The sequence below is a fragment of the Hippoglossus stenolepis genome, chromosome 7, assembly GCF_022539355.2.
Source record: "Hippoglossus stenolepis isolate QCI-W04-F060 chromosome 7, HSTE1.2, whole genome shotgun sequence".
Lineage (NCBI taxonomy): Eukaryota > Metazoa > Chordata > Actinopteri > Pleuronectiformes > Pleuronectidae > Hippoglossus > Hippoglossus stenolepis.
Window position 1 is genome coordinate 1372972 of NC_061489.1, and position 138605 is coordinate 1511576.

Sequence of the window (138605 nt, forward strand, 5' to 3'; positions counted from 1 at the left end):
AACATGTGATATTAAGTATTAATGTAAATAAATAAAGTAGTGAAGAATGAAAGAAAAACAGTAAGAAATAAAGAAAGACAGAGTTTTGAAATGCTGGTCCATGATCCAACATGCTGGCACCATAAGTTATGATTGTATTCAGGAAACTGTAGCAGTTCTTGTTGCCACTATGGGTTACTCAGCACACCTTTATTATGAGTACAAAATAAATCAATAATGACTTGCACTGCTTCTGCCCGGCTACTATCTTTGCAGGACTACTCACCTAAGCAGGTCTTGTGCAACAAAGTAGCGGAGCAGCGTGTCTATCTCCCTGGCTCTCGTCCAGCACACTTCTGCATTAAAAAGAGCTGTACTGATCAGCTCAAATGGTGCTGATCTCCTGGGCCACCTCCACACCTCTCTCCTGCAGCTAGACATCAACACGCCCCCTCTCACAAAAACTAACTACTTCTTTTTACTTGTTCTGACATGGGATTTGAGCCTTAGTTTTGAGAAAATCTATACAGGCCCCACCTTCAATTTCACCTTTCTAGATGGATGGATGGATGGATGGATGATGGATGATGGTAGCTAGGATTAACAAACTCCTATAATGTCAGGGGACTTCATTAAACACTAAATACCCAAATTAATCTATTTTAATTCATGAAAGGAGGCAAAAGAAGACCTCAGTTTTAGCCTGATATTGCTTCTAAAGGGGTTGTCTAAAATTTCACAACAAGGACCAATGTTTCTGCTGAGTAACTGTGATCTTTATCAGGCACAACAGTTCAGCAAAATTGCTCTTCATCTGTTGCCAAATTTATTGGCTTGCCACAATTCAAAGGCTTATCCATCCAAAGATCCTTTCTTTCACATCTGATGAAGATCAGATCAAATATATGTAAAATCATTTATTCTTGGCAAAATTTAGAATGCAGCTAAATTATTTGGCTAAAATGAATGATTCTGTGAGTCATCTTGATGCCACTTTTAAAAAAGAGCTTTGGTGATGTATGAGAACTGTCAAGAATTTTAGGAAAAGTTACAAATATTGTTTAAAACTGATAGTGGTGCTAGATAACTATTGTGTGAGTCATTACATCCAGTTTTACTCCTGTGTAAATGTCCAGAGTAAAGGTGAAGATTTGACCAAAAGCCAAAACGTGGCATAAACCTGAAACCTTTGAGCCTTTGACCAATGAAAACATTTCATCATCAACCAGTTCATCAACTTTCCAAGTATTCTTTCCATTTAAATATACTTTCTTGTGTCACTAAAAAAACAGTGACATGTTGTAATGTCTTCACTCTAAAATCCTTCCGTTATAACTTTTCAAATTATAGTCTGTAAATATACTGTTTGAAGGATATGATCTAAGAGGCCATCAAACAATTTCCAGGTGGGTTTTTCTCTTTAAAGCTATAAGGTCTCAAACTTAATATATCTCAACTTTGAACAATCTATGTTGTGATTTAGTGCTATGCAAATAAAACTGATCTGAATTAAATAAAAGATGTTCTTTCAAAGTCATCGCAAGGGTAGACAACATCTTTGGAGTCAAGGACCCATAATCTGTTCAAACAGATATTGGATAAAATACTCAACTGGTTCTGCAGAAGGAGCTGGAACTGACAAAGTAATTTAGCATCTAATCACACATTTTACTACATGAGCTGTAAAGAGTGAGTAGTTAGAGATGGCTGTTTTTAAATAAGTTTGACTACATTGTCAAACAGTGTCTGCTTGTAATCCAGTACATGCTTGCGCCATTGAAGAAAAAGACCTCCACTTTAGATTTCCAACACCTTTCGATCTCCATGCCAACGTCAGACCCTTTTGGTAGTGCAATTGAATTCAGGAGACCAGACAGAGCGGCATTTAAGTGAGTCGTACCTTTTTCAATAGGACGTGTTGCTGCAGTGAACAGATCGACATTGAAACTATGGTGATATATAATATAATTTCACTGCCCATTCTGCTGTGAACTGTGTGCAGTACACAGAGAAAATAGGCAAGACCTCAAATCTCGAGAAGAGCAGCACCGCTCACGCTGCTGAATAGCGCCTGAACCACGTTGCTCACACAGGCAGTGTGGACGCTCTGATCTGATAACATGGACGCAGAAATGAAAAGCCAGGCGTTCCGTGACCCACACACCAGTATGACCCGAGTGTAAGAGTTAGCACTCAGAAAAGTAAAAAAAATCACAACCCAAGTCAGGAATTTTGATGTAGTCATTAACTCAGGAAAAAACTTTTGCTTTTATTTTCAATTGACTTGACTACTGTAATGCTGTGTCAAGGTTACAGGTCTCTGAAAATCAGTCAGACAGCTGTAAGTGATTCAAAATGCTGCTGCCCGATTCCTTACTAACACCAAGAACATGGATTGTATCCCTACAGTTCACAAGCTTCATGTCTGTCAAATAATTGACATCAAAATACTGCTATTCTTTTATAAAGCACTGAACATTTTGAGGACCAGAATACATTTCTGATCTGCTGCTACTATATAAATCACCCAGGCCCCACAGGTCTCCTTTCTGTCCCCAGAGTCAGTGTTCAGCTTTTACGCACCACATATGTGAAACAAACTCCCACAATTCTTAACTCTTAACTATAAATTGATGCTGAAAACTGCTGTCGGCCACAGCATTTTACACACAATGATTCATTTCTTACACTGCACTGTTACCTTTACTCTTTTATTTCTTATTATATAATTTCTTTATTTCTTTTTCTAATTCTCCATTAGATTTTTTAAATGTCCTTTATGTTTGTTTTTGTACTCTCTTATGTTGCTTTCATTTGTCACATTACCTTTATATATCCTATGCAAAGCACTTTGAATTGCCTTGTAGTTGAAATGCACTATACAAATAAACTTGCCTTGCTTCACCAGTACATTGTGTTGAGTCGTTAATACTGGAATTTACCATTTTATAACAAAGTACATGGATTGCATGCTGATCTTCACAATATATTTGTCCTTCTGCATAGTGCAGTTGAGGCTTATCTTTATCAGACCACAACAGTATACAATATTAATACATTTTGTTGAGGTGGAGTATATTTGCCATGCAGCAGGCAGTCATCCAGGAGATGTTATTAAGCTTTCTGCATTGCCTCAGTTATCGTAAAACAATAATAAAGGATTGACTTTATAGATTATAGTCCAGATGCAGACCTCATATCCATATTATGTTTGCAGTTCAGTTCCTTGGTTGACTGGTTGGTTGAATGATTGGCTACTTGGCTGTTTGCCTGTAATACGCTGCAGATCAGCAGTATTGAGTTAGTTGAATCTGGTAGAATCTATTAGTTCTGGAGAATTTCAAGTGAATGTGCAAATAGAGCCGACACTATCAGCAAGATGCACACCTGGGCAGAGAGTAAGAGAGAGGGAGAGAGAGAAAGGGGAGAAAGGGGGAGAGAGAGTGGTGAGATGATGCCTAATGTGGTGTGTAATGCTGTTTTTCTGTCTGTGATTGGCTCCATTTAACCCTGAGTAACCCCCCTCCACTCTCACTCCACCTCTTCGCCAGCCAGCTGGATGACTGACTGAGCTGCTGTCAACCTATAGGAAGCACAGATTGTATATGTACTTCTGCTTTTATCTCTACCTGCTTTTGGAAGGAAATTCATCTTTATCTCCTCTGACAGTCGCTCTTACCTGGCCGTGCTGTCTCAGCCCCATCGACTATGAATCAGCAGAAACCAGACTCCATCACTGGTCACACAGAGGGAGATTTGGATAATAGAAATGGTGAAGGATGGAGAGGGAGAAATATGAATAACTTGTAGAAATTGGAAGAAAACCAGATCATCACACAGACCAATAATGTTGGGAAACTGACACATATTTTGATATGCCATATCTTCCAGCATCCACATCTGACATAATTATTTTGTAACCATCACGACCATCAAAAATTTAGACACTGGAGAAATATTGCTGTGTGGCACCATGAGCACAAAATAATACTGTGATAAGGTAGATTTCTCCCTCCCAAAGGAAGTGAAGCCGACACTGTCAGCTGTCACATTCGCAAAGGATTAATATCCCTGGGAATGTTGGTGATTAAACATTAGTCATGCTAAATTAATCATTCTTTACAAAATTGTTGAGAAAAAAAGGGATTTTATTTAATGTTGAGGATGGGCTTGCATCCAAAGGGCAGGAAACCTGGTACCATGTCTTGATAGCATTTACATTAAGTTCTACCTGCTGAAAAAAACAAATATACATAAATAAAAAAAATAGAAGTAGATTTGTGTCGGTGACTACATACCTTTACACTTCCCTTTTAAACCTGAGGTGTTCTCTACAGTTACGTAATGTGTGCCTTACCCACTGAATGCTTATTTCTAGAGTTTTATGACACACAGAATCAACGACTAGTGGCTGCTATGATGGACTCGATTCAGCCCTCGTGGTGGCTCAGGAGATAAAGGTGGGTCGTCCACTAACTGAATGGTTGGTGGTTAGATCCTCCAGTGCCTGATGACTTTGATCTGTGATAGAAATAGAAATGCTGTGTATAGAAACGCCCTATGTGTGAACAGGTAAATGTGACTCGTAGTGTAGAGGACTTTACATGGTTAAGACTAGAAAATTGCTTTAAAGGGCCCATATTGTGTAAAATACATTTTCTGGGCTTTTACTATTCGTAGTTACTTGAAGGGGGTCAGTAGGGACCCTCAAAGTATGAAAACAGTCACTCCGCGGACTTTTTCACGCAGTCCATTCTAAGAAGTATGTTATCGAAACGTCTCGTTTCGGACTTCCTCCCCCGTATGAGTCATATGGGTTCGCACTCTCCTCTCAGCCCCACCCAGCCGGTATCAGTCCAGCATCTGAATGAGCCCGGTGATAGAGAGGGAAGGCTAACTAGCCATTGCTTACACTTTTGCTTATAACTAGGGTTGGTAATCCTGGAAAAGGTAACAAGGGCCCACAAAACACATGAACATGCATTGCCTGACAACAGCTAAGAGCTTACTTTTCATGACTTGATCACTATCGTCTGGCCATCATTTCATTCAGTTCTAATGAAATGATTGAAAGTTGTTACAGTCCAATGAGGGCTACAGACACTGTCTGTTTTCTTATTTATTCAGACAGCTTTATTTATCGATGAATATTGGGACATGAAGAGGATGATGCAAATAAAGACAATCCATGATCCTTCCCCTGCTCTCCTCTGGTAAAGTGGAGGACTACTGGCTGAAATGACTACAAGACCTGTGTTGAACCTGTTGTGGAAACGCCAGAGAAGCCAGCCTCGTTGTGTGTGGGTCCACAAGACCATCCAGAGGTGCACACATGTAGCTTGGGAAATGTCACAGTCTTTTCCAGAAGTTGCATCTGGGTGACTGCTGCTTTCAGTGCTACCAGTGATCAGTTTGATCATCCCCTAGCTCGGGTCGGTGCCAGGGCCTGAGACTGCTGAATTTCATTCTTAGTGCTGATTGGCTTTGGCAACATCACGTCATATGTAATCTCATCACACACAAAAAATAGGGTCGCATTTGGAGTGAACGCACCCTCGAGGTGGATGTTCATCCTATAAATATGGTCACCCTGAATGAAATGCACTGACATGCAGAAGAGATCCATTCTCCAAAAGTGGTTTGGCAGATCCGATTGCATTTCAGTCTCAGTACCTTTGTGTGCATTTATACCTTGTTTTTTTTCTTATCCTGATAGGATCAATTAAACTACTCATGTTCTTTGAGTCAATAAGTTTCAATATTAACAATGGTGGGTCATGACTCATGAATAAGTATAATGGTATAAGATTTACCAAGGGGAACAGTCTAACTTAATTGGTATTTTAAAATCATAGCTTTTATGATCCCACCATTTTCAGTAGGGAAGGTAACGAGTCATGAATTTCAGAGAACAAACTGTAAAATGAATATATGATGTTTTGGAGGGGACCCCTCAGAGACAGATGACAGACAGATGTGTTTAGACAATGTGTAATATACATTCTTGTATATTCTCCCTGACAGCAACATGCTGCAGTTTATTTGCACATTGCCAGATTTTAAGAGCTAATATATTTTTTCTCTGTCTTCTTCCCTTTCTTTCTCTATTTCTATTACTGTCACTCTGTTTTCTCCCTTTAATTGCGAGCTTCTCCCCCACTCTCTCACTCTCTCACTCCTTCCACCCCACCCTCCCTCTTCCGAGTAGGGCCCTATAACCAGCAGTGATTTGATTACTGTGTGTAGCTACGGTCTTTCTTTGTTATCAGCCTTCATAAATGTTTAAGGAGCATTAAGGAGACGCAAACAGAGCAGACGGACAGAGGGGATATCTTAATGCTTAAATGACCATTACCCTTCTCCATTTACAGATTAAAAGCTTTACTTTGTTTCCTCTGCCTACTACTCATCCTTCCCCTGCTCACCACTGCCGCTCCCTCTGCATTTGCCCTTCGGGGCTCCGGCGAATCACTTTTGTTTAGGTAGATGATGGCAGTGAAGAAAAGATAAGAGAGGAGAGGAGTAGAAGAGGAGGGACAAAAGGGTGTAAGGGAGTGGAGGAAAAACATTAAAACTGGTCTTGGTAACAAGTGTGATTAAATCATCTTACTGAAGGTCATGATTTATACAATGGGTGTGATGCAGTATGGCTGAAAGATTTGACAGGTGTAAGCAGAGTCTAAAATGATTTGAACAAAGTACATATTAGGATAAATATATGTATAAGTGCTTGCCATTCATGAAACTGTTGGGTTTTGTTCTGCTAGTGAAGTGCCCGTTCTAAACATGTCTGTATCGGGCTGCCCTGTGCACATAGCGAGGACGGCGCAGGAGTCCCAGGGGTTTAATGATCGCAAGGCAGTTTGGATTGAAGTGGCAGACGAGATCTCAGCAGCGCAGAGAAGCAGCCATTGAGTGGGCTGCGGCAGGAAAATAAGTCCAAACAGGTCGGGGGAACTCAGATGTTGTGAGAGCCAAGGGTCCAGTCGGGGCACAGCCGGAACAGGAAGCAGCAACCAGCCACTGTTCGGCCATCAGGTCGCCAGGTCACCAGCAGCTGAGCCGGAGCAGGTGAAGCGGCTGCTAGCGCCAGCCACAAGGTGCCATGGCGACGGGACCAAGCGAGGTCAGGAACAGACCGGGCCACAACCAGGAGGGACAGTCCTGAGATTACGATGAGATGAGGGTCCAGTCGGGATAGGATCTGAGTGGAAAAATCCTCAGGTTGGTGTGTACACCAGCGATGAGGGAGGCTAACAGCTGATCGGCAGCTAACAGCCAACAGATGATCTTCAGAGATGGTGAGTTCGACGACTACACAGACAGCACAGAGTTACTAAAAGTTAAGCCAGGAGCGGATATGGAGCAAATCTCTGAGCAGTCAATTAGCAGTGGATCTAGTAGCAATGAGAAGGATAGTTTGCACAAAAAACATGAATAAGCTGTGGACTGCGAAGCGGCGACTTACACACCAGCTTCCTAGCCGCCATGACACTCACACTTTTTCTCTAGTTACCTCCAAGCAACATGTTGAAATCGGCCAACAAGGCCACTCACAGAGGCATAGCTCTGCCAAGGTCCAACAGTCCCTTTAGGAAACCAAATTTAAATTCATTGCAACTGGATTTTTTTACATACTCATATATTTTTAATATTCATATAGTTTTAATCAAGATCCATGAATTATTCTCTGAGAAATGAATGGAAATTTGGAAAAATTCCCAATCTCGCAAAGTTAAAGAGAGTGAAATAAAATTCCTCAATCCGATAATTGATCTGGATCCGGACCAAAGTTTATTGGATTCTTTGCGGACCACATCCTTCCACCAAGTTTGGTGATAATCCGATCAGTAGTTTTGATGTCATCTTGCTAACTAACAGACAGACTGTTAGTTTGCAAGATATATATAGCAAAAAAAAAATAGAGGCTTCTCGGCGGACTTAATAACTTTTTGGGTACAATACAATGACATTAGAATTTGAGTTGTCACCTTTATCACACCTGCTTAACTGTCAGCTAAAAGGTGATATGTGGCAAGTTGGACTGTAAGTTGCCAAAACCACCACCATACATTATTAGGATGGTGAATGGTGGATGTAATCAAATCAAAAGAATAGAGTTGGATTTGAGATAAATAGAATCCGAGGCCTGAATACAATCAGCATCACTGGTAAGAGATGAGCCGCAGAGGCTGAAAATACTCCTCAGCGGCTCAATGGCAGTGCTGGAGGAGATGCAGAACACACGCATACACACACACACACACACACTAACAACACACTGACATGTATTTTGCTTGTGTTCATGTGCGGGTGCCCTCTCTTTCTATAACACACACACACACACACACACACACACACACACACACACACACACACACACACACACACACACACACATCACAAACAAGCAGCAGTTTGTTGAGGAGCAGCCAATTGGTCCTGATTTTTGCCAGTGGGGAAGAAACTCGTCTGATTATTACACACTGTCTGTGTGTGACTCTCTATTTTCTCTCAGGTATTACTCTCTTTGTGAGGACTTTCCATGTTTTACAATGACAAATGATTAGCCTGACGTTCAAACGCTTGTTTGGACTTAATCTATGACATATAAATAAATGCTCACTTTTTACTTTTAATCACAATTTGCTGCAACACAGAAGGGATTGAACCAAAACTGTCTTTATGAAAGCTTTGTATTTGCTCTTCCAAACCCCTAGGGCTCTATTTCTGTGAATCAATGGTGCACAGCACGAGAGCACAGGGTGTGTCAAGTGATACGTGGTAATTTCTGTGGCCTGAGGTGCACAGTGTAACTGCAGCAGAGTAGCAAACAGCATGCAAGATTTATCAGAATATATTAACAGCTGGTATGACCAATCAACCCCTTTTCTTTCCAGTCAAGGCTGAACATTATCAGAGGAGAGTGGAGCCAACTGATGGAGCTGGAAACCAATGTCCTTGTGCAGAAGGATGTGCAGTGTTGCCATTTTAATTGAATTATTTTTTCATGAGACAGACCATTTAGTTACTGTGTTGCTGTAGACGTTAGAGAACCACGTCTAAATGTAGCAGATGGGAATTAATAGAGGATGAGGTCACTGTCTCTGGACTCCATGTATTGCGGAACATAATGACAGAGTTCAGTGGATGAACACAATTCACACCACAGACACATGACTTGCAGGGGTTGTCGAGCTGTGATTGCTCAGTGTGGGGGGTTTCTCTCTGGGAGTTCCAGCTTAAGCCATTACTAGAGCTGGAGCTGGTGACTTGAATTGTAAATGCTCAGGAACCACAATCGTCCTCCATAACACCAATGTCCGCTTCAGGGGATTGGAGGAAAAGACCTCCACCTAAAAAGAGCCCTGTCCAGCCCCTTTGCTTTTGTCTCTTCCATAATATACACTCACGGGTATACTTACTGGTATTTCACTTCATACATGAAGTGAAATACCCACAGCCACACATTTAAAAACAGACCACATCTCTAAAACAAAGGAACACATTAAAAGGAAGTGCTGATGCATTTATGAGTGCAACACGACTGAAGGTACTTCAGGGATAGGGTAGTGAGTGTGATTATTGGACGGCCCTTGCAAGTATAGCAATACTTCCACCCATCTCCAAGTGTTTGAGCGTGTGTGTGGTTGTTTTCTTTCGTGCCAACATCAAATGAGTTTTTGGATATCAGTGTGTTTTCATCAGTCTCACACTGACAGGCTCCATTAAAACACCCTTGGACTCATTCTCATCCCAGTTTGACAGGAGTAATTCTCATGGCAGGCAGAATGACAAGCAGACAGGAGTTAACACATAACCAGTTTAAATGTTTTAATTTTTTTATTGAATTTGATTTATTTACAGCATCAGGCCAATATGAACATGCAGGTAGAAGCTACAGGACAAATAATTTGCACCGTTAGACTAAACCTGCAAAAACAGCTCAGTTGTGTTTTCTTAGTTTCAGTAATGAAAGTATTGAGGCTTAGATCTTGCTGCATCACGCCATTTGTGTGGGCTGCAATCTGTCCTGTACTTAAAACTACTGCCTGAAGGAAAATCAATCTGTCTGTAAAGTCAATTCAAATTACAGCGATCCCTGTATGTAGTACGTGTGCATCATTATGTATGTGCATGCTTATTACCGTGGCCATATGTTCGAGCAAACACCCTCCCGAGCGAGTGTGAATATCACTCTGCCACTTGGAGACTTGATCAACGCAGACTTCTGCAGATGCACAGAAATGTTTACTTTTCGTCGTCCATCTGTATGCACAGCATGCAGCCGAACATGTTCAAAGCAACAGTGCGCGTTATAAATCTTATTACCCCACCAGTGTCATTGTTGTTCATTCACATCCCTGTATCTCAAAATCCTCTGCTTTTCAGGGTACAGCTGATGTTTTAACACAATGAAGGTTTATGAGAGTTCAGAGCAGCTTCTCCAACGACTGACTAATCATCTTTTACTTCAGCTCATGTCAACGCATTACAATCACGACAATTTGGAAATACAAGCTTTTGTTCAAACTGTCGAACACTTAATTAAGAAATAAAATAACAAGCAAGAAAATAATGGTTACATGGAAAATGTTTTTAACCTTTTTAATTGATGTTGCTTGCCAATATCATCTATCATAAAAAGCAAAAGTTACATTAAAATCTTGATAAAAAATTATCCCTATTTACTTAAGTATCTTGGCTACAAAATAGGCTACAGATACAAAACAGACTGATTATTACATTCAATTTGATTCAGTGAACCTCTCAGCAAAATGTTCACTTTACATATGTAGCAGACACAACAATGTTAGCATTTATTGTAAATGCTCCACTGTGTTAACCAGCTGCTCTGTTTGTCTGCTCCTTACTCCTGAGCAGGTCACGGACAGTGGCTTTATCAGAGCTTTCATTGAAATCAACACCGATGAGAGGGGACAACAACAGTAAAGCATAGAAAAAAACAAAATGAAATCAAACCAAATAGAATTTTGTTAAGTTAAAATAACAGACATCTGTTAGCTCTGAATTGAAACAATTGCTAATTGTTGAGTGCTCATTTTTAGCTTTATTATTGTGTTTACATTTAAATTAGATTAACAGACAAGTTTTAAATTGTAGCCCATATTAAAAATACACTGACTTTTTGGGAACCCTCAATAGGAACTCATGGAATGAAACTACTGCAGGGGTGCATCTGACCAGCAGTCCTGACAAGGACTAAAAGATAAGGGAACATCACATGAGGCCACAGACAGCTACATGTTACCTCACAATTATGATCCTCACTAATACAAGACTGAAATTCATTCCCTTTATTTTGTGATCAACCTCCAAAAAAGTTTAAGAGATACTGCACACATAAATGTGTTCAATTTATGGGTTGAGCGTGGTCAATGGCACAGCAGTGTGTGTGTGTGTGTGTGTGTGTGTGTGTGTGTGTGTGTGTGTGTGTGTGTGTGTGTGTGTGTGTGTGTGTGTGTGTGTGTGTGTCATAGAAAGAGAGGGCACCCGCACATGAACACGAGCAAAATACATGTCAGTGTGTTGTTAGTGTGTGTGTGTGTGTATGCGTGTGTTCTGCATCTCCTCCAGCACTGCCATTGAGCCGCTGAGGAGTATTTTCAGCCTCTGCGGCTCATCTCTTACCAGTGATGCTGATTGTATTCAGGCCTCGGATTCTATTTATCTCAAATCCACCTCTATTCTTTTGATTTGATTACATCCACCATTCACCATCCTAATAATGTATGGTGGTGGTTTTGGCAACTTACAGTCCAACTTGCCACATATCACATTTTAGTTGTGTTCGTGAGTGTCTCAGCCCTGCCTGCAAGGAGGAGTGAAGTTACACTTTAAAAGTGACACTTTCAACTCAAATTTATTGTGCTGGATTACAGACACAACACCACAATAAAACAACATGCAAATCTACAGAATTCTTTAAGGAATAATCAGAGAGGAACAGTCAAGGTAAGGAAATGTCGGCTTTACATGTATTTTATTCTTCACAACACAGCAGAGGCATGAAGTGTTTCATGTCCCCCCAAGGGCACATTCAGCAGGACAAAATGTCAACAAATGAACATAAATAGAGATACTTCATGCAGGGCCACATATTACCCCTTAGAGATACATAGTTGTTCACCACCACAGTTTAAAACCAATCAACCACCAATCTCTATTGGCTGGGGTTAATTTGCTTCTATCCGTTTTTTTATACAGTCCGACAGGCAGAAAGCACAGCACCAAAGGAGCATTGGATGGATCACATAGTAGCTCTGCGTTTACTGTATGTGCCTCCCTCACTCTTACTGTACACTGACATGCTTTAGACAGGAAGCAGGGAGAGGAAACTGGGGAGTGACAGGAGCGTTTCAGCCATAGTCAATGTTCTTTAAATGGAGTACATTTATCTCCACCTGCTCGTCCCCTAGGTTGAGGGTTTAGTTGGAATTACCAAAAGGAAAGGTTTACATTTGACAGAACGAAAGAGAAAGAGACACCCATCCATTTTCACACAGAGGGATGACAGAGTAGAGCACAGTTCCCTTCAAGTGACAGCTCAATCCGTGCGGCTGTCTTCCCTTTGGAGAGACAACTTTTCATCAGACTGTGCTGATCACGAAAGCCAGTCTCATTTCTGAGTCTGTGACTGTGTGTGTGTGTGACCGTGTGTGTGTGTGACCGTGTGTGTGTGTGTGTGTATGAGAATGTTTAATCATCTCAATCTCCATGACGATGATCTCCCAGTCAGCCAGGCACCTGCCAGGATAAGAGGTGGAGGAGGAGAGAGGAGGGGGCTCAGTCGGTTAGTCAGTCAAGTGTGGGGGTGGGGGGTGGGTATCAAAATGGCTTCCACATCCTCAAGGATGTATTGAAAAGAATTAGACTTCCAACGATCATTCAGCTCAATTTACCTTTGGAGCTCACACCAGGTGCAGCTGCCTAGGTGAGACCGGGGTAACCATGGCAATGCATGCCAACGGTGATGCGCTTGTGCATCTGTGTCAGCTGGAAAAAAACATTCAAAGACAAAAACCCACCGAAGAAACACATCTGAAACATCCATTCAGACCTAATGAGGGAACTTAGTCTTCAAAGACTCCAGGAAATCCCAGGAGTCCATTAAAGATACATAGGAATTGAGGAAATTCCAGGAAATCCCAAAAAGTTAATTCACTGCATATTTAATTGTACAATAACAATCTCAGTCAGTGTACAAGAATGAGACAGTTTTACAACTGAATACGAAATCAACAGAATTAATATTATCATATGGGTCTGGGAATTAAGCTAAATTAAACAAAACAATGCTAATAAACTCAAATTACAAAAGACTCTACACGAGTCCCCTGTTACACACATTTTAACAGCTTAACAAATAACAAAGTGCAGCAGTGATCGACAGACTGCTGCTTCAAACAGATCCCAGGAGTTTGAAGAGAAATAGGGGTTTTGTGCTTGTTGAGGGGTTTCTGACCATTGCTGGATGAAGTGATACATCATGTAGAGGTTCGTCAATCGTCAATGGAATCTTAATAGTTAAACTAGTGTTTGCTATTGACCTTATAACAATGTCTGATCTGAAACAATGATATTGATCTTTTAAAGGGTTGGTTCACCCTAGTTCCAAAAATAAACAACTAATAAATGAATTGCTTGCCTCTTCTGTGCGATAGAGTATTAGGACCAGTGCTAAGAAAATACAATATTTTCTGTAACATTAGAACCAAAAAGTTGTGATTTCATGAGGAATAACTGACATTCCAGTGAGGAATTAATCAGGAACAATCTAATAATTGATGAATCATTAATGATTAGTCTCTAAATTACTTAGGGTCACAATGATGACAAACAGAATGGGAGATATTATATTTGAGACTAATTTTGTCATTATGGTTAGTATAGAAAACAATGTGGATGTAAATAAGGTAAATGGTCTGTATTTATATGGCACTTTTCTTGTCTTGATGACAATATCTCTACTCGACAGTTTTCACCCATTCACACACACATTCTACATCTGTGTGCAGCACTTTCTCTATCACACATCACTCATACACTACTGACACAACCTTCAGTTGGTTTAGACTTTAAACTTCAGCATGCAGAATGGGGAAACGGGGATCAAACCGCTGACCTTCTGTTTAGTGGTTGACAGACAGAGAGTAACTGATGACATAGTAATGAGTGATGAAAGACTCGTCACTAGTTTGTACCGCTCAGCAGCTGATCCAAAGTTAATCATGAGCTTATCATGATGGTAGTCTTTACTTTGTTTCAGAGATAGTTTATTCATTAATATAGTACATCCCAATCTGTTCTCTATCAGCTTATCATTCAGGGACTGATTCTTTTGTGTGTATCTTATTGTAGAGTGCTACCAAGAAAAATCACATGAATATGAAACACATTGCTGTTGCTTATTCAAATGTCAGTTTTCACATCCACAATTAGAATTGTATTCTCCTCTATTGTATTGAGATGGAGACAATTATCTGCTGATAACCTTCGCATCACCTCTGGGCGTGTGTGTGTTTGCAGGTTTCCTCTCACTCTTCCGTCCATTGTTAGATGACAACCTGATAAATGAATGAAAATCTAAACGTACAATGTGTAAAAAACCTTTGTGAACAATTTTGGGTACTCACAGATGTGTCTTAGAGCCATTGATGAGATATGCTTGATCTGTGCATGACCTTGCCATGGTAACTGCAGTTTTTTGGAGCTGACTGATGGACTAAACATCTGGACCACACGTATTTGAATTCAATATTGGAATGAACTAAATTATTAATCTGGAGGCATTTGTGTGAGTCATGAATTTGTGTTTGATCACGTCACACACATTGATGCTGCAGAGTGTGGTCTTGTGAGGGTTATTGCTGGACTTTTTTGTTTGCTTGTTTGTCTGTTATTCTGCAGAAAAAAATGAAAACAATGTTAATTTATCATTTATACTGATTGAAAATGTCTAAAAAATACAGTTAAAGAAAAGATTTGTACTGTTGCAAAAATACAAATCAATTCACAGAATGCCCAGATGTCCCAGTTTTCCAGCATCTGGAGTCAATCTCACAACTCCACACGGAAATGTTACTTATCTGTGCTTATTGATTTTGATTGGTGCACATGTTTAACTTTAATCATCTGTGAATAATTATAAAATATTAATTCATTTAGAAATGAAGTTTTTTTAAATAAATATTTTCCGATCTGTGAAGTTAAACATTTTATATTTGAAATTATGATACTTATTTAGTTCGTGATGTGTCAATTTGTACAATTGTTGTAAATACGTTAAATTTTGGGGGGCATTTGTGTGGAGTTAAACATTCAATTTGGTTGCATATATTTGTGATTGGTATTATAATTTATTTATATACATGTCTTGGATATGTAGATTATGTAATACACATTGAGTCTATTTGTCTTTAATATTTCTTTATCCCATTGAATAGATTCAGCAGGGATCCGAGAAGCAGAGAGAAGTCAAGGGCAAAAGCTGCAGGAATTTCAGTTTGGTGACTGTGACTTTGTGCTTGTGCATCTTTGTTTATCTCCGTGGATGACTGAGAAATGGAACAAGTGTGTGCGTGTGAATTAGAAATTGAAAATGAGGGACAGAGCCTTTGCGTGAGTGTGTGAGTGTGTGTGTCTTTCAGCGCCGATGCGTCAGGACCTACAGAGTGTGAAATGGAGCAGGGAGGACTTCAGCCGCGACACACTGCAACACATCTCTCCGTCTCTATCTTTTGCTCTCTCACCCATCCCACCACCCTCTACCCCCTCTTCCCTCTGCCTTCATTTTTCTGTCCTTCCCTGCTTTTACCATTTCAATTTCCAATCCCTTCTTCCTCTTCTGGCGCTTTTGCTCCTTGCTCCCCCTTCTTTGACTCACTTTTCATCTTTTCCACTTCCTCAATATCTCTTTGTCGCTGCTTTATTCTGCCGCTTTATCTCTCAGGATAAAGCTCTCCCTACTGTGGAGTTTGTTTTTCCCCCTGCTCGCTCTTTATCTTACGTCTGGATGCCGTGTATGTGCAGAATCATAGAGAGAGAGACATAGAAAGAGAGAGAAAAGAGAGAGACAGCATCCCCATGTCAGGCCAATGATGGATTAGAATACTAAAATACCAGAGAGAGAGAAAGCAGACACACTTAGATGCTTAAATCTAACACGGAGTGTGTGAGTGTGTGTGCATGCATGACCTTCCGTGCATGTAAATCTACTGCATCGTAATAGAACAATAAAAAAAATACTTCTTTCAAAGCACACATACACAAACATTTTCTATTCCTCTCTCACCCTGAAGGCTCTCTCTCTCTCTCTCTCTCTCTCTCTCTCTCTGAGTTGATTTAACGCATGGCTTCTCTGCTTGTTTATTTCCGTACATATTAATGTAAATCACTACTGTCCACTCCCTCCTTTCTCTCTTGCTCCACTGTCTCCCTTTATGCCTTTGTCCATCCCTCTTGTCGTCCTGCCAGTATGTGCCGGCCCCGACAACAAACAGCTGAGACAACAATTAAGATGAACAATGGTGCCCGGTGAAGGGCCATCGCCTGCCCTCCCCTGCTGATCTCAATTAACCCCAACTATTGGGTGGTGGTTGAGTCTGAGAGAACTGCTCATTGCTTTTTGAAGTAATTTACTATACATGATATGCCTGCTTTTGTCATATTAAGATGATTATTTCCTTGTAACACAGAGCTCAGCAGGCGATGGTATAATTACAGATTCCTACTGTGTTTTCAGCAGGGCACTGTCCACTTCATACGTAGTTCACTCAGCCAGCCACTCCCCACAAGGACACATGGAGCTTAGCAGAGCAGGGAGTCGAGCGTGAACATAACATACCAACTAATACAACTTTCACGCCCCCCTTTCTGCTCAATCCTCCATTTCAAGTATTTGCTTCTTGTGGAAACTGTTGAGTTTCTCACTTTAATACTGAGATAATGGTATAAACCTCACCCTCAACCATGTAAAGTGTGGGAGAAGAACTCCAATGTCTTCAAGCTCTGCACATTGCAAATGTCTTATCTATATACTGTATATCAATATGTCAATCAATAGCACACTGGATAGTAATAGTCACTTATAACTGTTTTTCTAAATGTTTCTTCATCGGCCCTCAACTATTTATACACTGCTGCTTTTACGGTAACGTTAAGTTTCACCCTAAGTCACCTGTCACTGTTTTACAATATCAGCAACAGTCCTCATGAGCATCTCATACCAGATATCTCAAATCAATGTGGTTAATTGAGGTTGTTGGGAGTGACAGTCTGGGAGGTACAGCTGTGCTTTCAGTTTAGTGGTTCGTTACACGACTGGTTACATTTTAAATGAAGCCTTGAAAGGTAATTCAAACAATTCCTGCAGGTGTCCCAACTGACTGACAAACCCTCTGTGTGAACAAAGACAGTGTGAACAGACAGACGGACAGACGGACAGACAGACAGATGGAAGAGCGGCACAGACTCCAGAATTAAAACCCATGGAAATTACTCCAGTTAAAGTAGATGGTGAAAGCAAAGCAGCGTACAAGTGCAACACATTAGTCGGCTACAGGGATGGGAAAACGTTTTGAACAATATTTAATCTCTATCGGAGGAAGAACATCACAGATGTGTTCAGCTGCTGGGTCGGTCAAAAACTTCTAATAAAATTGAATTCAATAAAAATATTTCATGATAAAAATGTTTTATCTCTAACTGTTTATTCTATGCTATGATGCTGAAAAGCAATGTGATATCAAACTGTAAATTCAAACAAAACTGGAAAAATGGAGGTGGGAGTATATCTGCAGAGACATTGCCTTTTGATTATTAGTAAACCAAGTGTAAAGTCGAATTATGTCACAGAACTGGTAGAATTATTTCTTTCTAGTTTAAGGACACGGGCGATGTTCCATTACTTGTCTTCTTCTATTCGACACAACCCATCATAGACTACTCTCTCTGCCCACTAGTTCTCATATTGAAACAACACTTCATAAATATATATTTCATAATATATCATTTCATTTAAAGACAAACCAATAGGAGGAAACAGTGCAGTTGTTGGAGACGGCAACTGATCCACATTCGATGCTCTAGTATTTGTGGTAGCAGGATGGTGTGTGTGTGTGTGTGTGTGTGTGTGTGTGTGTGTGTGTGTGTGTGCATGTGTTTATGGGGGGGGGGGCACTGAGTAATATAATATATGACAGCATGTATGTTAATGAAAATAAAAGAACATGTGGCCCAGTTACCTTTGTGTTTTTTGAACAACACTGAAGGTTTGTGGTTTTGGATACATACAAAATACGTGTTAACAAGATAGTTTGAGTCTTTTCATGGGCTTTATTGACATTAAGATGAATATAGAATTTGTCTTTCAAACATTTCTTTGAGGCGGAATTTGACAACGAATGATTTAAGTCTGATGATCTGATGGTGGTAATTCTTTAACCTTTGTAAAACTGTCATGACCTGTGTCTCCCTGATGAATACCCGTGTCGCTGAATGCAAACACTTGATGTGTCAGAGTCATTACAATGAATGAATGTTTCATTCTAATCAGGATCCTCTGTCAGATCACAGTGCTTGATTGCTGTTTATGACACTTAACACTGAAGCAAACTGCTGCTCACAGAACATCAGTATTTACTGCAGAGTGTGAGAGAGCCCACAGAGCTTCACTCTGTCTCTTATCGCTGGTTCTCTGATCGACACAGGTTTTGTCTGAGGAGTGTGTTAAGACAGCAAGACCTTTGAGATGTGTGTTTCTCAGCAGAGTCTAAGAGAAACAGAGGTTAAGGTATACTGCAGACCTGTCACCTCTCTCTCTTTCTCTGTCCTCATCCTTTCATTTCTTTTGTAGTGTTTTTCCTCAGTGGCCTCCCAAAGCAGACCTCTTTTTCCTCTTCACTGTTCCTTCTCCTGACTGCGTCCTTTTTGTCTTTCTCCACATCTCTCCTACTTCAATTTCCTATGGTTTCTCCCCTCTTGGTTCCCACTACTCCTTGTATTTCTTCTGTCCTTTTCTTTTACCTTTCCTACATCCTCTTTCCACTCTTCCACCTCACCACTGCTTCCAAAGTCCTTTTTCTTATCTCATCTTCTGTTTTCTTTCTCTTTTCCTTCTATCTCATCTACATTTTCTCTGAATTCTTGCCTGCTTTTTATCATTTGTTCCATCCTCACATCTCTTTTCACTCTCCCTCTTTCTTATTCTTCTGTCTTGCTTCCGCATTTCATTTTTCTTCCCTCTCCCTCATATTAGTTTCCTCGTTATTCTTCTCTTCTTTCACCCCATTCCCTTTTCTTCAATTCCTCCTTTCCCTTTTCTCTATTTTCTCCTCACATCACAATTTCTTCTCTTTTGCTTTCAGTTCCCTGTCTCCAGTTTTCTCTTCCCTCTCTCCTCTTCCTTCCCTCTGTGTCCTTGCCCTCCACCACCATTGGCTCCCCTGCAGATGGGAGTTAATTGTACACGTTCCCCAGAAATGGGAAGGAATGAGGCAAAAATTAGTGTCAGCAAAAGATTTATAAGACACAGAAAATCAAGAGCTGGCGATTCCTTCTGCTGTGCTTTTGCTCCGGGGTCCCTTCTGTTCTCTCTATACTGCACTATTTCTATCATTGCCTGATACCCCCCAACCTACCCACTTCTACCAACCCGCCACCCCCCAACACACACACCCCTCCCCCCAAGGAGTCTGTCAGATGATAAAGAGATGTTGTCAGGGACTGATTATGAGCCCCCAACTATAAACAAGTAAAACATCAAACACACAAAGACCACACAGGGACTTGGCCTTGTTTTTTCCCCCTAATTTCTCCTCCATACATCTCTCTCCCACTCGTTCTCTCTAACTCGCTTCATTTTGTCTCTTTGTTGGCGTCAGAAGTAGCACGTGTCTTTTGCCTGCTGGGGAGCTATTTGATTTGTTCTGCCATTTTAGAGCTCATATAGTTTCTAGTGTGTTGTTTTTATTATGAAGGCTTTATTCATATTGGTGCCTGTGGCAGCTTGGGCCCTGGTCCTGAGTCACCAGGGAGGTAGAGAAGGACAGGGACAGAGCAATGAAGCAAGAAAGAGCTGCATCGGCTGAATATATGGCAGGCAGTATGTTTGCAAATGTGTGTGTGTGTGTGTGTGTGACCATCTATATGTCATGTGTGGCTGTGAGAATGATGACATGCAAGACTTAAATTAGAACAAAAAGCTTGAACCAATTTTCTTTGCAATCTCTCTGCCTGATCCCAGTACCAGTGTGCACAAACACACATCACACACTTGGCACTTGGTGTTCATTAAACAATAAGAGACAAGTGTGTAATTTGTCAGTCACCATGGCTGTAGAGTAGGGACAGCGGCAGGGAGAGAGTATCACTCCATTCATCACCATGATAAAGTTTGACTGATGCATCGTAAATCAGCCTCCGTTCCCTGTTCTATTGTTGTTACGATGACCCATATACAGGTAAGTCAAACCCAGGGGTACAAATCATCATCCATCAATAGGTCAAAATAAATAAATATATAAATCATTTCCTTGAAAAAAAACAAAAAAACAAGGTCTGACTGCAGCTGCGGGGCATTTCTACATTAGTGATCGATTCACATCCAAGCACAAAAACACCCGGTCTGCACCAGTCACATCATTTCTTTAGTGACTCTTCACTCATTATGCTCCATACTCTGCTGGACTGTAAAGAATGGATGTGGGTGTAGCTGACTGACAAGGTTAGTTAGCAAAGTTGGAAGAGTTTGGGGATGTGAAATTATTACCTCTGCAAATTACGCAAAAACGACTGAACAGATTTCCAAGAAATGTGGGGAGAGGGGCTAACAAGCAATTAAGGAATCGTTGTCATTTTTTGACCAGTTGCCCAGGGATTTTAATGACAGAAAAAAATCTGGCATTTTGTTCGAGAACAATTATGAGTGTGTGAAATGCCTTAAAATAACATTGTTAACATTCAATAGATAATGATAGCTGCATCTCAAGTCAACATATTTACAAAACACCTGTAACATAAAAAGTAGCAATTTAATAGATAAAAAGATAAAAACAGAATTTTCAATGAAAGTCTGCAGCATCATAGTAGTGTGTAGTAGTGGACAGGCAAATTATAGATTCAATACATTTAAGTGTATGAGTTTAAGATGTTCCCTTTTTGTAGATTCCCCATTACAACAAACATACTGGATCTATTGTTTTTGATTTTTTCTGGGTATTCAGCTATTTCACATTTGAATCTGCATCATGGGTAATATATTATGAGAAAGGAGTAATAATCACACTTTAGGCTACTTCTACTACTCTATTGTAATGTCTAGAAACTGTATGGTTTGATGTGACATATATTTACCTAACTTCCACTTTCCCCAAACATCTTGGCAAATCACATCTATAAATTACAGGACATTCAAATCATCAGTTTTTGGGACATCTGTTTGGAGTTGCTGTTTGTATGACAGAGCAAGAATGTAGCCTATGAGCCAGGATTCATCACACTGACACACCTTAGCTAACATTGCCAGTATTAACTTGCCAATAACTGAGCAAGCCTTTCGAGTTGAATCAATATTTCTGGACCTACGTGTGGAACAGCAGCGTGATGCTCATCGGTTGATGGCAGCTTGTGAAGGCCCTGCCACGGCAAGGTCTCCTGTGCTCTCAGGACATGAATACACCACAGCAGCTGCAGTCAGACCATGTCGACCAAAGTGCTATTGTCAAAGGAGGGAAGGAAGGAATGAGGGCAGGAGTGAAGAAGTGAGGGGATGCTACTGACAAAAGGTGAAGTCCATTTCTTCACTGTTTCTTATAATTTTACAGCAATTAGTCCAGGACTGTTGGAGGGTCCGTTACATGTGAGTGTGTGTGTGTGTGTGTGTGTGTGTGTGTGTGTGTGTGTGTGTGTGTGTGTGTGTGTGTGTTGTGTGTGTGTGTATTCTCGCTATCCCTCGCTCTACCCCCAGCTGAACGAGGAAGAGAGGAGCAGAAGGAGCAGTAGTATGGGTTTAGCAGGGCCGGTGTTGAGGGATGCAGCCACCCCAGTCCCAGAGGAGCCCAGGTTGGAGACAGTGGCCCTCTCTGAGTACAGCGGGATGACGTCGAACTGGTCGCCTTCATCACCTTCCTCCTCTATCTGTGTCAGATCCTCTTCTTCCTCGCTCTCCACCACCTGGCAAGGAGGAGACTGTAAGTCAAAACTGGTGGGGACGTCACATTTTACAGTGCTTAAAAAAATGCTATTACAATGTTCACCCAAACGCAAAATGGTAAAGATCTAGTTTGATTCCTCTAATATGTGTGGGTAGATATGTGTGTCAGGTACACACATTTAATTTGGTAAAACTGTATTTGTTTTCGATAATTTTAGATAAAATTTAAAGTTTTAAAATGTAATTTTATGATAATCCCGATGCCAGTGAATTAAAATGAAAATTAATATGAAACTTAAAGTGATCAGAAAGAATCCAAGCCGTCCCAGCTTCCCAACCACCCACCTCCCTAATGTCCATGATGGACAACATTTCTGTGGTCTTGCATGCTCCCCTGACTGGCCTCAATGCACTCTGGTACTGTTAATAGTCTTCCTGTAGGATCTAGCAGCTGAGGAGAGTGAGCTGAAGGAGAGGACAGCAGGCTCCGGCACTCCTGTGTTGGACCTGGATACTGCAACACCATGGGAGGGCATCCAAATGGCAACAGATGATCCAGGCATTTGCAGTGGAACCAGGCCCAAGGCTGAGGTGTATAGTTCCACACCAAACCAGCCATTGAATCTTCGTCTGAATTTGACTGTCTGTCTAATTTCAGCACTGACCATCTCCATTTGCATTTGATGTGTTGATCCGATAAGTTTCATGAGGCTACAGTAGCAAGCTGTGGTTGGCTGCATGTACGTCACTCAGAAAGTAGCTCTGACTGGCTAATTAACCTCTCTAGAGCTCCAGAGAGAAGCAAGTAAGAGATGTAAAACAATTTTGAGGTGGTTTTTGGTGAAAATAAATCTTCTTATGAATATCAAAACTTCAAATAAAACATAGCTAAAGTTTAAAATATGGGACCTTTAAATGTGTTGTGTGTTCATTTGTAAACACTTTGATCAACAGAAGTCTTTGTTTGAAACTTTTATAGCTATTGATGAATATGATACACTGCTAAGTTACGCCCAGCTGTTCATCCTCAATTTAGGCAGCAGCATCTGGAGGAGCCCAAGGCCCATGCTAGGATCTTGTGTGCAAATAGTTATTTTACTGATAATAATATTCTGTTCTATCATTCCATTGAAATACTGCCTCTGATACTTGCTTGCTTTATGCAGTTTATATTTTTTGACTGGCTTTAACTTTTCATCATCTAGTGTGACAGCTGCAGAAGCCGTAAACAAGGCAGTTATCCAGTTTTCCTTCAGGGTGCAGAAATTAATTATAGTTATGTTAGTCTCCCCTTTGTAAGGATTTGAAAATTATTTAGTTCATTAGTTGTGAAAAGGATTCCAGTCAGTATTATGTACAGTCTTTGACAATAATTTAAGATGGAATGTTAAAAATATTCAGCCTGACCAACAGAGTGAGCCTCCTCTGATTAACTTCAACTTTCATCCAGTTTGCACAGCTATTCTTAGTCACTATCTTTTATTAACAGTCTTGTGACTTTTTCTTTGATCTACTACTATTATAACTTATTGGTGGGGGACTTAAAAAGCCTGAAGACATTTTTAATTAATGTTAAAGATAACTTGGCTAAAGAGTATACAGAACATTTATAAATATGGTTACAGTTATGAAAAGTCCTTCACTCCACCTTCCTGCCAACTATTTCGCGACAGATCATATTATATGTAATTATTCAAATTCTGATAAGAGAGAGAGAGAACCAACAACGAGCTCAGTGCATAGCTTGTGATACCAGAAAAGAGAGCAGTCAAAAAAGCTGTGGAGACCAAGTTGAGCAAATAAAGGCTCTTATGCCTATTAGTAGCTGTAGCAGAGGCAATGGTATGGAGCTACAATCATGCCAAAACCTAACAAACAAACAAAACATGTTTTTACTAATTTCCTACCATTCAATTGGGAACACAGTGTCGTGCAAATACGTCACACACTAATGCATTTTATTTCGCAAACACAAAATGCACCTGTCAAACAAATATACTACATATTTCTAATAAATGAAACAAATAGCCTTCCGCATTTCATACAAGTATAAAATACATATCCCATTAAGACAAAAACAGATATTCTACAAGTATGACACAAAATATATTAAATGACTTTTGTCATGATTTTTCCGCCGTTGTGTCATGATGAGGATTTTCTCACAGATGTACTAAGTAATTCACCATCCAGGCAACAACAGCAGGTTGTGTCATACTTGTAGAATATCATTTTTTGTATTTGGAGTGAATACAGTTTTGTACATGTAAGATTCATTTTTTTATACATGTAGGACATGTTGTACTGATGAAAAGTAGATGATGAATCTTTTCTGAAAACTTTTATTATTTTGAACACAAAAAAATGAACAGGAAAAGAAAAAGAGAAAGTCTTGTGAAGAAAAAATACAGCCACTTTTATATACCACCTGGGCCATTTACAACCTGAAGTGGGTTAGATTGCCAGATCACTGGTTTTGGAAAACTACAAAAATTGTTGGATGCAGCCACCTCAGTTTGTCATGATGTGGGACATGAGTGTGCACTGTTATATGATTGACCTCTTCGAAAAATGCCTTGTTATTGGTAGAATTATGCTTCTCTAGGCTGAACCTTGGTGAATGCACAGAGGCATGTCAAATATGTTCACAGGGCTTTTTTTTTTATAATTGTAGTTGCTACGTTTATTTTCCTCTCACTTTTTGACCCCGCCTCCTGATGGGAATTGGTTGGAGGTGTGATTGCTTGTGTAACAAGAGGCCATTGTTATTTTAATACTCAAAATAATTTATTTTTGATGTCTTCTTTTTGTTGATGTGTTCAGCTACTTGCAATCTCTACTGCACTTGTGTCCGTCCTGGGAGAGGGATCCCTCTCATGTGGCTCTCTCTGAGGCTTCTATGTTTTTTACCCTGTTAAAATGTTTTTTTGGTAGTTTTTTCCGTACTCTTGTTGAGGGTTAAGGACGGAGGATGCCGCACCTTGTTAAAGCCCTAGAAAACTAATTGTGATTTGTGAATATGGGCTGTACGAATAAAATTTGATTGATTGATTAATTGATTTGATGCATACCTGACATTGTTTGAGTATGTCTGCAAATAAGAAAATTAAGGAACGCAAAATGACATCCCACCTTACTACACATTCTCTGCAGAAATGTAACGTTTAAAACAAAGTGTGCTCATCTCTGCCTCTGAATGTGACGGTTTTTTTCCCACTGCTGGAGAGGATGCTTAGCTTTTTGAAGTGAAACCTTTCAAATTCTGGAAAAATCACTTTAGAGAAACAAGCAAAAGCTCCTCGGAAGAAACAAGCAGCTGAGTGACAGACAGATCAGGAGATGTGGAGCAGGTGAGTAAAAGAAGAAAAGGTGGGATGGAGGGATTGAGGAAAGGACAAGAGGAACAAAGTAGGGAGAGTAGAGGGGGATTTTGGGTGGAGGAGAAAGAGGTGGGAGACATATGGGCATGAATAAATTCATACTAATGAAGCTTGACTGATGCACTGCTTCCAACCAGCACCTCATCTAATCCATTCAGTGGGAGAGAGACACAGACGGACACAGAGCGTGAGAGAGAGATAGAGAGAGCGAGAGGAGGAGGGCAACTGAGGAGGAGAGAGTTGGAATCCCCTCTTGTCTGGAGGCCAAGATTATCTCGGGCACTGAGGCATGCTGGGAGCCACGGAGCCACAGCCATACCAGTCTGGCCAAGGTTACAGTAGCCAGGTCCACAATTGGATTGGGCAATATTTAATGGTCAATGTTGGACAAGGGCAGCCTATGCAGCTAGCATATGTTGACAGCCCTTTTCTGCATCTCTGTGTGTCTGTCAGTGTCTGTACGTTACTGAGCTGGCAGACTCACATGATCTAACAGGACAGAATTCAAAACTCTTCAGGGCCAAGACGTGTTTGTGTGCTACAGACGTGTGAAGCCTGATTGGTCGGGAGAGACGAAATTAAAGACGCAGTCTGGACAGTTTGAACATTTATTTGATCACTGTTTAGTTCTGACCCTGATCCCCATATGAATGATACTGAAACAGACACACAAAAATAGATCAATCTGAGCACAAACACAAAACAAACCCTATCACTGCCAAGTAGGACGGACATACAATTCCTAAAACTTAGATGATAAAATATTGTTCTTGTCCATGGCCTTTAGAACAAAATGATAGCCCTTTTCAGGTGGGAATAACATTACAGTTGAGGAATTTAATGTTCAATGCGTTCCTTGTAAGGATGGATCATGATTTTCAAATTCTTGAATAGTCTTTGAATAATGAAAACCTAATAGTAATTATTTGGCTATCATATAACATATTGTCTCTATTACTAGTGCCTGTTAATAAGTAATATATTACTACCTCCATTAGGTGATGGTAATGTAAATAAAAGCGGTTTGCCAACTGCCAATAAACAGCAAAAGAAAAGAAGAACACAGAGATTTGTGGATGACTTGTTCATTGCTGTGAATCATTTGGATAATTCCAATGTTATGTGTCCATCAACTCCGAATTGTAATTTATCCAATACTTTGGTTTATGACCAAAAAATGTGTTTAGTGGTATTATATTTTACACCCATTACATTTATGACATCTGTGTTTAGCTTTGATCCTGTTGGATCACACACTCTCAGTAGAGTCTTTTGAAGGTTTGACAAAGTGCTTTGATAACAGCCACACAGCTGCTCATTTGATCTTTGAAACACACCATTGTGTTCAAATGTTGAGAGGTTTGACCTCCTCGGCATGACAACCAAAAGTGATAGCCTATGTGACCAATCAAAAGTATAACTGAATGCATAACGGAAAATAAATGCATTTAATTCCTTCAAACTTACAGCTTCCCTTAGTGCATGCTCCATATTCCAGTTTGCATACATAATAATGATGAGTCTTGTTTAAAATGCATGCATTGGTGCATTATCTCTTGAATTATACAGCAGTGGTTACCACAGCTCCATATCAATCTGCTATTACTATACAATATTCAAAGTGCTTCCTGTAGCTTCTTCACAGTAAAAGCCTTCCAGTTTCCTTGAAACTATGAATTGATATTACACACTCATTCCATATTAATATTTATATACTACAATCTTCATGTCAGTTATTTTATAGCAATATATCTAAGGCCTTTATAATAAATCCTTGAAAGTAAACTAACTCTAATATTGGGTTACAGCATGTTAATTAATTTATGTAATAAATAATAAATAAAAGTGTTCCTTAAAGCATTGAATAGAGGACATTTTATTTTTCTATTTGATCCCAATAGAGTCTGAACTTTACAAACCCGAATTGCATTGATTCTGTGTTGCTGAATTCCTTCTTTGAGACTTATTCTGTGTATCTTCATATTGTACGGTCTAATTGGCATCTTTTAGCCACAATCGCAACTTGGCTGTAGAGACTGCAATGTTGGACTGTCTGTAGGTCCACCACTGGGATCCAGACTGAACTATTCCACCATCTATTGGATAGATGTCAGATAGAGACATTCATGATCCCCAGAAAAAGACCGTTTTTAAAAAATGGTGAAAACGATTTATTTGAAAAATAATTAGCAATTGCAGCCCTTTTCTTATCGCAAAGGGTCTGATGGTGGTGCGTTCACTGATGTACTTGCAAAACCTTTGCAACTTTCACCAAGATATATAGGGGTGATGTTTGTGACTAAAGTGTACTCACGACATTGTTGTGTTCAGGCAGGTGGTTGTTGCTCAGCAGCTCGTCCTCCTGATCCAATGGGGAGGGCCTGGGAGCAGGAGGGGGGGTGACATCTGCGGGCAGGGAGCCAGGGCTCCCCATCCAACTGATAGAATTACCTGCATAGAGACACAGCATCGTCACTGCCAGTGTGTGTGTGTGTGTGTGTGTGTGTGTGTGTGTGTGTGTGTGTGTGTGTGTGTGTGTGTGTGTGTGTGTGTGTGCGTGCTCAGCTGGACTGCTGTGAAGCTGGGTGGGTGTGAACCTTCATATCTATTTGGCAGCTTTATTGTTCGAGCTGTCGGCAGTTTGATGAATCACAGAGCTTTATGGGAAGTGCATTGATGCATCGATCCAGACTTTAGTGTTTGGACATAACAGGCTCAGTGTGTATTGACAGCTTGATTGACAGCTGCTGTGACTGAGTGGCAGCCAGAGGTCTTTAGCCTCTAGCGTTTCACGTCACACCTCTTGAGCCCTGTAGAAGCCTCCTGCTACAGACACAGACTGTAAAACCCTGTTCATACAGTTTTAATACGCCACCTGGCATTGGAGTGCATCTCCAAATGTGTCTTGAGTGATTACTTTTGATCGGATCTCACTGGCTCTAAAGACGTCCTTCATTTTAGATTGCAAAGACCAAATGGAATTTAGTTTTTAAACACAAGGAAGTAGAAGAAATGGAAAAAACTGACTTTTTCTAAAATTTTCCAGGCAAATAGCCCCAACACCCTTGTACTGGAACTCTTTGGGCTTTCACCAATTTTTAAATGATGTTTAGGCAAAACAAGCATATTCAATTTGAGAATGCAAATGAGTAAGTGGTCTTTCAATGTGCTCCAGAGTACATTCATTGACATCCTGCTAGAAGAGTGTGGATATAGACAGACCAGACCTCCTGTGGTCTGTGTGATCAGATCTCAATGCATCCTCAATGCATTGTGGGCACATTCACACCTGAACTTAAGAGCTGTCCACTTGGGATCAGATGACCCAGGACACATGTTAATTCCAGTTATGAAAAAGGGTCTGAGACTCTTGTGAATGCTTATGCTGTATAGCCGATATATAAGAGGTAGAGATCAGTTCAAGCTGTGAACATCGCTGCAGGAGCCAACTACCCAGACAGATTCAGCAGACATCATGGCAAAGTCTTTCTTTTCTCAATTATTCCCTTTGAGCTGTTCTTCAAAGTATCATTAATGGTGACACATTCATTCTGATTTCATAATTCTGGTGCTGAGATACATTTTTAAAAACAGGCTTCATAAGAACAATAACTTAGAAAACAATAGTTTACTTGACTTCAAATGGGACTTTCTATATTTTCAACAATCCCCCAATTCTTAATCTAAATTGCTTTTTATGATTTAAGATATAAATGGCATGTGGAGGATCATGAGACAGTAATGCATACATCATTAAACTACAAGAACAATTTAGTGTTGTGGACACATCTGATCGACAGAATTCTCCAAAGACTGTTTAATGTGGTTTACTGTACACTGAGGTTTGCACTGTTACTCGCTCCTGTAAGGAGCTGTGGGGTTACCATGGCAACAACGGCAGTGGGAGGGGTTAAAAGCAGATGTTTTGATTAGACCAGGAAGTTCTCTGTAGCCGGTGAAAGTGATGTGAATTATCGCACATCGAGGGGTGCAGCAAACGAGAAAGTTCCCGACTATTAGTATATTTTTCATACAAAAAGCACAAAATAAAATGAGGGTTTATAGAAAACATGGGAAATGTTAAAGTATCGAACCAGAAGCTTAAAATTATATGATTTTGAGGAAAATGACCGGACGCGATCAGAGTAGGGATGGGACGCTCTATACCAACGTTTCGAAGCTGTGTCAAGATTCCGAAGCACAGTTGTTTTGAAACACTGCTCTGAAATGTGGTTCAAAATGGTCATGACAAGTGACCATAAGCGTTGCTTCGGTCACACCGTACTCACAAGCATTATTGGCTGAAAAGAAGTCACGTGAGAAGAGATGCGTAAATACAGACGTGATCCATATCTTACCTTGTCACAAAATGATCAAATTCTTGTAGATCATGGAAATTTGGGCATAATTAATCGTGCATCGTACAGAGGGCAAAATGATCATACATATATACGCTAATCATCGTACATCTGGTCTACAGGGCTGGAGTGAGGGTGTGGTTAGCAGGACATGGTCAGCCTCTTAGTGCAGGTTTTGGTTCAAGTGTCTGTACAGGCACAATGACACCAAATCTGAGAACCATACTATGATGACAACACTGCAGGGAGGCAGCACATTCACTTTACTGTAAGAAGTAGGCAGATTAAAGATCAATTACAACGCATTAATATTGAAATTTAGAGGCTTGGTGGAGCATTGTAGCACAGTGGTTAGCAGTGGTTAGCAGATTGTATTGTGGTTATAATATTCTGTTGTCTCTCACCTTACTATTTAAAGTGCCTTGAGGTAATGTATGGTAAGATATACAGAATATACGCCACTATACTTAATAAAATGTAATTCAATTAAATAGCACTGTTGCCTCCCAACACAAGGTTTGGGGTTTGATCTCCCAGTTCAGCCACAGGATCCCCCATTAAAGGACAATGTAAGACTAGTTTTCAGGGTCCCCCTACTGTGATTCTTATTTTTATCAATGTCGCATATAAAAGTCACAATGTGAGCCTCCCCTTCAACAGTAGCAGACATGAACATTTGATGACGAGCTGAAAGGAAAAAACGTCAGAAGCCAAAGAACCATGTCAACTGGAAGGTCTATGGATACCCAGGGAGAACTCAACTATAGTAGAGCAGTTCAGATCCATCTCACCTCTTAGCAAAGAGGGAAATATGCTTTTCAGTATAAAAAACGGTCCCTGGGGCTCAATTAAAATGTGTATCAATCAGCTCTGGTTATCTTTCTTCTCTGGAAAAATTAGGAAAATAGACTTCTTTTTTTTAAAGTGTTTTTATGAGCTTTTATGGCATTCATTTGATAGGACAGAGAGAGAGTTTAGTGGTGGGGGCAGAGAGAATGGGGGACGACACGCAGCAAAGGGCCGCAGGCTGGAATCGAACCTCATGGGGCGGCAGCTCTACCAGGGGGGCTTATTATTTCTACATTTAAGTTATATTGCAATTACATCTCTTCAACTCGGTGCAAGGGGCAGTGACAGCTCTCTCTCACCATACAGCACACAGATGTCCTTAGTGAGATTGGCGGGGGTAAAAAAACACTCAAAAGTGCAGTTACACTTTATTAAAGATGATGCTGACAACGTTCATTGCCTCAAGTGGAGTACAACTTTTGCAATCAAGAACAGAAACAAGAGCAGCCTCTAGTCCATCACATTCAGAGACAGTTTACAAATGCCTAGCTTCATTTGGTTCATCTGTCATTGCCCTACACGTTATGTTTGTTAGCAACTGGAGGCCATATACAGAGCAAAAAAATTAAGTTAAACTAAATTATACACATATGAGTTATATTCAGTGTAATCATTAGTTAACCGATTGTTGTGGGCTCCTTCACAATTGTAAACTGTCATTCTGAAATTCACAGTTTCGGATCACTGAGAGCAACGGCCCATTTTACTGATTTATGGGCACTTACCCCACAGTAAAAGTCTGTAATAGTGATTTGTCCAAAACCTTGCTTTTTTCTTTTCTTTTTTAAAGATTTTCAACAATCACATTTAAGTCTCTTTATTCAAATTTATATTATTGCACTTTCATACTCAAATGTAATTTTATATACAAGAAAATGAGGCTCTTAGCTCATTCCTGGGAAAGGATCAGTATCAAGCCTGATAACTCCAGGGCCATGGTATTGAAGAGACAGAAAGCAGTTTCTGTTATTTTAAGATGGGTCAGTCCATCACTGTGAAACCAGTCCAGAGTCTCTGCAAGATCTTTGATTGTAGCCTGAGGGGTGCAGCAGAAATCCAGGCAACCATCATAGAGCTTGAGATTGGCCTCATCACAATGGACTGGCCTACCAGGTAAGTTTAAGGCTTGGATTTACCAATCTGGTTTCTGCTGGTGTATGAGGTAATCGTGTCGACAGTGGAGACACTGCAGAGGAATAGCAGAAGATACCTCAGCAAATGATTGGATCTGCCGTGCAGCACTGTTTGGGAGCAACAAACTTCATCTCCATCTCCCACTCAGCAGTCTCTATGAAGGGTTCTGAGTTTCTCACACACTGGGACTCCGGGACCAGAACTTTCACATTTTGGTGCGAACAGGCATTATGGTGCAAACTGGCAAGAAAATGGAAATGCTGGACATAGCAGAGTACTCTCTGAGACACAGACCTTTGGTGGGCATGGTGGCTAGTGAACAAGCAGTGTTGGGAGCCTTCCCACAAGCTTGCATTGATAAAGTGGTAAGGACAGTAGCTATCTAACCCTGAATGAGATGTGGTAAAGTGTTGAGATCAGCAGTTAGCCTGCTCACGTCTGTGTGCAAGTGGGAGCCGCAAGTGGACTTGGAGAGGAGGGTAAGTTTATGACCAAATCATGACAACTTTGGTTTTGTAAGTCGTCTTCAACCTCTTCACAACAGGTGCCTCTTTTGGATCTTGTAGTTTCTTGGGAGGACTGTATGGAAGAGGCAAATGAAAGGAAGAAGTGGGGTGCAGAACTGCACACTATGTAAGGTCTACACTAACTGGAACTGCAAAGGAGAAAGTCATCAAGTCTATCTGTAGACAAGGCTCCAGATGTCTTTGGATTAGCTGCACTGAACCAAGGACCAATGTTCCTGGGACCATGGGCGTCGCCTGGCTTTGGCATTCAGGGCTGTAGCCCCGGACGCTTTTCCCTTAGCCCTGAATAATTTTCAGTCGCCACTTTCACTGGTACATCACTTTGCAACTGAACATAAACCAGTGGTGACTACACATGTGGGACGTGGAAGGTTTTGCTTTTAATTTCAGATTCCGTGTTATCAGATTAGAATGTCCACACTGTATGTGCGAGCAGCAAGTCTGTTGTTGTTGTTGTGAATGTGTCCGAGCAGAGAATCTCCAGCTGCGTTGTTTAAATGTGAAAAACAAACACCGGGCAGAGTTTAACTGATATCACCGGGACTGCAAAAGCAGAAAGCCATCAAGACCAACATGGAAGCAGATAGATGGGTCTTCAGATGGTTTTGGGTCAGTGGTGATTTGTGGGCCCAAGTTACTGGGCTACAAGCCAGGGTCTGATCAACTCTAGCTGGGTGTATGATATTGAAAGACCTAAGACATCCAATAACCTCGTGAATGAGGATTTGTCTCAATGCATTGTAGGATATATCTTTGATTCAATCAACCTACTACCCATTTTGGATTAAAGTGTACTTCAAGTACCACAGTAGACACCTCAAAGTAATTTAATTATAAATTGCCTTCAAACCCATGAGACCCATTACTACCCAGCTTCAGGTGTTTCATGTATCGGTTATTTTGTAATAATTTATTTATATGCATATTTATTTGGGAAAATACTTGCTTGGCGAGGCACTCCTAACAGTTCTGCAGCCACAAAGCCACACACAAAGTTTCAAACAGCAAACCTCCTTACAATTCGGAGCATATGGGATAGTCGGTCTTGCGGAGACCTGGCCATCTGGCCATAATGACTGGCCCTTTGTCAAAGTTACTCGGATCATAACACCTGCCCCTTTCTCCCAGTCAACCCATTGACCACAAGAACCAACCGTTCACTTAATGGCTAATATTTACCAGACCATAAAATGTCAATGTTATTTGCTCAATCTTTAGGGGTCATATTTTTGGCTTATTGTTGTAGTTAATGTTAAAAATGTTGGCAGAAATAACAAATGTCTTCACTTGAGTTTTACACAACATTTGCTAATCATTAAGAAGCCTGAGAAAAGGCAAGATTTGCCTTGTGTCCATTTCAGGTGATAAGGAAAATCCAGGTCCAGGGTCCTGAGGCAGTTGACTGCTTTTTTCAGTTGGTTAAACAAAAAATATTATTAACTGTCTGAAATTTGATCAAAATAATCTGATAAGAAATACTCTGCTGAGACAAGTATATGAAACATGTGTATAGACTTTAGACAGACTCACGCAGGCAGGTGTTTTGGGTGAACATACGCTGCAGTCTCAGACAGTCCTGCCACTGGTTACCACTGCCTTCACAGTTGCACCACAGTGACACGTCAGCAGAGCTGTTACTGATGTAGTTGGGTGTCATGATGGTACCTGTAGGTGATAAGGGGCAAAATTAGTCAAAGGAACTACTTTCATTTCAACAATTCTTTATCATAGTAAATCCAAAATAGAAATAAAGCAGCTGGAGACAAATGATGCCATGGCCAAAAAGGCTGCCAGCCTTAAACGGCTTCTCCACTGTTTTTAACTTTGAGCAATTTGGGCACAAATCAGAAAAGAAAAGGTTTCTGTAGTTTTGGTTTTACCTCCAGCAAAGCTTATCTGCAGAAAAAACATGATGTCGACTTCACTGAAGGGCCTGAAACAACATTTTCAAACTTAAACATGGGGTTTTCTGCTGATGCATTCTTGATGCAATTATAGAATCACACAGCCAAGATATTTGAAAATGAGCTTTTACCACTTAAACTTAAAAAACATTCCAACATTTTGAGAAATACACTGGTTTGCTTGGTTTCCAAGGTCAAATAAAAAATGGAAAGGCTTATTTCCTAGATTTTAGCATTACTTTAAATGTACCAGATTTTGTACCTGTAGTCCTTGAACTTAAAAATAATTTAAGATTGAAACTACACTGTTTTTACATAATTTATAAACATGCAGAACAATAATACCATGAAAGTTACATGTTTTTTAGACACAAGAGTACATTTTTCTACCTTAAAGGCCTGTCATCAGGAATACACATGTATTCATAAATCAACAAATTGTGGTTTTCAATAAATGTTCATTAATAAGTTTTGTGTCCTGATCATTTCCCTTCAGATGCTGTCTAGTTCAGGCACTTTCCCTAACCATAAGCCCAATTTTGAGTGCCTTAGTAAAAACATTTCTAAGGTTTAATAATGCTTTGGTTGCTACAAGTGCATGTTGTACTAAATACATATCAATTCACACTACTAATATGTTAGTGTAAAAGTTTTGCAAGTCGTTGGATAAAATTCTTTCAAATTTAGCAAAAATGTTAGCCAGTCAGCATTATGTTTCCTCCAACATTTTTTTCCAATTGCAAATCAGTAGAATAAACAATTTGTAGAAGAATTGGTTGAATGGTTTCAATTCATATTAGTATGGTATACAACTAGTCGAGTTGAATTCTGTAGTGGAAAATAGAAAACTTCTCCCGATGTGTATTTTTTCAGTGCACTGCTTACACATTGTTTGTTTATCTCTCGCAGGATACCCTGGTGTGAATGTGTGGATTGTGCAGGTTGTGCCTTTAAAAAGCTGTGAGTCTAATAGAAAAGTCATCCATCATTGTCAGTATCTACAAATCTTGTCGGCTGTCATGGGTCTTCATTTTCTATCTTGCTGCTTCTCCTCCACTTCTGCTCTGTCTGATCAGCCCTTTCGCACACTTGCAACCCATTACTCTTCCATTCTGTTCTATCTTTCCTCCTATCCACTCAGCCACTTTTATGTTGAGATTGCATATTATCAAATCTTTTTTTAGTTAAAGAGTCTATTCAACAGGGTTGGTTCAGTTATTCTGGGCCACGGGTCAAGGGACTTTTAAAGAATTTGCTTCAATGATTAATCAAAAATCTATATTTGTGAAAACTTAAAATGGTCTTTATAGGTCACTAAAAACCTTATCTGTTATATAATCAAACTTTTAAAATTGCTTGTTTGCTAACACAACAGTAGCTGTTGTAGATGCATCAATGATACAACCAAGAAGTTCATTGTTTAGCTACGTAGTGCAGTAGCTACTATCAGAGATGGATTTAATATTGATATTTGGTAGATTGATAAGTATGAGTATGTGATGAGTATGAAGAGAAACAAACTTTGGTGGCCATTATTTCAACAAGTTCTATATAGTGAAGATGTTCATTTTTTTTGATACAGTCAAATCACAAATGGCTCACACTGGAAGTACCCTGACTTAACTTTGGATCTTGCGTTACTTGTGGGTTTTTCTGAAATCGTGACTTTTAGTAAAATATTTTTTTTTCTTTTTGTATTTGAAAACATTTCCTATTTGAAAATCCATACATAAGCTTTGGATATGGTATGTTTTACAGTTTTTTCTATTATAATACATTGTTCAACTTCCCAAAGCACTTTCTGGGATATCACTGCACTCAGTGTGCCAAAACATTATCTCTTGGAAATGATTTGTCTTGAGGTAAAATGCAGCCCTCTACTTTATGTAATTCAACTACGAATCCCCCCCCCGCATTCCGTACCGATGAGTCCAGCATATGCTCGGAGGCAGAGGCCTGCTGAGTCTTTCAGACAGCCGCTGGCTGTCAGAGGAGATGGCTGGCAGTTATTAAGGAAATCAGCCAGTCTGGACCTGGCAACAACACAAACAGCAACTCAACATCAAACACAAGAAATGGGCAGGACATTTGAGTGTGAGTGTATGTTGGGGTGTGTTTGCGTTCATGTAAATTTAGGTACAGTGGTTTTCAGTCCCATGTTTTTAGGTACAGTGGAAGCATTAGCACATTTTCATGTCAATATCACTTTTTTGCTTTATATTTTTGCTTTGGCCCCTCTGTTCCCATGGCCTTGTTCCTTTACATAGGACTGTAGTGCACATTTCAGGATCAATACTATGTAGCCTTTTGTAGCGTGTTAAGTTTTCATGTATTTATATTGTGTAACATGGAGAAATGTTGGTTTCAGAGTAGTGCAATATCTTCAAATCTATTCGCAATTAAAAAATTCCCATTCACACAAGAGAGAAGTTAATGATAGAAATATATTTTTCAAAGAAATAACCTGAGAAAAAGCTCTTTTGAGACGGATACCAAAATAATAAATTCATATTTTGCTTATTTACATTCTTATTTATATGTATATTTATATATATACTATCGGTTGCTATGTTTTATGTGCTATTTATATATAGTATATATATATATATATGTGATCAGTTCTGCAGTACATTTGAGTTGTCATAAAGACCTTTCAAATATTATAAGTTACCGATAATATAAGCCCCAAGCATAACGTCTCACCTGCAGAGGTCATCCCGGCGACATAAACTCTGCTGACGGAGGCAGTTAGGTTGCAGTCCCTCCATGTCCTGGTAGGAGCAGGAGGGTACAATGGTTTTCCTCCTCCTCTCACCACACAGTGTGTTAGTGCAGGGGCAGAAAAGGACACCCAGGCTGTACTCCTCAGGCACCCTCTCCAGGAAGCGCCGAAGGGCCCGGTGGCACTTGTGCTGGTTGCACCAGTTGGACCCAGGTACCCGCTTGGTGCAGGCCAGGACATACTCTGATCGCAGGGAGCCACACTTCTCGTACAAACCACAGTCCTGTGCCGCCTTCAGGCACTGGTTCTCACCATCCAGTTGCATGAAAGATGAGGCTGAGCAAGTGAGGAAAAGTTAAATTAGCAAAAACAAAAAATATTACAAAACCCACAATAACTGTGCCTGCATAAGTGAAAAAGGTCAATTTAGATTTGCATTACAGCTGGAAACATACAACTAAACTGAAACCTCCTTCAGAAGGAGAATCTGTGAAGGAGCCATCAGATGGCTCATTAAAGAGAATCACAAATCACAGAATCACAAATCCAGCACAACAATTCGACCATAATGCAAATGAACAGCCTCAGAACAAAGTAGACCTTTAATGTAGTCCACAGTTCCCAACACCAGCAGACTGTGTGCGCAAGGAGAAACTCTGAGGCCATAAAGTGAGACAGAAGAAAAGGGAAACAAATGCAAAGAGCAGAGTTCCCTCAGTCATTAGTTTCTATCATTTATTGATTGATCCAAATTGATTAATAGAGCTGCTTTCTTGAGCTGGCATTATTTGTAAGCCGCGTAGAACGACTATAGAGCTGTCTGTCATTACACATACATGTATGACTGATGGAGGCTGATTCAAATCATGTAATTATACGACAGACCACATGAATGACTGTGTGTATGTGTGTGCAAATATCCCAGAGTGTGTTTTACCTGCCACTAAGGAGGCCATTTGTGTGTCATCGTAGGGAGATAGTTCCAGCTCATCCTCGCCTGGAGAAAAGGAACACATTGAAACAGTTATCAATTACAATGTGACCCACAGTTGCATGAGAGGAACAAATCTACGACAAACACAGAGGTAAAGACAGCAGAGGGAAACAAAAGAAACACCAATAAAGCTCCTCATGACCTCCATGCAAAGCACTGTAAGGAGGTCATCAGTGTAATTTGGAGTGAGACCAATAGATTAGAAATCATGAATAAAATCATAGCATTGAAACATTTTAACAGGAATGAAATGCTGTTATGTGATCATGCTTATCAAAGCCATGATGGTGCCATGAGCCATGAGGGTGGGATATTTGAAACTGTGGGTCACTCATGAAAATGTGTCCAGGTCAATCCCTCGGAGATTTGATAACCAAGGACAAACCAGCTCTGCACAATACAGATGAGAGTAAGAGATGGAAAGAAAACAGGTGTCAGCCACATAAAAAAGGGTAAAAGGCTGAATGGTTTCTTTACAGTATCTTAGGATGTGTGAACAGAAATTCACAAACATTCAACAGTTAAAAATAGAAGTTTGAAGATTACTCTCTTAGAGTAGTAGATTACTGTCATTTCCCTTTCAGTGTCGTCACACAATGAGTCAAGATTACATTTATCGTGAAATAATGACACAAAGCGGAGTAAAGTAATAGTGATACAGTAAATATACACTATGATGGTGGGAGAAACCATAAAGATGTGTGATGTGTGTAAACATGAGTCGTTTGTTCAGTATGTTCTAATCACCTAAATAATAAATAATTGACACGACATCAAACTGGCCTCCACCACCATGTTGTTGTGAGTATAAAGTACACTATTCTGTTATATTTGATTCCATCTTTAAATTCAGTAGTGCAGTGTATCTTCTGGAACTGTTGACTTCTCAAACGCTAATTAGGAGAACAAAGACCTCCCCCTGCATCCCCTGCAGTGCAGAGGGTCCCTGAAGTAAACGCTGTCTCTGCACATTTAGAAAATTAAACATCTTTGCATACATTCACAAGTCTTCCATTTTCTATTAGAAGCAAAGAGTAGGCACCAGTCCTGGACATCCTCTATATAGATACATATAAATCCACTGTGCATTATTTCATTTATTCAGTCAGACAATCCCTTTAAATGGCAACACAGCAACATGTACTGTTGATGATCAGGCTGTATTTTGCTTTAATTATACCCCCCCCCACAATAAGTGTGTTATTTCATATAGTGACACAAAATGACTATGGCAAAGTTCAGTTTGCGTCTTTGTTGAAGAACAGGCCTCGGCCATTCAATCAGTTTATGTGCATTCTGTCATTCACAGTCTGGACCAGCTCTAGACATTTTTGTTGCCTCGGTGAGATTAGGATTTGTTTCCCTCTCCCACAACCAACACAATCACATTACCCTCCCAGTAGTGCCTCATCAACACTGTTTCTTTCTACAAAGGTACAATGGCTGGATATAATCCCAACAGTAGTCAACAAAGTCTCATTCCTTACATTCTAGGAAGAAGCAAGTGCTCTACTGCTATTTGCTGTTACTTGTGTAATTATGTAGATTTACTCAAATATTGTTGAGTAAAATTGAAGGCAGTGGTACTTCACTTCAGTATATCTGTTTATACAGTTTAAGCCAGCTCTGCCTCCATGCAACTACAAAAGCATTATCTTTATTACTGCAATGTAACATAAGTCATACAGCACCTATTGTTTTTTCTTATTCTCTTCACTTGAGTCTTTGGACCTCTTTGTTGAAATATCTATGTAACATATACTTATAATAATTGAAGCATTCCAGCAACTGATCTAAGCTAAATTTGCCAACAGTCAGTTAGCCTCATGTGTGAAGCACATTGTGGCCATTATCCCCACAGCGGTGCACAGTGTCAACGACAGTTAAGGGGTGCAAAATTATTGTAATTAAAAGGCTGTTTTTGTTGCTAATGTTGTTACTACAATAATTATGTTAATGGTATTCTTTCAGCACCCTGACTTTCCGAGCCCTAGGCCAAATAGGTGTTCTATATCACCTATGGCCTGAGTCGGCCCTGCTCACTGCGATTGAGTGAGGTGACCGCAGCGAGCAGCAGCATTGCCGTGGCAATGGCTCTACAGATAACAAAGCCTTTCTTAACTTGCTTGATATTGTCTTCTCTCAACAAAACATCAGCTGTCATCATAAAAATGCTGGTAAGAAGGACCAAAGCTGATTCTTCGGTGAGTAGTTTAATGCATAGATATCTATGCATTATTTGCGTATGCCATCTTAATGCATGAGCTCTGTAGCTATGTTGTAAGTACTTAAGGTTCAACTGTAAATCCACCATGAGTCTATAGCAGGGGTGGGGAACCTTTTTTCTATCAAGGGCCATTTTAATTTATATAACATCCTTCGAGGGCCATACTAAATTATTGTTTATTATAAACACATATCACACCAGGGCTCAAGACTAACTTTTTACATTGGTTGCACTGGTACATATTTTTTTACTGCACGTTTTAGTACTGTTAAACCTTTTCATGACAGTTCCCATATACATTACATTGTTAATTTCTTAACTAGGGCTGGGTATCGCCACTGATTTTCGTTTCTGATCCACAAGGTCTCGATTTGATTCTTGATTAAGTTAGGGATATTTAATTGTACAATACCATAATTGCTTGGATATGTGTAACTGGGAAAGGAAACCTCTAACTTGGTGCATTATTAAAAATATTAAGGCAGGCTTTTCATGATAACAAATTTTGTTGGAAGATATATTGTCCTAGAAAATATTGTGATAAATGATATTATTGTGATCACTTTCAAACAATTTTATACCACTGATATACTGATAATGTAATAGCATAATCATACAAGTACAACCTGTTAAAGGGCAATGAACATTTGAATTAGAAGAAAAAATATTAAAATATCATAAACCTAAATAAAATAAACCACACACAACTTTAACAATGAATAAAATGGACTCTCAGGCCCTGTTAACACAAATTGCTCTTGATTAAATATCAAACATTGAGCATAGAATGATATGGTCATGATTTACATGAGCATTTAGCTCTGTATTGTATTAGGTTAATATTCCAGAGTTTCCTTAAGGTGTGTTTGTGTCTGGGTCTTTGTTTATACGTGTCCGTATACCTCTGATTGGTGTTGGTGCCTCTGCTCTGATCCTGAAGAAGCCACACTAATAATTTCGGTCCGTCATGGAAACCCTGTATTCACCCTTTTTTTGCCGCTCTTCTTAAACTAATTTGACAAACCGCCTCGTTCACATTACAGAGTTCTCCTCTCTCATCTCTGCTTCACTGACCACGTGTCTGTGTGTGGGGTTGGGGCCAGACCTTCCCCAACCCTGGTTTATAGTAATGTTAGATAAGTATGTTAGCATGCTAACAATTGTACACCTTGAGCTCATGAGACTGTTATCTTTGCAGGTGCTATATTTGGTCATAAACCAAAGTCCTGTAAATTTTAAGTTAAAGGATACAAACAATTATAAGAAGTAGGATGCAGTGCTCGTTTTAAACCTACCTGTTTGGAATGGGTTGTTTGCAAATTTCCCCATTGTGGGACTAATAAAGGATTATCTTATCTTGCTTGGCCTCCTCAAACAGTTCTATAATATACTGTCGCTTTTTTATTGTTTGTTTGCTGGACGTTGTGTGCAGAGCTTTTTATAAACAGTGCAGAGTGAAGTTTTAAACTTTGTGTTTATCATACCTGGTTTATCCACAGTGAAGATTTAATAGTCAATGTCTTTCATGTTATGAAACTGAATTTATATATTTGCTTGAATGATTTACTTATTTGCTATTATATTTACATACATCGCATGTTTGCTATTTCGGAGGTCTGTTAAGCAATTTTCAGAAGCAAGTTCACAACTTTTCAAAATAAAAGCTCTGTAATTTAGCTCGATCTAAAGTATTAGTAAACATGTTTTTACTTTGAAGACAAATTGCCAAACAGTAGGTGATTCTATGAATGTTGTAAATATATATATCAAAGCAATCTAGCAGACCAACCATTGCTATAGTTTATTAGAGGACTTCAAAACAGATTCAACTGGGTCAGCGGTCAGACTCTTAAAGGGATAGTTGCCCGAAAAGTGAAAATGATATGCTACTCACCACTATGCCGATGAGGGGGTGGGTGAAGTGTTTGAGTCTCAGGGGTAAATAATGTGTATAATATGAATGTCAGGGCTTGCTGACACTTGGATGACACCACATGAGCAGTACGGAGGCAGGTTGTGTTTTTTCAGTTTTTTTATCACGTCTGAAGAAGAGGTCACCATTGACTTCAATTGTATTAGATTCTGCTGCAACAAAGTTTACCCCTGAAACACCAAAAGTGTTTTGTGGACTCAAACACTTTCACCCACCTCTATCGGCATGGTGGTGGGTAGAGGATGAGTGAGTTTCCATTTTTCGGTGAACTAACCCTTTAAGGCACGTTGACCCCCCTACCCCACATGCACACACATTGACTGTTGCAGAGTGCTGGTCAATTCTTTATTAAATTTGTATTAATCTTAAACATTTTACGTCTCTCAATCACGTGTGAAGTCGGTTAGATGAACAGTGCGCGAGATACACTTTCCACCTAGAGTGAGACAAGTGGAATTAGTAGGTAGATTTATCCTCTTAGGTCCACTATGTCTGAACCAAATGTCATGTCAGTTGAGCCAATAGTTGTTTGAAAACGGAAAAAAAGTGTTAAGTAGCTTAAAAACAGCCCAGTTGTGCCTGGTTCAACCTTTCCTGACTGGACAAAGTGCGGGTGGACTCTACTATCACTGAGGTCAAATGAAGCACAGTGTGACTAAAGTGGGTGCAGATAAGACCATATGTTTCACTTCTATCATCTACCTATATCTGTCAGCATCTATGATATGACACCAAAAAACCTTTTAGTTGCTCAGGTAGGCTGTTTAGGCAAATACATCTTTTACTAATAAAAAAAATTACATTTAATAATGATCTTTCTTCTAATATCACTGCAAAATATTATTGCTGCTTGTATCAAAATATGAGGGATACAATTAGGAATAAGAAAGATGGGGGTAAGGCCAAAATCATCATCAGCTCATGTTGAGGGCGGCTTTTGTCCAATTGTGAAAACCATTAGCTGAGCCTTGATTGACCAGTGGACGAGCCGTTTTTCGTGCCAATTATTTAAACACATTCCAAAGTACAAACTCAATCAAGAATGTAATGGCATGTAAAGTGTTTATGTATGTAAATCCTATTCCAGGCGATATATATTTATGGTAATGACACGCTAGAGCAGCCTAGCAGCGTTAGGAACTGAAGAGTGTGTAATTACACTAATGCTCCGCTGACTAATAGGCCACAGGGGAGAAGGAGTCTGCTGGCTAGTGTTAGCTCACTTACTAATGCACACATCATACCAGCTCTCCAGATAGGCTTGTATTACTGTGTGTGTGTGTGTGTGTGTGTGTGTGTATGTGTGTGTGGAAGTCTACCATATGAGGCTTCTTTGGCAAGATGACATATTTATGGTTAAAGTTAATAATAGAAAATTGGGCAATTATGGATTTAGGGAGTTAATATATATCTATTGTTTATATTCATCTGTATTTTGGATTATTTGGAGTGTAGATGTAGCTGAATGAATGTAAGAAAAACAGATGAACATGCACCAACAGTATATGGTGTATGTTAAAACACCTGCTCCTGTTGTTTCTGTATAAGTCAGCAGTCATGGAAAGTTACAGGTATATACTCTGCATATTAGTACTGTAAGTAGTGATGTTGATGTACTTGTAGTGCTATACTTTACACTTCACTCCACTAAGTTTCAGTGTAACAACACTTACTCTACTTAAGTGACAGCTATGACTAATCTTACGGATACAAATTGTACATGCAAAGCAAAAGACTACCATATCCTAACCTAACTTCTGTGCATAGTGTGTTGAATGATGCGTAATAAACATTGCACCACAAAGTTGAAATATCCTAACAGGTTAGGGTTAGGGTTAGATTTATTTGCAATGAGACAAATAAGACCAGTTTTGTGTGTAGCCTGATATTTGCCATTGAGCTCCATTGTTGTCCAAAAACCTATTAGGAACACATCAGAAAGCCACACTGTTGCACGTGATGACATATTCCCTCCTTACCATTACCCCACACACTGCAACCAAACTTACCCAAACGCTGCTGTGTGTTAGCTGCATGTTCTTTACAGCTCACAGGATCTTAGGTCGAAACAAAATTAGTTTCCATCTCCAGCTTCCTCTACAGAACCAGCTGAGGATTAAAGTGAATCCAAGATAGTCTCTATTTGAACGTTAAGACTCAAATGATTGTCCAGGTTGGTGTTGGCTTAAAAACCTTCCAACTACCAGGACCCCTACACTGTTCAAAGATTTCAGGCCAGTTTAGGGACTTAACAATTGTGAATACTGTCAGTGTATCACTTTCAACTTCCAAACCTCTCAAATCTTTACAAAAAAAACACACATTCAGGAATGTAGTGTCTAATAGTAATCTATATGTGCCTTTTCAGTCTGCTTTCAGAGTGTCATTCCACTAGGTGCACTAATCAAAGTGGTGAAAGATCTGCTCACATTGGATTCCTGAAGTCGGTTCAAACCTAGATGCTGGTCATTGGCCCACCCTGACACTGGTTTGATAACTCAACGGTAGCTCTGGAAAACTGTGCTTATTTCTTTAAAGTCTGACAACCAAGTCGTGTTACATTTAATCTTATGCTCTTATTTGATCAACACCTTTATTAAATTACATAACTCAGTTAAAGTCTGGTCTTTACTTTCCATAGATGAAGATACCCTAAGTAATTCCTCTGTATCATCCAGACTTGCCATTATGTTTTCAGTTCGGCCACATGCTGGTGCTATAGTCATCAGGTGATTTTGAACGCCACAGGTAGAACTTCAGCTGAATCCAGAACAATTGACCACATTATAGACTAATTTCATTGGCTCCCTTCGCATGTCAGATCAGACTTGTGGGTCTAACCTCTTTCCTATCATGCCCCCTTCCCCTGGAACAAGCTAACTGCTGATATCAGTCTGTCTGACTGCATGTTCAAACTTTAAATCTTCATACAATAACAGGTATGCTTTAAATACTTTGAATACATGTACTGGGTCAGTTGTAATCACAATACATATGTCAAACCTCAAACAGAAAGAACAGTCCATGGGGTCCTTTTGGCAAGGCTAATGTACATTTTCTGATAACACCTGAATCTGTCTGGCCCTTTGTTCGTTTATTCCCTCAAACACATGAGCATCCAGGCTGTGAGCTCTTCTCTCTCAGCCTGTTTTCTTCTCCCTGTCCTCTCTTATCAGTCAGGCTCTCTGTGCTGGACCATCTGCCATCCTGGGACCTGTCTCGCTCCCCTGGCTGTCCGTGTTTTGGAGCTTTGTCCTCCATAAGTCCAAGCCTCTTCCTGTTTGTTTTCCCCTTCTATGTATTTTCTTCTCCTGTGTGCTAACTATGGCTTGCCTCATGTGGTTGTAAGGGCTGTCCTCATTTTAGGTCTTCACATATGTTTATAATATAGAATTCTTTCCTAATGATTGTTCATACTATGAATGTATGTGCTTTATCTTATAGACACAACATCTATTGCATGTGTACCTCATCTACTGCTCATTCTGAGGTTTTTTCAATTGTTCCCCCATTTTGGGGGTTGGAGGTTATTCTTAGGAGGTTTCTTAAGAAGGAACACCATAAACATTTCTCACATAAAGTTTGTTATTAAGTTGAGGGTGTCAAGTTGTGCTGCAAAGATTATAAAGCCCCTTAAGGCACATTTGTGTTTGGTAATAATTGTCTGAGTAATGTTTGACTTGACTTTAGTTTACTTGCACCCACTCCCACATACACCATCCTGCTGCTGCCCCAAGCAAATGAGGATTCATCTATTGTATTGGTGTGGTGCTGTCTGAGCACACTGGAATGACGCTCCACAAATTCATATATATATTTTTAAGCATCATCCACATCAGCGTTTGTCAAGCAAAATGCAATGGAATGGTCAGGGTTATCACATTAATATCTGAATTATACTGATAGATTCACAAGGTCAACTCATGAACTGAGTGACACTCAAAAAAAAAGAAAAAACCTTAACGTTACAAGTAGCTGCTAGTAGCCTTTGAGTGGCACAATGAATATCATCATTTTTTCCTTCCTGGCTAAGATCAACTACACATTATATGAAAACTCAATGGTAAATGGTCTGTATTTATATGACAGTTTCTAATCTTGATGACCACTCAAAGTTCTTTACAGTAGCCATTCAAACATCATTCATACACTGCCGGCACAGCTGTCAGGAGCAATTTGGAGTTCGGTATCTTGCCCAAGGACACTTCAGCATGCAGAATGGGGGACACCGAGATTGAAACCAGCGACCTTCTAATTTGAGGACGACGCACTCTACCTTCTGTGCCACAGCCATTAATTTAATTTATCATTCACTCTTCTGACAGTTTTTTTAATGAATTTACAAAGAAACAACAGAGGTTAGCTTAGCGACATTTTCATAACCTATCCTGTTAGATAAACTTCACCTGTGCTGCACTACAGCTCCTCAAAATCTTTTTTAGCACAACTAAATAATCAATGAATCATTCAAACTGTTCATTCATCATATGCTCAGCTATTGTTAATGTATGTTAAATTGACAGATAGAAACAGTGTTTGGATAACCTCTTGAAATAAGCTACAACATGATCATATACAGTAGGTGCACTGCAGTGCTTAAATAGCCATCTGTCTGTCGCTGAAAGTAGTGCCCTACAAATGCACTAGTTCCTCCAGTTTGAGTGACATTTGTTGAAAGTTAACAGCAGTTGCTGGTTTTGTGTTTTTTTTCAAAGATTTTTATCTTCAAGAAAAACCAGTGGGAGTTTGGAAGTATTGAAACAGACGTGTATGCTGGCTTTGGCATTTACATTAGATTTGTTGACAACAAGAAGAAAGAATAATACCTGCCTTACCCTTTAAAGGGAAGATATAATGCAAAATGCACTTATTCAACATTTATGTGTCTCTTGTGTGTGTACAGACCGTCTCTTCTCTTGATCCATCATTCAGTAAAACTGTGTGCAAACATGCCAGTCAGATTTTGCTCCCCTCTTGACATCAAGAGAGAAAAACAAGAGCATGTAAAATGCTTTCTTGTTGGATGCAAGGACCAACACAACAGCCTTTTTGTCCTCCCGTCAACTGTGGAAGTGAGGACCCAGTGGCTTAAGTTTATTTCAATGGCAAAATCCCCAAGACTGCAAAAATGTTGTATGTTTGTGCACATCACCGCACTTCTGACTGCTTTCTGAACAAGTGACAGTCAGGGATGCTTGGCTCAGGAGGTAGAGTATGTGTCTAGCTCCTCCTCCTCTGTGTTGTGTGTTGAAGTGTCCTTGAGCAAGATGCTGAACCTCTTACTGCCATGTCATCAGTGTGTGATTGTGTGTGTTAATGGGTGAATGAGACATACATTGTAAAACACTTGGAGTTGTTGTGTAAATGCAGTCCACGCTACTGTCTACCCATAAACTGACAAACTTCATTATTCTGTAAGCTTTGCAATGTTGCATATAATTGGCCAGTATATTTTTTACCCACAGATTGTAGCAATACTTTACTAATGTTAATGTTGTTTGAAGGACAGTCAGAAACTGTGTGACAACTACGGCTTGAACTATGTAACAATACGTAGGATGCTATTAATTGTTCTGAGCTTAGTTGTAACAGGAAATACCTCACTACTCTGTGATCCCCAGTATGTAAGTCGCCGGTGTAATGTTATATACATTTATTTAATAGACAGCCCGTGAGGTGAATTTGAAAAAACAATAAGAATTGGTCAAACTGCAATTCCTACAGCCACAAGCATGTTCAGACTATAAGCTATATTTGTTTTTTAACCACATATTTGTGTATACAACTAGCTGGACTGTAAACACAATCATTTACATTATTGTTCCATGTATGTTAACCTCTAGAGGGCAAATCAGCACATCGGTAAAATTTTAACATTTTATTTTGACTCTAACTACCCTACACTACAATGGGAATGTGTATTACCCACAATTTTCAACATCTGTAGGACACCCTTTCCTTTAAGAGCTGAGCGAAACAATCAAGTTCAATTGAAAGGATCAAAGACTCTAAATATCACATTCATTGTCAACTACTGTTCTTTTGTATCCTGCATTAAGAGCTGATAAATACTATTTGCCAATATTTGCTATTTTTATTTGAATCTGGTGAGTGATGGGTGCTTGTTTTGGACCCTGATCACATTGTGAAAAGTACAAACAGGCTTATCAAAAATAAATGGTAAATGGTCTGTGTTTATATAGTGCTTTTCTAGACTTGATGACCAGTCAAAGCAATTTACAGTACAGTTACGCCATTCTATCCACACACACACTCATACAGTTCATCTTTGTGCAGCACTTTCTCAATCACACATCACTCACTACTGGCAAAGCCGTCAGGGGCAATTTGTGATGCAGTATTTTTCCCATTGACAATTCCCGCACACAGAATGGGGGAAATGGGGGAAATGGGAATCAAACTGTCAACCCTCTGATTAGTGGGGAACCCACTCTACCTCCTGAGCTACAGCAGTCCAAGACAAATATTATATTCTGAGTTTGGGGCATCGTTCTGTAACTGAAAGCAAGACATTACATACGTTTTATAGTCAAACTTTAGTTCACTATCAAAAGATCACATTACAATTAAACAAGGAAAAAGTCATGGACATGTCATCTTAATTGCTGATGTTGTTTTTTTCAGATTTCCACTTAGATTCCTGCACAAATGTGCTGAGGGGAAGTTTTCATTTTTAAAAGCAGTTTTGAAAAGTACAGTGAAAGTCAGGTTAACAGTTTCTCTGTTATAGGAAGAGAAGCCTTAAAGAGGAAGGAGTTATAACTGAGTGTTCAAGGTCGGAGATGAAAATATGAAAACATGTACACTACCGTTCAAAAGTTTGGGGTCACTTAGAAATGTCCTTGTTTTTCAAAGAAAAACACTGTTTTTTTCAATGAAGATAACATTAAATTAATCAGAAATACACTCTATACATTGTTAATGTGGTAAATGACTATTCTAGGTGGAAACGTCTGGTTTTTAATGAAATATCTACATAGGTGTATAGAGGCCCATTTCCAGCAACTATCACTCCAGTGTTCTAATGGTACATTGTGTTTGCTAATCGCCTTAGAAGACTAATGGATGATTAGAAAACCCTTGTGCAATTATGTTAGCACAGCTGAAAACTGTTTTGCTGGTGAGAGAAGCTATAAAACTGGCCTTCCTTTGAGCTAGTTGAGTATCTGGAGCATCACATTTGTGGGTTCGATTATACTCTCAAAATGGCCAGAAAAAGAGAACTTTCATGTGAAACTCGCCAGTCTATTCTTGTTCTTAGAAATGAAGCCTATTCCATGCGAGAAATTGCGAAGAAACTGAAAATTTCCTACAACGGTGTGTACTACTCCCTTCAGAGAACAGCACAAACGGGCTCTAACCAGAGTAGAAAGAGAAGTGGGAGGCCCCGGTGCACAACTCAGCAAGAAGACAAGTATATTAGAGTCTCTAGTTTGAGAAATAGACGCCTCACAGGTCCTCAACTGGCAGCTTCTTTAAATGGTACCCGCAAAACGCCAGTGTCAACGTCTACAGTGAAGAGGCGACTCCGGGATGCTGGCCTTCTAGGCAGAGTGGCAAAGAAAAAGCCATATCTGAGACTGGCCAATAAAAAGAAAAGATTGATATGGGCAAAAGAACACAGACATTGGACAGAGGAAGATTGGAAAAAAGTGTTATGGACAGACGAATCAAAGTTTGAGGTGTTTGGATCACACAGAAGAACATTTGTGAGACGCAGAACAGGTGAAAAGATGCTGGAAGAGTGCCTGACGCCATCTGTCAAGCATGGTGGAGGTAATGTGATGGTCTGGGGCTGCTTTGGTGCTGGTAAAGTGGGAGATTTGTACAAGGTAAAGGGATTTTAAATAAGGAAGGCTATCACTCCATTTTGCAACGCCATGCCATACCCTGTGGACAGCGCTTGATTGGAGCCAATTTCCTCCTACAACAAGACAATGACCCAAAGCACACCTCCAAATTATGCAAGAACTATTTAGGAAGAAGCAGGCAGCTGGTATGCTGTCTGTAATGGAGTGGCCAGCGCAGTCACCAGATCTCAACCCCATTGAGCTGTTGTGGGAGCAGCTTGACCGTATGGTACGCAAGAAGTGCCCATCAAGCCAATCCAACTTGTGGGAGGTGCTTCAGGAAGCGTGGGGTGACATTTCTACAGATTACCTCAACAAATTAACAGCTAGAATGCCAAAGGTCTGCAATGCTGTAATTGCTGCAAATGGAGCATTCTTTGACGAAAGCAAAGTTTGAAGAACAAAATTAATATTTCAAATAAAAATCATTATTTCTAACCTTGTCAATGTCTTGACTATATTTTCTATTCATTTTGCAACTCATTTGATAAATAAAAGTGTGAGTTTTCATGGAAAACACGAAAGTGAATGGGTGACCCCAAACTTTTGAACGGTAGTGTATATCTATGAGAAGAGTAACTCTTTAACTTCTGCTAAACAGCAGCTTAACACAAATGGCAGTGAAAGTAAGTGTGTCTCGAAGGTGCTTTTTGTAAGTTTTGCTGCATACCCAATGTTAGCATTAATAACCATTTACTTACCAGTTTAGGAGAAGTTGCAAGTTCAGAATAAATCTGGCTTCCTTTACTTGCCAAGAGCTGCCTCCAGTGATGGGAAGCAACGACAATATTATAAGCTAATGTGGATGTGGCATCTACTGCACTTCTGTCCGTCCTGGGAGAGGGATCCCTCACATGTGGCTCTCTCTGAGGTTTCTACCTTCTTTTTACCCTGTTAAAAGGGTTTTTTTAGTAGTTTTTTCTTACTCTTGTTGAGGGTTAAGGGCAGAGGATGTCACACCTTGTTAAAGCCCTATGAGACTAATTGTGATTTTTGAATATGGGCTATACAATTAAAATTTGATTGATTGATTGATAATCACTTTCACCTAAATTACATTCTGCAAAGTAAATATTTTGTACAGTAATCTTAAACTGATTGAGATGAAGGATGATTTCATGATCCAGTTTTTCAAATACATTGTCTATCTCTTAAAAATGCTGGATGGGAACCCAGCTGCAGATATGAATCCACATACAGATTGTTATGAGTACCCGTTCCCACCCCAACAGCACCCGGACTGACCTGGCAGCAGGCGAACCCTCCAGTATATGTGCAGACACTGCTCCTCCTTGCGAAAACCACGCTGGCACTTGCAGGCCAACAGAGCGGGGTGTTTGGCCAGCAGAACATCCCGTCTCTCCAGGCACTCGGCTGCGGCCTGCTCCCGTAGTGAGGAAATGGCTGCGTCAGCCGCACACAGCTCCAAGCCCCGGTACAATGCCTCACACCGCAGATCAGCAGAGCACACCCGATGAGCTTCAACACAGTCAGTGTGGGTGGAGGGGTAGGGGAAAATTGGTGATGAGGATGACAAGGCATCTAAGAGAGGAAAAGAAGATGGAGAAAGACATAAATTGAGAAGAAATGTCAAAAACCTAACATCTTTGAGAAATTAACTCTTAGCACATTGATTGTAGTAAATGTAGCAAAGTGGTTCCAAAGTAGTAAACTTCATGCTATAAAGAAGAGTTCATTGCCTAGGCAACATGTTTAGACAACCAAAGTTTTGAGTGAATTCACCAAGTGAATGATGAACCTTTGGCCGCAAGACCAATTACACTTTCGACAATTTGATGCGGCCCATAACGGAATTTTTAAACAACATGAGCTGCCAGGGCTGCGGGGGCTCTCCTGGCCCTGTCAGGTTCATAGCACCTGTAAACATTATAGCTTCACTAATGTTAGCAGATGTCTTGAAGGTGTTATCCTATCAGAAGGAGGGGCGGGTCTTTTTTGGCCCAGTTGGGCAGTTTGACTTTGTCATATTGGCTCGTCAGATGACAATGTGCAAATGAGCTGTAAGTTTTGCTTGTAATTCATAGCCTATAACTTCAGTATGATGTGGACAGATAGTAAATGTCTGTGTTTGTTTTTCAGCACAAATTTTAATAACACATACACAAGGTAATTCTACAACTACAAAAACTCATGCAAATTATATTTTTGTCATTACATTATCAAAAGCTTGATTTTCCTTTACAAATTCACACATTCAGATACATGCCTGCATTTTATCAACCGTTCAGGCCTGATAGCAAAATCTGTCCTGAGAAATCCGATCTCAAGTAGACTCTATTTTTGTCTATTCATACCTGGCATTAAAGTGTGTCATGTTATGACCGCATCTCCTATTTTATAGGATATATATACCCTATACACACAGAGAGTTAGAGAATGGAGCAACTTGATGCATGTAGCAACTTGATGCATGTAGCCTTATAATTTTACAAACAAGATTTTATTTATCTAAAAAATATATAGAAAATCAATGTGTATTCATCACATTTTGGTGTGAAATTATTTGTGAATATCATTTCACAAGATCAAAATATTAGTGACTCTTATTAGACTTTTAACTTAACTTGACGATGGTGTGGACAAATAATTTCACACTCTGCCAAAGACATCCAAAAATCCAACCATTCACTGGACTGTTATGTGGTTGGAGAACCTCGGCACCAACTGCAGCCTTCTATTTTATATTTTAGTGCTTCATGTGAGTCAGGTGCTTACAGGTGTTTTTAAGAACTAAAAAAGAAGCATGGAAGCCACCTGCTACGCACCCTTAGCCCACCACCAGGAATCCGACCCTGTCCATGTTCCACAGGAGAATATTTCTCTGATGTGGAGAACTCCAGTGACAGAAATATACAGCCTCAGGGTGAGGTGGCAGCCTCAACTAGTCTGAGGTTTTGTTCTGATGGAAAGAATGTTTTGTAACCTGGCACTGTTTGTGCAGAATGTGCTTGCCATCCTAGCATCAAGCACAGCCAGCGAAAGAGACTTTTACTTGGCGGGATGTGTGGCTCCAGAGTGGAGAACTCAGCTTAAACCAAGAACTGTGGGCAATGTTCTTTTTGCAATCTAGAGAGCCATTGAAATATTTAATAAAGTAATTACAATTGAATTCATGTTTCTACATTTGATTAAAGCTGCCTCACAGAGCTTGATTCAGTTATCCCATTATTTATTGGTATTTTGTGTAATCTTGTTGTGGCCCTTTATGTCCACATCCTTAAATGTTTTATTAAACCTAATCATGAGCCACAGAGAGAAGTCCACATTGTTTTTGTATAGTTGAAGCAATGTCACTAGACATTTATTTAATCTAACCTGGTTAACCTGGTGACCTCATGTGCAAGCAAAATTAGAACTAGTTAAAGTGGTTGACTGGTTAGCTTATGCTTTTTAAAATGGGTTCAGGTAGCAGGACACACATCAGGTCAGAGAGATAATTGTGATCAACAGGTTGGTTCTGGTATCGAGCTTTGCAGGTTTGCGGAGGTTGCATAACGGTGTCTGACAGAGCTAATAAGCTATCTCCTAGCAACCTTTGTTTTGGACTCTGACTCTTACTGCTGTTTGTCAGCAGTATACACATACTTAACACCTGCATGTGAAGCCATTAACTGTGGCAATTCCTTTGAATTTGTTCATTGGACCTTTTTATCAGAAAGAGATTGTATGAATGGGCAGGATAATAGGTGTGGCCGGCTAGATTGTGAACTAACGAAGTGAAGACGTACCTGTGCACATGCAAAATGTGGGAAAAATGTGCACTGAAACTGTCCTGAGGCTTTATGAATCTTGGTGGGAAATAAGAAGCGGAGACACAGACACGCACGCATACGAATGCACACACACACACACAAAGAGAGAGAGAGTGAGACAGAGTCAGGTAACTAGCTTAACGCCTGTACAGTCTGCAGTTTAGAGTGAATAAACAATCCAGCAGTTAAATTCATGCAAATACGTCTGCACACATCTGCTTTGTGTTCTGTCTAAACACACCTTAACAATATTTAAAAAATGACAGTATTTAATCCAAGTAAGGCTGTAGCCCCAAAAGCCTGAAGTCCTCTTAACTGAGTAAGGCTGTGTTCATTTCTTAAAAATGTAAACACCTAAATGCTTTAACAAGGCCAAGAATAAAACATCAATTAACAGTCACTGTTAAACCAAATCTTACTTCAGTGTAGCTGGAGGATTCTATTCAATAACATTTGTGTTTGTTCGTGGAAATATTTGGATGCTATTGCATAATTCCAATATCCATGCTTTTTTGATACATGAGATATTTTATTTAGCAAAATTACATTATTTTTATTGAAGTTAGGACACAGAACAAATTGGTTTTAATGTCTGTGCAACTTCACTAAAAACTTTACGCAAAACATGCTTCTCACAGACACATAATCAATCCTCTTCATATGTCAAAGAGCTCATAATAATAATAGATGGCATACGTTCGTCATTCTCCAACCCACCTTCTGAAAGTACCTTTCCATCAACTTCATCTTCATCTTCATCCCCTTCTCTTTCCTCTTTCACCCCCCTGTCTCCCAATCAAGTTCTTACCCTGGTAACTTCCGCCTGCCCAACCACCTGCCCCCTTGACCCATCCCCTCTCATATTCTCCAGTCTATTGATCCTGACCTTCTTCCTTTTCTTACCCATCTTATTAACACTTCCCTGTCAACTGGCTGTTTCCCTAACTCTCTTAAAGAGGAAAGCGTGAACCCTCTCCTCAAGAAACCCACCCTCAACCTGTCTGAAGTAAACAACTACAGACCTGTCTCTGTTCTTCCCTTTTTCTTTCCCCTTTCCAAAGCACTTGAGCGAGCTATCTTTAATCAACTCTCCTCCTATCTTCACCAGGACAACCTTTTTGATCCTCACCCATCTGGTTTCAAGGCAGGCCACTCAACTGAGACGGCCCTTCTTGCTGTCTCTGAGCAACTTCACACTGCTAGAGCAGCCTCTCTCTCCTCTGTGGTCATCCTTCTTGACCTTTCTGCTGCGTTTGACACAGTGAACCACCAGATCCTTATTTCCTCCCTTCAGGATCTGGGTGTCTCAGGCTCTGCTCTCTCCCTGCTCTCATCCTACATCAAAGACCGCACTGACCGGGTAAAATTGGAGAGGATCTGTGTCAGAACCTTTTCCTCTCACTACTGGGTCCCTCAAGGTTTCGTCCTGGGTCCCCTCCTTTTCTCTCTGTACTCTCTCAGCTCTGTCATTCACTCACATGGCTTTCCTACCAAAGCCTTTCCTACCAAAGCCTTTCCTACCAAAGCCTTTCCTACCAAAGCCTTTCCTACCAATCTGAAACACAGGTAGCAGCACGAATCTCTGCCTGTCTGACTGACATCTCTCAGTGGATGTCCGCACACCAAATATAATTAAATTGGTTTGATTTGAATAAGCAGTAGCACAAGCTGAGTATTGTGACAGTAAACTATTTGGTAAATCTGCAGTTTCTCATATTTTGTAGTGACTTTAGCAAAATTTTAAGTCTGTTTATTGTTGTTTAACCAGTGTTTTTTATATAGCCTATATGTTCGTCTCAGTGAGATTCTGCTATTATCACAGACCTAACCTCCAGAATATCTGCTACAATAAGAGAGACATCTTTAATTCAAAGTGTGCACCAGATGATTTCTAGTCGAGGTGGAACGGGTTTTTCAATGGTTGATGCCAGTACCAACATATAGAGAGAGTGGAGCCGTTACTCCTGTACGTGTTGACACTCGTAAGTACTCAAGAAGTGTGTGACACCTTGTTACGTTTGACCAATTGTGCAGTGCTCAAGTCTATGCCAAGAGAAGAAAAGTTGGGTCAATTATTGCACCAGATTGCAGATTGCATTCAGCCTATAAAACAATGTTTCTAATCGGGGAAGATTGACAAATCTGTGATGTTATTTTAATAGACAGTAACTAGAATGGGCAAATCTAGAGCAACACTTTGATGGTGGAGGTGGAGAATTTTTTTGTGTATTCATGAAACTCTCTCTGATGTTCTTCACTAGACTTTAAAAACTATATCAACAACAACAGCAATAACAAAAATAATACATTTAAACAGTGTGCTTTTTGTTCCAGCAACAATCAATTTGCAGGACATGATTTCTTTAGAGGTTGGGAAGGATGTTTTCAAACAATGCTCCGGTTTTAGAATTATTTGTTAGATGCAACTTAGGTCTTAATTTGTCATCTCACAAATCATTTTCAAACTTGAGCATTGTTTGCAGACTTCCTGAAGAATCACCATAGTGCCACAGATTCTGTTCTGACTGGATAAGTGACAAAATACTGTACTTATGAACAGATGGCTATTTAGGGTGGGAGTGGTCAGGGATGGGGGTCTTTATGTCACTGATATTTGTCAATGATGATTTAAAAGACTGTCCAGTAAGTTTATTGTCAGGGAGAAGATTTCATAAAGTAAAGCATGACGCTTCAAAAGCTTAGGTCTCTGTCACACCTGCAGCATGGACACAGGAAATGGTTCCTGGACTGAAACTGGTCACTGAAAATTGTTGTCCATGAATAGATTTTAGATCCAATTTAGATTCTAATTCTCAACATATATTTTTTGTTTGTATGTTCTCTCAGTACAAATGTGCTTCTGTGCTAAAAGCTCTGTGTCTGCAGTGATTACTTGCTGCAGCTTTCAGTTAGAGCTGAGAGTTTTAATCAATAAATTGTGATTGTGATTTTAACTTATAATGTAACAGAAAGTACGAGCCACCTTGAGTCATGACAGTCCCATGAACTGTGAGGTGAACAGAATTGTGAGTCAGTCTGCAAAAGACTCTACAGACTGATCTGAGCTCAGTTTGTTTTTGTTGAACAGTTATTATCTCCGCTATGAGATGTGGGGCCGTAGAAATGAAGTGAGCAGCGGGTGGACTCAGTCTGTCCCTGCTGCTAACAGCAGTCTGCAGACATCAGACTGATGTCAACACAAAAAGTGCAGATGATTCAGTGAGCAGACCTTCACTTTCTCTCCTGTCTGTGCTCAAAATGAGCTCAGTCAGAGTGGATGTCTGTATTTATCTGAAGCATCCTCTACTAACAGTCCCTGTGCAGATGTGAGGGACAGCATTTATTTTGTTTTAAATATTCCCTATATTGATGAGACTGTAAGTGATGCAAGTTTTATAGTATTTTGGCTGTTTAGCATATGTGCTCTGGGCTTGAAAATGATATGGATGTATCATGTCTGTATTTGCCAAAGAAAATAAATCCTTGATCCTAAGTTTTATTATCAGGAAAGATTTTCGCTGGTTATGTGACATAAAACATCTCTTACTAAAGACAATCAACATTGTTGCTCATTTGTTTAATGTAAAGTAAATGAAAGTTCCAAAGGTTAATGTAAGTATACAGTTTTTGGAACATAAATAGTCTTTTGAGTTTGTGAATTTAAATAAAAAACTGGTAATTAATCACTATATCCTGTCATAATAATGACTAGTAATTAACCTTGTTTGCAGTTTAAGTGTTCTATCAACAGGACAGTGTTACAGTTTTATAATGGTGTTGTAAGGACACTATGCTTTTTTATTCAATTTTATTTTATTTTATATAGCGCCAAATCACAATATCAATTATCTCAAGGCACTTTACATATATGTACCTTACAATATTATAGAGAAACCCAACAGTTCCTACAATGAGGAAACAGTTTGCACCTTATCTGCTCTGATGTTACAAAGGAGAATAAGAAATAGTTGGTTATGAGCTATATTGGTTGAGTGGACTGCATACTGTTTGCCATGAAGAGGATGGAAAAGATGCATCTTACTATAATATAAATGTTCTGACATAGATTGCTGAAGAGATTGAAAAACTCTCCGGAGAGTTCCCATGGTTAAATGGAATAATTTAACAAGGGTTTGGCCTTTTTATTCATGTTAAAAATAACTGAAATCTATCATCAAAAAATCCTGTTTGTCTGTTTTGCTTTCATACCACACATGAATCAAACAGCATGAGAGTTCAATGTAAAGCTTTCACATATGCCTCAATGAAATGAAACAAACAGAAACACAAACAGCACCAGTTTGTTTGACCACATACAGTGCCTTGCATAAGTATTCACCCCCTTGGACTTTTCTACATTTTGTCATGGTATAACCACAGATTAAAATTTATTTCATCGTGAGTTTATGTAATGGACCAACACAAAATAGTGCATCATTTGGAAGTGGGGGGAAATATTACATGGATTTCACAATTATTTACAAATAAAAATCTGAAAAGTGTTGAGTGCATATGTATTCACCCCCTTTACTGTGAAACCCCTAACAAAGATCTGGTGCGACCAATTGCATTCACAAGTCACATTTGCAAGTCACATAATTAGTAAATAGGGTCCACCTGTCTGCAATTTAATCTCAGTATAAATACACCTGTTCTGTGACGGACTCAGAGTTTGTTGGAGATCATTACTGAACAAACAGCATCATGAAGACCAAGGAGCTCACCAAACAGGTCAGGGATAAAGTTGTGAGAAATATGAAGCAGGGTTAGGTTATAAAAAATATCCAGAGCTTTGAACATCTCTCTGAGCACCATAAAATCCATCATAAGAAAATGGAAAGAATATGGCACAACCGCAAACCTACCAAGAGGGCCGTCCACCCAAACTGAAGAGTCGGACAAGGAGAAAATTAATCAGAGAAGCAACCAGGAGGCCCATGGTTACTCTGGAGGAGTTGCAGAGATCCACAGCTGAGGTGGGAGAATCTGTCCACAGGACAACTATTAGTCGTCTACTCCACAAATCTGGCCTTTATGGAAGAGTGGCAAGAAGAAAGCCATTGTTGAAAGGGATCCATAAAAATCCCGCTTGGGAGTTTGCCAGAAGCCATGTGGGAGACACAGCAAACATGTGGAAGAAGGTGCTCTGGTCAGATGAGACCAAAATTTAACTTTTTGGCCTCAATGCAAAACGCTATGTGTGGCGAAAACCCAACACTGCCCATCACCCTGAGCACACCATCCCAACAGTGAAACATGGTGGTGGTAGCATCATGCTGTGGGGATGCTTCTCTTCAGCAGGTACAGGGAAACTGGTCAGAATTGAGGGAAAGATGGATGGAGCCAAATACAGGGAAATCCTTGAAGAAAATCTGATGCAGTCTGCAAAAGACTTGAGACTGGGGCGGAGGTTCATCTTCCAGCAGGACAATGACCCTAAACATACAGCCAGAGCTACAAAGGAATGGTTTGGATTAAAGAATGTTAATGTCTTAAAATGGCCCAGTCAAAGCCCAGACCTCAATCCAATAGAGAATCTATGGCAAGACTTGAAGATTGCGGTTCACAGACGGTCTCCATCCAATCTGACTGAGCTTCATCTTTTTGCCAAGAAGAATGGACAAACCTTTCCATCTCTAGATGTGCAAAGCTGGTAGAGACATACCCCAAAAGACTTGCAGCTGTAATTGCAGCGAAGGGGGTTCTACCAAGTATTGACACAGGGGGTGAATACTTATGCACCCAACAGATGTCAACTTTTTGTTCTCATTATTGTTTGTGTCACAATAAAATTTATTTTGCACCTCCAAAGTACTATGCATGTTTTGTTGATCAAACGGGAAAAAGTTTATTTAAGTCTATTTGAATTCCAGTTAGTAACAGTACATAATGGGAAAAAGTCCAAGGGGTGAATACTTATGCAAGGCACTGTATATAAAGGTGAAGATCAAGGTCTTGTCCACAGTGTTTTCTGACCTGCAGGGTGCTTTCACACCCTGGTGTGCTTCAGACAAGAAAACACTCTCAGCTAACTCAGTGAGATTCATTCTTTTTCTCTCCCTCCGTGTCCTACTGTCCTCCTCTTTTGTAGCAGAATACAGTGTCTTCAGCCAAGACAGTCACAGTTGACTGGCATGGATGAAGTTCTGAACTTGTTTTAGTTTATTTATTTATAACAGAAAGCGTTTTGAATAGGGGATCGTGGGAACTCAAAGTTTCTCCAGGAGGAACTATTGTTTTCGTGCACCGTTGCTTCAATTTGTGCCACACATCCGAGCAAAAAGGAGAGGCTCCCCTGGAAAAATCCAATCACTCATTTGCACAGGGGAAGAGCAGAGATGTTGTTTGAGGACAGCAGAAATCAAACGTGGAGGAAAAATAAGGGAACGTAAAGATGGATGGGAAAAGGGTGAGGTGGGAGCGAGGGAGAGAGAGCGAGTGAGAGAGATAGAGGCAGAGACAAAGAGCGAGCGTACCAATGTGAACCTTGATGGGTTGGACACGCGCACAGTGTGGGGCACAATCAGCATGCACCTCCGAAAATGATGTTCTTAGAATCACACAAAATTGTGCACAAACACACACATACACAATCGCAAAACCAACACATAGACACACACAGAAGGACCCTGAGAAGGACCCTTTTATGTGTGTGTCCTGCTGGGAGAGAGACTGGGAGGCACGGAACCCATCATTATTACCAGAACACAATACTGCACAACCACAGGAGAGGGGGCGGAGGGGGCAAAGCAATCTGTCTAGAGTACACACACAGACTTCCACACACACATCTCAGTGTCAGAATAAAGTGGCTGAGATAGCATAAACAGCTTAACATTCAGTGCCGGATCAGTACACAGTATGTAAATTGAATACTGAGTGTGCTGATGAAAGACTAACCACATACATAAAACATTGTTGGGTGAACAAACAGCCTTTGTGGAGCACCACATCCCAACACTCACTGTGTCCACACATCAGCCCCACTGGCTTGATCCTGACCACCGCTTTGACCAGAACCTGTCCCCCTCCTTCCATCCTCAAACTTCTACAAACAAATTCAATTTCATCTCACAGGAGACACTCCATTTCCAGATTTAAACCCAGTGTCCTCTGATGTTCACAGCTGTATGTGGGGTCATGTCAAGCTCAGGTCACAATCATAATGTCAGACAGTAGCATTTCAACACACACACACACACACAACCGAGTATGCACTGCCAACCAAGACTTTATTTCAGTTATTTTTCCACACTTAGGACTGAGCAAAGCAGCAAAAGATTTTTTATTTCACGGTAAAAGTCCGATGACCAATTATAAATACCTCAGTCAGTTTGAACTCTGTTATTTCCCTTGCCGCTGGAATTCGGCAGTAACAGCAATTGAATCGGTCATTCTCAAATGTATATTGCACTGGCGTGTGGTGACATAAGCAAGCAGAGTACTGCAAAATTAGAGTCCTTTCCATTAGAAGGTATCAGGAATGAGTAAAACCGTGAATTACACTGAATTTACCATCATGTTGTCATATTCGACAGCAGTCATTGATGGTGGACAAGAATATTTTGAGCAATTTCGCAGCATGCAGTTTTGAGGTGTTGTGCACAAGTCACAGACTCTCTCTCTCTCTCTCTCTCTCTACGGACAAAGGTTAAACAGAACTATCCTTCAAAGCAGAGTACTAATTTACACACTGCTCACATGTCGAACAATGCATGCAATATCATGACTGATCTCAGTCAAGGTACTTCAGTATGCTATCCGAAGTATCTTAGTGTCCCTGTACTGTAAAGTGCTTTGAGTGGTTGATTAGACTAGAAAAACGCTAGATAACTACAGTCCATTTACTACTTGGTTAGTTGTTTGGCTGACTACTGCGTAACATTCTCGACATAATGAAAGTGTCTATTTAGTTAACTTGAACATGTGGTCATTATAGGTGACTAATGTATGTAAAGTTGACATTGTTACATGTCCTTTGAAATGAGCCACAAATTAACCATGCATGTATACAAGCATGTTCTAGGTGCAGTCAGGTACAAATAGCACTTAACCTCTGCTTTTCAGAGAGCTAAATCCTCATCTCCAAGCAAACAACGTCTGCAGAGATGATACTAGAATAACGTTACACCACTGCCTTTGGTAGATGGTTTAAGACAGTAACATGATATTACAGGAGTTTTGTAGTACCACATCTTGTATCCCAGCAACACTCACTTATTCTGTGTGCGTGTTAACCTGATTTTACTGACCAAGCCCCATTGCTGCTATCGTGTACACTGCTCAAAAAAATTAACAAATTATTCTAGTTGAAAATCTTTGCTAATGTACATTGTATAATTTGTTGAGCACAAAATGACGTAACAACGGTCGATGGAAACCAAAATCATCAACCCATTGAGGGCTGGATTCAAAATCACACTGGGGGATCTCCTCCTAAACCTGGATCAGACCATCAGCGAGCTCCTGGACAGCCTGTGGTGGTATTTGGCGTCGTTGGATACACCGATACATAACGTCCCATGGGTAGATTTACGTCAGGGAAACGGCATCAATGCCTTCGTCATCCAGGAACTGCCTCCACACTCTGGCCACATGAGGCCGGGCATTGTCCTGCACCAGGAGGAACCCAGGGCCCCCTGCACCAGTGTAAGGTCTGACAATCGCTCTGAGGATTTCATCCCGGTGCCTAACAGCAGTCAAGGTACCGTTGGCGCTGATATGGAGGACATGATATGTCAGGTGTTCTCCTCCTCCAAATTACTGCTGCAGTTCTCGCAAGAACATATGAGTTGATGCTAATGATGCTGTTTCCAGTCGAATTTGAATGTCGGGGCTTAAGGACGATTGGATGACACCACAGGAGCAGTATGGAGGCATTTTATGTTTTTTTTCTGTTTAACAGCAACACTGTTTACCCCTGAAGCTCCAAAAGTGTTTTAGACTCAAACACTTCACCGACCCCTCCATCGGCATAGTGGTGAGTAGATAATCAGTGAATATAATTTTTGGGGTGAACTATCCCTTGAAGAAATCTAATAAACTTTTGCATAGCATAAAGAAAGGAAACAAGGAGGCAGGCAATCTGACCAGCACCTCAAAAGCTGACTTACTAACATGTTATATCTTGTTTTTTAACAAGTAAATCTCTTGCAAAATTAACACCAAAATAATAATTTCAAGCATAGAGATGTTAAAATGATTTACTGGGTTGCAGAGCATTTTCACTTGGAGCAAAACGGATATAGCAAAACCACCATCATTATTTTTTCAACAATAATTATGTAATACTTTGATATTTATTTATCTCTATTGAGACACTAATCAAAACAGCTTTATTCAATGCTACACAGACAAGTGAATCCAGCAAAAGCAGGCCACTTTGGCTCTGTGTCAAAGCTCTTGACAGCCTAATACCACATCAAAAACACTGCTGTCTGCTGGCCTCTGCTAAGCTTTCTGTAGAATACACACAAGAAGGTACTAGAGGTTTAAGAGAACACAATTCGCAGCACATTCACTGAGTAAAACCTAAACAGTGACTGCTTATCACGGAGGATGTTTCCCAAATCAAGAGATATATCAATTAGGTGGACCACACATCTGATATTGATGATACCCATACATACTTTTTGTGTATCGTACAGGAAATGCAATACTGCTTATTATGGGCAAAGGGAATACATTGTAGTAAACTGTCAATATTATCAAAGCCATTGCAGCATTTGTATTTTTGCTTAAATTAATTACTAGTTTCTTATCCAGCAGAAATATGACAACACATCTAATTCAGCTTGATTGTGATAAATATTAGACACGAGATAGAAAAAGAACGCTTGCTGTGAATCATGACTTGTGAGGAATAAGGGTATAAGAGGTGTGGCAGATAGAGGGGCTGACAAAGCATGTGACTTTAAATGTTCAGTGTATAAGATCAAGAGGACTCTAGTGGTGAGGATACAGATTGCAACCACCTGACTAAACCCCGCCCTACCGTCCACCTCCAAGTATGTAGTAAAACCTACGGTGACCAAGGGCTACTGTAGAAACATGGCAGTGCAACATGGTGGACTTTGAGGAAGAATACCTAAATAAAAGACTCATTCTAAAGTAACAAAAACAGGATGATTAGGGCTGGACGATATGACTTCAAATCAATATCACGATTATTACAAACTTTTACCTAAATTCTGATTAATTAATGATTATACTATGCTCCCCCACCCGCATGAGGCACATTACTCAGTACTGGTCAACAAGAGACTCTGTACCTCTGCTCTTTTCTAATCACTTACACGTAGAACTGATCTTTTTAAAACCTTCTGAATTAATTTTTATGTTCATGGATGAACAGGGCGTCGCTTCTTCTACAACAATAAAGGTAAAACATTGCTTTGTGTCATAATCTGCAGAAGTGTGTGTGTGTGTGTGTGTGTGTGTGTGTGTGTGTGTGTGTGTGTGTGTGTGTGTGTGTGTGTGTGTGTGTGTGTGTGTGTGTGTGTGTGTGTGTGTGTGTGTGCTCATAGAGATATAATGTGAGGACCATATTTTTTGTTGTGATGGTTAAGGATAGAGTAAAGGGCTAGGGAATGCATTATGGCGATGAGTGTCCTCACTTAGATAGATGTGTGTGTGTGTGTGTGTGTGTGTGTGTGTGTGTGTGTGTGTGTGTGCTCATCTCTGTCGCTCTTCACACATTGGTTTAGTTAGTAATCGATGATGTCAGATCCTGAATCCAGATCGTTCTGGACACTTTAACCCTGATGTCCTGTGCGCGTCACGTTATGTCTTGTGTTGTATGAAGCAGTTGAACTGAGTGCGTGCAAAGTGTTCAAACAAACACAAAGTTAACTTCAAGGACTGTACGTGTCCTAATAACACTGACAGTTCATGAATGCACGCATTGGGGAAAGTATTAACTCAATTAACCGACATGAGCAGGATGAGGTCAGTGAGAGGTTCTAAATGTCGGATTCGATACATTTTTGCCCAATTGCCCAGCCCAACTACCAATGAAATAACATTTCTAAATATGAGTGTATTATCTTTCTCTGCCGATATTAAAATTGTTATCCTACACACTCACACTATATGTCAACAGCCTGTATTAGTTTGCTATATTGTCAAACAAAACACCAAATAGAAGCAACTTCTTTGCTGTAATATTTTACCTTTTTGGTTGGAGTACACTGTTAGGACTCTCCTAATAAATTACAGTAAGTATGACCCATCGAAATGAATAAGGTAGATAGATTTTTTTTTCCTTGTTATCATAGGCCCTATTAGAAAAGGGTTCCCATGGAAAGTCCAAGAAACAGTGTGTATGGTGCAAAGCCAGAAGGGCAATTCTGACCTCAAATGGGACCAAGTATGGTTATAAGGTGAACCCCTAATTTTGGCAATAAGATTTTTCCCTCCCAGATTTCAAAATCATCTGATGGAGAAAGTTTACACTTTACTAATATATCTATCAAATAAATGAACATGTCTCAGTTTTGTTCGAATTTTCAAAAGCTGTTTGTCATGAGTAGATGGCAGAAGGGAAGATTAAACTTTTGTTACCACTGTGCCTGCAGACGGCAGGCAGCACTCTTCATCAGTGCTGGTGGAGTTTATCATTGTTTTCCCACTGGATGGATGATGAGCATCCCGTATGCCATCTGCTGCACATCAGCAATGTGTGACATCACAGAAGAGTCTGGTGAGCGGTTTCTATGGAAGACCATTCATACTGAGCATGTTTGTTAAATATTCACATTTCAATTCAGCAACCATGGTCATCAAACATTCAAGGTTTTGAATGGAATTTGAAGCTTTAATTGTTCTAACTCACCCAAGAGAAATACATGTTGGATCACCAACTCCTATTTTAACTGATTACTCATTTGGACTCACCGTGTCACTTCTTGCATGTGTTTTCATAATAAAATGTAGTTTGGAGAGCAGACATAGCCTATTGGTTGTGGGTTTGTCTCTGTGAAAGATTGTGTTGTGTGTGACCCGCTGTCGCCAGTCAGTCATGTATGAACTCTGCCGATCACAACAAATCAAGTTGTGTAGTGTAAACTGCTCAGTATTCAGACAACTTTGAAAGTCATATAGCATGAACTTGGCTTAAGTTGGCGAAGGAGGAAAAAGTCGAAAAGTAAAAAAAAAAAACTCCATTCCTAATGTTGGGACCTACTATTTATGAACAATAGTCTGGACTACTTGTGTAGCCAAAGCTTGACCCCATGTCTCCTTCTGTCCTGAGGACAAAGGAGAGCTTCCAGAACTCAGTCTCCCAGGGTCCTTTATTCTCTCATCTAGATGTGAAACCTTCCCACTCACTGTGTGCCTCAGGGCCCATGAGGTCACCAGGCCAATAAAACCCTGGGTCTTCCTCTGCTCTCTCTTTTTCTTATCACTTCTCCTACTCTCTTCTTATCACTTCTCCTGGAGGAGAGGCGTACCTCTCCTGCTCACCCGGCCAGGGAGACATTACCCCTACCCAAGCTCTTCCAACCTCTGTGCAGGCCTGCCTGACATTGACTTAATTCAGGGTCACTGAAATGAATGCACTTAAATTAACACACACCACTTGCTTTGAGCAACTCCTTAATTTTACACCAAATATCACATAATATTTGGGTAGTTTTGTGCAAGACGGTTCTTTGCTGGATGCCCGGCTTTAAGGCTCCAGACAGGGGTGTTTCTTTAATCTTACTGTTGGGGGGGACAATAAACAGATACATTTCTCAAGAGCCATTCCTGGAGGGGACAACAAAGGGGACCACAGAAGGCACTGTATATATATATAGTATATATATATATATATATATATATATATATACTATATATATATACACTATATATATACACTACCGTTCAAAAGTTTGGGGTCACCCAGACAATTTCGTGTTTTCCATGAAAATTCACACTTTTATTTATCAAATGAGTTGCAAAATGAATAGAAAATATAGTCAAGACATTGACAAGGTTAGAAATAATGATTTTTATTTGAAATATTAATTTTGTTCTTCAAACTTTGCTTTCGTCAAAGAATGCTCCATTTGCAGCAATTACAGCATTGCAGACCTTTGGCATTCTAGCTGTTAATTTGTTGAGGTAATCTGTAGAGATTTCACCCCACGCTTCCTGAAGCCCCTCCCACAAGTTGGATTGGCTTGATGGGCACTTCTTGCGTACCATACGGTCAAGCTGCTCCCACAACAGCTCAATGGGGTTGAGATCTGGTGACTGCGCTGGCCACTCCATTACAGACAGCATACCAGCTGCCTGCTTCTTCCCTAAATAGTTCTTGCATAATTTGGAGGTGTGCTTTGGGTCATTGTCCTGTTGTAGGAGGAAATTGGCTCCAATCAAGCGCTGTCCACAGGGTATGGCATGGCGTTGCAAAATGGAGTGATAGCCTTCCTTATTTAAAATCCCTTTTACCTTGTACAAATCTCCCACTTTACCAGCACCAAAGCAGCCCCAGACCATCACATTACCTCCACCATGCTTGACAGATGGCGTCAGGCACTCTTCCAGCATCTTTTCACCTGTTCTGCGTCTCACAAATGTTCTTCTGTGTGATCCAAACACCTCCAACTTTGATTCGTCTGTCCATAACACTTTTTTCCAATCTTCCTCTGTCCAATGTCTGTGTTCTTTTGCCCATATCAATCTTTTCTTTTATTGGCCGGTCTCAGATATGGCTTTTTCTTTGCCACTCTGCCTAGAAGGCCAGCATCCCGGAGTCGCCTCTTCACTGTAGACGTTGACACTGGCGTTTTGCGGGTACCATTTAAAGAAGCTGCCAGTTGAGGACCTGTGAGGCGTCTATTTCTCAAACTAGAGACTCTAATATACTTGTCTTCTTGCTGAGTTGTGCACCGGGGCCTCCCACTTCTCTTTCTACTCTGGTTAGAGCCCGTTTGTGCTGTTCTCTGAAGGGAGTAGTACACACCGTTGTAGGAAATTTTCAGTTTCTTCGCAATTTCTCGCATGGAATAGCCTTCATTTCTAAGAACAAGAATAGACTGGCGAGTTTCACATGAAAGTTCTCTTTTTCTGGCCATTTTGAGAGTATAATCGAACCCACAAATGCTCCAGATACTCAACTAGCTCAAAGGAAGGCCAGTTTTATAGCTTCTCTCACCAGCAAAACAGTTTTCAGCTGTGCTAACATAATTGCACAAGGGTTTTCTAATCATCCATTAGTCTTCTAAGGCGATTAGCAAACACAATGTACCTTAGAACACTGGAGTGATAGTTGCTGGAAATGGGCCTCTATACACCTATGTCGATATTTCATTAAAAACCAGACGTTTCCACCTAGAATAGTCATTTACCACATTAACAATGTATAGAGTGTATTTCTGATTAATTTAATGTTATCTTCATTGAAAAAAACAGTGCTTTTCTTTGAAAAATAAGGACATTTCTAAGTGACCCCAAACTTTTGAACGGTAGTGTATATATATATACATATATACATATATATATATACATATATATATATATGTATATATATATATTATAGTCTCCTCATGATTTTTGCTGCCTCTGGCCCTATCCTCTGCGGTCCTCATGATGTGCTGGGCCCCTGTCACTTGGCTCTCTCCCTGGATCTGACCCTTCTACCACCGACAATGACCCTGAACAGTCTGTCTCCTAGAAGATAAATAAGGGGTTTTCCATACTCATAACTACAGAGTTCAACACGACAAGACTACTGATTTTAATTTTTACAAGTCGAAATACGATAGTGATCTACATCATAACTTGGAGACAGAGTTACCTATGTCTATGCCTCTGTCTGACTGTCCCTGCCTGTCTCTACCTAGCTCTTCTCTCTGAGTTACCTTTGCCTGATGACACATGTGTGAATCATTTCCATAAACACTTCATTACTTTCTTATATAAACTTGCATTTGATGTCACTGGGGTCCTTTTACTTACTTGACTTTTCTTTACAGGTTATTTACAGCAGCAATTTATTACACTAGTAGTAGAGCAACACCCATTAATAATAAATTAATAATAAACAAATAATACGCCTTATTAGATTTAGTTATCCTGAAGAAGCCGATCTCGAATAGTTTGCTGTCACTGTGTAAAGGTCCACAACATTATGAAGCTTTCTAGACACTGAACATATACAACAGTTTGATTTTGTCTTTTTTCAATGAAATAAGACTTCATTTATTTCCAAAAGGATACAGAAAATGCATGGCAAAAACCATGGCTGCCATTTTATATGCAGTAAGAAAAGAATAATGCACTTAGAACCTAATTGTTTTGGGTAAGTTCATCTTAAATATTATAGAAATATAACATTATCATCTACAAAAGTTCACATATGTTTGTATATAAGCCTTGATTTTTAATGTAACCAAGCACTCTGTAACATATATGCACATCTGTCATATTTTAATTGTGGATACACCTCCTGACTTACATGTGCATTAGAAGACGCAGCTGCATGTAGATTCAAGATTCAACTGTGAGCTTCTATTAAGTTGTAGAATTAAACCAAGGTTTCTGAAACATTCTTTGTTTCTTATTTAATTTCTCTGTGCTTCCTAAATTATAAAACTGTCTACCTTGTGTGTCTGTTTGGTGTTTTACTTTCTGCCCTTCAGTGTTTCACACCTTTGTGATTGCCTACACCACCCCAATTATTTTTCCCCTGTTCCCAATTACTCTTCTCAACCTGGTGTATTTAGTCTCTGTGTTCCCTCTCACTCTTTGTCAGTTTGTCTGTTTCAGTTCCCATGTGTTTCCCCTGCGGTCCTGCTGCCTGCTGTCCAGTGTGTTTACCTGGTCCAGTATACTGTTTTTGCCTGTCTGCCAGCACTGCCATCGCCTCTGCTTGTATGCCTGCATTTTTCATATCAAAGCACCTTCAACGCATCAGCCTATGTTATTTGGGTCCTTTCCTCTTCATTGTGACAGTTCAAAAATGGACCCAGTGAAAATTCTTTAAAAGATGAACACTAATGCTGCAGTAAAGACATGTTTCCTGGGTATAAATCTAAGGCAAGAAATGCAGAAAGGTGTCTAAGAAACCTCTGTTCAAGAGTCAATTGCCTCAGTGGCTTAGAAACTTTGATAACACCCCTGATTCAGCTAGCATTAAATATGTTAGCCCCAAGTCTGTTTCCCATTTGACCTTCAAGTTCAGGCCCACAAGCAACTTTTCCCAACTGGGTTACTCCCGCCTGCTAGATCAGATCATCAATCAATGACATTTTATTTGGTGGCAAGTTATTCGGACCAACCAGTTCAAACAATCATAGCCTCTGTTGGCCTCTACTCAGCTAGCATTGGGCCCATTGTTGGCCTACAATCAAGGCGGGTAGCCACCTGCCTGTCTCTGCTCCCAGGTTTGCTAGCATTATGTCACATCCTTGAAAACACTGAGCAATCCCCTTACTTTTGAACTAGCCTACTGTCCCAAGATATCTATGGTTGAGAAGAAAGCTTTGGTCATTAAGTTGTCAAATCCCCGAAGCTGCCCAGCTCCACAGAGATTCAACAAGGTAGCTCCACAGCATCAGCTAGTGAGCTCCATAAAGCCTCCGAACCCCTATGCCCCTTAGCGGGACCCCAAGCCAGACCTTGAGACTTGCTCGGTCCTGAGTAAAGTCTCTCCACCAATGTTTCCCCAAGCAGGATACCTCGATTAATTATAGCTCCACTTATTATACAATAAAAAGGTCCAAGGATTCAGGTGTGAAAGAAAAGAGAAGGATGAAAAGCCAGCTAAATATAGTGGTAAAGTATGATGACTTAAATGTTAAACTGAAGCATATATTTGCAATAAAGCTAATGCAATTAAGCTGAATAGAAGGATATAAATATTGAAGTATTTAGACCCTTGACTTAAGTAAATGGTATCAATATAGCTGTGTAAAATTACTCTTGATTGCCTGCCCTCATACTAGTTCCCAATAATCACTGTCTTCTTTATATATTTAGTCTCTAAGTCCCCCACACTCGTTGAAAGTTCATTAGTTTGAGTTCCAATGTGTTTTCCCTGCATTAATTCCTGCTACTTGCTTTGGTTCCCCTTATATTCCAGCCTTTTCTTCTGCCTGCCTGCATTGTCATCTCATCTGCTTGTCAGCCGGCCTTATTCAGATGAAAGCATCTTCACCACTTCAGCCTGTCTGTTGTGTCTGCATTTGGGGCCTCTCCCCTCAGTGCACGGCTACACTGCGACACCAGAAAGTCAGAACTACCAGCCAAGAAATACATATAATTCATATACTCACATACAACAACAAATTCTGTTAAGAAAATATATTATGTTGCTGATAAGTCAAAATTCATGTTTTTTACTTGAAAATGATTTTAATAAATGGATCACAACATACACAATACACTGAAAGATGTGAATGTTTTAAACAGCTTTCTGTGTGTGAAGTGAAAATGTTTCAGGGTGAGCAAAAGAGTAGAACTTGTGCCAAAAGTTTATAACTCCACTTGAGACATTGGAGGAAAGTAACAGCATGGTGAGTTTTGAGATCAGTCAGAGGCTGAGCTGCCGCAACAACAAGAACAGTCTCCACACACACACACACACACACACACACAGCTCTAAGTGTTGCTAGCTAGGCTCTTTAAGGTGACAATGCAGACTGGGGAAAGTGGAGGCAGAAAGAGGGACAAACTGAAACCAGAACTCTCAGGTTTCATTCCCCTCACTCACTTGACATCCAGAACGATCCGGATTCATGATCCAACATCATCAATTAATAACTAAATAAATGTGATCGTCAGTTTGTGTGAAGAGCAACAGAGACAAGCACACACACGCACACAAGCACTATTGCAGACAGGCGAAAGGTTCTTCCTGCAGATTATGATGCAACACTGTGTTTTAACTCATTGTTGCAGAAGAAGCAACACCCCATTTAACCATCAACATAAATATGAATTCAGCAGGTTTTTATAAGGATCAGTTCTACGTGTGAGTGATTAGAAGAGAGTAGAGGAGCAGAATCACTTATTGACCGGCACCGAGTGATGTGCCTCATGTGGACGGGGCATTCAAATTACGTTCATTAGTTGTAATCAGGTTGAAAGTTTGAAATAATCGGGATATTGATTTGAAGTCATATCACCCAGCCCTATTAGTCACTATGATATAGTCCATTTAATATTTTATTAAATTACCATTTAGTAATACATATGTGTTTTGACCAGTGGTGGCTTGTTAATATGGGCCGCTAGGCACCGCCCCCTCCCACATCCTGAGAAAAAAAAACTACTTAAAAGGTGTTAAACTATTTAAGTAGATAATATAATAGTTTACTCGGACAAAGCACCTGGTAGACCGTCAGTGCCTGTGAGAATTCAATAAAAATTGTTTTCAAAATATTTTTGGTTTATTTCTGTCTATATACCTGAAATACTTCCTTTTATGGTGCTAGCCAAATAAGGGTGAATGCAATTCCTTAAACTTTTGGCAACCACCTGCCTGAGGCTGCTTTTAAATTGGTTTCTGCAGATTTTCAACGGGATGCAGCTCTCTGCACCCCAGACACTCCCACTTTTATTTATTGGAATTAGTATTGATTTACTTGTTTTTTTATCTATGCGATTGGTCGACCCTCTGTGCCGTTTCAGGTTCACTCTGGTTCAAGTAAAATTTGGTTAGATTTGAATTAAAAACATGCAATCAAAACCCCATTAAAAGCAATGAGCCAATGAATGTGGAAGGTTCAGTTATTGTAACATAGCACCAGAGCAAAATAAGTAGCTGCTTTTGGAGGATTGTAGAAGCCAACATTAGTTTTACACCTTCCCTGGAGGGCAAGGTGTCACTTAGTTCATAGATGCCATTAAACACAGATGTACATTCATTTGAATGCAAGGCAAGTTGCATTGAAGGGCATGTACTGCTGAAGATGGTGCCAGATGTCAGTCTGATGAAAGTATGAAGGCAACGGAGGTCAGTCATTTCAACCCCATTTTCCAGTAACTGTAGATTATCCAATCATGCCAGTTGTCGTCAATAAAGGTTTGTAAAAATACATGATGTAAAATGGTCACAAGCTGGTGTTAGTGGTTAGTGATCTTCAGCTCTTAATCGATGTTGCTCTTCAAGATCTCAGTTTAATCTCCCGTTTCCGTACTGTGAATAGTACATTGTCGGGATGAGTGCTTTTTTTCTGGAGCCTATTTACGATTTGTTTCTTGACATTAGTGAGCCCTCCTCAAATAGGAGTACAACATACTGTCACTTTTTTATTATTTGCATGCTGGAATTCAACACTCCACTTCCTCATGCCCTCAACAATACGCACACCAAGTGGGAAGTTCTCGAGATTTATGTTCTACATACAGGCAGGCGCAGAGATTTATGTTCTACATACAGGCAGGCGCAGAGATTTATGTTCTTAGTAGATAGATGCTACAACTTCTCAAGACCCCAAGCCAGTTCGCCTTCTCTAATGGCTGTTAAGATTTCCTGGTTTGCCAGTTGACATGGCTAGCAGAATTATTCTCACATATACTGATCCAGCATCAATTACCGTTAAATAGATTTGACAACAGGATGAAATGACTGTAAATGTGTGACTGTTACACACTGGTCCACATCACATATACAGATAACCGAATATGCATAGGTTTAAACACTTGTAAACCTTTATTTCTGTTCTGCTTTGTAGGTTATTTTCTTCTCTGCTAATCAAGGTGTAGTGTTCTCTGAGTGCGTCGCTCTCTGCAGTTATATTCAGAAGTTTGAGACAATCTAACGTTGCAGGAAAATACAGGAGTTTCTCTCTGAGTCATTATCAGTTAATGGTAATTATTTTGAAGATAATCATTGTTAATAAGTGATTTTCAATTTTTTCCCCACAATACAACATATTTGATATTATGTAGTGTCAGTTTAAGGGAATAATTGTTATCCCTCCTCAGCCAAAAAGGAGCGCAGAAAGCTGAAGATGTTCTCGCAGAGTGCAGCAAGATGCAGAAGAAAGACTTTCAGCACAGGAATAACAGGTAGCACAGTGGTAGGTGTACATGTTTTATTGTAAATCATTGCCACTACTCTGATGTCTATCAACAGGGTTTTGAAAATTCAGCCAACAACGAATAAAAAACACACTTGTTATGTTTTGCTTCAGAGGCAGTGAAGTCAGGTTTTTGGGGGTCAAAGCTTGCTTTGATGACAGAGAGGACTGGGGTTGTTGGGACGGTGGGGGTGAAATATACAAACTCACTGCTGCTACTTTACCATCACTTTACAATGTTAACACACATTAATGAACTTGGTTGTGAGTGGTGAGCCCAGCAACGGAACATGAACAACTGCTACATTTACGCAACTCTTCAGCTGTGGCTGAGCGGTAGAGCGGTCGTCCTCCAACCAGAAGGTCGGAAGTGTCCTTGGGCAAGATGCTGAGCTCCGAATTGCCCCTCATAGAAAAAAAAGTGCTGCTAATAGATGCACTGTATGAATGTGTGTGTGAATGGGTGAATGGCAATCTGTACTGTAAAGCGCTTTGAGTGGTTATGAAGACTAGAAAAGTGCTATATTAATACAGACCATTTACCCCCACCAAGGGATTGTGTAATTTTGATAACACAAAATTTAATGGCATTGTTATAATGATTTTCTCACCACTCTTGATATATTGTGTGTGAAGGACAGAGGAACAGACAAACCTGATAACAATAAATCAATCACAAGCTGCCCAACAGCAATGAAGTGTGACAAATAGGTCAATATACTGTACCATCACCTGAGGCTACAGTTCAAACAGTTCATCTTGTAATAATAATGCACTTCAACATCAATAAATCGTTACTACATTAATTCTGAGGCAGTGATATCATTATTTAAAATACAGCAGCAGATACTGCTGGCTAACACTACATTTTATATCATGTGCCACAGGGTTGGATTTAATATGAAAGCTGCTGGATTAGTTTACAGCACAAAGCGCATCTGCAAGTAATCCACATGTGATTCCATTTTTATTATTGTAACTACTTATCTCACTGACTTACCTGCATAATATGCTTTATACGTATCCTTCTATCTGTTCCAATACCTCCCTCATATAAAGAAAATACAAAGCAAAACTCTGAGCTGGCTGTGGTGAATAAATAGGGTCTGTGTTACTCTGGGTGGAAACAAAATTCCACCATTGTGATGAGAAGTGGAAGTGATGTGTTTCACATTCTGGTTTTGTTTGGGACAAAGAGAGGAATAACTGGCTGGTCAGATTGAGAAGTGATGGCAACAAGAACTGAACAAACAGACAAAAAGAAGACAAACATCTATAAAACCCAAACTTAAATTGAACACCACAGAAAAATCTGTCTGTGGGGAGCAGTGTGTGCTGGAAAATATAAATCTACAAAGAGCAAAAACCACACAAAGCACAACCAGTGCTCAGCGAGAGCCAAAACAGTCATAATCACATGGAGACTGAGATCATCAGTAAATGACCAGGAAGCTTCTTCATTATTCATGCACTTCACTGCACTGTAAAGCTGAAGTAGGGCTGCGTAAAGTAACAGTAGATGTGATGAATACAATACACTTTGCCTTATTTATGGAAAGCTTCTTCATACTTTATCCGGGATATACAGAAAATTCAGGAGCTTATGACCGACTACAGCAATGTTAAAGTGCAGCGTCCAAAAAATGGATGGAAAAAAATAAAGAAAAGAGATGTCCACCCTCTAATTCCACATTATGAACACATAAAGCAATGGTGTCTTCTTCTGCTCTGCTCTGCCCTATCGATAAACTATGCATTTGCGTATACTTTCATTCCTCATGTGAAAAATGTTGTTAAAATTACATAACAGCCTGACAGAATTACCATAGCTCAGGGCCCACTAACTAGCTTGTCTTGGAGCTAAATAAAGCAGTCAAAGTATTCCTGTAAGGTCAATAATGAAATATAAGATATTTTTTTTACGTGGGGGTCATCCTACACTTCTCACACTTACCCATTGTCGCACAATCTTCTACTGCGTATTACATTATATGTTGTTTGTCACCTTGATGTTGAAGCCAAGGGTTTCAGTGTGTTTGTAGTAGCGTCAGCACTTAGTGTGTGGCCAGACAAGTTTAACCTGCAGGATATTTCGTCTTTTTGCTGGGGCAGAGGAAGTAAATTCATGATGAGTGAAAACAAGTTTTCATGTCGTCTCACGACAGCTTTACTGCAGAAAAACAAACAGGGAGAAAATCTGTCTAAAAGCCAAAAATCACGTGTCTCAGATGATGAGCCCAAAGAGACTGAAGTCTGTAAAGTGTTAACTGTTAGAGAAAATGATTCTGATGCTTCAACAGCCTGACAGGAGAGAGTCTGAGTCTGCTACTGATCGACGAGATACAGGGATGTGATATTACCATATTTCATGCTTCATTAAAAAAAGAGAAAAGTCTCCAATGATGAGGACTCCTCCTTTGTGATTGGTGGGCTCTCACAGAAACAGGATGAGTTTCAAGGTGTTGCCAATCCTCAAAAAGTATTTTTGTCAATAAATACATAGGAAAGGTATCATGTAATCAGGGTTGGCCTGTATTTATCTACGGTTTTTTTTTTTTATTACTGAAAACAGCGAACATGAGGATCCTTCATAATATGAAACAAGTGAAAGGCCCAAAATGGTCAATTTTTAACTAAGAATCACAGCCATTGATGATTTTTGGTCATAAAACCAAAGAACATGAGTTTCAACTATATAACATTTTACAAAATCTCAGTCTTAATGCCACACTAAAACCCTTCAAGCAGCTGTCATTGATTTCCAAATAAGGGTCCAATTATGGCTGATGGCTGAAGTTTCAGAGTCTGGGTGACCTTTGAATGGAGTAAAAACGTCATCGTATTGGTAAAATTAGCTATGTAACACCAGGGTAAGTCAACTAATATCTCTAAAAATGTGTAGTAGCAAGACCATGTGGAGCAGTTTGCAGAAAATCACTGATATGAGCTGACTTCTGGTTCCCCTCTCTGGCACTTTATTGTCACAACTTGGTGCTCTTTCACATTAAATTAACAGTAATTTGTATAAAAGTCCATCAGTGAGTCACCTGCAAAGTCCAACACTGAGACTCTGAATCAGTACGCCTCGACATTCTCATTTCCCTCCCCCTTCCTTGTTTATGAAAGACTGAGGTAATAGAGAAGCTGTAATTATGATCAAAGAGCAAAATAATGGATCATGTCTGAATAGTTGCAAAGGTCTCAGACTGTGATGAATGTCTCCCAATTTTCTAACTCCTGCTGAGTGGGACTGCTTTTTTCTTATTTTTTTTTCTTTTACAAAAAAGGCATCAGCCAAGACCTGCAGTAAGAGGTCCACCATGGTACAGACATAGAGGGTATCCAAATGAGAGCCCTCATTAGGACATAGTTTTTGGAATTTTTGTTGGCAACCTGAATTCATGTTTGAATAGTCTGTGTTTTCTGCCAAGTAGTGATCCATGTCATTTTTACCTCCTTTAAACACTTACACATCAAAACAATTTTTGTTTACATTACAGAACTAACACTTAGAGAGTCAGTTCCTGAAAGTATCGTTGAGGATTTCTCTTCTTTTGTTAATTGTCAATCCCCAAATGTTAAATAGATCACAACTTGGCTGTGTCTGAAATCACTCTCTCATCACTATATAGCACACTGTATAGTGAGCTTGCCATTTTGTAGTGGTGTTTGAAGGTTTAGTGACGATTTTTATACCCTATATAGTGCACTCATTATTTCCCATAATGCATCATAAAAAATAGTGTACAACCGACTAATATATACCACTCGTGGTGGAGAGAGCCCAACCAGCCCAACCTGTCTTACCAATGTAAATACAAGCCGAGCAGCACATCACAGCACGAACTACATGAAACAAGTTTATTTCTACGTTTAAAGATGATCATTCACCATGTTTTTTTACATAAAGTATTGATACTAAGTGTAAAATACACATTTAAAATGTATTGGGTTTTTTTCCACTGGCCGACACTGTTGTTGTTGTACAAAATAATCCTGTGGCAATGACGTGATTACTGATGCAGAGAAAATGCGCAGAGTAGTGTCCAAAAGCCTTTTTTTTTCTTTTCCTGATGAGCTCACAATATAGTAACTTCTCTATAGAGAAGTTACTTCTCTATATAGAAGTTACTATAAAATAAGGTTGTCACAATACTAGAATTTAAAACTCAATACCGATACCCAGGTAAATACTCTATAGCATTTTTTTGATACCACAGGGGAGAAATTACCAAAAATTAAGAAGCATACATTTAAAAAAAATGAAGATTAGAACAATACAGACAATAACATCAACATCACTGTTTATGTATAGTTGGATTCTGCTCGAACAAAGTTTACCCCCTGAGACTCCACACTCTGTTTTGTGGACTTAAACACTTCATCCGTCCCTCCATTGGCATAGTAGTGAGTAAATAATGAGTACATTTTCATTTTTGGATGAACTATCCCTTTAAGGTTCAGAAAGCTCTGCTTGCCAAAATTTACCCTAGCAGCTTTTAGCTCTGCACTGAGCCTGCTGTGTTAAAGAAACTATGGCAATTCTAGCAGCCCCAGGTAAGATGATTGTGATCATTATTCTTCCAGCATAGATACGAAATGGATGTAACCCAGAGATCGCTTTCTTTCAGCGGCAAACACGCCCAGGCTTTAAGCTAGTGGGATCGTCAGGATCCTGAACATGCATCAGACCACAAATGACCAAGTATTACTACTGAACTAAAGGCACCTGTACACCCACTCACCAGATTGCCAGTTTCAAATGCTCATGGTCCTAAATATTCCCAATTTTCCACATTTAGTTTTTTTTATCATTCCCATTTAACTGACATTCAATAAAGCTGTGTGGGCTCTGTGATAACAATTATTTTGTATAAAACTGTAACAGTGTTTTTTCTGATGCTGTTTTCGTGTAGTATTTATTTGCATTTTTGCTTTTATAAGTGACTTTAGAGAGCTGAAAAAAATGAAGGACAGATGGTGAATGACATACAACAAAGTCTGTAACATACCTAACACCATTCAGATTAGACTATCCATTGCATTCAAAGGAAGTCAAAGATGTCTGCAACCGCAGGATGTGGAGGGGCTGCGTCCAGCTGTTTTTGTAACTTTGTGGAGATGATTCCCCAATCCCACTCACTCTTTGCTATAGTTAGCCAGGTGTGCAAAGGTGTGAAAATATGTAGGGTCATTAATTTTCATTCGAAGAGCGAACAGTACAACACCCAGCAATTGATTAGAGTCAGTTAGAAAGCACATTCTTGTAAATAGGCTTGGGGGACAGTGTGATATAGCCAGAAGGTGGCTATGACAGAAGGCTTTTCACCCATTAACAGCTATAAACTCTTCTGCAGCAGCTACAAACTCTTCTGCCATTCTATATGGTTTAGTAATACATCATATCAAATAATTATTTTCAAACATATGGAGGTCTTTAACATGCTATAACCCCAGGCCGCTGGGTTGCTTTTATTAGTTGTTAAACTCACAACCCATTGTCAGATTTTTCCTGTTTCATGTTTCAGAGCCATTGATCCTTCTGTCTTGTACTTTTCTACCTTCTTTAATTTGTAAAACCAATTTATTTGTGAAAACTTGTAGGATGGCTTTGCTATGCTAGAGACATTTAGAAATAAACTTGGACGAAATAATACTGCCGTTACTTCTACAATGAGACAAGAAGAAGCCAAGATCAATACACATTTCGTCCAGTGTATAACCAAACATATTTTAGATTTGAATTACTGAACAAAATTTCTGGCAGAGGTCCTCCTGCCAACAAGGAGTGAGGTCTATCAGAAAGTCTAACTAGGGATTGTGGGTCCAGCCACAGATCTGAAGCCAGTCTCTGACACATCTGTCATCATGATAGCAGATGGGCCTGAGGTCAGGCCATGGCTGACCTGGGATCAGTCCAGGCTCTGACCGCAGAGAGCAGTGGTATCTTCAGGGACCACTGAGGCATGCCTGACACTGAGTTTGGGTAAGGATACACCAATACTCTTACACACACGGCACTCAATCTAATTCTCATTCACTTACACACACACACACACACACACACACACACACACACACACACACACACACACACACACACACACACACACACACACACAGCCAAGGAAGCAGAAGCCAACACACCATCTGCCGCCCCTGTGTTTGAGTTCCAAATCCTGGTTATCAACAAAACACGCAGAAGACCTCCAAACTTCCCTTGATACACCATTCCCTTTGAGAAGAACTGTATCACATACACACACACACACACACACACACACACACACACACACACACACACACACACACACACACACACACACACACACACACACACACACACACACACACACACACACACACACACACACACACACACACACCTCTGCACCCAGATCAGATGGAACCAGTTGGATGGAGGCCACATAAGTTGCTCATTTTTCACTGGATGTGACAGGAGAAGGAAGATGGATTTCCTCACTTCTTTCACCAAGTCTATTCGCCTCATACACACTCTTCATCTCTCTCTCTCTCTCTCTCTCTCTCTCTCTCTCTCTCTCTCTCTCTCACACTCTCTTTTTCTCTCCCTTTGACCTGGGACAATCACCTCTTCTATTCGCATTTTTTACACTTATCATCAAAGCAGGTTTATGATGCTCATTTCTTTGGACTCATTTCTCTTCATAGATATCATTGTCTGTCACTGGAGGTCAATACAGATAAGACATTATCTCTCTCTCTCTCTCTCTCTCTCTCTCTCTCTCTCTCTCTCTCTCTCTCTCTCTCTCTCTCTCTCTTCCCACTGGAAGGACTCCTGTTGTTCACAGCACACACCCCTGCAGTGCTGTGGAATCATCAGTAATAGGTGTGTTACCATGGTAAGATAGCCTACAGTTTGAAACACCTGGCATGGTTTTGTGTGTGTGTGTGTGTTTCTGTGCCATAAGTGGAGGTTGTGTGTTTGGATGGGAGAATATCTTAAATTTGACAAACATATTACTATTTATGCAGCAATATATAAGTTTGCATAGATTTTCATTTTATTAAAAAGGGTGATCCAAATTTGACGAGACAAGAACAAATATCAGAAATGTTGCACCTTGTTAGCATGCAGCATTTCAGCAGCTGCAAGATGGCTTAACTGGCCAAGCATAGAGTTTTAGGGTGATTTGTGATGTCTCTTTCTTTTGTCATACCTGGCACTCAACTTTTTAGGGGGCATATGCACAAATTATTTATTATTATAATTGCAATGTAAAATTTAAGCAGTCTACTCAGTCTGTCTGGGTTTACTATTTTCGTCCAGGTTTTCCAACACTGAGCTGAATGAACTGCTCAGTAACAACTTGATTATCAAACACAGCAGAAAGGTGCCGCACAGAACATTGAAGTCAGAACTAAAAACCATAAAATATCTTAGCATAAAGCCTTTAGCCCAGCCCAGCCCAGCAAACACCTATTGATGACGCAACATGACATTATATTTATTTTATGACGTTTATTCGGGAAACTTTACGAGTGCCAGGTGGTGCATTAAAGCAGCAGCTTCTTCTCTGCTGTAGCTGCTGATTTGGCTCAAATGGTTCATCATAACTTCACCATATGACTTTTGCAGCACTAATGAAATGCAGCAAAGATACTTGAGTTAAAAATGTTCAAGTAAGAGTGAATGATATTATTTTTCAACATACTGCTACACCAAAAACCACTCTGTTACAGTTACATTTGTTGTTAGTTTTAACCAATAAGTGGTAAATATGTCTTTGATAAACCCTAACCCTTAAACTAACAGTTGGTAAGATAGCTCTAATTTTCCTCTTTAATTATTTTTTCAAATTTGTCAAATGGTGAACAATATGTGGCATTACAGAGCTCCACACACTTTGAACCAAGGAGAAGAAAGCTGTTTTTGTCCTTTTTGTTTTCAGACAAAAATATGTGCTGTTTAATAAGGCGACCCAGTGTAACTTTAACAGAAAAGGATGTGTTTGTTTTGACTCCATGCTTATGATTGAGAAAACAGTTTTTTCTTTGAGGGGAACCATAAGCATATACACTAATAAGATCCAAAAGACAAGGTAAATATTCCCTGTGGGCAGCTTCTCTCCCAAAATATTGGTATCAGTATAGGTCTTCAAAAACCGACTAGGGCCGTCTACACAAAATGAGCCCTGTCACACACCCTCCAACCCCTAAAAATACACACAAACACCTGCCTGTGCACCGATAAGACGTCAACCACCACTGCTCCAAATGTGTTTGCACACCGGCGTTGGTTGACTGCACTTCCTCATTGAACGACTTGAACAATTTATTCTGACGCGCCACTGAATCCGAGGGGGAATTTAGATTGAGACTGAAAAAAGAAAAAAATCAGACACTACCTGAAAGCCTTGGGGGAGAGCGAGAGCAGGGGGAGGCTGGGTGAAACTGACGCAGAGAGACAAGGAGATATATGAGCCTGTCACTCAACATTACACTGTCACTACAAGCTGGACAATCATTAACATGGCTAATGAACACAGTGGGGCCATTCTGCAGCACAGACCATGCTCACATAAAGCCACTGTAGGGGAATGTCATTAGTCCTTCCACCGCACTGACATGATCTGATTCCCAAGTCGTCTTTGTGCACTAGGAGGTCCTTCTGCAGCTACCAGGGGGCACCTGCGAGGGCTGTGGAATAGCTCAGGTAATTTGAAAAATGTAGTAGAAAAGATGATCTGAGAATACATATCCAGATATGTGTGTTCATTGGAAAAAACACAAATATATGATGATCTTTAGTATTTTGGATGTGATTCCACCAACCTGTGTCAACAGTGCTGTAGCCGCCCCTACAGCACTGTATCAATACAATGACAAAAATACAAACGCAAACAAAACATTTAAGACTGAAAAAAGAGGGGGAAAAATAGATCTAAATGTCAACAAATCCAGGATTGCTGTATATTGCGTGGAACCACATACAGGCAAAAGTGAACCATAACCACTGTATTCTAATACTGTCAGATAAGTCCACAAACCCAACCCATCAAATTAGCCTATCTTACAGAGCGGGTGTTTGTCTGAGAAATGTTGATATATCTTAAGTGTTTCATCTTTAATACGCATAAAGACAATTTCATTTATTTCAGTGTAATTAAAGTTCACATCAAGCAAGGACAGGTTTGGTCGCCAGAAACTGAAACTGATTTGTCATCCTGTGAGATTCCATGTGCTAAGTCATGTCAGGCGACTTCTCCATGTGCTCTTGTTATGTTTTCACCATAACATCAGACTTTAACTGTGAAAAGCATCTGAGTGTAAGAGCCATACGTGGCCATGTTCGGATGAAATTGTTATCAAAGGCCTTCTCACATTCTAAAGTTCTAAGAATCTAATAAAAACCAGAAAGGAGATAGGTAAAACTCTGCACAGAAATTTGCTTCTCTCCCTGTGTACTAAATTATAACTCTCATATTTTGTCACAAACAAATCTCCCTATTTACCCACAGATTGTAAAGTCTGTTGTCTTACCTGTTATCTAATCTTCAGTTCTAGGAAGGCTTCACCCAACCCTCTTTATTGCAGACGACCAGAAATGTTTTTCAGACGTTTATTGATTCCTATGACTATGGTAACCTGTATTTCAGGAGTCTGTTCAGTCATGATCACTCCCAACATTGGAGACCAAAAATCTGTCTTTGTTTCTTTGTCTGGGTTTGGTAAAGCAGCTTCTTAACACTGAGATATACTATCATGAATGTATGTTATTACATCTGTAATGAAGAATCACAGACCCTCAAACGTTGACCTGAGTCTACTTGTCTTTGACGTGGAAACTCCCTTTTGCTCTTTTGGTGACACTGCCCTCCCAGATGTGTGCCATGGAATACCACAAAATGGTCGTTAGAGACCTGAGCACAACACACTGTTTCAGGCTTCTGTAAACATCCCTTTAGAGAAGATCCAGACTATGTTTATTGTGCTGTTAACAATCCCTTTTTATGCTTTCTTTTCATTGTCATTATTTTATTGCTCTGACTACGGAACACATCACCTCTATACATATCATACAAAGAGAAAAAGGACTAGCTCATGCTCAGGACAATATCACGCCCAAAGCCAACAATAAGTTCATCATTTACTAAGTCATGATCAAAAAGCTGACTGGTTGATAGCAAAAGCACGTATCCTCAGTCCTACAAATACTCCAAAAATATATTACCTTAATCATTTGAGATTTCAAGTTTTGCTGGGTATTTCTCAGAATTCACAAAATGATTTATGGAATTAATAGGTTCCAATGTTCATGAGTATCCATACGACGCTTTAAAACAGTCAATAATTGTCATCATTAAAAAACAATACACGGGAAAAACTCAAGTCAATTACAAAAGGTCAACTATAGACCAAAAATAAGTTCTAGGGACATTCACAGAGAAAGGATGAAGGTAAAAATATTGAAACCTTTTCTATGATTCATGTATTCACCATAACCAAAAACTGCCTCTCGGACACAGTTTAAAAATCTATAAAAGTGTATAAATGTGAGCAACTGGAAAAAAGATTATCAAAAAGAATCCTTTATTTTATGTATAAATTCCTAAATACAGGTGCCCAAATCAATTCATTTTATGCCTGATTTTTTTGCTTTTGTTTGCAGGAAGAGCTGCGTTAATCCTTCGTCATGAGAGCAGACTGAGGACATATTTAAGGCTTTGTTCTATGTACAATCATATTCTCTCTCGCTCTCATATTTTCTAGTATAACCCTTTTTCTCCCCAGTGAATTCATTCTACATCACACATTTTAGGCGATTTTAGGGTTCAAGACATCCATCAAATTCTATTTGCTAATTTCATAATTGTCAGGACATTGGCTTCCCCAAAGTCACTTTTTATTGTCTAATTATTTCTATGCTTTTTGGCTATTTTATGTACAATCGTGCAAAATATGGGATCAAACAATACCCATAACTCAAAAATAAAAAAATATTTTAAGACGAACTCACGGTATTTTTGTAATTTTTTTGTCCATACAGATTGAACAAAGACTTGACCTAATTGTTGATGTTGGCTTTTGCTGGGATTCATCCGATCAGCCTGAGTGTTTCTGGGCTGCTTTTAAAGTTTCAGTTCTGAGCTTGGAGCTGGAAGGGCGTAGCCAAATGACGTTTTATAAGAATACAATTCTGAATTGAAACTGAATTATTAATACATAACCTACCATTGATAACTTATAAAGTCAGTAACATTCGTCTGCTTTTTTCACTCTGCTGAAAAGTTGAGAGGAGAGAAAAAGCGTCTCGTCCCTGTGGATCCTCACCCTGCACCTCTCAGTGATGGAAGTGGAGAATAAAAGTGAGGAGGAAATTCTCTTTGTGGCTAAGTGTGATGAATTTCTTTGCAGCATAACTTGTGTTACTGCGCTTTTGTTCCCGTGTCTCCCAACAGATGAATCATGTATGTGTTATAGCAGACTGATAATGAAACTGCTGAACGTACCTGAGAAGAAAAGAAGAAGCACAGTCCCGAGGAGAATCATGTTTGCCGTGTGCGTGTCACCGGGGGTAAAACGGGACGTGGGACGGGACTTGTTCCAGCAGCACCGCTGTGCGCCCCGCAGACAGACACCCAGCCTGCCGCTACATTCACCGCGCTCCCTCCGTCCGTCCGTGCGCCTTTTGTTCTCTGACTGCCACGGTAAAGTCCCTCAAGTTTCAATCCCCAGATGGAAGGACTGAGCCGCCTGGGATAAATGTGTCGGAGCCAACACACACAGGCGCTGCGAGTGTGTGACAGTGTGTGAGTGTCTGTAAGCCCAGCTTCACGGCGCGCTGCGTGGAGAAATCAGCTTCTGGATGGAGGACACGTCAGGCGTCAGCGGGCTGCTGCTCGGCCCCTGGACAGTCATCACGACGCGGCTCCGCTGGTGAAGAGGTCCCGCACATTGTGCGCTCATGATGCTGTCAGACAGGGGAGGCAGGGGTTATTAACTGGTGGTATCCCTCCTCCTCCTCCTCCTCCTCCTCTTCCTCCTCCTCCTCTTCTTCACATCATCACCTTGGGGACAATAAACCAAGGGATGAAAATAATTCCTGTATTGAGGTCATTAGAACTGAGCCGTCATGATGATACCACTTACAATGCTGTCCTTTGAGTTTCTTTTATCAGTCTAGCCCACTGTCGCGTGATGTAAAGACAGTGAAGAATGTTACAGTGGCTTCTGAAACTTTTGTCCCCGGCCAAAATGATCCTCACAATTAGTAAAGAGATTTGTTTCAAAACTGCAACAAAATCAGGGAAGTATGTTGGTCTTTTAAAGGACAAGTTGAGAATAGCTGCAGTTCTCCATGCATCTGAAATTCTCTTGATGGTATGTTTTCCTAAGCAGAAGGATAATATGACCTACAGACCTTGATACTTGTAGTCATTGCACTTACAATCAACTCCTTTGCATTTCTTCACAGCTCTGTGTTGCATCTCTTAGCTCGTTTTGTTTTCCATCCAAACAGCTGCAATAAACCCAACGTTTTGAGTTCACAGCATTCATTGAAAAACAGAACTTCTATGGAAAGTAAAACCAAAAGTTCCATGTTCAAAAGCCTGTAAGTACGAAAAAAATCATTCAAAATCATGTACTTGTAACTATACATTAATAAGTAAAATTTCACCCATGGACGTGGAGCTTTAGGTACATTTATTTGTAGAGGGCATTAGGCCATTCAATGTGCTTTACAGAAATAAAAGAAACATAAAGTACAGGTGAGAAGCATTGTTTAGTTATACTGCTATAGGCCTAGACTGCTGGGGGACCTCCCATCATGCACTGAGCACTTCTCACTTCTCCCCATTTATTTTACTACATGTCACAAACTTTTCTTCCCCATCCCATAGTCTCTCTCTCTCTCTCTCTCTCTCTCTTTTATCTCCACAGTCACCAGTGCTGCTCATTGTGGGAACTGTTGGGTTTCTCTATCATTTTGTGCGTTGAGATAATGTATGTTGCAATTTGGCACTACAGAAATATAATTTAATTGAATAAAAAGAAGGAATAAAATGAACACTAAAATGTGTGAAACATTAGAAATGGTTTTTTTTTTAAAGGTGTCTCTCTCAACAGTATGCCACGTTGCTCAATTCATGTACTTTTTTCATGATATAATATTATTTATTCAATATTGATGTGTTATTGTTCTTTAATAAAGGCCATTTTCCATAAGCCCTGCACCTTCACAGAGCTGAGTTGAGGGGATGCGGACGTGTCTGTAATAACAGGATACAGAGGACTGAATTCTGAGAAGTACCCAGAGGTGCAACTTCAGCAGTTGCAGCATTAAGAGATGAGTCATCCTCTCATAATATACCTTTTCTTTTTTATTATGCCACACAACCATTAGTTAAAGTTTGTTTCAGGATAAATGCTGAATAAAAACCACTCAAATCACTTGACAGCTATATTAACTTTCACATAATCTCTGTGAAGGATAATCATCTTCTAATTGTTGACCCGGTGTGATTTAGCTTACGTCCACATTTATCAGATTCATTTACACATTTCTCAGCAAGCCCAAAAAATCGTGAAAGAATGCCATTGAAATACTGTGTACACACAAACATTTAAAGAATATTATAGAGATTGTAATAGATTTAGATGACAAGAAATGGGTGGAGACTTCCATTGGCAGATGAAACAAATCTGAATGTATCCATGAAACCAGATTAAAGTTATCCGGTGGCCAAAATTCAGGAATGTCGTAAAAACGTAAAGGCCTGAATGACCTGTGATTTTTTTATATTCCAAGTTCAGTTTTTTTTAAATTTTCAATTAAATGTTTCCCCTTAGAGAAACAATATAACCAGATGACATTACCTTGGCTTCCAGGTGTACCGCGAAGAAGATCACCTGGTCCCTCAATACAGCCTCACTTGTAGTTCTTAGCGTCTGTAAGAGTAGAATGGGAGATAAGGCCTATACTGACCTCCAGCCTACTGCTGAGGGAACTGCTCTAAGCATTAACTGTTGTCATTATTACTATTATTAAATAATTGGTGCTGATATTACATCTTAAAAGATCACTATTATTTTGTCATTTCAATTGCCAGTCTGACAGTGATTAAATACAAAGTTTATTCCACTGTTCCTACACTCTCTCTCTGTTTCCCCTGATTCCTCTCCTCTCAACCCAACCAGTTGAGGCAGATGCCCACCCCACCCCACCCCCACTGGGTCTGGTTCTGTCGGAGGTTTCTTCATGTTAAAAGGGACTTTATCTGTCACTGTTGCTGCGTGTTCATTGTAGGAACTGTTGTGTTGCTCTATAACGTTGTAGTGTCTCCACCTTAACACAGGGAAACAGCCTGGTGCTGTGCATGGTTAAAGGTTCCCTGTGGAGCTTTCTTGAACAGAGACAAAAGTTATTTTTACAGTCAGTGTTTCTCTGTGGAATAGTGTGACACCGTCGCTAGAACTGTCTGTCACCCACATGTTCAAGCACATGCCTGTACAGTAAATCCTTGTTTGACGGTGTGTGTGTGTGTGTGCGCACAAGATACTACTCATAGGGTCCATGTATTAAGTATAAATCATTTGCAGTTATTCACATTGTATATTGAAAAATATACAGTGTATATTTAACTTTATTCTAATTTACTTTAAGAATTTTTTCACAAAAGAAAAAGAAAAAATATAATGAAACATAACAGACTTTAAATGACCTGCTTTTGTGTGTAATGTTATTGAGTTTGAGTAAATGTTAGAACATTTTGGCTCACACCTTGTTGCTTACAGCATGTGGTTTTTCATTGTGATGGAAGTGTAGATGGCGTGTGGATTTAGGGCAGAACATGTGTGGCGCTGTGTGCTGCTATAGTGTAAGGCCATTAGGTGCACTGCTGGACTGGATAATTGTATAAATGGAGGAGAGAGGAGCGGGAGCAGAGAGTTTTATGGGTGGCCAGCCATAAATAGTATTAACATGTACAACACTTACACAATTACACATGCTCACAGACAATCCCCCATCACGTGTGCTTCAGTTTCATCACATGCAATTCCTATGATTTGTGATGGAAGCAGCTGAGAGGGGACAGAGTTTTTATGGGTTTGCATTTACAAAATGTTAACATGAGAAACAAGATGATCGGTCAGCTCCTTAGACAGCCGAGCAACAGGGAGGGCATGGAGATAAAGAAATGCAAAATGTAACTTTATGTATGAACCGCTTTTTCAGCCAACATGAAATTTCAACGTAAAATCAGGGGGCTCATTATACTAATGATATGCACATACACACACATACACACTCATGCTCACACAAAAGTGTTACCACCTTGTCCCATCAAGCAAATTACATGCCCCTCTGTTCACCCCCAGAGGTCATTCAACGTCATGGCCTGTTGGGCAACAAGCTGTTCAGCTAATCAGTGGAGAGCCTCAACTCTCCAGGGAATGACATATGGTGCACAGCACTGTGACATCACAACAAATAACAACCTCTGTGACATCATAATAAAGGTGTGCTTTGTGACCACATCTGTCTCCACCATGGAGGTCTGCTGCCAAACTGGCAGTAAATCGTTACATACAGCCACTGGCCAACAGGACTCCATGGTGATGATGGTGTAGGTCATTTTAAGAGATGGTGCATATCATGCGATGATGTCATGTTATAAAAATTTAAGCTAACTGCTCCATGTCATATAAATTCCATCACTACTGTATTATAGGCCACATAGCATGTGTATATTGTATACTGTATACATGTTATCTACAACCAGCAATGTTCTGTTTGGTCCACCACTTCTATTCAACCTTAAATATCTCAACACGTACTGATAGATTTGCCTTGAAACAGCCTCTGAACAGACTGAATTCTTCTGACTCTGGTGCTACTGTGCTTATTCCTCAAAAGCCACTTTGGGGCTGACATTTTTTAATTTAATTCCTCCACATTTATTGGATGGATTCTCAAACACGGATATGTTTTTTGACCGTGCTTTCAGCCTAGATGATTTTGGATATGTCTGCCTGATTTCACTGCCAACCTTTATACCTACCCATGGGTCAAATTAAAGACTTTGTTTTATTTGCCCTTGTGTGTCATCTGCATTATGGGTCCTCACAAGTCTCAAGACGTTACAGGACAAACTGGCCAGTATGGATCCAGTAAATGAATTCTGGTTTAGCCTGGGCTAATAGGTTTTTTGCCACCATAGCGAAACAACTTTGTGGACATTACTGTTGCGGTTAAATATCCAGCCTGCATTTGCAGTTGCCAGCCTCCAGCCAGCTTCTCAGTCAACTACCCTCTGGCCTGCTAGCCTCTGGCCTGCTAGCCTCCATCCCATTTTCCTGTCGGCTAGCCTTTAGCTTGTTAGCCTTCAGACAGCCACCCAGTCTGTTTATGTCCGACCTGGTAGCATGCTGCTAGACTCTTGGTCTGAATATAACCTAGACTGACCATATTTGGATGATCAGTCCCCTTTTCGTGGGACTCGCTTGGCTGCCAAATCCAGATATCATGGGGTTGGAGCCCCTAGGGGAAAGGGAACCCAGGTCCCTGGCGACCATTCCAAGCTTCAGCCTCAGATTTCTAGTGGCCATTCCATGCCAAAGTCACAGGCTTAAGCTGCAAGGGTCTCCACTGCACAGCACCTCTGGATCTCCACTGCACAGCACTTCCAGTGACACCAAGCCAGAAGCCAAGGGCTCTCTGCCAACACTCAGTTTTCTTCTGCATCAGGGGGTCCCTGCCAATGCCAACCCGGCTCCTGCATCTGGGGTCATGGCCAATGGCACCACGGCAGACACATGACCCTAACCCCCATAGCTTTTCTAAAATCAACATAAACCACAGCCTCTAAGGGCTTATCACTGCAACATTCTGCTTGCACAAGCCATCTCCTTAGGGCAAAGTTAAACTGTTTCCTGTCCAGAGAAGTGTTGTCTCATTCTACATGGAAAACCCATCTTTATAATACCAATCTGTCAATGTGCAAGCACACTTAGTTTTTAAAGGGATTGGAAGATAGCATTCTTATTTGATTGCATATATGCAGCATGCATTTTAGACATCTTGCCATCCATTATCTAACTCTTATTCTTTTAAGGATCACTTAGAGAAAAAAAATCTGGTAGAGTGGAGCTGCTAGTTAGAGGCTCCAGGTTATGTTTGCCAACAAAAGTGTAATATTTTTTAACCTGAATAGATACATTTAATAAATGAAGTAGAATTTGTGGAATAAAAAAGACCACATTTCTTGTTCTGATTATGATATGTCCTTGTTAAGGACTTTTGAAGGTCATCTGACTTTATGGACTTTTTAAATTTCTTTGTGTAGATGTGTTTAGGACTCGTTAAGATTTGTTGAATGGATATGCACTTGATTTCAGTTGTTTGGACTTTGAGCAGATGACCAAGGAAGTTGTGTCACCCTGTCCATGTTTGTTTGTGAGATAACAAAAAAAAGTGAACAGATTTCAACTTGTTGGAAGCATCAATGATTTTTTTATTTGCTGTCATTATTCATAGGAAATAATCCATAGATTTTGATGATAAAAAAATGTGTGTAAAATTTGGTTCAGCTTGATTGAATTTAAGGGGACTGTTGGGCCGTGATGGAAGCATGTGCTCTACTGAGTGCCATTCTGGTTATTTCCTGTTTTACTTTGTCAGTACCCTTAGTTGTGTCTCAATTCAGGGGCCGCATTTGAACAACGACTGGGTCACAGCGGTGGGACAGTCAACAAATGTGTCCTTCCATCCTAAGAAATAAAGGCTCCAAAAGGTGGATCTGTTCCTGCCCAAGTCATCCCACGATTCACTGTCTCAGTGGAAGACCATTTATCAAAAAGGTGGCAACCAACAAGATATCCAGTGCTCAAGTATTGTGCTTCAACTCAACCAAAAAGCTAACAGTACACAACTTAAAAAACCTTCATTAAATTGTTCATGTTGCCAGGCAAAAACATATTCTGTTCTGCACAACCAACTTGTTCCTTTATCTGCAATTTGGGTCCAGAAAACCATACAAAATACAACAGCATTGATTTTTATTCTTGAGTGGCTGTGGCTTAGGAGGGTTGTCTACTACCCACAAGATTGGCGGTTTGATCCCAGTCTCCTTGGTCCTTGGCAAAGATACTGAAGAGTCTTACAGAAGTGCAATATTGAACAGCAGTAGTAGTAGATTTACAATAAAGCTTCAATAATATGGACTAATCTGATAAACAGTAAAGATGACCCCAGTTGAAGACTGTAAGACAGAACAAAGAGAACAACATTTATTTGGTAGGAGGCATTCTATGGCAGCTTCTTTTGGTGAGTGAATCCCTGGATTGCTGATGGAGAAAATAAACCTGTTTAGGAAAATCTGACAGAGTGAAAATTATCATTCTCATATCTATGAGGAACGTCAGCTAGGACACTGAAAGACAAGTTATGTAACTAGTGTGATAATATTCAGTTATTTCATGTGGCTCATCTATAAAACATGCCGCCCTCTCAAAACATCTAAACAAATGTACACTCCCAATTGGAATCTCACTCCTCCACTGTGACATCGCTACATGGCCTCTTGTTTTTTGCAACTTGTCAAGCCTTCTGTTTGATGATATTGATCAAATACATGGTGCTTCTGAGGCAGAATCAGCCCAGTAAAGTTATTAACATCAAATGCACTGTTTTGTTTTTCTTTATTTCATACTGAAATTATAGATATTTTGTCTGTTTTAGTCTAACACAGGACTCAATGACGGGGCATAGAAAACAGTAGTGAAGTTTGATAAAAGTTAAAACTTCGACAGAGATCCTTCAGCTGAATTTACCAAACGTAGATTTAAGAATATTTTATCACAAATATGTTCTCACATAGTTAAGAATCTCTGCATAAGTTCAATCTGTAAGAAGCAGCCTGTTATGCCACCAAACATTTGAATGCATCAATACATCTTCTGGGTCTAAGAGTTCTTGGGTCAACATGAGTTCGGTAAATATAAGCAATGTTTTAGAAACTTAGACCTATTTGGATGAATTAGGACTAAATTAATTGACTATGTCTGTCCAGTGTGTACCCTGCCTCTCATCCAATGTGAGTTGGTATTGGCTTCAGTTCCTCAAAGCTAAGATAGTACAAATAGTACATTGTAGTGCCATTTTAAGAGGAGAGAAAGTCACAACAAAATCTCAGCTTTTGCAGGTATCATCCAACATGATGCAAATATGAGGGCACAAACAGGAACAGTAAATGAAAGACAAAGGAACGACCTGAGGGATGAGTGGAGGTCATGCATGGTACATCTTACTTGGTTGTGCTTGGAGATACATTGGGAGGGAGGCCTGAAAGATGAGTTAATCTGGAGTCATGCCAACAAATTTAGGGGATCTACCTGGTTCTACTAACTAGCTGAAAGAGGTGGTCTTTAGGGTGGAGATACCACACAGTGGCGGTGAGGATGATGGTGTGATGATGAGGCAATCTTCTCAATGTTTTGAAGTTTGTTGTTATTGAATAGCGCTTGGGAAAGGAATTACATTTTTGGGGACTGTTCTTGCACCTGAAAGTGAAACAGAGAAATAATAATTTAACAAGCAGTGTTATTTGTGTTTGTGCAACATAACTGTTCCATAAGAACCTTCATTTGTAAAAGTGAATAGCCATTAGTATTTTTTAATATCTTCTAACACTGAGCGTGTGTGTGTGTAAAATCTGTTTACAGATTAACTGTCTTCACCTGGCAAACTTTCATTTCCAAATATGGGTGGGGGCTAGGAAAGGACTGTTATGTGAAGTAATCGGTCTGATTGCTGTTAACATAAATTCTGCTCAGGGGATAGAGAAAGTCACAAGGTTGGTGGTTCGATCCCAGTCTTCCCCATTCTGTATTTCGAAGTGTCCTTGGGCAAGATACTGAACCTAAAATTTACCATGATGCCTGGTGCCATTCTCATTGAAAAATGTGTTGCCTATAGATGCACTATATGAATGTATGTGTGATTTGGTAAATGGCAAAAGAAAAAAACTGTACTGTAAAGCCCTTTGAATGGTCATCAAAACGAGAAAAGCTCATATAAATTCAGATCAAATACAGACCATTTATTTGTATGTAATGCTTTGTGATGGATGCACTAGCACTGATGGGGATGTAAACATATAAAAGTAAGAGGAGAAAAAGAGTGTTCAGTGACCACAGAGATTTCTTGTCCGTTGACGATGACTGACTCATCAACTGATTCTCTGTGATCTTGGATCTTTGAGTCCAGTATTACAACCGAACCATCCCAGTAGAAACACAACTGCACATCACTGTGAGTTAAATAGCCGACAGGTATGTGTGTGATATGATTAACACTGTATAATATTTACCTTTCTGTCTAAAGCCTCTTTTGGGAATACAAATAATCCTGTTAAATTTTATAGATTGGGGATACCGCAGCCTTCCTTGAATTCAATAATCCTGCCTTTTTGAATGGGATTATTAAAATGAGTAGGCGATACAACAACTTCTCTGACACTCTGACGGTGAGAAGCAATTTTTTTAATATATTTTATTTTTGAGGCACAGTCCTCTCTGTCAACCTCATTCACTGCATTCACAGCAGCAGCAACACGTTACCAATCAGTCTATTTTCATTATTAGTGATATCACTGACGAGGCCACCGAGCAATTTGTTTTTCTTTACCTCACTAACAAGCACCTCGATTTCGGTGTCAGCCAAGTTGTGCTCTTCCTTCTCATTGCTTGATGCCATGATTCACCATAGAAACCGATTGGTCAGCAGGTTAACTTAATATTAATGAGTTGATGATTTATGGTTGAATGTGGGCGTGTAGAGGGCGGGGTATGAGGCAGATCCACTTACGAAGGTTTCCACGTGAACTGTTATTTTTAAAGGGAGCATTCCCCTGAGGTATGCATGGGCATGGTTTTATAAATCTGAATCTTTTTTTTGCTTTAGCCAATGTCTGCTTTTGTGTGCACATAAACTTTTAGTATGAATCCTATGCATTGTTTTGAAAATGAGCACCCATAACTGAAATGAAGGTTTTGGATATTGCTTCTTAAACATGATTTAAATGTCCCATTCTGTTTCTGTGTTGCTCCAACCAGCTTCAACAAAAATCATTCTTCTTCTTCACGGCTTCAGCTCTGCTGTGACCCCATCACCATCTCCCTCATTCTGGTCACTACCATGTTGACCAAGCTGTGTCAGAGACACACAAGTACCTTCCTCTTTACTAACAGCACATAATAAGAAATTATACATAGGCTTTTGTGTCCAAATGTGAACCAAACCCTGGTTCTACATTCATCTTTCATCATGAAGGCCTTAAATGTGTATTAGTGTTTTATTGTTAATAATTAGTATGTAGTAAAGAATAGTATCAGTGTTAATTGGTTGTCTGTATTTACTTTAACCTACTGTCAAGAGCTTTACACATCCAATGACTTTATTGTCCCCTTGCGGAAATTTGTTTTCACAGCCAATTCAGTATAGATCAACACAAATAGGCACATTTTAACACAGGCAACCAACAGGTAGGACAATACAATAAATGAAACATAAAACCATAAATCCATAAATGACACATTCACCGTGACAGTTTGTTAGCGCTGCAATGGCAGAGGCTCCTCTGATGGCACTAATGTGAAATGGTGATTGAGGGGGGCGGTCAGTGTCATTTGCTCTGGCAAGTGTTAGTCGTGTGATGGCTTTGTCGTTCATGTCTGATATGTTAGGTCCTAACTAATTGCTGGTAATGCTGGCTAGTTCGTCTTTACCATTTTGAAAATATTTTTAGATTGCTTTGGTAATCTGCTGATTTCATCATTCAATTCCCTCCCAATGATGATTTTTTTTCTTCCGTTCTGTAACCTGGGACATTTTGTTAAATATTCCTTTCAAAATTCATTTTGATTAATTTATGAAGATATTCAAAATTACGTACTTAAAATTCATGGGTGCCAATAAAATTAACCAGAATGTGTAGAATCACACAGTCCATGTCCAAGAATTTGCCCTTAGAGAGACTGAGCTGAGGCTGAGATAAATTGTCCATTATTAGCACAAAATAAGATCAGATCCATGTGAGCGTGAAATACCAAATAACCTTACCAAATCTCACAAACAATTTCACATGAAATTTCTCCCGCTCAACCTCTTCCTATATCTCACTTTTGTTCTTTCTTTTATTTCTATCATCCATGCCTACTTCCTCTCCTCACCTCTTCCTCTTTCCCCCATCTCTCTTTCTTTCTCATTCTCCCTCTCTCTCTTCTTCTCGTCTTCCTCTCTTTACCATTTTATAGGCTTGTTAGTTCCACTTGAAATGCCAAATGACATACAATCTAAACCCAGTGAGCTGCTACCTCGCTGCCCTCATAGAGCTGCAGAGACTAAACAAACAGGATATAAGCTGAAACACGCACACAGTCCACCCCTTCCCACCCACCATGGTTCCTCATATAGAATTAAAGCACACACAAGCTATGTCACAACAGAAATAGTCATTTTTTACCTTTGAATTCATTTAAGGGCGTGAAGAGGTACTGAACAAGGTTAGACAAGCTTTAGTGGCTCTAATGTATTATGCTTTTCATGTTTGCATTTGATTCATCCCTTGTTCACCAAATAATATGTTTTTATTTGTATTTCTAAGAATATTTTCTATCAGTTTTTCACTGTTACATTATAGTCTAAATCAGTGGTAACCAACCTTTTCAAGCCCAAGATCACTTTTTAATTCCAAACCTAAACTGAGATCTACCACTGCAATGTCTTCCAAAAAACCCACTTAGGAGGGTTATATCTATTCATTTTGCTATTTCGGTTACAACAAGCTATACGTAAGATAGCTTGTTACATCATCACAAAGAAAGACAGTTATGCAACTTTATCTTTTCAATGCACAGTGTTCACATTTACTGCATCTGTTCAATGCACAATATTTAGCTTCTCAGTTCAGCAAGAAGTTCTGCAGCAGAGCTGCTACAGCCAGCATTATTTTTCAATAGGGTTTGCCTTAAAAATGTCCATAACTACTATATTTCCTTGTATAAAAGTACTCCTATGTACTCATATAAAAAGTACAGTATGTGGCCGTACAACGTCCACTTCCTGAACATACTTCACAACAAAACCCTTGTTTGAATGTGCATTTCCATTTCCATTTTGAAACAGGCACAGGAAGTGTTGCAAACATGTATGTTTGTGACATAAATCCAACAGATAAACATTAAAACTCTGGTGAAAGATAATTTTGACCAAATGTTTATCTGTTGAATATGTCACAAACATTAATATATATACTACATGTACCCATTTCAATGTAAAAGCACTCCAGTTGTTCTTTTTATTGGATCCATTCATTTGTTTAAAAAAAGGCTTTGATTGTTATCACAAGACTGGAAGATGCCGACCAGTTTCATACTGAAGTGTCCTGGCATTTAGTCAAGTACATAACACAGCTTTTTTTTAAACAAATGCAGCAGTTATACCAACAGCTCCGCTGCAGAACTACAGCAGACATACTGCCAGTGTGAACAACAAACAATTTGCCAATAGGCAACACAACCAGTGTGTCCAGAACGTTAAAAGGAGTGACAGGTTGGTTACCTCTGGTAAATGGTAATGGTTTTTTGTATTTATATAGCACTTTTCTAGTCTTGATGACCACTCTTTACAGTACAGTTTCACATTCACACAGTGCATCTATTAGCAGCACTTTCTTGTTCTATGAGGGGCAATTCTGGGTTCAGCATCTTGCCCAAGGACACTTTGGCAGATGGGGAAGACTGGGGATTGAACTGCCAACCTTCAGGTTGAAGGACAACCGCTCTACCCCTCAGCCACAGCCGCTGGTCTAAATGAAGCTCAGTGTGTGTTCAATCGGGAAGACTTTCTGTGTCTCATTCATTCACCATTCTCTCTTTTTCTCCCTAACCAATCCGATTTCACCGCAGTCTAAATCAGCCAATCATGTAGTTGCTTTCAAACATTAAACGTGTTTTCTCTTCTGCTGTCAGCTGTAAATTCTGTGATTCATTGAAAATGCGATGTGTTCTACTCATCCTGTGTAATTTCACATTGTTATGATTTCAGCCTGACTCTGACCTGGAGTTTTTGGATCCCAGCACTGTTTCGCTGCAGGAGCCAGCATCGGGTACCTCAGGTGGCCGGAATAGGAGCATTCACTCCAGGCACAAGCCTTCCTCGTTCCCAGTTTTGCAAATTAGCGGCCTGAGCAAGCTGTGATCCAACTCTGACAGAGTTTGTGCATCTGTCTGGGAAATACTCTGCCTCCAGTTGGTCCCCTCACAGTCCCTGCTCATTGCCACAAAAAAGGACAGGAAAGCAGGCACACTGAAAGCCCCCTAGCATAAAGCAACACAATGTGAGATTCACTCTTGGATATATTTTCGGCCTCCCTCCAACAGTTGGGATGCGTACTTCACTGTTGTAAAAACTGGTCTGAGCCTCCCCATGAATAGACTTGTGCATTTGTTGACAAGCTGGCGGAGAAGAAACTGGCAACTTCAGAAGCCAAAAACCATGTTGACTGACAAGGTAGGTATATAAAAAAAGTATGACAGGTAAGCTTTATTTTTTGTGACATTGGAGATGAAATTTAACATAAAAAGAATGAAAGACGAATGACTGTTAACTAAGTAGCCAGCGTAGTTATCAATGTCGGGCATGAATTTTGGCTAACTTGCCAACTAAACCTCTTTTAAAATGGGTATACCTGGCTTCGGATGATAAACTAGCGAGTCGATAACTTCACTTATACCTCTTTTACACCAAAGCAGGTATATGCAGTTTTTTAAAATCCAAGTAAACCCTCTAAAAAATCGTATTATCTCCTTTGCAATTGCAATTTATTTTACCCTCAGTGCTTCATGTTTGATGTCACAAACACAGCGTGAGTTCACCCTGGTTTTCACGTTTCCATTGCTTATCTGAGCCAGAGCCGATTAAAACCGGTGGCTACTGCAAAATCATTTGACACAGGAGTAATGCCGATTGTATCCATTTCCATTGCAGACAAATGTCAAGTGGGATATTCATTCTTGTTTGATTTCTAACTCAGTCACCTTCTGTTTTCCTCTTCATCGTTTCTTCCGACAATGTCCTCTGGTTTCTTTGGTGGCTCTGCCAGGATGTCCCCACTGAGAATGGCGAGCTAGTTGTCTCTTATAGCTAGCTGTTAGTTTTGTCTCTGGTTCTTGATGTGGCTATGTATGCTGTTAATCTCTTCTCTATCTCTCTCCTCTCTCCTGCACACACTTCTACTTCCGTTCCAGGTCACTTCATCAAAGAAAATACTTTGATCACCACCTTTTAACCTTTGATGGGAGATGAGTTTCTAGGGGTGTAATCAATGCCAGGAGAGGAACTTTAATCTTTACTGATACTTACCAATCAAATATTTCATTTAAATGTTATAGTAAGAAACCATGAAGAAACTAATATTATTTTACATTTGTTGGTTTGATTGGTTATTTTTGATGGATGCAATGTTGTAACATGGAAAAATTAAACAGTAATTGGCAACCAGTCTTCATGAAAGCGTTGTAGAAAATGATTAAAGTTTTACAAAAAAAATCAATAAAACATAATTAAAAACATTAACAACCAGGTGAATCATAAAAAAACATGTGATACCCCAGCTCCCCTACCAAACATCTGCTGCCACTGTTTTGCTCTTAGCTCGAGGCCTCGATGAGAGATTGTTCCATGCTACTATCAGGGCTATCACCACTCTGTCTGTCAGTGTGTGTTGTATGTGTGTGTTTGTCTTCTATGGTGGGGGGGTGGGGGTGCAGGGTGAACAAACATGTCCTTTTGAGTCCGTAGCTGCAGAGCTAATATTGACCAGCACGCTCGCGACATGCTGCAGGTCACATTAAGCACAGTAGCAATGGAGAACGAAGAGCCAATGACACGCCTTATCACCTGGATGAATTAGCCTCCGTCTGTCAGTCTGATCAGCAACACACCACACAATGAGACGGAGGGAGAGAGGGGGTGAACACAAGCTTCAATCACACAGTACATGCTGCAGAAATACATGTTTATATTTGAATCTGGCTTATGTCAGCCAGGCATTTAATTTTGTAGAGCCATTGTTGGTCTGGAACTTCTCAGAAAAATTTTCAATTTTAGAGATCTGCTTGACCAGTACGGGAGATCACATCTGTATACCTTTGCGAGAAAGAAAATGAGCTTGCTGATTGACCTGGTTTTCAGGCTTGAATTGTGTCATATTTATCATTTTTTTCCCCTTTTTAGGTGTTTATTTTTAAGACCTCATTATGGACTACTGGTATTTGAGGCTGGGTATAAAAAGATAAATAAATGAAATAATAAATACGTATGCCGTCGCGTAACATTCTTTATATAAACTGTGACAACTACTGCAAGTTTATCTCATTCAAAATCGTTACAGTTTTTATCTGCATGCAGGCTTATAACTTAACCTGTGTGACCCCCTGAACTCTGAAGCGTGATGTCGTAGGACGTCATGCTTACCAATTTCACAGGCAGCGACATTTGACTACAGGCTGCACCCCACAGGACACTCACAGCACAGGAGGAGGCAGATCAAGTGAGCGAGAATGGGGAGATGAAATACGCAAGGTGGACAATAGAAAGAGAAAAGTAGGGGCTGAAAAGGCCAGAATTTTTTTAAACGTAAGCATTACAAGCTGTCGCGACCAAATGGGCCATTTGTTCAAAACCAGCTTGCACCTGCTTGAAGGTACAGAACAAGCAGCAAAAGCAGAAATTGTTGGTGACGAGACAGGTCTCCTAGTTAAAGCGACAGTCCTCAGATCTGAAGTCCGTTTCTGCCTCTTGAAAAAAAGTCACACATACGAGGAAGCTTCTTATAATGGCTTTGTATATAATGAGATGCTAAGACTTATGTCATAATAAGGGCTTAGTAGTTCATAATAATTAGAAAATTACTTTTAATTATGACATGAGTTTTTAATAATGATTGTTTGTGATAATTTACTTTAAAATGTTGATTTAATGTCAGAGTCAGTTCCAGAACCAAGTAATGTGCCCAGGAGGAGTGTTCAGTTTGTGAACGGGCTAATAGGCCAGACATATATGTTTCAATCACCACTATTTACACCCCCATATAACTAGTGACCGGTTATGCCTTTTATCGATAATAGTAGAATGGTAAAGAAGACCAACATTGAAAGGGAGTAGAATAAATAATAATGTAAAATAATGCAGCATGTTTTGGCAAAACCATCTATGTTTCCATGAAAACATGTTTACATGTTACATATGCTCAAGCCTTCCACATTGCTGTTTTTGTTGTGATTTAACTTAGGTATAGATGAGTCTCGCAGAACTACTGTAGGAAGAGAGAAAGAGAGAGCAGAGTTTCCTCAGGGACTGATCACAGAAGCAACAACATCTCAGCAGCAGAACACTGAACAACTGCCCAAGAAAAAGACAGATGCTTTTGCAACGGTTTCAGCCACAGGATTTAGATATGTTCTTTTGTTATCATCCACAACAGCCCCCGGAACTTCCCATACCAGGTATGAAAGCCTGGAAACATATTTACCAAAGAAAAGTGGTCAAGTACACTCCACAGAGATAGTGCAGATGCTTATTTTATGAATGTAAAAAAGGCAGATGTAGTAAGAAGCTTGTTGACCGGCAGCCAAATGTAATTTCATACCGAGCAAGTGAAGAAGAATCGTCAGGTGATGGAGTGTGTAGTGGACGTCACAAAAGTCATAAGCAAATGTAGCATTAGTTACAGGGGAGATCAAGAGGCAGCCTTAATCTTAAAAAATATGGCTTTTAATCATGGAAACATCCTAGGAATTATTCTACTCTTGAGCAAATATGATGTTTGTCTCCAACAGCATGTAATCAGTTGAATGGAGAAAAGTTAGAGGCAGCATGAAACTGGGTCAAAGGGCAGAGGATCTGTTGTTACCCTGCTGTCAAAAGACATCCTTAACAAAGGTGTGGATGGGAGGCCAACTTACAAAGACTAACTCAAAGGATATGTGTCCTTTTAAACTGAGATATGTCATTAATTGCTTTGGTGGAATGTGAATCATCTACAGGGCAGCATTATGCAGAGCTGCTGAAAGAAGTTTTACTGAAGCTCAACATAGACAGTGGCACATGTGGGCAACTCGACGGATAGTGCAGCTAACAGTCGAGGGGTTTTCTAGACTTCTCTCTGAGCAGCCTCCTACTCAGATTCATATATGGTGTTATGCACATCCTCTGAAACTTGTACTGTCAGACACACCGGGCAGTGTTGTTGAAAGTGCATCACTGTTTTCACTTCTTAATGGTATGCAGAAGTGGGAAGAGATGAGTCAGGACAAGCATCACAGAAGACTGACCCCAATAGGAGAAACTAGGTGGTGGGCTAAGGATCAGGCCCTAAGTAAAGTGTTTAGGAGCTTTGGGAAGCTTCAGGAAGCCTTGTTTGTTGACGTGCTTATGGCCTTAGACACGTTGTGAAAGATGTCAGACAAAAGCCTATTGTGAGGGCAAAATACTTCCAAGAGAAATGGATATTCTTACAGCTGCAAAAGAAGGAAGATTGTCAGCTGGTAGTGCAGACTGCCCTTACTTAGAAAAGAGTCGGAAAAAAGAAAAGAAAAATACCTGGAGAGTGTGCAGAAGATGAGCAACTAGCATCACCTGAAACTGACTTCAAGGTCAAAGTACATTGTAGACATTGTGACAGACAGTATTCTTAGGAGGTTTTCTGCTAATCCACAACTTTGGTCAGATTTTGCCTAACAGGACCCTAGAAAATCTGCTAAAGTGAGTGAAAATGGGCTTCCCAACTCAGTTCTTGGAGAAATAAGCAAATGGCTACTTAGGTTTGATAGTAGAGCTACAGTTGGCACATTATGTAGTGAGCTGTTTGGCCTTGCTTCCCAGTTGGACAGACTGAGGCCCAATCCCATTTCACGCCTTGGCCCTATCCCTTAGCCCTTCCCCTTCATTTTGCACATTCACGTGTAGGGGTAGGGCCGAGGGGTAGGGCCGAGGGGTAGGGCAGAGGGGTAGGGCTCTATACCACACCAACCCGAGATTTTTCCGACCATCACTTCGAACGTAGGGGTACCCAGAATGCCTTGCGAATCACCTGCAAATTGTAGAATTTTCTCCTTTAATAAGGATTTAAAAATTACACTAATGATTGTAATATCCTTGTTTAATATTATTTCAATGTATTATGGTCACTTTTTTCAGAACAACCTTGTTACGGCTGCCTTGGGATATGTATTGCTGTGTGTTTATGTTAAGTAGGCTGTGCGTCCCCCGGTGCAGGATTGGCCCCCACGGGTGTTAGCGTGGCCTGTTTTCAATCAGCAGCTCCTGCCATCGTTCCTTCCCCTCGCTCCTTATGGGCAGATTCCCAGGCCACCCTACCAATCACGGGAGAGCATCGGCCCTACATAACCTCCCACTGAATGTCCAATCAGGGCGGCTGATTAGCAGCACGCCTTAGATCCTTTGTGAGATATCATTTGTGACTCGTCCTAAAGTTTGTAAGTGTAGGATTGGATGTTAGAAATTGTTTGAGTGCACCATTTAGAGAGTTTTGTATAGTCTAAAGTGAGTTTCGGGGTGTGGATTCTTTTTTTTGTTGTTAACAGATTTAAAGTTTATTAGCGTAGGAGTTTATTTTTTAATCTGTTGTTTAGTTTTAATAACATCATTAGCTCTAGGTGAGAGTCCTCCTTTTGTTACCCTTGTTTGTACAAGCCATTGTTTCTGCTTATGTAATTTCATTTGATTGAACTTTCACCTAAAAACTCAGTAAATAAAATGATTTTAACTTAAACTGTCAATTCCAACCTGGCATATTTACTTCCCTTTCCCTCTTGAGCTAGGGTCGTAACAAACCTTAAAACAAAAGATCACGACCGCACTAGCGTTAGCACGCTATCATTAGCATGCTAGCGTTAGCATGCTAGCAATCTTTTTTTTTTTTGCATGATAGTCCCGTATTTTCACAAAATATCATATCGCACCAACCGGGAGCACATTGACCCAGAACAACCTGAAGGCATTGATGCTCATTTGCACAGAGAAAGAAATTCTCATGTATTTCTCATGTAATGACATTGTAGTAAATGAAGTTGCAGAGACCAGTGCACTGCTCAGGCATTCCTTAATGTTTTAGGGCAGTGGTCGCCAACCCGTCGATCGCGATCTACCGGTCAATCTCGCAGTCTTCACTGTCGATCCCCGAAACTCACTGGCTGCGGTTGTGCCGCAGATCAGCTGTGTGTCGGTTGTCTGTTGTTCTAATGTTTATTATGTTAGTATAATGTCAGTTTTAATGTTTATCTGTTGAAATTATGTCACAAACATGCATTTTAAAATGTTAAAACCACTTTCTGTATGCGTTTCAAAATAAAAGCACTCCAGCGTTTCTGTTGACTGAATCCATTCTTTTGTTTAAAAAGTTTTTTTTCTTATGAAATATTTGAAGGAGCGGAAGACGCACGGCTTCATACTGTATAGTACTTGTATTTATTTGAGTACAAGGGACTACTTTCATACAAGGAAATAGTCCTATTTATGGCCATATTCAAGCCATATGTAAAAACATTGTGCTGCAGTAGCAGCTCCTCTGCAGAACATATTGTTGAACTGAAGCTGTAAATATGAATTGATATTAATGTGAATATTGTGTATTGAATAGATAAGTTGCACAGCTCCCTTTCTTTTTGTATATTTATGCTCCTACATTCAGCCTTTAACAGACATTGCGAAAACTAATAAATATGACCCTCTTAAGTTGGTTTCTTGGAAGATATCAGGGTGGTAGATCTTGGCTTACGTTTGGAATTAAAAAGTGATCTTGGTCTCGAAAAGGTTGGTGATCACTGTTTTAGGGTTTTCCATGTAATGCACTGGGAAATATAGACTAGGATGCCCTCAGAAAGTTAAACTGTGAATAACAAAGTTGCAGAGAACAGTGCAATACTTTTTTATTTAATTTAATTTTTATATTTATTGATGTTTGAGGGTTGGATATCTAAAAAATGTGAACACTCATTTTCACTGAAAATAGATTTTGATATTGTAGAAAAAGACATTGTGATTTTGTACCGAATAGTGGAAATGTTTGCAGGCCTTGTAAACTGAGAAAGACAATGTCAAGTCTTTGGACAATTATACTGTAATAAACCAAGTTTTAGAAACCACTGCACTGCTCAGGCGTTCATTCATGTTACACTAATGCAAGGTAAAACAGATTATGGTATACTTAGAAATGTATAATGTGAAAACAAACAACAAATAGAGTAAAAAAGTTTATACTCATGTTTCAGGGTTGTATATCTTTAGTAGTTCAGTCATTTGTACAAACACATATTTTTCTGTATTTTTTTTACAATAAGTGATTATGACAACATTCATCCACAGTTTAGGCTGATAAGCAGCCCTGTTTATAACGTTAATAGCTCTGCAGCCTTTAATGTATAACAAAAATCCCATTATGACTCACAAACCAAAAATGAGAAACCCAAACTATAAATGAGAAACACAAAATCTTAGCCCTGAATTCAGAAATCAAAAGACCTATTGATAATGATAATTGCCAGCATGTGTTGAACAGTGCAACAGACAACAACGGTCCTGTCCTGAGCTCTACCATCATCCTTAACCTTTCTGTATCTGAGTTTTCTGTTTCTGTTATCAGGTAACCGAAGGAGCATAAAAAACGATTTGATTCTAACCAGGCAGCTGCTCTAATGTGCTGAGAACCTTGTTACTGTGTCACTCAGTTATGACTATGAAGTCATCTTACAAAATCAATAAAATTACTGCTTGACAACACCTGCAGTGAGTGATCACCTAGCAGCCTTTCACTAATAGTGGTCCGCGAGTAAATTTGGTAAAATATACTATATTACATTAAAAGTGTTTCTTAAACTGTATTTGACTCCAAAACCTAGTGAGTAGCATAAATTTGTTGTTTCCAATATTAAATCAATATATAAACTTAAACTGCAATATTTGAATTGGCTCTTTTGCTATGTTGTCGGACTTAAGCTGTTTTGTGACCGTTTTGCGACACTGACTACTGTATTTGTGGCAAATGTGACCAGCACTGTCAAACTGACAAGATGGATCGGTGGCTTAAGACGGGGTCAATTAAACGAAAACCAAATTAAACTTCTGACACAACAGGCAAGGTGCAAAGATTAGATGCAAGTGGTTCAATGACAGCACCGACCTCAAGCAATTCAGTGACAGCGGCAGGTAGGATCAATTCAACGGCGGCCACAAGTGAGTCAGAGGACTTGCGGTCAAATGAGGATCCTCAGCGTTGTGAAACTTGGTATGAACATGGAAAATCCAGCACCAAAGTGAAACAAAAATACCACACCGACTACATTCAATTTTTGGAAAGGGGATGAGGAGGATCCCAAACCACATTGTGTTTTATGTTATAAATCGTTGACTATGAAACACAACGAGGAAACCACCTAATTTTTTTTACGAAAACGAAGAATGCATATGATGAAGGGGTCTTACAGTTTTTTGCACCTGGGGAAACTTCAATGCCGTTAAATGGGGTTTGCAGCAGTGTGCACATTATTTGGTGTATTTCTACATGAACGCAGTGAGCAATGAACATGCATGGTTGTGGTTCATATCGCTGTGTTCACTGCGCAGCCTGTACAAGTAACGTTGGGCGCCATCTGGCAGTTAACCACTGTGCTGCTGCTGCCTGAGGAAAACACTTATGATGGCTGTTTTGTTTCTGTATGTGTTTCTTTTGTCATGGGTGAATTGTACTTCTGTCCCAGGTTTGCAGAGGTCTTAGGTGCAGTACTGTGTGTGTGTGTGTGTGTGTGTGTGTGTGTGTGTGTGTGTGTGTGTGTGTGTGTGTGCGTGCTTGCCATAAAAAATTATAATCACAAAACATTGATAAGACAAGTCTTATAGTGAATGGTTTTGAACTGTGGTTTTCTCATCCTCCCAATTATCAATAGTTTGTTTGTTTTTTATTTAATTATCATCAAAAATAGAATAAATGATAAATTCAGAAAAGGATTAGAATAGATATTATTTCAACAGCAGCAACAGTAATATTTACAACAGCACAATCACAATAAACACCATATCTCACTAGAGACAAATCTGAGTTTCAGTAGGTTAAATAATGTTCTTGACATCAAAATACTGTGGAAAAGTTATAAAACGCCACTGTGTGTGTGTTTTCAGTGTATCATATCTTCTCATGATATTTCCTTCTGCAGTGCAAACATGCCTCGTAAAGAGAGGAGATCAAAGCAAAAAAAAGGGAGCTGTGTGAGGCTGCTAAAGGAAGTAGATCCCTGACCAGCTGGATTAAAAAGACCACAAGGTAAGAATAAGACCAGTTTTCCACAATGCAGTAGTTCAAGTTTAGACCATTATAAACAACACAATATTGCAATATAGTTGATTATGGTTAATACAAGTATAGATTAATGCTGCAATAATAAATTGTGCCTTGTTCCCAGATGGACAGCAGGTGGACAGTGATGGGTCAGATGAGGAGATGGAGACACAGCAAGGAGAGAGAGAGGGAGACATTGTGTCACAGCCCAGAGAAAGAGTGCAGGGAACAGAAGATCAGGAGACAGAGTTGAGTTGGGTATTGTACTTGAACTACTATACCCAACTGATCCTGCCCATGTCCCATAATTCTTATGTAAAGTATGATGAGGCTTTATCCAAATGTGTACTAATATTGGACCCTGTCAACCAGTACTGTCATTTCCAAAGAATGTTGAGGGACGGTCATTTCAAAAGAAGTGGTTTGAGAATAACCCATGGCTAGAATATTCTCTGAGTGCTGAGGCCATGTTTTGTTTCAGCTGTTGTCTTTTTCTAAAAGATGAAAAATTCATGAGCCACAAAACCTGGAAAACAGAAGGGTTCAATCGGTGGAGAAAGGCTTTAGTTAAAATTAAAGAGCACAGTGCCTCAGAGTCTCACATGTGTGGTATGGTGAGGTGGAACACATTTAAGAAAAAATCATTGAATGCAGCCTTTGAAGTGGGTGACCTGGAGTCACGAGCTGCAAAAGACAAAGAGAAGGAGAAGAACAGAGAAATGTTGTCACGTTTGATAGCCATTACTGTTCTCCTGGTAAGACAGGGTCTGTCTTTCAGGTGAGACGATGAGACCATGTCAAGCCAAAATCGAGGGAAAGTTAGTGGAGTTGTGGAGATGCTCTTGAAAATCTTGTGATGGCTCTAATGGAAGAAAATCCTCATGATAATAGACAACATTCGGGGTCAAGGTTATGATGGGGCTGCAAACATGAGTGGGTGCTATAAGGGACTTCAGTCAAGAATCCTGAAATAAAATCCAAAGGCCTGGCATGGTAAGGTATGTGCACTGTCAGACACACTGTCTTAATCTGGTGTTGGTAGAAAGTGCAAAGTCAAACATCTGTTTTGTCAACTTTTTCAATCTACAGCTACTGCTGACCATGCTTTCCCAACTTTGGGAGAGTACTACCATGTGAAGGTGTGTGATGTTTTTGTGGACACAATGACGCAAGAGCTTCAGAGATGCTTCAAAGGAGGAGATAATTCCACATGGGAAATCTTGAATGCCTTCTATTGCCTGACAGTCCCAGAGAATTGGAAAACAGCAAAAAGTACAACAGAAGCACTCCAAGGTGTGAAGAAGCTCTGCCACTTCTATGACATTGAAGAGGACAAATTGCAGACAGAATTTAAGGTCTTTCATATGTCATACTCATGCCCCCCACCAATCAACGTGACATCAATGCTTTCAGTGGTCCAAGAAAACAATGCACATCTGGTTTTCCCTAACGTGACTGAGCTGCTTAAGACATATTGCACACTTCGCACCGCAACTGTGGAATGTTCTTTCTCAAAATGAAAGCTGGTGAAAACCAAACTCTGCAGCCTTTGCAAAGAGGAGTGGTTGTCAGAGCTTCTTTTATTGCCAATTGAATCAACCACAGTGACGTCATAGGCATTTTTCGGGACATGGCAAACAGAAAGCTGCTGCTTTGAATTCAATCAAGAGTTGTACATAAACCTCCTCCACTTATTGGTAAGATTGCTACACTGTGATGTTTAGTAGGTGCCAACAGAACACACACACACACACACACACACACACACACACACACAATCACGCCCATTCTTTCCCCCACTAATGTTCCCTTTTCAATTTATTTCGCACAATTTTTTTGAATCTGGGACCTGATTTTCTCTTCCTGTAGCATCCATCTCCTATGAGCATCTCCTTCTTACTCCCAGCCGTCAGCCTTGTCTGCAGCATCTGTCAGTAGCAGCTGCAGCACTACAGCAGGTCAGTCACAGTGAGCAGTGTTTGCATCTTGTCATGGTCACATAACTTGTTAATCAGCTAATATCTCTCCCATGTTCCTTTTAATGTCTAAACAGAGTACATGATGGGTGAATCGCGATAAACTAGGCACTAAAAAAGGAAACGTTAGAATGATTGCCGGCATGTGTGTTTGTGGGTGGTCGCTGGCCAGTCCGTCACAAGGCCGAAATACATGTTAAATGAACTGATATTGGAGTGTGTGCAATTTGGTGCAGATCTAAATAAAAAACTGGATCTTGTGAGTTTCACCGTTGGTTCCATAAGGGGCCTGCTGGGCCTTGGCAGAGTACCATTCTTGACTCTGGTATGGGGTTAAGATTTTCAGGAATCAAAAGTCTGGCTCAGACCAAAGGGAAGTGGAAGCAGTGAGGAATATTTAATCTGTGAACGAGATATCTCAAGAATGCCTTGACGGAATTTCCTCAAATTTGGTACAAATATTCACTTGTACTCAAGGATGAACTGATTATATTTTGGTGGTCAAGGTCAAGGTCACGGTGACCTTAAAAATCGGATATTTAGCCTAAATGTCCTCTGGGATCCTCCTCTGGAGCCACGTTCATGTTCGCACGCACACACACTGCACACAAGCTCTTGCCCAAGGGTATGCATGGGGTACGCAGTAGCATCGCTAGTTCTGGTAGCATCGTTAATTATGGTAGTGGACATTTAAGCTAAAAACATGTAAATGATACTGATTCAAGTCTAAATGTCGGGGCGTACGGACACTTGGATGAAACCACAGGAGCAGTATGAAGGCATTTAATGTCCTTTTTCTGTTGGTATTTTACATTCGAAGAAGTGGTCCCGTTACTTCAATTGTATTGGATTTGGCTGCACCGCTTACCCCTGAAACTCCGAAAGTGCTTTGTGGACTCAAACACTTCACCCACCCCTCCATAATAAGGGGATTTTCAGTTTAAGATCAGCTTGATGGAATGTCTTCAAATTTGTTACAAACTTTACTTGAACTCAGGGATGAACTGATTAGATTTTAGTGCCTGGAGGTCAAAGCTCCAGGTCACAATGACCTCATGTTACAGTGTTTCAGTTGTCAAAGGTAAATGTTACAATGACCTTTATATGAACAAATTATGTAGAAATATGTACACAGAAACTGCACTGGTTGGTGGAGGCATACAACCACAATGAGGGAACTCTTATTTCATGTATGTTATTCCTAATTAGGTTCAGAACCCTATTGTTTTTGCTTCGGTTTGTAATTATTATTATATGGTGTCTGCCGCCTCGGCTCGAATTTCTGTGAGCTGAAATGACCCAGAAAAACACAACCTGGCACAATAACTGGAATTGATGTGCATCAACTTTCTCTGGAACATGACCTCAATTGGCCACATGGTGGTGCTGTAATTGGGTCTCAAAAATACACATTTTGACAGGTCATACCTCTCACACCCTAAATCTGATTGACTTGAAATTTGACACACAAGTCAAACTCAATGTGCTCTACAAAAAAGCCTCTTGGACCATAACTGTTCACCATTGAAATAATTTCTCCTATTGAGCTGCCTCCCTTTCATTGAGCTACTTCTTCCTATTAAGCTGCGTCTTCTTATTGAGCTGCTTACTCTTATTGAGCTGCTTCTTCCTATTAAGCTGCGTCTTCTTATTGAGCTGCTTACTCTTATTGAGCTGCTTCTTCCTATTGCGCTGCTTCCTCTTTTGAGTTACTTCTTCCATTTGAGCTACTTCCTCCTTTTGAGCTGCTTCCTCTTTTTAATCAGCTGTTTCTTCCTATTCAGCTGCTTCTTCCTATTGATCTGCTTCCTCCCATTGAGCTGCTGTCCCCTATTGAGCTGCTTTCTCCTTTTTAGCGATGAAGGCTTGAACCCGCTCATTGCCGCTTGCGGTTATATTTTGTTCATGTTTTCACTTGTTCTAATACCTGCGTTTTTCTGCCTAAATGCTTTGATTAAATTTGTTGATTGCATTACACCTGCTTTGTCTGCACTATGGTTTCATTTAACCTAACATCTGAAATAAATAAAGACAGACAGACAAAAACAGGAAGTAAATCTAGATTTTAAGGAACACATTTCAAACTAGAGCCCAAAACAATGTATATTCATTTTTTTTTCCAAAAAGCATCCGGTTAATTCCAAACCATTTCCAGACCCGGAAAGCAATCTGGATTTTTATTTGAATCTGCACCAATTTGCACACACTCATGAATGTCTGTCTCCTAAACATGTCTTGTCCATTAATTATTCTCTGAGAAATCAATGAAAATGTTGAAAAACACAATGTTAAAGAGAGTGAAAAAGTTATTCTCTGGATCCACCCCATTATCCGGATCTGCACCAAAATGTAATGGGTGCTTCCCTGCATCATGGCCTGCCCCTCCACAATCCATTTTGTGGATATCGGATATCCTGCTAAGAAACAGCTATGAAATTCAAGGAGCAGGAAATAACTGCAGAAAAACACTGTGTTCCAATGTCACTCCACCATGAAAAGAAAACAAGCATTAACCTAAAATATATGCTCAATTTATGACAACTATACACAAATCGATATTAAACGATATAAGTGATATATTATATATTATATAAATGATCAAATATGCATCCCACACTTTCGATTTCCCCGCTGTTCTCCTAGTTTCTATAGTTATAGGCTTGTGTAGGTCAGTCACCTGTGAAGACCATCATCATTTACCCCCGAACCGGTGCAGAGAAATGCGCTTCCTGTGTGAAAACCCAGGCAGCTGCTCACACGAGAATTGCACATCATTAATGTTTATTTTTGTCGACATGAATAGCTAGCTAGCTGTCAGTACAGCAGATTTCAGACTCTTTTTTATTATCTATTTTAATTATTTTTTATAGCCTACATGTTTGTCTGCCTGTGTGTGCATCTGTACACAGTACAAAAGTTCTTGGGGATGCATGACAATTTGCAGTTTTGCATGTGTATGTTGGGGGTCCTGGGGGGGGCCAATCTGAAATCTCACCTAGGGCTCCAACATTGCCAGGGCCGGCCTTGACTGTACTTGTTTAATCAAATTGCTTTTGGAATTTCTGTTACTCTCAGAAATACATACATAACACCAAACACTCAGGGAATCTTCTATATCTATGTATATACATCTAATGGATTCTTCCCTGACCGATAGAACATACATCAGTTATGTTTCGCAGTAATCTGTTCAGTAGTTTTTGCTTTCTGCCAAGACACAACATTCCCATTTATATTTACAAGATCTGGATTTTTATTTGAATCTGCACCAATTTGCACACACTCATGAATGTCTGTCTCCTAAACATGTCTTGTCCATTAATTATTCTCTGAGAAATCAATGAAAATGTTGAAAAACACAATGTTAAAGAGAGTGAAAAAGTTATTCTCTGGATCCACCCCATTATCCGGATCTGCACCAAAATGTAATGGGTGCTTCCCTGCATCATGGCCTGCCCCTCCACAATCCATTTTGTGGATATCGGATATCCTGCTAAGAAACAGCTATGAAATTCAAGGAGCAGGAAATAACTGCAGAAAAACACTGTGTTCCAATGTCACTCCACCATGAAAAGAAAACAAGCATTAACCTAAAATATATGCTCAATTTATGACTACTATACACAATCATGTGATGTCCCGACATTGAAAGGATATTTACAGGCCTACTGAGAAAAAGAAAATAAAGTAGACTTTGATTTATATATTTGCCACTTATGTCCGACCTCAATAATGAAGGGGGAACTAAAACACCCTCTGTTGCATTAGTGTGGAATAACTGTTGCTGGTTTATAATTGTATTTTAAAAGGCTTAAGTAATTACATTACAATGGAAACAGAAGCCAATTTACCTTTTCCTGAAACTGATGAGAAAGGTTCCTAATTAGATCAGTGAAAATGAGGATATTTTTTAAAGGCCTCTGTGTTACGTATTTAAATCAGAGGGTGATTTAAAAAATCTGTACGAACAACAGGGTTATGTCTCTGAACAGGCTGAATTAAAGAAACTGTTTCCTCGCTGTTCTCACAAAAGCATCATGTGTTCCTGAACAATCTGCATATTATCAGCAGCAGAATTTTCCACCTGCTACTTGAAAATCCTGTGGGGAGCATCTGTAACCTGCCGAATGACAGTCTTTTATTTACACATGAAACAACCTCATTTTTATATTGCACACTGACTTTCTCCTCCCTAGGAGCATCAGGCATTTTTAATAATATCTCATCTATGATTATCAAAACAAAGTATTTAAAATGTATGAAGGTAGATAAATATTTAAAAAATATTACAATACTGTTCTGATCCAAAAATAAAATATTCACACTGTATGACACCATATTTTGAACAATACTTGGCCGTTAATCATGTGGTCATAATAGGGTATTTATGAGTCTGATTTAGATAATGTACGTTTTAGATCAAAAAGTAAATGAATCATAAATCATTAATGATTATATAGTTCTTATACATGTAAGTATTGTTTTGTTTTTCTGTTTTTATAAAATCAGACTGAAAACATTCAATGACTGAGTGATGACACCTCCTCATTGGTCTGCCATCCAAGTGTTGGATTTTCCTCATTGGCTGTCACTCTTTCACAATTTGACACAAAACGTTTTCATTGGAAAATTTTCAGGCAGCGTTTCAAACTTAGCACCTTGGTTACTTGATGCTACACTCAAGGCCCTATAACTAATCTAACACATTTTAAATTACATTATTTTACCCATATCTACTTCACAACAGTCACTAGCAGTGACCTGCAAGCACAATCTCAAGTTTATCCTTCTCACACACCTAATAACTGACATAGAATAGAATGAGCATTTTTCACAGTGTTTCACAAGTAAATATAACCGAAAGCACAGCCATTGTCTTTATGTGTCAGTAGGAGTTAGGAAACTGCCTGGATGTCACTGCAGGTCAACCTTTCTTCTTAACTGGCTGTGTTTCAGTCACAGATTTTGATTTCATTTTTGTACAATGGGAGAAAATAGGGACATTTAGTCCATCTGTATTAAGTGTCATTAAACATCAAAGATGAGTCTATGGTGAAAACCTGGGTTACAAATACATGGTTGTGGACTAATTCAATACCCTTTACCTTGGCTATGACTCTTAAACAGTGCAGGTGAGGGAGGTGTGAGTCGAGGCAAATATTTGTCTGTACCTCATTATTGTCTCCACAGACTCACCCTTCTTTGCTAAGTCACTTGTTAATCAACTAAACAATCTACCTACTAATTGCACAAATGTCTGTCTGTCTGTCTGTCTGTCTGTCTGTCTGTCTGTCTGTCTGTCTGTCTATGGAACACATATCTCGCACATTGTTCATCTTATTGACTTCACTGGGAAGCGCCGTGCCGGTAAGCGCCAGAAAACGCACTGCAAATCGATATTAAACGATATAAGTGATATATTATATATTATATAAATGATCAAATATGCATCCCACACTTTCGATTTCCCCGCTGTTCTCCTAGTTTCTATAGTTATAGGCTTGTGTAGGTCAGTCACCTGTGAAGACCATCATCATTTACCCCCGAACCGGTGCAGAGAAATGCGCTTCCTGTGTGAAAACCCAGGCAGCTGCTCACACGAGAATTGCACATCATTAATGTTTATTTTTGTCGACATGAATAGCTAGCTAGCTGTCAGTACAGCAGATTTCAGACTCTTTTTTATTATCTATTTTAATTATTTTTTATAGCCTACATGTTTGTCTGCCTGTGTGTGCATCTGTACACAGTACAAAAGTTCTTGGGGATGCATGACAATTTGCAGTTTTGCGTGTGTATGTTGGGGGTCCTGGGGGGGGCCAATCTGAAATCTCGCCTAGGGCTCCAACATTGCCAGGGCCGGCCCTGACTGTACTTGTTTAATCAAATTGCTTTTGGAATTTCTGTTACTCTCAGAAATACATAACTGCCTTTAATAAACTTAGTAAGCATAATAATAATAATAATAATAATAATGGTAAGTGATAATAAGAAAATAAAGAAGATGGGGAAAGGTGGAAAGGGTGCAGGGCTTGCAGTCAGTATATCTTTTGGTCATTGGATTTTATGTTTAGAAAAAACTAAAACGAGTGGTTATTGGATTTTCTTTTTAAAATACAAAAATTTAAATGGAAAAGTGGGGTATTTTCATAGTCAAAACGGGATAACCAATATTTAACAAATGGTTTGATTTTGATTTTCTATTTTGTACAACAAAAAATAAAATCACTTGAGGACAGAGACGAAACACGGCCCATTTCTTCATGTTCTAAGAGCAGATGTGGTAATTGGCAAGTGTTGAGCGAAAAAAACTACGGTGTCTGCTTAACTGACCGTGATGAACATGGATCAGTAACTGCCGTTAAGCCAGCCTCCAATCCAAAACACACGACCATGATATTGTCAGACTGAGGCTCTGAGGTGGTGAACCATCATTCTGAAGGGAAATTAGTGTGTGGAAACAGGAAGTTTCTTTATGGCAGTCTGTTATTTAGTTCTCTGACTTCCGTGTCACAGAAATCAAACAAATTAAATATCAAAATTAAGTTCGGCCCGTGACCCGTTTTTTCATTTCATATTTTTGATCTGAGCAAAAAATCCAAATTACAAAAAACTATTCGTTTTTTGGTATCAGGTATTTTTTTCGATTTTGGTTTTGTAATTGAATATAAAAAGAACGAATGATACACGGATTAAATAAGGATTTTTTCATTTTTTAAATTTCACTTATCCCCTTTTGACCATGAATAGAAACATGCCCTCTTTTTCAATTTTCAATTTTGTATTTTAAAATGAAAATCAAATCACCACTCGCTTTTTGTTTTGTAATATCCATTTCTGAACGGAAAATCCAATGACCAAAAGATCCACGGACCACAGACCGCAGGCCTTCCCAACATCAAGGTCCCTTCATTACTGAGCAGCTGTTGAACTGCAGTCAAATGACTCGAGTTGTTTCAAAGTCTTTAAAGAGTTGTTGCAGCCGGGCTCTGGATTGTGTGTATCGGTGGGGAATGAGGATTGAAAAGTGATGGAGAGTGACAGCTGACAGATTGCAGACGCTCGGAGCTCACCCTCAGGTGAGACTGGGGAAGACAGATCACCCCCACTGATGTTTAGGAGAGGAAGATGGAGAGCACAGCTGTGTTTGTATTTGTGTGTGTGTGTGTGTGTGTGTGTGTGTGTGTGTGTGTGGACAGAGAGAAAACGGGAGGGATTGAGCATGCAGTATAAGCATGTACATGCGCAAGCTTAAGTGCGTACATGGGAGTGTGTGTGTGTGTGTGTGTGTTTGTGTGTGTGTGTGTGTGTGTGTGTGTGTGTGTGTGTGTGTGTGTGTGTGTGTGTGTGTGTGTGTGACAGTTTTGGCCTGTGTGTCTGTTTGCACAAGGGTGTGTGTGTCAAACAAGGCCCCGCGGCACAGGATCTGCTGTCGCTAAGCAGCTGACACACTGAAAGACTGACAGATTTTCACAAACTAATTTGACTCTGAGGATGACAACACGAGACACGCAGGAAACTTTTCACATCCTGTCAGTGGAAAATGCACTGCGCTGCGCTTGATGATGATAATTAACTAACCAGCAAAACTTCAGACACACAAACACACAACTAGTTGTTATTCCTTAACTTCAGGTGATATTACACTGAGTTACATTCATTTCCTGGAGACTGTGTGAATAGAATCGAATTTTTGGTCCCCACAACATGAGCAATGCCTAAACCACAAACAGGCGCATATGCACACACACACACACACATCCCCGCACACAAAGAAAGTGACAGTGCAGGAGAGAACACCTTGTTGACAGAGAAGGTTTTTTCTCAGTGTCAGAAACAGTTAGATCACCTGCAGACATGACAGCTCTGTCACTACCTGATCAGGACCTTCTATCACACTTAAGCACATATTATTTATGTCAGTTGATTTAAGACCATACTGTTGACGCCCAAGGCAGCAAGTTTGTGACTAACAAGATAAGGGTCCTAACTCATTCAACGGGATGTGATACAAGTGTGCATTAGTTTGGATCATTGTGTGAAAGCTGTCAAAACCTTTGTTCAGACGAACACAACCACAATAATACACACACACACACACAAATATATTTATATATATATATATTTGTTTGCATAGTAAAGTCACAATTTAACTCTATGACATGCAACATATTGCCGGATTGAGGAGAATTTTGAATGTTGAAATGTATAAAAATAGAATAGAAAATATTTTATTGTCTTCCTTTGTCAAGGCAGAAATTAGTATTTGCTTACATGTGCAAAAAGTGCTATAAAAGGTACATAAAAAACATCCAAACAGACATTTAAAAGAAACATTTACATAAAATACACAAAAGGCTGTTTGAACAAATCAGGAGTAAGACTCTGACCTGTATTTATTAGAACCACAGCTTTCATTGTTTCAGTGTGGCCATCTGCAGCAGCACCACAGCACAAAACACTCAGGGAATCTTCTATATCTATGTATATACATCTAATGGATTCTTCCCTGACCGATAGAACATACATCAGTTATGTTTCGCAGTAATCTGTTCAGTAGTTTTTGCTTTCTGCTAACTAACTAACAAACAAACAAACATAACATAACCAGCTCTGCAAAAGTAACAATACAGTTTTACCATTAATATTGTTGAGCAAGTGATGTATAAAATGAATTGACCAGTCAGTTTACTTTGAAGTGTTATAAAAATCAGTCAGATGTTAGGTTGAGGCCAGGCTGAACTCCTGCCCTTTGTAAGTTGTGTTGAGTTACAAAAATGTGTCACACATTAATGACCATATTTGTAAAAGGTTCAGAGGAAAAACGAATGGAGAGCACATTCTTCAGGTTATCAGCAGCCTTTTCAAAGACACAATCAGTTGAAATCCTGCAGTCACATTTGTTCAGATGGTGCAGTAGCAATTATGGGCAAAGTGCATGTGCTACTTGAGCGTGAGAAAAGGGGAAATACTGACATAACGTGTATGTACTGTATAATTCACCTCACACAGCAGAGGAATGAGCCCTGAGTTAAGTGTTTTTATGAATGATGCAGTTAAGGTGATAAATTGTATTCGGTCCAGGCCAATGGATCACAGATTGTTTCAAAATATTTGTCATGACCATGGGTCTGAGCACGAGCAGCTACTGCTTCATAGCAGCATCTCAGGAAATATATGGAAACTGATTTAACTTCACATTGAGGTGACTGAAACACCATCAGTGTTGGAGGACACACCTTGGCTTTGCACATCTGGAATATCTTGCTAATTGGTTCCGCACTTCAAGGCAAGGACTCACATAAGGACTCACATATCCATAACATGCTTGACTAAGTAAATGGATTCATAATTAAGACAACTGCAAGGTGCGGATTGAGTTGTGAGCTGTTTCCCAAAGCTTCATGCACATCTTGTGGTGAAAATACCAATGTGTCCAAATCTTGACACTAATTTCAACCAGTACTTTCATGATATTGAAGTACAGTCAGGAAAACTGTTGGGTGAGGAACTCATTCCAGTTGAAAGCAGCCTCCCTACAAGAGGGCATGAAAATCTGATGGATTTGTCCTCTGGCCATGGGCTAAACATGGCACATGTTCAAAAGTCATTGACAAAGTTTTGGTGTGCTGTTGAAAATGAATATCCTGAATAATACATTTAATTAACTTGTGCCTGTTGGATCTACTTCTATGTGTGAAGTGACCTTCTCAGCCTAGACTCTCGTCAAAACCGAGCAGTGGAACAGGCTGAATGTGGAGAATAGCCTGGTAACAGCTGTTGCCACGCAGCCCCCGGAACTATCTGAGCTTATGAAAGATAAACAAGCTTTAAGGGTCTCATTAAAGCTCATGTGACGAATGAAAAGTTGTTGAAAACTGCTACTGGGTGAGTCTGAATATTATTTTTAGCTCATAATAAAGGTAAATGTCTTTATAATGTAGATCTAGAAGAATTACGCCCAGCCTAGAATCCTCCCCTCATTTATACCTGCCCACCCACTTTTACTGGGCTCGTCACTTCCGCAACATCACTTCCTCCCTTCAAGCTAAGCTAATTGCATAAGCAAATCTTCCCCGCTCTAAGGGTCTGATCTACTAAGATCCCAAATAAAGAGTGCTAAATTGTATGTGCATTGTAACAGATTGCACGTTTGGTTGGTGGGTGTTTTGCGGGTTCAAAGACACAATCAGTTGAAATCCTGCAGTCACTTTTGTTCAGATGGTGCAGCAGCAATTATGGGCAAAGTGCATGTGCTACTTGAGCGTGAGAAAAGGGGAAATACTGGCATAACGTATATGTACTGTATAATTCACCTCACACAGCAGAGGAATGAGCCCTGATTGCCTGGTATTCTGCACACAGTCCTCAGTGTGCACAGTTAGTAGATCAGCTTGCATGTTTTTTTTTGTGGGTGAAATCAAGTTTGCACATGTTTTTACACGCGCAAACCTTTAGTAGATCAGTCCCTAAGTACACAGTGATACACACAAGCCAGGTACATGGTTTTGGTTGCGGAGAGATCACAAAATCCTCCAGGGGCAGCTGTGGAAGCTGAGCATACGAGGGTGGTGCCTTTGCTGACCTCACTTCCTTGTATCTTATGTATGACACTGCACCAGGGTTTTTAATGTGTACAGATTCCTGTGCGGTGGTGTATGAGTAATATGTGATTTTTGGCAGTCAGACCCCCCAAGTAAAGTCCATCTATGGCATTTAGGTGTTTTGTTTAATTTCTGCTTTTGTTTTCTTTCTTTTTAATTTGCTTCATGTAAATTTATTTTACCTCAAATTAATTTGTGTCTACCTCTCTGTTTTATTTTGCCTATTTGTCTTTTTGTTAGTTATTTATTTTTGTGCATGCTTGATGCTTCATTTTTTATTCTAGTGTTTATCCAGACTGTGCGGCTGAGGTGCAGACGTTGGTTGGTTTGGGTTTGTGGTATAAGTTTATAAAAGGTGTTTATTCCCCAGAAGAATGGGCCTCATTCACCAATAGCTTCTTAAGAATTATCATAACCCTTGTGTTGTCCCTGCTTCCCCTGGCTGTTGGCCCCCTCACATAGCCCACCCCATATTAGGACACACACGTAGGGCAATAGACAAGTGAGCAGCCCTTGCAGATGTATTTGTTACACCCGCGGCACATGGTGTGAGTTTTACAGTCCTTTTTCCTGGGGCATATCTGACACCTCTTCCTCTTACTCGCCCCGAGCGGGGCTGCTGCTAGGGCTATGGAGGAGGCCGGACACTCGGGTCGAGCGTCGTAGTCAACAGCTCTCTGTGCGGCGGCGGCAGCTTTTACAGCCTTCACAACCGCGGCGGACGCGTCCACGTGGGATGCGCTCCTTCGTGCGATGAGCGGAGTCACGAGAGCCTTTCCCAGCTGCTCTAGGAACACCCTCCGCTTGTTCCGCTTGCCCGGCATCCAGTCTGGGTTGATCTCTCCATATCACGAAGGCGTTGTAGGAAGAGACGTCGAGAATGTTGTGAAAGACGACCAGGGGCCAGCGGTCATCCTCCTGCAGCTATGCGTTCGATCACCTTGTCTAGGTTGTCCACGCCACCTTTGTTGCGGTTGTAGTCCAGGACGATGACCGGTTTCCGTCCTCGCGGTCGCTGATGTCGGCCTCAGGGTGCCGTGTGCTCAGGAGCACCACATTCCTGTTTTTCTTTGGGATGTAGGACACAAGAGTGGCAGTGGGCGTGAATGCGAACTTGGATGAGAACACCTCTCTTCCCTTGACCGCGAGCAGCCCGGTCGGGAGCTCGGGCTTGTTCTTCCGAACAGTGCCGACCACGGTGAGCGTGACGTTACGACCGTGCAGTCCCTCCGTTACATCGAGGACTACCCGCAAGCCCTGGTTCTGTTCTGGGCATTCGCCGCTCGGCTTTCCGGTGTACACTTGCATCTTCCAAGCGTAGCTTGATTTCGCATCGGAGGCCACCCACGACTTGATCCCGTATTTCGCCGGCTAGCTGGGCATGTACTGACGGAATGGACACCGGCCTAGGGAGAAAAACAAGAGGAGAAGAGATGAGAGGAGATGAGATGAGGACGAGGACTAGCAGCCGCTATCTACATAACATAACATAACATAACTAACATAATAATAATATATAAAAAAAAAAAGACTAACCTCTGAACGGAACCAGTTGCTCGTCCACGGTCACTTCGGGCCCCGGGTTGTAGAGGTGCGGTAGCCGCGACACCCACGCGTCCCAGACCTCTCGCACGGCCGCCAATTTGTCCGTGGCTCGTCTCGTGCGTCTCGTCTCGCGGTCGTCGAAGCGCAGCAGTCTGGAGTACGTGTGGAAGAGTTTTAGGGGCATCGTGGCACGAAATATCGCTCTCGGCGTCCCACAGGCTGGCGGCGTCCTCGCCCCGGGACCTGTACACGCCCGCTAAGATCAGCAGCCCTACGTAGGCGCGCAGGTCGGTCTCGTCCATCCTTTTCCATTCGTCACCGTATTTTCGACGACCCTCCCGATTCGTCATCTCCACCGTCATCGTGGGGCCCCGGGGGACCGCTCAGCCGCAGCAGAGGAGGAGGAGGAGGAGGAGGAGCAGTGGCCCTCCTCTTGGCTGTACGCCCTCGAGGACCATGTTATTTCCCCGTTTCTTGAGGGGAAGGTCTCTCTTTCCACGAGTCCGGTGGTGGTGGTGGTGGTGGTGGTGTCGCCGTGGTCTTGTCCTCCTTCTTCTTCTTCTTCCAAGGATGAAGAATCTGCAGAAGCATCACCCACTGGGTCGTAGTCTTCGTCACCGTCGTCGTCTTCGTAGTCACCGTCGTCGTCTTCGTCTTTGTCGCTATCGCCATCGTCTCCGTCTCCGTCCTCTCTGTCTTCTTCTCGGTCTGCTTCTCCATCTCCTTGTCCGTCCGCTTCTCGGTCTGGCTCTTTCGCGTCCTCTTCGGGTTCAGAGGATGGTTGCTGGGAGAATAGCTGTTGGAGAACCTGCTCTCTGGTGAAACACTCCTGACGCGACATCGTGCCATGGTCCGTGAGAGAGTGGCACACTGAGACTTATATGGGTCTAATGTAGCCCCCTTGATTTCAATTGGAATCAGGTGTGGGTCTAAATGACCCCACAGAGCACCACAGTGCCCTCTCTGGGGGTCTAAATGACCCCTCCCATGACAATCGAGAATGACAATCCATTGGTCTCAATTACCCCAGGAGAATTGGATCATGACAATCCTTGGGTCCCCCTAACCCTAACCCTGACCGGCCAGGGCTTGCGTATGATCACACGCACGCACTCACGCACGCACACACACACACACACACACAGACACACTCTGGGTCAATTCGACCCAGGAACAACATAAGGGTTAAATTTGTTCTGAAGAAGTTTTCAAAGAAAACTACATTATATTCATGACGCGTTCTTAAACTGCAGAATTGTTCACACATGTGTTCTATATTGAGTAATGCCCTGTGTTCGTAAGTTGAAAGCTCGTGCCAGTTTTTCCTAATTAGCATAGGTAAAGGCCCGCCAATGTCCATAAATGGGCATGAGACAGCAGGGCCCTGTGCACACATAGAAATCACAGAAACTGAAAATAACATTTAAGAAGCCAGCAGTGATTGAACAAAGATCGAAAGACGGCGCTGGACCAGACTCAAACCGTAAAAATGTTGTTATATTGTGTAAGGTCAGCAGTGGATATCAAGTACCACAAAAAACAACACATACGTTTATGCACTTATTGTAAGTCGCTTTGGATATAAGCATCAGTTAAATGTTATGTAATGCAATTTGAGCTAAACACATGGTGTAAATGACGCCATTTCGAGTCTAATTTGAATGTTGGGGCTTACGGACACTTGGTGGACACCACAGGAGCAGTATGGAGGCATGTTATGGGTTTTATTGGGGGTTACGGGCGAAGAAGGAATCCCCTAGTTAATTCAATTGTATTGGATTTGGCTGCCACATGGTTTAACCCTGGAACTTATGGACTCAAACGCTTCAGCCACCCCTCCATCGGCATAGTGGTGAGTAGATAATTAGTGAATTTTCATTTTTGGGTGAACTATCCCTTTAAGAACGGTTGGTGAATGAGGCCCATTGTTACTGTTACTGTTGATGATCAACCATACACACTGGGAACAGCTTTCACTGCAGGGACTATTTCTTTGGTAGAAAGTAGGCTCAGTCGAAAGAGGAAAACCAACAAGGTTCTGTTGATTTTCATTACTTTCTAAACCACTAGTCTAACTTTATTAAATCCTCTTGTACAGAAATGGAGGCAGGAGTCTCAGAGGATATCTCAAAAAGTGGGTAAATAAAACCAGAACTCGATGCACTGTGCCTTTCAAAGGCAACGGTAGCACTAAGAATAACCTCATATGACTGAATATGTGATGAAATAAAACCAGCAAGAGAGGTTGCTTCATATTAAAGATGGAGACACTTAAAAATGGTTCTTAAAGAAAGTTCACCACAGCCAACACAGCAAAACTCATTTGTATCACTTTGCAAAGCAGCTATAGGTTTCAGGCCTCACTGCTCTGTGAGGCACCAAGGCCAGAGAAACGAGGCCAGAAACACATGGACTGGGACATCCACAACCGAGGAGCCCACACAACACTCACCCAGCCCCTCTTGTGGGAAATTACAAGGCTGACGCACAATGGTGTGTGTGTGTGTGTGTGTGTGTGTGTGTGTGTGTGTGTGTGTGTGTGTGTGTGTGTGTGTGTGTGTGTGTGTGTGTGTGTGTGTGTGTGTGTGTGTGTGCTTGTGGCAATAAAAAGTGTTGATGTGAATTTGTGGCAGAGTAACTTAGCAACAACATGAAAAGGGCAGGAATTAAATACCCCACAAACACACAAACACTCACACACACATGCACTGCCGTGTAAATGTAACCTCTATATTAACTCTGTAGGGACCCTCAGATGGTCAATAAAAATGCCCTGAGACCTTGATGCAGATCTGATTGTCCTAAAAGTGGCCTGGGCTGTTATCTGCTCGTGGAGATAGGCTACAGTAATTCACTTAGATCCCAGATATTTAAGATAAAGTCCCCTGCTGGGAACACAACAACAACAAGACAGACACGGCAGGAGGAAACACTGTATTCCCAACTCAGTATCGTCCTCTTCCTCCCTCCTTCTCCTCTTCTTTTTCCCATCTATCTTTCCCATCTAAGTTCCTCTCCATCACCTCACTCAAACACCATTCCTTGTCTCATGGATGAACTCACCCTCTTCCTCCCTCTTCCTCCCTCTTCCTCCCTCCCGCCTCCTCTTCCTTCTCATCTCCAACCTTGCATCTCTCTCTCTGTTTTTTGCCATAATAAACCAAGTGAACCACCTCATTCAGCAAAGGCATTATTTATAAAAATCCATAAAAGAAATCAGTGTTTTGTGCTGTTTTTTTCTTACCAACCCGCTCCGTCAGTCCCCCTATCCTCCCCTAAAGGAAAGGAGGGTGGTGGCAGTGTGTGTGTGTGTGTGTGTGTGTGTGTGTGTGTGTGTGTGTGTGTGTGTGTGTGTGTGTGTTGTGTGTGTGCGTGTGTTTCAGTAAACCTTCAGAGCAGCACCAATGCTACATCCTCACACTCACACACTGAGCCCACTCTTAGTCAGTACTCATATTAGTATATAGTACATTTTTTAAATTAAAAGAAAATAATCAATAAAATAAAATAATTTAATAACTAGTGGGTGTCTCCATTTAATCAGCCTACTGCACACTTTGATGTGTTTGTAGGTTTTTTGTTTTCGACTGCGATAGGGTGTTTGAACATTTTGAGGAAATGCATGTCAATACATACAGTCTTTACATGTGAGGGCACAAGGACACTTAATGTTTCTGTTTTAGATTGTATCCAAACAGCTGTACACATGTGACATTAACATATTGAGAATTACATGTGTGGAACTTTGAGCTAATCCACCACCTTCAGACATCTCTCATTAACTGGCCAAGTCACACAACTATCAGCAGCATAGAGCATACGAGCCACCCAATCTATACTAAGAAGGGATTTAAAACAAGCTACAGATGTGGTGTCTAAATGGTCTAAATTCCGTAGGCTGTGTTCCATAGTGTGGACTCTCTTGTAACAAAAGCCTGGTCACCCTATGTCACAAAAGTCATTTTCAGTCATGAGCTGCAGATAAAGTCCAGAGAATTGGTCCGTACTTTACCCACAGTTCACCTTTCACACATGTGCCACACATGTGCCATGCGTTCACAACAGCAACAAATCCTCTGCATTATGCAGGCCGTGGCAGGAAGTTACGTATTAATTCCACTGCTGAGATCACATAATCATGTTTGCAGCATATTGACACCGTCCTCAGCACTGATCACAGCTAACTCTCTTGACATCTTCATCAGTGTCTTCTACGTGTATGCCTCCACTTTTTCACCAGGAGATATTTGTTTTCTGCTGTGTTCTCACATCAGATTCTGCAGACTTTCTGCGGACTTTATACTAGGGGGCCGAGTGGAGAAAGTATGCAGATAATCCGGAGGCTCTCACTCAGACATTTGCATTCACACATTCACCTCCTGCCGAGAAAGTGCGGTTCAGTGAATGTCTGATCTGGGAGTGACCAGCAGGGCTCCATCTGTGATTCTTAATGGCCGAGATGGCACAGACCAGGTCAGTAAGACATGGAGGAATTGGAAGGAATGAGTTTAAGGCCTTAACAGTGACCAGTAAAATCTCTAAATAAATTAAAAGGGAGGAAGGGAAAGGGGATAAGTGCAGGGGTAATGTGGCCCTGCCTCTTTGTTCTGGTAATAAGTCGAGATGCACCATTCTGGAGGGAGTGCTGGCTGACACCTGAGTAAAGTGTGTTACATTTATGAAGCTGAGAAGAATTAAAAGTATGTGAATCTTTTTGTAAATCAACAGTTGTTTCAAATGAGCTAGTTTCAGAGATGATCTTGAGCTTGAGGGAAACATTTTTTACTTGTTCATCAAACAGAGGTTACAGTCACATTCCCATAATTCTCTAGCAGCCTCTGACAACATGTACAAGCCCATTTGGGATTTCAACACTGTAATATACACACGGACACTGATCAGTTGAGGCGTACATGCTGCACAGAAGTGCTCCCTTGGGGCAGTTTTATTTCAGTGTTTCCACTCTATGGTTATGGCTCTTCAAGGCCACATAAATGTGTTCATGCTCCTCATGAAATCAAAAGACATTTATTCTTCTCCGTGGCGAAAGATATTTGCTGGGACTGCTAATGTAAAAAGGCACAACTGTAAAAAAAAAATCAAATAGCACTGAGAGGCCCATTTTAAAACCTGAGTCTGAATCTGCTTCATTTAACATTAACAGCGAGTAAAGTATTTTTTTAAATGACTCCACAATTATAGAAGCCCAATACAATTGACTGTGTTTTGGGGCAGAATAAGTAGTGTAGAGATTTGCACGGGCCTAAAATTGATATGTAAACCTTTCTCAATATCACATAACTTATATTCTTCCTTATTTCACCCTTCACTGATTATCAAAGATACAAGTAGAGCTCCCTGCAGGTAGACCCAGAGAAGGGTAATATGGGCATCTAAAACAAATCCTATGTGTCAAACTAACTTGTGAGCTGATCCAACTATGGTTGGGGAGAAGGTTTTAACTGTAAATTATGAAATATACAAATGAAATTAAAACTATATTGTGAGCTTAGCAACAGAAAATTTAAACGCTTTCAAACTCTACTCAGCACATTTTCTCTGCGCCGGTATTTACGTCATTGTCGCAGGATTATGACGTACCACAACAACGGCAGCCTTTGGAAAATCCCACAATAGATTTAAGTTTACTTTATTTTTATTTTAAACTTAGTATTAATACTTTTCTGTAAAAAGCTTGTTGAATGGCCATTTGTAGATGTAGAAATAAACCTATTTGGTGCAGTTTGTGCTGTGATCGTGGCTTTGCTCATGTTTACATTTGTACGACAGGTCTCTCGTGTCATCTCTCCGCTGCGAGTGCAATGCATGGTGGTATATGGTGCTCGGTTAGTGACCATTGGTTGTACATTACTTTTCATGATGCATTGTGGGAAACAATGAGTCCACTATATAGGGTACAAACTATTTTACTTAACATTCGGACAGCACAACAAAATGGCAAATTAACTATAGTGGACTATATAGTGATTAGTGAGGGATTTCAGACACAGCCTTCGTTTACATGTAGCTTTGAGAAGTTTGTTCATACCGTTATGCAACTGCAGTGCTGGGCATCTATAGAGCTCAACTGTGTGGCTATAGATGTAAAAATCCCATTCATTTTCAGAAAAGGGAATTTGATAATCAGCCATAATATTGTAACCATCCAAGGTAGATTTACCACAAGCTACAAGATGTATAACAATGTTACATCCTCTAAATGATAAGGAGAGGAGCTTCAGTGATTCCTAACTTATCTCCTTCAGCATAGGAAACAAGTGTCACAGTGAACAACAAACATTTTGAACTTATAATTGACAAAATAATCATCAATCAATCAATCAATAGCATTTTATTTGTATAGCCCATATTCACAAATCTAAATTTGTCTCATAGGGCTTTAACAAGGTGTGACATCCTCTGCCCTTAACCCTCAACAAGAGGAAGGAAAAACACATCAAATTATAATATTTTACAAACTTGATTATAAGAAACAGTTTTTAACATGACAACGTTTTTCGCCTCAATTTTGCTGCCATTACCTCTTTGAAAAACACTTTGTCAGTGAAGAACAATCCTAGATCCTGGGATATGTTGAGCTGAGAGGGATCCACCCGGTGGAGCCTCCGTTGCTCTGGGGTGGAAGGACACATTTGTCGGCTGCATCTGGAAGAGCCTTTAAATTAGGACGGCCAAGGTGTGACGTAATTGGTCTACAAATGCGGCTTCTGAAGGATGCGGTCCCTGAATTGAGACACAGCTCGTATATATACATACAAGATACAAACTACAATATGTTGCAACACCATATTAACAACAAGGTTAAATTCAAGAAGAAACACACTGGACTTCTTTGGAAAGGGATTTTTCACAATGGTTTATGGGATGCATAGTTTCTTCACTATTAAAATAATTGGGTTTGTACCGTTTGCCTTTTTTTCCCAAAACTGTTCTGGTTTTGAATCAAATGTTTTATGGTCTCGATTCATCCTGTGGCTGAATTGGAAATTTACTTCTTCAACCACATATAAAAGTGATCACTCAATGTGACAATCTATTGGCACAGGCTAACATAGAAAAAACAAGTTTCTTAATAAATTCATTCTTTTGTTAGTGTTACAAAACAACTTCAGGTCCAGTCACTAGATTTTTCTAGAGCTGTCAACTGCATCTCATTATCTTCATCATCAGATCATCATAGAACCATTGGTCATGTGATAATATGTAGTAGCTTATATGAGAAACAAGTATGTGAGACATGATATGATCCTGTTTTACGAATACTGTGTTTTAGTGTTGCACATGGTTTGACAGTAAGACCAAACTGTGGCCCCTGGAGGTTTGGAGCCAGCTGAGGACAGCTTTGCTTTGTGGGTAATCCAGCGTAGGTGTTACAGAGCAAAATGTCTGTCTTCCAGAAAGTCAGTAAACTGTGCTGAGTTTTAGAAGATCAACACAGAGAAAAGTTTTAAGGCTCTAAGAATTCTATCTGGCACACTAACAGAACCATTATACTTGATGGTTTTTTAATTTCTCATTTAAACTTTTGTATGGCTCCTCTTGACTTCCTCCTATGCACAGATCCATCCAACACTCCATGTCATGATTCCTGCTATGATGTTATAGTTTTAGTTTGAATGCAAACAATGAAACAAATTGAATCAATGAGTGTCTGTTTGTCTGTCTGCTGACTTTATTTTGATTTAGTTAGAAATACTACTTTTCTTAATCTTCAACTAACTTCAGCATCATCCTCTTGTTCCAACTCTAAACCTGAGTCCTGATCATGAGCTCAACCCTGTTAAGACTTGACTTGTGTCCAAAATGTCGTCTCACAAGGAAGCACAAACACACAGCACAAACGTACACAAACGGGCGAGCACAGACGGTTGTCACTGAATAAAACATTTGAGACACGAGTACACAGAGTTTGTTACCAGCTGAAGCCAGGCTGCAGGAGCGGGCTGGGCCTTGATGTGCAGATGTGACGGGGAGCTGAATGAACAGCGGGAGACTTTCTCCTCTCAGTGCAGACACTCAGATAGCACTGTCTGTCTCACGTCACACGGTCACTGCGAGACAGCAGTCACACGCGTAGACAGACAGCCCAGACAAGTCCAACATTTGATGTTGTGTGTGTGCATATGAAGAACATTTAATGGTTTACATGTTGCCTGCTGTATGATTTACAGGAAGTGACAGACAGTATTTTTCAATTTGACCTTTTAGTCTCCATACAACTGTCTGTAAACCAATAATAGAAGAAATGTTCTGATTATTTACCTCAGTTCAAGTATCAACTGCATGCTGTAAAAATACATTAAAAATCTTAACATTGAAATACATAGATGCTATAATAGTTAGACCTAAGTTTTGAAAATGCATTAATTATCTTTCCAGCAGAGAGTCAGATGTTCAGACTGATACCTTCCTCATGTCAGCCTGGTAAATAAGAAGCTCCAGCCAGCAGCCAGTTAGCTTAGCTTAGTTTCAATATTTATAATAGAGGAGATGAAGGCTCTGTTCAAATAAAACAAAAATACACCACAGCTCCTCTATGTATTTGTTTGTCATATAACATACAACTGTACAAAAAGTAGAACTTTTCCTTTGATAACAATGTTATCAGCAAAATGTACAAAAAGTCGACAGTTCAGTTTATTGTTATTTACTGTAAGTAAGCATGTTACAATGATAATAACTTTATTTTTTTAAATGATTGATATAATGTAGATAATAGACATAATATCATGTAAATATTCCAGTGCTTCCTAGTCATGTCTGTTCTTTTCAATGGATGCAGTAACATTAGTTATGTACATATTAGTTATTAATTATTACTATCATCTGGGCTACTCATATTTGCTCTGCCAAACTCATCTGCTCCTCTCACTGTGGGGGGAGATGCGTCCTAGAAGCAGCTGTTTATGGCTTGCAGCGCTCTCTCTCTCTCTCTCTCTCTCTCTCTCTCTCTCTCTCTCTCTCTCTCTCTCTCTCTCTCTCTCTCTCTCTCTCTCACATTCAGTTCATAAATTTGACCCCCCGTCATGAAAATATCATCTACCTCCTAATTCCAGAAACGTCTGTCTGGGAGCAGCCTCCCTGGGAAGTGCTGTGTCAAATTTGGTGGGATTTGGACACGTGATAAATTCTACATATAAATATATATATTTATCTTTATATATTAATCTTCACGTGTCCAAATCGCATATATATACAGTTGCAATCAGAAATATTCAACCCCCCAAATATTTTAAGGATTTATCAATTGAAGTTTTTTCAAAGAGCAAGATTCTGCTTCGGATGACTTCTTTATGAGTTGAGTGATACATAAAATCAACACAGAAAATGCATGATGTAGTATTTGTGTGTAACAGTATATTTCGTTAAGATAGCCATGTCACAATTATTCAACCCCTATATAATATTGTTGTTTTTAAAGCTGTCTGACAGTTTTTATGGCCTAAAGTGGAGTTGAAACATAATTAAGCCTTTGGGAACCTTGGTGAGTTGCAATCATGGGAAAGACACAAAAGCTGAGAGAGGAGATTATTTCATCACACCTGAAGGCCCTTGGGTATAAGAAGATTTCCCCAAAAAAGTATATTCCAAGAGACACCATTGGGAGCATTATAAGGAAGTTTAAAACTTATGGAGCAGCTTCAAACCTGCCTGGCCGGGGAAGAAAGCCCAACATTTCATCAAGGGCCCTCAGCAACTTAGTCAGAACAACTAAGAGAAACCCCCGTGTGACTGCAAGATACCTACAGGATGACCTGATGAAGGCTGGTACAAGTGCTTCAGTGGCAACTATAAGACGTGCACTGAATAAACAAGGACTTCATGGCCGGACTCAGCTCTTGACCACAAGGAACATCAAAAGTCGACTAGAATATGCCAGGAGGAATTTGGATAAGACGACTGAGTTTTGGGTGACAGTTCTATGGACTGATGAAACCAAACTGGAACTGTTTGGACATATGGACCAGCGGCATGTCTGGCGTGCGAAAGGCCAGGCTTATGACCAGAAGAATACCATCCCCACGGTCAAGCATGGAGGTGGGTTATTGATGATGTGGGGCTGTTTTTCTGCGGCAGGAACTGGCAATCTTGATCGTGTACCTGGCATCATGGATTTCCAGAAATACCAGGCCATTTTAAAGAGGAATGTGATGCCTTCTGTTGACAAATTAAACCTTGGTGATCATTGGACTTTCCAGCAAGACAATGATCCCAAGCACAACCTCCAAGTCAACCAAAGCTTGGTTGAGAAAAAGATCCTGGAAAGTCCTGGAGTGGCCTTCTCAGTCACCAGATTTAAATCTGATTGAAAATCTTTGGTGGGATTTAAAGAAGGCAGTTGCAGCATGGAAGCCATCAAACATCACTGAGCTAGAGGCTCTTGCACGTGAAGAATGGACAAAGATTCCGATCGAGAGGTGTAAGAAGCTTGTCAGCACTTACCGAAAACGTTTGTAAGAAGTTATAAAAGCTAAAGGATGCGCCACAAAGTACTGAAGCTGGGGGTTGAATAATACTGCACATGCACATGTGTTAAAAGAGTTACATTTTTCATTTGAACTTCAAAGTTAAGTCAACTTCTGTTGTCAAAATAACTCAAATATGTATCAATAAATATCTTTTGTTGTTTAATGAGGTTTTTTGTCATTTATTGACATTATCTTTCATCCACATCACTATAATATATATATACAAACCACAGGTCAAAATTGCCACCAGGTCATATTGATAATTTAATTATTTTTATTTCACCATATCAGAATGAGAGAAGTACACACAGTTAAATCTTCACTGCAGATAATCCAGGTGCAGGTGCACTACTTTTAGAAATGTGCTCATTAGCCTACTCATTAAGGGTATGCAGGTATATTTTTGTCACAGTACAATACAGGGGCTGTAACTGAAATAAGAACAGAACACAAATTTGACCCACACACCACTTTTTGCCTACCACAGATTACCTGAGAGCTCATTCACCACACATGAGCACAGATCTCAGGAGGCTGTGGAGGGTGAGGGAGGAGCAGCAGCAGCAGTCCACACACTCACATGAGCATCAGGGGTTACACTGAGAAAGTCTCAGGTTATAATGCCCACAGTGTACACCTGCATGGATGATAATGATAATAATTGGATGTTTAATAAGCCAGTCATGGTAGAGAATACTGCAAACCACTGGAGCCAATCATTCAACACAAGCTCACCTTCAGTGCTCTGCCTGAACTGACTCTGTACTTCATTTGTCTTCTGTCTCACTGTGGAACAATACAGTGCAAAGGTTTCCCAAAATATGTGAGTCACCCTTAAAGTATCTGCAGTATGAATCATCTAATTATGGATGTGATGTTTCTGTCGCACAAATAATAATCAATCAAAACTCTCTTTCTGGGTTCTCACTTCCTAAAGATGAGTGTGTGTGCGTGTGTGTGTGACTGAAGGAGAGTAGAGAGACGGCCTGTGTGACTGAAACAAATAGCTCAGCTGAAAATCAAAGTCAGTGGTGTGGCTGCATTTTGCTTTCCTGTTCTCTGTATAATGCAGCCTTTTGCTTTCTGAAAATGTTTGTGTTGCTGACAAAGCAATAGTCAGTTCCACACGTCTGTACTTTATCCTGCAGCCCGCTGCACACCGACGGGAAACTCCTCTCTGACCTCACTGTTTTAAATTAGCAGTTACTATTTTACTGTAAAATATGAACTTTCTCTCCGAGCCAAACACAACACTGATGATGTGGTGATCTGACAAAGTGGTTATCAAGGGGCTGTGTTAACGTGTTAAAGACAAAACTGTTCAGATGAATAAGGCATTATTAAATTATCATCATATGAATAAATATAGACAAAATAGCTTACTAAATATAACCATGGAATGAAAAAATACTTATTGCTGGTTATTTTTAATTCCACCAGCTGTATTACTCTATGTTATGTTATACAAATGCTATGCTACATCACGTTTGTATGTATGTTATCTACAACATGTGGCTGATATCAAGTTTGGCAGAAAGTCACAAGTCAATCAATGAGTGAGATCACAGAAATAGAGAGTGTGTATACGAAAAGTGAAAAATAAGACACTTTTAATCAAATGTGTTAAACTGGGTTAGAGTCAACAGAGAGTGCTCAAAGGTTGATCAACTCAGATACGGGATCCGGAGAGTCCAGTTCCAGAGGCAGTGAGGAAGAATGGCTGGCAGATGGAGGTGAATGGATGATTTCCATTAAAGAGAGACAACAGGATACAGTGAGGTGGGCAGGCAGGTATGAGTTGGGACTGACACATGGTTGAGAGGTTGGCCAAAGCATTGAGGTTTTGTGATGGTGGAGAAGTGGTGGTCGAGCCACTGACTGAGGCAGAGCAGGTGTGCAGAGGAGATGGAAGGAGAAACCCTGGATGAAGACTCAGGTGTGTACACAGGAAATGATCAGGATTTTTTAAAAAACAAGTCCTATATGAATACACTTTTCAACATAACGATGTATGAAAGGATTTACAAAGCCTGATAGTAATAACTTCCTCTGCCAGATTGATGTGTCCTATGATCCACGCCTCATTAAAAATGCCCAAAAGACAATTCAAACTACAATGAGGGTTTATTGCTATTTTAGGCTACAACAAAGTTTCAAGCTGAATGACTCACTCTGCCTGTAGCCAAATGAATTAATGCTCAACATGATGTTATCAAAGACTTTAGCATTTCATAATATCTTACTTTTCAGAACATTATCATCATTGCTGTTTACTGTTGCCACTTCTTGCCAAGTCTTGCCAGCGCCGAAGCTACAAATTGTTTTGTCTCATGCAATGGAAGCCATTCTTCTGGTATCAAGGTCTTATTATACATCCATTCATGTACCTAGCAAATATGATCTACTAAGTATAGTCAGTCAATCACTCAGTGGATAAATGGACAATACAAACATAGTGTGCAAATCTATCTACTATACAGTACCTTAAAAATTCCACAATGCAAGGAAGTTGCTCTCTGCTCCCAATCCCACAGTGCTCTGCACTTTATAAATGAAAACATTACTGGTGACAGTAATGACGCAACAAAATGATAATTAATTAGAGTTTGAAATCTAAATTTATTGCCGTAGTTCTGGACACAACACATTTCTCCTGTCTCTAGTTTGATCTCAGATTTGGCTTGAAGCATTAGTTACCATCGTAACAGAAGCCCAACTATTTTGGATTATTTTATTTAACCTTTGTTCCAGCAGGAAGTCTCTCAAGAAACATTTTATTTCTTTACAAGAAAGACCTGGAAAAAATGGCAGATAGTTGTCTGCAGACAGCCCCCCTGTTTTCCCACTCAAGATGTAAATCCTGCGTGACACTGAGAAAGGTGGGTATGTATATTGGCTCTTTTGAACCATATTTCTAAATTAACGAAGAAGAAAAGTATCAATGTTTCAGGAAATATTTGAGCAAAAGTGATTAATAACACAAAAACATTTAACCAAGCAAAAACAGAACAACACGTAAAAGGGAATAGCAAACAAAAAAACAGAGTGATATTGTAATTGTCGAAAGCAGTTTTTATTTCACCAGTTTTACACAGGGATAGAAATGATAAGTAGATAGGTGGCAACAGAAATAAAGATAAAATGCTATTTTCATTCTGAAGTCCAACATTATTAAATTTACGATTTTCTTTCGTTTTGTCAGCTATCACAGAAACACAAAATTCATTACAGCATGCCTTAATTTGAAGTGCTATTACAGTTTTTATTTTCATGTCATACAATCTGGTTATCTTCACTCTAGACACAAATTCTTACTTTTTTTTGTTTAATAGTGTTTATTCTTTCTCAACTTTGTTTACCCCTTTCAGAGAACTGGTATATTATTATATTATAAAGCTATATCTATCTCACTTGACTAATACAGATGATGAGTATCAATCAACAACAATACACATGTATCAGACTGGTACAACCAGGAATGACTGAGCACAGAACTATATATATTTGTTTATATATACAGACTAAATTATATATATATATATATATATATATATATATATATATATATATATATATATATATATGTAGTTCTTTAATAACAATTTATTGCAAATCCAAGTGGGATCATTAACCTTTAACATTTATTCTATGTAAACTGTGGTTCAGTGTGCAGTAGGAACTTGGGTGTTATGAAGTCACTCATACAAATTGTCACTGAATTTTCCTGTCAGGCATTTCCCATTGCAGAGATGATTCAACACTGACACCTTGTGGAATTCTACATACATTACATGTAACGATATTCTCGTCTTGTAGTAGTAAAAATAGCAGTGGCAGTAGTAGCAGTATTAGTAGTATACATCCTGATGTAAAACTTGCATTGTGCTACAGTGGATATAAAAAGTCTATACACCTCTGTTAAAATGCCAGGTTGTTGTGATGTGATGTGACCAATAAACTGTACAATTCAAATGAAAAACAAACTGAAATCTTTGTCCCCCCCACTGTATAATCGGGGATGTGGCTGTGTTCAGAATTCACAGTCAAACTCCGTCAAACTCAGTCAGTACCGACCTGCCATCAATTAAAGGGAATTTAAATTAACCACAAATAAAGTGCAGCTGTTCTAGTAGGATTTTCTTGACATTTACTTGTTGCATCCTACTCATGGTCCACAAAGAGCGTACAAAGCATCAAAATGATCCCATTGTTGCATCAGTCAGGAGAAGGGTGCAAGAAACAATTTCACGGCATTAGATTTGATATCATTGAATGCATTTAAATCCATCTTAAAAGACCAGGAAATAGAATCACTGGGATGTCGGTATTGACCAATGTTGTAGGTTGTTTGCTTGTTTTGCAATTAATTATTGTTTTATGTTGTAACTTTGTTTGTCTTGTTTCTTGTACCTGGTTTGTGTTGCTGCCTGTCCTGGGGAAAAAAAGATGATGTACCATGGAAAACAGTGAAGACTCAACAAGTGGAGAAAACAGTGACATTACCAAGAACAGGACATCCCTCCCTCCAATATTGATGAAAAGACTAGAAGAGAACTGGTCCAGGAGGCTGCCTGGAGGCCTACAGCCACTTTAAAAGGAGCAGCAGGTGTTTCTGGCAAGTTCTGGGCTATGGGGTACAGTGGCAAGACTGAAAACTGCCTAAATTCAGCAAAATCCTTCATCAAGTCTCCCAAAAGCATGAGGGGAAAATGTGTTATGGTCTGATGGTCAGACCAAGGTTGAACTTTTTGGTCATAATTCCAAAAGGTTTGTTTGGCACAAAAAAGAACATCACCCACAGTGAAGCATGGTGGTGGCAGCATCATGCTTTGGGGCTTTTTTTCTTCAGCTGGAACATTAGTCAAGGTGGAGGGAATTATGAACAATTTTGGCACAAAACCTTCAGGCCTCTGCTAAAAACCCACGACAACGACCCAAAGCATTCCTCCAAATCAACTAATGAATGGCTTCACCAGAAGAAGATTAACGTTTTGGAATGGCCCAGCCAGAGCCCAGACCTGAATCCAATTGAAAATCTGTGGGGTGACTTGAGGAGGGCTGTGCACAGGAGATGCCCTCGCGATCTGACAGATTTAGAGTGCTTTTTGGAAGGAACAGTGGGTAAAGATTGCCAAGTCAAGATGTGCCATGCTGATAGGCTTCTACACAAAAAGACTAAATGCTGTCACAAACTCAAAAAGTGCTTCAACAAAGTTTAAGTTTAAGGGTGTACGCACTTATGAAACCACATTATTTCTTTCCGCTTTAAAAGGTGGAAAAAATTCTGATAGGATTTATCTTACTCTCTTTTGTTTTTTACCTCACAACATCTTGGCATTTTAACAGGGGTGTGTCGATTTCTTTTATATCCACTATATTCATTTTCCTCCTGCTCTTTCCCTCTGTTGGGCCTCTGTTTATAATATCATAAAGAATACAGTCTATGACTGCTATACATGAAAAATGTCCTGAGAAAACTTCTGTTGTGATTTTGGCTGCATGAATAAAATTGATTTGACTAAAATCACAAACTGTACTTTTTTGTCTGCAGCACAACTTCAAGTGTTTCAACTTTCTTCAGTTATTATTGAAAATTGTATAATTTGATTTGATGTAATTTTAATAATAAAACGGGTAAACTTTATATTGTGACCTCTTCAATCTTATTATATTTCAGCAACTTTGACCCTGCCTCATTTTGGCCATGTAGACTGCAGTAAATGAGCAGAAGTAGTGCTGATTACAGTCAAATAAATCAGTAATGGTGCAACATGTCTACTTTACAAATAAATCTGCACTCAAAGATCACATATGAGATATATCTTCTTTCTCTGGGGTAATATTCACTCTATGTGGTGTTCTCTGTCACTTTGTATTTGGTATGCTTTAGGCAGCATCTGCCATCCTTCAGAAGGATACTGATTTAATTAATGTGCTGAAAATACTTTGCATAAGAAAATCTAGGCTACGGAGTGAGTGTGACAGGAGCTGGTGGCTCATTAGCTATAGTCATTTAGTGGATTACTGTGTAAATAAAACACTCACCCACTCTGGAACCTTTCATGTTCCAAACAGATTCTCCCCACTCAGCAACGCAGCCACTGAGAAACCAGCTCTGGTAATTTCACCATAGTCAGATATATTCCTGGGGCCAGTGCGGGCGGCACTGAATCCTATTTGAAACTGCTGGCTGGGGATGAACATAAATACGGTCAAATTTATTTTGGCAGTAACAACAGCTGATTATGCCAATCTGAGGTCACAAAAACGGATGTTGAGTCAATGCGTATGCTGTCTGGGCCCCTGGGAGACGGCATTCATCCCACTTTGGATGGAGCGGCTCTCATATCTGAATATGACTGATATTATTAAACAGTCAAAACCATGACGGTCGAGAGTTGAGACCAGGAGGCAGAGTTTCAGTCTCACTCACTTCTGTGCACATCTAAAACAGTGGAAACCCTGTGGAAACTGCGCTTGCCCCCAACCACCTAAATGAGTTATATCAAAAGTAAACAGAGGAGGAGTAATACATACAAACCTAATAAAAATCAACACAACTACAACAACAATAAAATATTAAATTTGGACGATTGAATATTTGGTGACTCTTCTAAACCATGATCTGATAACTGATCATCACATTGATTTATTGTTATGACTGAAACCTGGCTCCAACAAGAAGAATATGTCAGTTTCATTGACTCAACATCCAATACTCATATTGATACTAATTTTCCTGGAAGCACAGA

At 40.0% G+C, this 138605-nt stretch overlaps 1 protein-coding gene across 1 annotated transcript; it reads right to left on the reverse strand.

Annotated features, from left to right (window-relative positions):
- Positions 1 to 20852: 20852 nt before the first annotated feature.
- Positions 20853 to 85790, reverse strand: gfra3 (GDNF family receptor alpha 3). The gene is made up of 8 exons (XM_035160680.2): positions 85333 to 85790; positions 51298 to 51594; positions 37965 to 38024; positions 37009 to 37363; positions 36229 to 36338; positions 33932 to 34066; positions 27848 to 27984; positions 20853 to 22173 (listed from the first exon to the last, which is right to left on the reverse strand). The coding sequence occupies exons 1-8, from the start codon at positions 85370 to 85372 to the stop codon at positions 21958 to 21960; spliced, it is 1350 nt and encodes a 449-aa protein (XP_035016571.1). The 5' UTR covers positions 85373 to 85790; the 3' UTR covers positions 20853 to 21957.
- Positions 85791 to 138605: the final 52815 nt, after the last annotated feature.

What these genes read in the sequence shown, in the direction of transcription:
- gfra3 (XM_035160680.2), bottom strand. Translation starts at nt 85,372, where the DNA reads ATGATTCTCCTCGGGACTGTGCTTCTTCTTTTCTTCTCAG. An exon ending in AGCATATGCTGGACTCATCG is followed by an intron (nt 34,067 to 36,228) that starts GTACGGAATGCG and finishes TATCACCTACAG; the next exon opens with GTACCATCATGACACCCAAC. An exon ending in TGCCTGAACACAACAATGTC is followed by an intron (nt 22,174 to 27,847) that starts GTGAGTACACTT and finishes CCTCCTTGCCAG; the next exon opens with GTGGTGGAGAGCGAGGAAGA.